Genomic DNA, 106,311 nt, shown 5'->3' on the forward strand with positions numbered 1-106,311 from the left:
ATTAACTAGCTTACCTAACTTTTTTTTAATTTAGTCAAACTAGTTAAATAGGTTTTATATTAAGAATTAGATGAATACTAAATTAATTTAAATTGATTATATTTATCATCTTTCTTTACCCAATTTGTTTCACTAATAAATTGATATATATGTAATGATACATATAATTTTTGGAGAGATCATGCAATGCATGCTATAATTAAATAATTTAGTAACTTCTTTAATTTTTTTTAAAACTAATTAACTAAATTTTATATTAAAGAATCGGAGGTAGAGGCACTAGTTTAAAATCAACATTCATTTCACAAATGTTTCATGATTATATCCTCTAGCAGAAGAATGAAAAGGGATAATGATTTATATCCATTATCCGCAAAACGTGTTCACTTGTGGTGTATGTGTGAATCAAGTATTGCGTGATTCCTTCCTGCAGCTAACTTGTTTCTCATCAATTCTAACCAAGTCAACCCATCCACTATTAATTTAATAGTAATATCATGCATTAATGCTCCATTGTGGCAAGTTAATTGCTTGCTAATTTGGGTCACCAAAGTGGGCTCCCACCAACAAACAAAGAAAAGAAGTAAAGCGGTCCAGCTATTTTCACACACTAATGCATGGTGGGTCCCACTATTCTTCTGGTCTTTCTTTCTTATGAATTGGATTACGTGTAAGCTTTCTATTGGTTCATATGACCCCCATCGAAAGCCGCTCATAATCATTGAGCTGATGTCACACCTACGTGTCTCTACTCTCTAGATAGTGATCGTAGAATTGGGCGTATCTTTGTATTGTATGATTAAGATCATTGACCTTCTGTTTTTCGATAATTGTAAGCATTTTAGGAATTGATAAATCTATTTAACTAACTACAAAATATTTACTAAAACAAACTACAATTAAACCATATGATAAGTTCTATACTCCTAAAATATCCATAACATTAATACCCATTTTTTTGTTGGCCCAAAAAATACCCATTTTTATAATTACAAGTATTCAAGATTATGTGCATATAATTTTTTTATTAAGAAAAATTATGGGACATTAAGAATTATGTAATTATAAAATTATTTACATATAATTTAAAAGTTTAAAAATATCTATATGTACTATCTCTGATCCTAATTATAAAATCTTATTTGTAGATTAGGATTAGGACCGGAGGTAGTATTTTAATATCATTTTGATTATTTTTATCAAAAAATGTATTTCGAATTTTTAAAAAATATGTATATTTTAAGAAATAAAAATTTAAAAAAAAAAAAAAAAGTAAATTGAAAGAGAAATACTTGCCTGTGCCTTTTTCTATCCAAGGTGAGATTGCGATGGTAGGAACTCTAACCCCCAGCCGGTCAAACTTAAAATAAAAGGGTTCGGGCCCCACAATCCCATCGGGACTGGGGACCCCACGTACTGGGGTTGGGACGTGATCAAAGAACCCTCCATGCTCTCGTACGTGATCACGAAGAGGGTTTCGTTCCACTGCGGGCTCGCCCTCAGCGTCTCGTACACCTCCTTCACGAACATCTGCCCTTGGTACACGTCATGCGATGGATGGTCGTCATTCGCTGGCAACAACTTAGTGTCCATGTACCGCTGCTCCACAACAACATAGCCCGGCAACTTCCCTTCCCTCGCGTGCTGCTTAAACGACAAGTCGTACGGGTGGAATTTCACTATGTGCTTAAGTTTCCTCAGGCTCCGATAGAACAATGTCGCCGGAATGTTCTGGTAGTATATTCCGAACGATATTCCGCGGCGTCGTCGAGGCTGTCGAAGATGGTTCTCTGTGGATATCCCCGTGCAGCACGTCGAGTTGTTGCTCGTCGCTCCGCCCGGCCGACGTCGCGAGTGAACGTAAAGGCGATTAGGCTGTGTGGAAGCCGGCACTGAGGCAAACCACCTAGCAAGTTAAGAGGTTAATTAACATCAATGATTAGCACATGATTTATCCTAAAATTACTTATTTTTCAATTAATGATTTTAATTTGTATTTCATAAAGTTTAGCATAAATAAAGTACCTGATATGCCTATCACACCAAGGAAGAAAATTCTTAGCCTTATAAAAGTAATTAAATTGAATTATTATAACTCCTTGCGGATATCAAAAACAATTTGGATTTAAAAAAATTAGTTAAATACCACAATTTACAATTTTTAATAAAAAATATCTTGTGTAACCAAACTTTTGTCATTGAATATAGGAGAGTATTTTGTGTATAATAAATTATTATTTAGAGCCAAAATTAACCAAATTATACTTGAAGAATTGGTTTCTTGAGAAACTAGGTCTAAACAATTTGATGTTAAACAGTTAAAGATTTATTGAATTTAACCAAACAAAAAAACCCCTACTATTTTCCTATTTATTACTCCTCTGGTCTTTAATATATGATCTAATTATGAGATAATTTTGGTTCTAAATATAAGACCTATTTATCATATTTATCATTTTTTCTAAATTATCCTTTGGATACTCCCTCAACTATAATCAAGTAGAAAAAGGATAGGAGATATCAAAGAAGATGATTATGGTATTTTAAGAAAAACATGTCATATTTCTTATAATTAACTAACTTACTTAACTTCATTAATCTAATTAAATTAGTTAAACAGGCCTTATATTAAATATCGGATGAGTATATATTTAGGGTTAATAATTTAGACTAGATATAACATGCATGACGAAAAATGAGATGAGAATTTTTTTTTTTTTTTTGACCAGAGATATGAGAATATTTATCAAGAAGAAAGGCCCCCAAGCACATAGAGAGTTGCCCAGCATATGTGATCAGTAGAAAATACGTAATGAAAATATAAAAATTAAACCAAAGAATTAATACACTAAGATTTATTAATTACCAGAAAAATGGATGCAGTAAATGATTTCATATCGTTTCTCGAGTTTGGATCGTGAGAAATTAATAATAAGATCGAGGAAAAAAAGGAAGAAGTAAAAGAAATAAAGTGAAGATTTTTCTCCAAAAAGAAATACAGACAAAATGAACAAACTATTAATGGAGAGAAACCGGGGAACGGAACGGTGAACATCAAATTCGGCGAAGAAGACGAAGCAAAGCAAACCTGTCGAACAGAGCAAACTCAGAAACAAGAGTTTTGTAAACGGGGACCATCTCAGGGACGAAGCCGTTCATCACATTGCGAGACATGGCGGTGGTGTTATCCATGGAGTAAGCTTGCTGCGCGAATCCGTTCATCGGAGCCGGGTCCGCCGACGTATCCTCCGACCCGAATATCTGCTCTCTAATCGCCTGGAACGAGTGTCCCGGGTCCGGGTCCACGAACTGCGACTGGTTGCCGAAGAAGATCCGCTCCGACTTCGGATCCTTCACCGACAGCGGGTTCGATTGAGACCCATCGACGCCGTCGATTTCTGGATTAAGCTTCTTCATCCACCCCAGCATGTGATCGAAGGACCGGTTCTCATCACCAGAACAACGACGGTTTTGATAGGATTCGCAATGGCATGGGCGGTGGGAGAAGTGAGGAGCAAGAGGTTGAAGACGAGGATGAATGTGGAGGAGAGAGTGTCGGGTCGGTCTCGGGTACCCATATCTCTTTGTGGTTCCCCGGCCACGGAGAAAAGAAACAAGAGACGAAGGAGACTGAAATGAAGAACAGAACGTATAGAAGGATAAATAAAGGTAGGTGGAGTCCGTGAGGGGGTTTTGTTTTGGATTTTCTTCGGGTGTTATATTTTGATTTAATTTTTTCTGTAAATAGAAAAGGAGATATTTTAACTTTATCCCATTTCAACTTTGCAGCTCGATACAATTGCCATATTCTATCCATAATATAAAATTTGTCGAGTATATTAAGAAAAATAATTAAATTGATTATTTATTAAAAATATCTTATTAAATCATTTGGATTAAAATTATTTTTTAATGCAAACTCTCTTAACATATACAATTACCAGTAATATGGTTAGTTTGAATAAATAAAAAGGATAAAATAAATTGAGATATTATATTAAAGACTACATTTAACCTCTTACTAGTTTTTATATTAAGAACCGGAAATATTATCTTTTTTGAATTTTTTTAAAAGTAATTTTATGATATGTAAGATATAATTCATAATTTTTATTAAATTAAATATTACTAGATAATGTAGCATAACCTATACTAGTACTACTTGAATTATACTCTTCTAGTTTTAATTGAGGCGCTGAGAGAGTTTTTTTTCTTTAATATAAATTATTTTATTAAATGTATTATATAAGCATATAATTCTGTCCTTGCTTTATTGGTATGTAAACTATTATATTATATATATATTTTTGGCAATATATATTATAAATAAGAGTAAAATTAAAAAATTATCAAGTTAAAAGTCAAATTAATAAGATTTAGAGTTTTTTTTATTTCAATAAAACATGTTAGGAGTATTTCCTCTCATTCTTATTATAAGAATTCACTAATTAATTCACATGTACTAATAAAGCTAGTTAAAATTATTAAATTTGTTATAAAATTCAAGTGATTTCTAATATTACTGTCGTTAAATTATACTAAAATTTAACATCCTATTAATTTTTTAGAGAAAACTATTTTAGAGGCATCTATACTTTTTTTTTCAATTTTTAATTTGGTACCTATGTATTTTTTCTTAATTAAATCTTTAATTTTGCTCTATTAACATCATTAACCCTTGTATAGAAACTAAAAATATCAATAGAACAAAGTTATAAGAACTAATATTAATAAAAAAAATGGGAAAATGATAGATAAAGAAGCTCCAAAATGTGAAATGCCAATTTGGGAAGCTAAGGAAATGTAATTACCTATAGGGAAGTCCTTCCCAAATTGGAATTTTAAAATTCAGTGAAATGACAAAAATGCCCTTTGTTTTTTTTTTTTTAAAAAAAACCAGCCCCTCATTGGTGGCCGGCGACTGGCCTCCGGCGGCCGCTGGCCACCGGCGTGGTGGCCACCAGTGAAGGATTTTTGTGACAAGATTTTTGTTTTTTAAATAGGATAATATTGGTTCAAAGTGGCAGGGGTGGGATTTGATCCCACAACCCCTTGGCCACTTGGACTAACAAAAAGATGGCCATTGGGCCATCAAAGATTTCTTAACCTTATAATGCAAACAAAAATATAATTTAACTCTTTTACTGTGACTCCAGTTCATGACAACAATTTATCTGAAGATGACAAGTCTTAATTGAGAAATAACAAGTCTAAATTTGATATTAACAAAGTAACTTTTCCTTATACATAACAAATAGCAACATGTGCATTAATTAAAAATGATCATAATTTATTTAAAAATGACACGTCTTTACTATAAAATGACAAGTCTAAAATTGATATTAATAAGGCAACTTTTCCTTAAAAAAATAAAATTAAATAATTTAATTAAGAGAAAAAAAACATAAATACCAAATAAAACTTGAAAGAAAGTATAGGCACCTCTAATATGGTTTTCTCTAATTTTTATTTTCTCCCTAGTCACTATTCTTATCAAATATAGACATATATGGGAAAAAAAAAAGTATATTGAATACTCATTGAAATTATTAAAGAAAAGGATTAAGAATTCCCCCCCCCCACAATAGCTCCTATAATAAGAAGCAGAAAAGTAATTGGATTTAAAAAAAAAAAAAAAACTGAAAATAAAGATCAATTAAATATCAGGGATGTTTGTAAGCATGATATGAAACTTACTGAAAATATAACAGACTTCATAGGTTTTCCATTTGATGAAATTTGAGAAGTAATATATGCTTAAGGGATGATGGATTTGGATAGTAACATTCACCACATGATATGATATTAAAATATATTGATGATGTGAAGTTATTGAGAAAAAGAAAACATTACATCAAAAAAAAAAAAAAGAAAAAGAAAACGACAAGGCATGTTGTTGAATGTTAAAATGAAAGGAGATATTTCATATATGTGGTGGATCCCAGACATTAATGGATCCAACTTCCTGTTTTGGAAAAAAGATTAAAAAATGACTTTATTATTCATGCAACAAAACAATATCAGAAAACTACGTTGAGTAATTAGTTATTTTCACATATTTGTTTGGAAAAAATAATTAGTTTTAGGAAAAATTTATTTCCTAGGAAAAATGAAATTTTATAATAATTCATATTTAAATTTTTTAATAGGACATCTTACGAATTCCATAAAGAAGTTAAGATCTTGAACCAGGGAAAAAAAAAAAAAAACTTGGCCACGCATTAGGCTAAAATGAGTTGGCACCAAATTAGGTTAAAATTTTAATTGGTTTGCGTTGCTGGTTTTCATCATCTCAAAACATAAAACATAATACTACCTCCTGTTATTAATATAAGACCCAATTAATTAATTTGAAAAGAATAAAAAAAATTACTAAATTATTTAAAGTATTTATAGCCAACATATTTTGTGTTTATTTTACCCTGAATTGACAATATCAATTTTAAAGAGAAAATAAGATGATATACTATGGCTAAAATGGGAACTACCGCGACTTCTTTTGATTATATTGTACAATTAATGTTTTTTTCATTTAGAATCAAAATAAATTTTAATGGTTATATATTTTTTTTTCTATGGCTTGCATACTTAAGGTTAATACTCCCCCGGTCCTAATTATAAGAGTTAGTTAACTAATTTGAGGAAATTAAGAAAATAAGTTAAATTAGTTATTTGTAATAAATAAGTGTTGTCTTTCTTAAAATATCCTTGTTAATCAAGTGTATTGGCTAGAATTACCATTGTTAGAAGGATTATCTTGAGAAAAAAATTATATAAATATGAGAGATAAAGTGGATTATCTTATATTTATGATCAAAATAAAAATCAAACAATATCTTATATTAAAGATTGGAGGTATAATCATTGAAAATTCTTATAATTTGATCGAATTTTAATTTTAATCATGGTAATATAAATGATTGGTTTTGATCCCTATGATTTTTGTGAAAATTTGATCTGAATTTGACGAATAGTTCCTATAAAAACTTGTTTGTTTGGATCACATGCTTCAATTTGCTAAGAGAAATAATTACAAGTGTTGTGTAGTTGTTGCCATTGGACTTGCTTGCTTGTGAAGTTATTAAAGTTTTTACTTTTTAGACAAATACCGAATAGTTGGGTGCTGCCGTATGCGTCCCGTGATGCGCTATGCAACAGTTGACCGTTGGATTTGGTATAAATGTCGTGCCGTCACTGTTCATCTATTCTCTTTCTATTTTTTTTTTACCATTTAGGTAAATTACACGTGGCGTCCTTGCACGGTTTTTTTTTTTTTTTAACCAACTTAGATTACTCATGAACGCTGAGCATTAAAAAATATTTTTTATGCAAATTTGTTTTAAAAATTTAAAATCATGACAATGTTGTTTCTTACCGCTGAAAACATTAATATCGCTATTTTAATAGTTAATGGGATAAAATTTATATTATTTTAAAATTTCAAAATAAATTTGCATTCAAGAATACTTTTAGGATTAAGGTACACCTAATATCCTGAACTATTTTTTCAGGTATGTCTAGTGTCCTAAATTAATTTTCAGTACATCTAGTATTCCAAACTGATTAAAACAGAGCGTTCATATCCCAAGCTAATAGAAATGTTATCTTTGACTGTTAGCTTGTCAAGTCAGTTTAAAGTTGATCTAAAAATCTTACATGAAACATCACATAAGTAGACACTACACTTACTGACAACAATCCCGACGGGCTCCCCATGAAGCTATTTACCGACCAAAACAGACTCAAATCATGCAAAAGCGGCTGCGTTTCAGCGGCTGGTGGGAAATAATCCGGCCGTATGTCCTAAATTTCCCGTCATTGGTGACAAAATTCCCGAGAACTTTAAGCTGAGTCATGGTTTATTCATGAATTAGGATTAGGAAAATAGCCAAACATCACTCTGCGCAGTATCCATTATCGGTTTTTGCTGTAATTTCTTCTGTTATATAAGCACACTGGTTCTTCTGTTCTTCAAATATAAACATATATTTGGGAATGCGTGTCTCTACTCTGTTCAGATGTGGGACCTCACCTACCATCGCAGTGGCCATCGCTCACCGCCATGGTAGCCACTGCTCTGGTGGTAGCTGCTCTGTCACTAAGTTGCCTCATGATGGACTCCTCATCGTCGACGATTTCAATCTTCTCCTCCCTTTTGGCCTTTTTCGTTCGAATCGGAGAGAGATGAGGGTCATCTATACTCAGTTCTTCTTTACAATCACGACCCCTTCTTCAGTTCTCCTTCTTCTTCCTCCTCCTCTTTTTTTTCCTCGTTTGGTGATATCCTTCTTCCTCCTTTTGATTGCCGTAATGGGTGCCACTGGTGTTAGAAAATCCACAATCTCGATTGACCTTGCACGTCAGCTCTGTCATCCCTGGCATTTCTTCCCGGAGGAGGCTTTCCATCGTCGTTGTGGGGTCTAACTCGTTCGTTCGCCATCGGTTCATTTGGGTGGTGACCGATGAAATTCAGACACCTCAGGTATTGCATGTGGCATCTCAAAGAAAGAAAGATGGAACATTTTCACCGGAGACTCCATACCCAATGGCCAGTGCTCTAGTGCATAAAGAGGAAACCATATTCAAACACCTAAAAATCTAACACTCTAGTTCCCGTGTTGTTTATCACACAGCTATGGTAGAGTCCAAATCATTGATTTACACATCACAAAGCTCTCTGTTCGTGCAAAAGCTCAAAGCAATCGTCGACCGGCGTTGCTTCCCCTGTAGGTAAACTCAAATATGATCTCTGCATCGTGTCGTTTTGTGCTATGATTTCTTCTTTTACGTAAAAAAAAAAATCTCATTCTTCCATCCACTGTGTCTTGGCCGCTCCATAGCCATGGCTTTAGTTGCTGCTCTGTCACTTACTTCCCTTGTTCTCTGTTAATTAGAGAGATGAAACTTCGGCGTTAGTTGATCAGATGCTCATGTGTTTGCCATGTAGGATTTTTCCGTCAACTTTAAGCTGAGTTAGCAAGCTAACTGTCAGAGATAACATTTCTGTTAGCCTGGGATATGAATGCACCGTTTTAATTAGTTTAGGACGCTGGATGCACCAAAAATTACTTTAAGACATTGGGAACACCCGGAAAAATAATTCAGGGTTATATAGAAAAAATTTTAAAATTTTTTTGTCAAATCTTAAAAATTTTCATCGGTTTTCACTTTTCACAGCTTGCATATATAGAAAAAAACACATAATAATTTTAAGGGTTATGATACATCTAGCATCTTGAAATATTTTTTTAGGTACATCTAGCACTCTGAAATATTTTGTGATGTATTCAATACTCCAAAGTATTTTTAGGTACATCCAACACCTTGAAATATTTTTTTTTTGTCTTGGTGTGCACCAAAAAAATATTTTGGATGCTCGACGCATCTAAAATTTTTTTGAAGTACTAGATACAGCAAAAAAATACTTTACAGTACTGAACGCATCTAAAAAAATACTCTAGAGTGTTGCATGCACCACAAAATATTTTGGAGTGTTAGATGTATCTGAGAAAATATTTTATGGTGTTGGATTCATTTTAACCCTAGTTTTAACAAAGTAGAGAGCATGACACTAGAAATTCATCAATTAACTTGAAAATGTTAAGAAAATTAGTCAATTTGGTTATTTGTAACAAATATATGGTGATTTCTCCAAACTATTATATCTAATTTTGTGTATTGGGACCACTCATTGATGAAAACCTTTTAATATATACTTTGAGGAAAGAATTATAAATTTAAAGTAGATTGTGATATTATATTTAAAAAAATATTTAACTCCAAACTAATTCTTATATTAAGAATTAAAATTCCATGCGGAGGGAGGGATTCATGAATTATGATGAGTATATACCTTTGACTCCCTTGCAGAGTGGGATAAGAGTAGACAATCATAATATGAGCTTTGTTATTCCCTCTTTATCACAGGCTAACGATTAATCTTTTATGGAATTGGAGAATAATATAAAAAACTGCATAAAAGATGTGAATTTTTTTAAAAATTATTATTCAATTTAAAAAATACTTATTATTAGCTTTTATTTCCTTGAAAAAATATCTATACACGTTAAAAATTGCAATGTTGAATTTTGATGATATATTTTAAATTTTAATAATATTGATTCAAAATATAGATGTTGATCATAGAAATTAGTAGCTGAAAATAACCTAAACTTAAATTTTATATACTATTTTCCGTCCTAATTATAAAATCTAATTAAGAAAAAGTAGTTCGGTTTTAAATGTGTTTAAAAGAAAGAAAAGGACAGCGAGTCCACGGACCCACATCATTTTCAAATCAGCTGGCAAAAAACGCTAAAATTCAAAAAGATGGGAAGGAAAGAAATCAATATCGCATCAAGTGGAGGACACTGCCACACTGGTACTGGCGACTGTGGCTCCCGTAAGTTACTAAAGTTTTTTTTTAACAAAAAATGAGAGTTTAGTCCCTAAATTTATTTTAAATAATGATTTTTATTTTATTTTTTAGAAAATGATAAAATTGTCTCTAATATTACATTTTTATTATCTCTCATCTCTCTCCTTTTTCTCCTACATTTAATAGGAACGAAAATGAAAAAAATGACATTAATTATTTTGACATCTTGTATTTTAGATGATAATTTTTTTCTAACCAATATCTTATATTATGCTAATCAGCTGGCTATGCCATACTTTTCAAAGGCATCTCCTGCCGGTTGGACGTGCCCTTTAGTTGTTAGTCTTAGCCGCGGAGAGCCCTCGTCACTAATTTCTGGTGATTATGGATTAGCTTAGCCACACCCGTCAAGGGCCATTTTTATCGTGTTTGGGAGACTACTTTTTCAGCATGAGAACCAGCCATTGTTATGACAAGTTCACGTAAGGAAGAGATCCTTACCAATACATTTTAAAAGACAAAGCAAAAAAACAACTCTTGTATTAAATTTATACAAGTACAGATATCGATTCAGCATCCAGTTTGCCAGCCCGCTGCAGATGATTGCAGTACTTTTGTCATGGAACAGGGCGAGTACTAAATATACAGCTTGAATATTCTAAGGCATCTTTTGCCTGTTTATTGGGTAGTTTGAAAAACCTATGAAAGTGGTTAAAAAAAAAAATCTTTACGGTCTTGTATACTTAGCGGGTGCTTGGCACGATAGAAAATTGAAAAACACTTCCTGCAAAACGAGAGATTCCTCTACATATTTACTTCGTCTACCGTAAAAATACTTTCAAAACTTCCATTCAAATACCCTCTTAGTTCGTATATTATAAAATCTTTATTGAAAAGCTACTCTAAACATCTTTTTACTGTGAAAGCAACGCTCATAACTCCACTACCATCACGATTTGAAGGCGGAAAAAAAAAAACACACAACCATCACGATCTCGTTCAACTTCAAAATGGAAAATGAAAGATGTGGCACAATAAAATGATTTGAAACGAAGCACGTAATTTTCACATTACAGTCTATGCATATTATAACCATCACTTAAAAGTAATCCTTTTAATTATGATCCACATACTAAAATTAAAATTTTAAAATTAATGGTAAGTGGAACGGATGTAAAATAGCAAACACAACTATATGACCTTTCATTCCAATCAAGATTCTTCTTTTTTTTAAAAAAAAAAAATGCCGGGATTTCAATTTGAAATTTCTCTAAAGAAAGAACATGAGCACCAAGCTGCCAAAACCGAGATCGTAGATCAACCCAGAAAAAAGTAGATAAATTCCGTATTCAAGAATCAGGTTAAAACTTAAAACCAGGTATCAAACATATAATAGACTAGAGGCAAATTGCAACCAAGTGCTACATATAAATCCCTTTAAACGCCAGAAAGTGAATACTAAAGTCATACCCCTCCAGATCCTGTACATAGAACACTGCACAAAATAAAGGGAGATACCTTAATACATTCTTCCTTTCTTACCACGACGGAGATAAACATATATATAAAATATCCATCACGCAACAGAATTCTTTATTCACATCTCAACTTTGAGAAGAAAAACGATAAAATGAGCCATATAACACTCATCATACCCTAAACGCCACCAGCAAACACGTGTGTGCTCGATCACTTGAGCCCCAGGTTCATTAATATACCAACATCCAACTCTGACTCCCACGACACCCAGTTTATTCCTCCTACCGGCCTTTATTATATAGTCTGAAGCTTTGTGGCCGGATAAAGGGTTAGCACTACATATCATGGGCAGCCAGATGAAGGTAACAACAATTCTGATAGGTGAATCATGGCCATTTCCACCAGAGAAGTGAACAAACCATTGCCATACCAGTAATCCCTGGAGATACAGGCCCCAAAATGACTGGGATAATCCTTTATTTAACACCTATTCATTCAACCAGACAAGGCATTTACTCTTATGAATATTGAACTGTAAAGATGCTTGCATATCATCCTTCCTTCGGGCAGGAGAGCTCAGCCAAATCTACATAATTTTAAGAGCACAATTGAATAAGCAGAGGTAGATTCACCACTAAACCCTAAATAAGCATGCATTCAGGTATTCAGATTTAGAAGCAACAATGAGTGCTATCACATTCCGTTCTTTGGGATGCTGGCAGCAGCTGCCAGGCTCGAACAGCATAAACATCAACACACAATTGGACAATAGAAGAGTGTAAATGTAACTCTCAGCAATTTTCAAGCTGTATAGTTCGTGTTAAAAAACTCAGTTCAAGTAGGAATCAGTACTCACCTTTCTTTGTACCAAGCGCCCGCAACAAGTCAAGGCCAAATAAACTCCAACAATATTCAATGACATAGCAGCAGAGGAGTCCTAACGATGGATAAGCAATGAGTAGAACATTGACAATACCTACAAGGAAGTCAAACATGTTTGTGTTTAGATACCACAAAACAGGATTTAAGCCATGTCTTAAGCAAGCAGCAATTAATTTATAGTTGATGCATACCATTCATACTCTCATACTGACATCACACAAAGTAACGACCTGTCCAGGTCGACTGTCCTTGAAATTGCTCAGGGAGTGGAGTGAATTGTTGATTTCCAGCAATGAACTGTTGCGGCGGCTGCGGATGCTGCTGCTGCTGGCTATAAATTTTTGAGAGTTCAGGAGTGTGATAATCTTGCCAACCATTTTGTTTCTCCCCCTGAGGCAGCACAGGTGGAACTTGTTTTCCAGGGAAGGGAAAGCTGACTGTCCCACCCAAGCCGTTATTGTTAATGACCTGCTGGGGATTTGAATGGGAGAAAGTAAGGGGACCATTAGAGCCCAATCCTTTGGTTGATGAATGCAATTGATATCCATCCAACCAACTGTAATTATCCAGCATCGGATTCCCGCCAACTGAATCTGAAATATTAGTTTTATTTGCTTGGTTAGAAGGAAAGGCACTAAAACCAGGGGGCGGTCCAAGGTGCCTAGCAGGCCGACTAACTGCTTTACTTAAACCAGCTTGCACAGTTGATGCATTCGCAGCCACATTATCAATTGAAATTCCAGAAGTTGCAACAGCATCAACTTTGGATGGTATTACAGATTCTGGAGCTTTTGAGAGACCATGAAAAAAAGCAGCAGTGCCAGCACTAAAAGAATGTTGTTGGGTGGGAACAAGAAGTGCTCCATGATTGGGGATGCGTGCAGCTTCCTGAAGATCAGGCTTCATCACATGACCATTCTCCAAGAAGGTGAGATCTTTTAAACTGTTAGCAAGAGAAATTTCCTCTAAGCACCTTGAGGAATGTGGCTGAACCGTTTGAAGGTATTGAGGCAACATACCACCAGCAGAAACAGGCATGCTCAAATTTGCATCAAAAACATTTTGACAGTTTGGATTACTTAACGGATTTGCAATAATGTTTGCATGAAATTTTTGATCCCCACCAGCAGCCTTCTGAACAGGTTCCAAGCCTTCAGGAGCTGTCCATGTTGAAATGACCACTTCAGCTGGCTTCTCAGACACTATAGGCTTAAAAACTATAACTTCATCATCTTCATCTCCGTCCAAATAGTAATGTTGATTTGGCAGTACAGTTCCTGCCTTTGTTTTGTCTGCTGGATTTTCTTGCACCAGCTCTTCCACATTAGGCATGCCTGAATAGGTGGGGGTAACAATATCATCAACTGTTTGAGGCTCCCCACCAATTACGAATTTCTTCCCCTTCAAGTCAAAATGAATCACATTCTGATTAACCCTGACAACATTTGCTAAAGCCTTTCCAGCAGATACAATCCTTTTGACCCGAGCTTTTCTTTCCTTGTCACTCTCACTTCCAAGGGAATGCTTCCTTGAGAAATCCAGGATGGTTTGTGCAGGAAGAATAGGAAGGAATCCCCTCAACTCAAAATCCTCCCACAAAGCAAGTCGGTTTTCAGTTTCTCCTTCTTCATACCTGCTCATGTTATTAAAGCAAGTATTTTCTTCCTCATCCTCAACAGCTATTGGCCCAACTGAAAGTAGCTTGTTCAAGAAGGATATACAATGATGCCAAAATTTTGATCTGACCATTGTTTGGTTCTCATCTGCATCACTGCCAGCAGCAAAATCTGGATAACTGGCCAACCATTCCACAAAAACCAAGATGCCTGGTAGAAGATAACTTGAGGAAGGTTCACACAGCTGTACACATCTTTCTACAATGTATCCCATCAGCTCAAAAGCTGCGGTGAATGCATTCTGAAGTAGAACAGCACGCTGCACTATTTCAGCATAACTTTGACCTTCAGATTCTCTATTCACATTATGAACTGTAAAAATAAGAATAGATACAATTCTGACAATTGCAAGTCCATTTTCAAGGGTGTCTGTGCCAAAATTCAGTTCATCATTTTGTCCTCCAGACAGAAGCTCCCGCAGGCCAGCACTAACCAGAGACAGAACTTCAGTGAAGGTCTCAAGGCTACCAACAAGGGAAAAGAGACAAATAAGTGAAAAAAAAAAAAGTGCACGCATTGATACTATTTAGTATAATGCAAACAGAGATGTGCAAAGAAGCGGGAAAAAAAAAATCAGGGAATAATTACCTTGTACGTGTGAACAAGATTCCATTTAGACGAACAAATCTAGTGCAGAAGTTTTTGCATCTCTCCGGCATATTAGATGCTCCATCTTTTCCAGGACTAGCTTCTACACCACTACTCCTTACAGCCACTTTCGTTTCCACTTTTCCTCTTCCTTTCCCAGTTAACCTCCCAGAAGATTCCTTCACTCCAAGAGCTTTGACATCACCAGGGAGCTGAGAGTAGCTTTGACGATTCTATTAAAAGAATATCCAGTTAAAATAACACAAGACAATTACTTAAAGGATCCCCAGAATAAAGATAAAGGAAATCAAGGACGGCTCATTATGCCTTCCCCTAGATCACCAGATATTTACAACTTGCCATTTCGTAGTGCTGTTAGGTTTCAGTATCAAACAGTAAGAGAGGTTCGAATAGCTGAATTTGAATATCACAAAAATACTTCAGCATTCAAACCATCAATATACAAGGAATGTCAGAGTTAAATAATACAACAGAAAATAGGAATGGAAGAAAATTCTCAAGATATTAGATATTTTCATGATAAAAGGATATGTCACAATCAACATCACATTTGAAATACCTTCTCAAATGCAACAATCAAATTCTCTCTGGCAGTTGTAAACGGACTCTCCACAGCCAAACTCCGGAAATACCGATAGATAGTCACTAGCTCATCCCCAGAATATGAAGCCAACAGAGCAAGCTGAAAAGAACAAATTTATTAAACTGGAGTATAATTACCACGATCATCAATTCAGAAAAAGTGAGATATAAACAGAAAAATAAATAAGAACAAATGATGAAACGGCAAAAACCTGATGGTGGGGATTCCCACTTGATGGACAAAGAGATGCAGCTTGTAAGTAGTAACTAGAAGCTGCTCCAAACTCGCGATTTACAGAGTCACCTTCACCATACAGTCCTTTGTACCGAGCAAGGTCACCCAAATATATCAGACACCTGTGACAAGATACTAAACCTTTCTTCATTTCTGCAGATTTCTTCTCATCCTTTTCCATGGCAATTCGGTTTTCTGAATCCTCAAAGTGACCCAGTGGAAGACCATACTTTGCTCTTACTTTCATAATAAGATCATGGTAAAATCCAGTTGCTTCTGAAAGGAAGGTCTTAAACTGCAGCCTTATTTTAGTTATCCTATCAGGTCGTGCAGGGGCTTTGATCCCCTGTGTGGAATTTGAGCTTGTGGAAGAAAGAGCAGCACTGAAGTATGCCCTCAACTCCTCAATCCGCTTGTAATGCAACTGCCATAAGGCATACTCAATATTGTGCTGCTCGGCAAAGGTATGGTCCTCAAGAATTATAGCTTCATAGTTCTCACGCATTTGTTGCCAGGCATTTGGATCTGATGGGACCCGTGCCTGAGCTGACCTCCGGCGCTTGTTCTCCAATTCAACATTCTGAGTTATTGACAAATCAATATATTAAGATGACAATCTCTTCTGTTAGTTGTAACATTTGTTGTGAGGCTTATTAACATAAGTTACGTATTTCATAAATAATGTGAATTTTGAAACAAAGAAACTCATACTTTTAAGCAGGTTTTTATAATCATTAGTTTGGTTAATTAATCAATCCCAAAGAGAGTGAAGCCTCTACAACGGTACAATAATATGTTTTCAAATGATTTTTGTTAAGAATCCATCATATTCAACAAAGATACAAGAACAATAGAGCACCACGATTAGGAATCCAAAATATTCAGGGCACCTAAATGAGCAACATACAAAAATTGGGGGGAGGGGGTCTTGTCAACATGACCCACTATGGCAATGGCCAATGAAGGCTGGGTAATGGTAAAGGCCACAAAGCACTAAATTATCCAAAAGTCCTAATGGCAAATAGTGTTCACAGGAGTTTACTAATAACAAGATTAGTCTTAGTTTTGATGAATAAGTTTTTTAATGCAAATATGTACAGATTTTTCAATTGAGACAAAAATTCTTTAAAATCATAATTGCAAGAAACCATGTAAGTAACAGTCAAATTTCCTAATACGTTTTGCTAGGCAAAAAATGTGAGCTCTAGACAGATAATTCTCTGCTTGGTTATCTTGTAAGTATACCAGTCAATAATGACCAAGAAGAAATACAAAATACCTTCTCATAAAGGCGTTGTGCGCGCTCCCGTGATGAAGGAGCAGACATTTTATCCATCTGTACAATCATCATCCATTATATTTTGTTGACCGAACTCAAGCTACAGTAAATATAAAAAAAAACACTTAGATAAAATCTCAGCTATAATATATGAGTTACAGTCTAATTAAATGGAAAAAAAAGGCATCTTTGTCATAAACAAAGGAATAGTTTTCATGCTGTGTCGCAGATCCTGAATCCATACAGCCTATTTCCACATTATGAATCATATTATAAGATAGGCCAGTAAATTGATAAATAAAGTAACAAGAATCAAATGATTATGTACCTACAGTATGATTGAAATACACAAGACAGTAAATTTAAACCAAGGTAAAAAGACTAATGTCACATATTGTTCCAGGCCAGAGATTTTGAAACCATAATAGAAGTTACAAAAATATTATTACAATAATGCCTATTGAACAAATTCCTGTACATTATCATAGTCTTCAAATAATGAACTTTTATTTCAAGAAAGTCACTCAGAAGGCATCAATGTATCATTGGGTTTGAAATTGCTTTCACAAACCATCCATCTTATTCCAGAATCACTCTGAGATATGATTTTGCCTATCTCTCTGCTAGCTATACTTAAATAAATAGCAACTGAATATATCAATGGTTCCGATGTTTTAGCAGATTAGCAGACGATGATAGATGCACACACTCTAGAGTCTAGACCAACACCAAAGCTGTAAAAAAAGGAATGGGATTGACTTTTAAAAAATAATATACTATATCGGGCCTTAATACAAAAGCTAGTTGACTAATTTGAGTAGATTAAGGAAATAAGTTAAGTTAGTTATTTGTTATAAATAAGTGTTGTATGTCCTAAAATATCCTTGCTAATGAAGTATTGGCTAAAACTACTGTTATTAGAAGGACTATCTTTGAAAAAAAAAAAAAGAATAAATATGAGAGATAAAATGGATTGGGGTCTTATATTTACGACTAAAATAAAAGTCAAATGAGATCTTGTATTAAGGACCGGAGCTAATATTATTTTTAATTTGAAATGAATATAGACACCAAAATTTCCCCTCCATGCTGCAAATAATATAGCCTTTCGTATCCATGTCACTACTATAAATGCGTATTGTGACTAACCACAAATTAGGTAACCCTAATCGATACCCTATGATAGTAAAAATCAAGATTTGCTTTTAGATTGATGTCATGCTTATAGATCGATGTGCTTCTTGCGACAATTGTTAGTCCAAACCGCCAACAGAGCGGGGGGAAGACAAATAAGCATGACCTTCAACCCTCAGTTCTTCATCTTGATGTAAACAAACCAGGCTCAATGTCACATAAAGCTCTTCTACCAACATGGCTGTAACTAGACTGTCAACAGACGTCCAGAGTGAGAAATTACATGGCACATACGATAAGAAGATCTAAATTAGATCAATGACAAGTAGTTATCTGATCAAGTCAGTGGTGGGACCCAATAAAAGTCAGCTGACCAGTCCACATGACTACTCATTCTCAACGGTTTAGTCAACCACAATGGGTAGACTAAGAACACAAAATTTTACCAACCAATGCACCAAAATTTCAGAACGGACCTTAATACTTAGGCAAAACAACATTCCGTCCATCACATACAGATTCAGCCATCATCTGCTCAAATCTGTACAACCAAGATCAGGTTAATGAAAAATAGGAAAAAAGGAGAAGAAAAGGACAATTTTAATGATTATCGGGAACTCCAGAAATATTATGGTACCCTGCATATATAACTAAATTTCCAATTAAGGTTGGACACAAATCGTTGTGCGGAAATAAAAAACATGATAATTTCCTAGAAAAACCCTCCATCCAGTCCTCAGTCGCAGAAAATTTGGATAATTATACAATTTGAAGGGATAAATATTAAATTCTACCGTTCGGGTGGGACCGTATTAACACCAGATCCGCGAAATCCATCAATCTATCATAAACCTAAACCATTCAACTCCAAAATTTCCCCGAAGAAGACATATGCACACAAAAACAAGAACTGAAGTATTCCAGAAGAAAAGTGCTCCCGAAAACTCACCTCTTGAATCGAATCCTCGAAGACGCCAGGATCAAAGCATACAATTGATTTCAGAGAAGAGATAAATAAGAGGGAACGCCCTCGCTAGGGTTTCGCAGTGCGAGAGACAAGAGGAGAGGGAGGGGGAAAGGGAAGTGGAAGGGAGAAGAGAGAGAGAGAGAGGGCGTGGTATCCTGGGTTCGGGTCCAAACTAGATGAGGTACGAAATTCAATGTTTTTCCGTCTCGCTTACCGGGTTTCTTGGGGGCGGCGTAGCCGAACACCAAAACGACCCCGTTTAGTCACGACCTCTGCTCATTTTTGAATGGAAAAACCCTTGACCGTACCTCCTTCGTCTGCCAAGGGGCCAAATTATCGGTGACTCCCCCCCCCCCAAATCTAAAATAAAAGGGAAAAAAAAATTTGCTGAAAAATCTCATAAAATTTATTATCTTTAGTTTATTCGCTAAAAAAGTATAACATATTAATATATTTTCAGTTATGTGAAAATATTTTTTTTACATATAATTAAAAATGAGTTGTGAAAAATAAGTTGCGCCTGCTGAAAATAGATTGCTTTTAAATTGTTAAATAAATTTTAGATTTTAAATGTAGAGATCCTTAAGCAATAAATTTTTATTAGTGTTTTAAAACAGTCTTCCCAAAAAAGTATTTTTGACCAAAAACGAAAAGGAAACAAAGGAATTAACTTGAGCTGGAGTTGAAATTTTATTAGGCATGCTCACAATTAAAAAAAAAAAAAAAAGATACTACAAAATTATAAGTTAAAGGCTTAATACAAAAAAAAAAGAGTTGAAAATTATAAAATATCCATGAATTATCTGTTAATAAGACTATTATATTTTATTATAATTTAAACTCACATATACTCTTGTAAAATAAAATGAGCGATACCATTATCCAATGATTATCTTGTTTTGTGTTGATAGATTGAGAAGATCTTTATTTGCCTTATCTTCACAATCACAATTTTTTTTTACCAAGATATCAATCATGTTGATGAGTCACATCTATGATAATAAATTTCTAGATAAAATCACCCTTGTTCATGTATATAATAATATGAATAAATTAAAGTATAACGAAACTTTTGGGAATCACTCCATTCGCCATTGCAAGCTTGAGGAAGCTCAGCCTGGTTGCCGTGATACCCTTTCTTCCTTCTGTTAGCATGCCAGGTTCTTCATTTCCTTCAACAGTCGGTGTCGGTCAATGATGACCTCCAATCCTTCAGAGGTAAGGCCTCAACATGTATGGCAGCTTCAACTACGTATAGGAAGAGAAGGCCATCAATCTTTGCTCACCAAAGCATTATATTCTTTATATTCTTAATATAAGACCTAATTAATTAACTAATTTAAATAGATTAAAAATATTAGTTAAATTAGTTAATGTAATATGTGTTTTTCTAAAACATCTTATACATCTTCTTTACTTTCATTCCTTTATCTTTTACTTGATTATTGTTGGGAAAATATCAATAGAATAAATTTATAGAGAAAAAAAATGATAAACATATGAAACGGGTCTTATATATAGAACTAGCATTAACTTTCCAATTAGATACTCCTCCGATTCTAAATATAAGATCTCTTTTGTGGTGTAAATTATACCACAAAAAAGGTTTTATATTTAGGACGGGAGGAATACTATATTAAAGATTGGAAGAGTATCTCGGATTCAAATTTAATTAGAGCTATGATGCATTAGAGATCTGACTGCCTCATGTTGCTTTTGGTGTGTTTCTTGCTCGCACAGCATGGGGAGATGTTTAGGTTAATGGAAGCATTAGTTGCAGACGAACTCACACTTAGTTTGATGCTATTGGGATCTCACTTTAACTAATTCATCAGAACTAAGAAATAGTAGTTAACTTGTTAAATGTATCTCAAATAAGTTTTTTTTCACTTTACCCATATTAAAAGAGGGTGTGAAGAAGAGAGAAAAATACACGAAGTTACATTTACACATTAATTATAGGGAAAAAAATTAACAAATAAGCATTACTTATTCTTCAAGTGATTTATATTTTGGACTAATTTATTCTTCTAGGAGTACTTTATATAGGGGATCGAGGGGAGTAATTCTCACATCACGGTTCTACAAGCTGCCTGTTGCAAAAAAGGCTTGCGTTGATGGTGAGGAATGATGCACCAGTATAATGATTACTACAGAATGAGTAGCGATGTTGCAATTAGAGATCTATTTACTAATTGTTAAATCTAGTTTCTCTGTCGTTAGTTTACTACTGTTTTGTTTTTGTTCTACTAGTAGTTGGTTTATAGTACTCCTCCGGTCCTTAATATAGGACCCAATTCTTGAGTTGGTTTTGATTCTAAATATAAGACCCATTTCTTATATTTATCAATTTTCTCTAAATTACCCCTATGGATATCCCCTCAACCATAGTCAAGTAGAAGAGGAAGATGAGGTATTAAGAAAGATGATTATTGTGTTTTAGGAAAAATGTGTCACTTTTCTTATAATTAACTAACTTACCTAACTTCCTTAATCTAATCAAATTAGTTAAATGGGTCTTATATTAAGGATCGGAAGAGTATCTTTTTTTCAGGTGACAAGTAGTTGGTTTATATTTTGTAGCAGTTGTTATGGTTCTAGTGTGCAAATCTCATCAACTGTGTTTTGGCTTCATGCTCTACTTATAAGCGGCTTTATTTTTCAATCCCCCGCATATGATTCCCGAGGCCTACTTCAACATCTCCATGAGTGCAATCGTGATGAAACAAATGTGGACCATGAAGTCACAAGACATTGGGTTTCCTTGATACCTTGTACTAACATTATCTTTTGGAAATATGCCAGCAAATACTACCTCCGGTGTTTATTATAAGAGTTGGCTGGCTAATTTGCTTCAACATCTCCATACATGCAAACATGATGAAACAAATGTGGACCCATTAGCCATGGGTGCATCAAGAAGTCACAAGACATTGGGTTCCCTCAACACCTCATACTGACATTATCTTTTGAAAACATACCAGCAAATACTACCTCCAGTGTTTATTATAAGAGTTGATTGACTAATTTGCTTCAACATCTCCATGCGTGCAAACATGATGAAACAAATGTAGACCCATTAGCCATGGGTCCATCAAGAAGTCACATGACATTGGGTTCCCTCAACACCTCGTGTTGACATTATCTTTTGGAAACACACTAACAAATACTACCTTCATTGTTTACTATAAAAATTGGTTGACTAATTTGCTTCAACATCTCCATGAGTACAAGCATGATGAAACAAATATGGATCCATTAGCCATGGGTCCATCAAGAAGTCACAAGACATTGGGTTCCCTCGATACCTTGTACTAATATTATCTTTTGAAAACATGTGAGCAAATACTATTTTTGGTTCTAAATATAAGAGTTAATTGACTAATTTGAATAGATTAAGGAAATAAGTTAAGTTAGTTATTTGCGATAAATAGTTATGGTCTTTCCTAAAATATCATTGCTAATGAAGTGTATTTGTTAGAACTATCATTATTAGAAGGACTATCTTGGAAAAAACTATATAAATATGAGAGACAAAGTGGATTGGATTCTTATATTTATGACCAAAATAAAAGTCAAGCGAACCTTATATTAAGGACCGGAGGTAATATAAGAGTTGGTTGACTAATTTGAATAGATTAAAAAAACTAGTTAAGTTAGTTATTTGTAATAAACATGTGTTATTTTTTCTAAATTATCTTTGCTAATCAAATTTATTAGCTAGAACTACACTACCTCAAAAAAATAGATAAATATGAGAAACAAAGTGGATTAGGGTTTTATATTTAGAATCAAAATAAAAATCAAATAAACTCTTATATTAAAAACCAAAGGTAGTATATTTGTGGGATGATTTCTTTGCCCAATGTGTTGGAGCTTGCAGAGAAGTCATCCATGGAGGTGGGATGGCTGGTGTAGTGAGGGATGAATGCTTTGGGTTGTCTTGTAACAGGTTGCTAGAGTTTGGGCCTATTATCAGATTCATGCATTGGTTGCTTCCGTCCATATAATATATTTATATTTTTTTTATTTCTAAATTATGTTATTACTCTAACATTATCTTGTTCTTTTTAATATTATTTTTTATTCTTCCTCATGTATGTTATATTTATATTATTATGTACATAATATTAATTTTATTTGATTATTACATCACCTGTTCGACTGAACAACCCAACAGTTCTAATCGTTTCAATTATAATATATACTAAACTTTTTAGCTTGACGCCTGGCCCAGTTTTCAAACATTAGAAAAAAGGAAAGTTTAGGTGAGTTAAGTTATATGGGTTTATACCAACTAGACTAAATCTTATTGACAACTCATGATCATATATATATTTTTTTGCTCAAGTATAAGTATTTTCTTATTAGAGACAATCTTATTCGAGGCACTGTTGGGTACTATATGTGGGCACCTCTCCTTACGAGGATTCAAATTTTGGTTCACCACATTGTGAGGAACTAGTTCTTTCTGTTAGACCCAACCACTGTTGGTACCCATAATCATATTAAGAGACTATTTTGCTATCTAAACTCTTAACTTTGGGCTTATCCAAGCCCGTTTGCCCACGCTATCGTCCTTAGAGCCGGGAAAACGGGCCGAGCCCGTCGGGCTAGCCCGTTTAAGCCCGATTAAATCAAGGGCCGGGCTTGTAATTTGAAGCTTCCAAAAGTAAATTGGGCTTAAAAGGGCCAGCCCTGTAGGGCCTATAATTAAACGGGCTGGCCCTGCAGGGCCACGGGCCGGCCCGTTTAAGCCCGCTAATTTTTTTTTTTTTTAGAAAACCCTAACTCCCTAACTCCCTAAGTCCCTAACCGGCTAACTCCCTTTCTAACCGGCTTACCCTTCCCTTCTCTTGACCTCACCGAACAGAGTCTTCCTTCCTTCCCGAGTTCCAGATCCAGTTTAGCACTTTCGTCTTTCGGCCACCCACATCTCACTCTCAACCGTCACGACTCACGCAGACCGCAGACGCAGACTCTGGCACTCACGAGTCACCGTCGCTCAGCAGATACAGTAGCACTCACTCTTCGAGTTCGAATCGTCCGTCTTCGTCTCTCTCGGTCTCCTACTCTTCGTCTCCCAGAGTCCCAGTTCCAAACTTCCAATCTGTCTCGACTCCGACTCCTAGTCCCAGATCCCCACAGAGACAGATTTACAGACCACCGTCGGCGTCGGCAGTCACCCTCACTCCCGTCGCCTAGTCATCATCTCTCTCGGCCTCACCTCTTAGTCACGCAGATTGTTGGCAGACGGCAGTCACCCACTCACCGTCGTCGTCGCCGTGTTCCCCCTCTGCTTCCCGTGTGGCCGTGTTCCCCGTCTGCTTCCCCTGTTCCCCCATCGACCAACGAGTTTGCAATACCACCTCAATCAGCTCAAGGCGTGCATCCCCGGTCAATCAGCTCCCTTGCTGAGTTGCTGTTGCCTGTTCGTGAGTCCGTCGCGTGCAGTAACACCTCTCCACCGACCAGTGACCAGCGTGGCAGCGTCAGCATCTCTAGACAGTGAGTCTTTACTTCATTCCTGATTTTATAGCTTAGACCACCTAATTTTAGACTCTCTAAATCGTGTCTGATTTCTGATATTGATTACTGTTTAATGTTTATTTATTAATTGCCTGCTAGTATACATTAGGACGATCTTAAATTTAAGTTTTTGCTGATTGTTGGCAAGCTGGCAGCATCATGTCTAAGGCTCAAGGGACTGATGATGCGTCATTAGCTACGGATGGCAAAGGTAAATCATCTTCTCTTCAAGTGACCGAAGAATCAAAGCCAAAGAAGCCTAGGATTTTGACCTCTGATGTTTGGAAGTATTTTACTAGAGTTGAGATTGATGGGATAAATAAGGCAAAGTGTAATGGTTGTCAAAGTTTATATGCATCGGGTGGGGATAAAGGCACTTCACATTTAAGTCGTCATGTTAAGACTTGTAAAAGTCTAGATAAATTTCATGATATTGGATTGATGATGATGGACAGTGAAGGCAACATAAGGTCTAGAAAAATTGATCATAATCGTATTAGGGAGGTTATGACTATGGCCATAATTGAACATGGTCTTCCTTATTCATTTGTTGAATATAGATGGATTAGAGAACTACTTAGAATGTTAAATCCTGATGTGAGGCTCATGACTAGAAAAACGATTGTGGCTGATGTTATGAAGTTCTTCCACCAACAAAAAAATAATTTGAAACAGAAATTGCAGAAAAGTATAGGTAGAATATGTTTGACTTCTGATTGTTGGACTGCTGTGACTTCTGAAGGATATATATGTTTGACGGCTCATTTTGTGGATGAAAAGTGGACACAAAATAGTAAGATACTTTCATTTTGTAGAATGGAGCCTCCACATTCTGGGGTGCAATTGTCTAAAAAAGTGTATGATTGTTTGAAAGAATGGGGGATTGAGAATAAAATATTCTCAATTACTCTAGATAATGCATCTGCAAATGATAACATGCAAGACTTACTAAAAGAGAAGCTGCTTTTGCAAGAAAACTTTGATTTGATTTGTGGTGGTGAATTTTTTCATATAAGATGTTGTGCCCACATCCTTAACTTAATAGTTCAAGAAGGTTTGAAAGTAGCAAGTAGTGCTTTATGGAAGATTAGAGAGAGTATTAAATGGCTGAAGGCATCTGATGCAAGAATGATTCAGTTCAAGCAATGTGTTGAGCAAGTAGGTGGCATTGACACTGCAATGAGCCTACGATTAGATGTGCCCACCAGATGGAACTCTACTTATGCAATGCTTGAGAGTGCACTTAAATATCGCCGTGCTTTTGCAAACTTTGCTTTGTGTGATTCAAACTACCCAAGATGTTTTAATCTGATAAATGACGAGTGGAATAGAGCAGAGGCAATGTGCAATTTCTTGAGGCCATTTGAAAAGATAACAAGATTGATTTCTGGGTCATCATATCCTACTGCCAACTCTTATTTTATGCAAATATCAAAAATTGAGATGTTGCTTGATGCAAACATGAAAAGCATTGATGATGTGATTAGAGAGATGTCCAGAAGAATGAAAGAAAAGTTTGACAAGTATTGGCAAAATTACAATATTCTTCTTGCACTTGCTGTGATTTTTGATCCAAGATGGAAGTTTAATATCATCAAATATTGTTATGCAAAGATTGACCCTATCACTTCTTCTGAGAAGATTGCCAATGTCAAGAGCAAGTTAGATGTCATTTTCAATGAATATTCAAATATGGGGACATCAATCATATCATCTTCTAGACAAGGGTATGAAAGTGCATCAACTTGTAGATCTTCAACCCTTACAACTCATCATGTTTCTCACACTTCAAGTGCTTCAACAACAACAACCACCTCTTTTGATGATGCATTTGATGTAAGTTTTAAATTTGTCAATTAAATTTGTTTTTTATTTAGCTTGTATTTGATTCAATTTTGATAATGCAGGATTATCAAGATATCTATGCAATCATGGATCATTCTTCTATGGACAAGTCTGAATTGGAAACTTATTTAGAAGAACCAATTTTGAAGCCTGATAATTGGAAAGATTTGGATGTCTTGAATTGGTGGAAGAACAATCAAACTCGGTTCCCAAATCTTTCAAGGATGGCGGCTGATATTTTGAGCATTCCAATCACAACTGTAGCTAGTGAATCGGCTTTTAGTATTGGTTCACGTGTTCTTACGAAGTATAGAAGTTCCATTCTTCCAACAAACCTTCAGGCTCTCATTTGTGCTCGTAACTGGTTGCATGGATTTGCATATAAAGTTAATTCACTAATTTATAAGTATTCTATTACAATTATTTATGCTTTTAATTGCTTAATTGTCTATGATTGTGGTTTATTATTTGTTGCAGAGAATGCATGTGATATTGATGATGGAGAAGAAATCATTGATATTTTTAGAAGTCAAGAAGAGCCGATTAATAGTGAAGCACAATCAAATATCCTTGCAATTGATGATAGTGATGATGAAGTTTCGAAAAAATGAAGTTGCCACTGTCACTTGAAGCCTGATGTTGCTTGACATGAACTCTATGTTTTAGTTGTTTATTGTGAACTTAATGTTTATTTGGTTGTTTATCTTTGTCTTCACTCTTCTATTTAGTTTGTCTATTTAACGGATTTTACTGCGATGTGATGGATATTTTGAATGTTTATATATGATGGTGTTTCTATTTGTGACATAATTTTATTGATATTTATATATTTTATTAGTAATTTTATTATTTTGATTAAATATGCAAGAAACATGAAATTAAATATGCAAGAAACATGAAAAAATTAAATTTGTAGTTAAAAGGGCTAAAAGCCCGCGGGCCAGCCCGAGCCCGTTATCCCACGGGCCGGGCTTGAAAAATCAGCATGTTTCTAAGAATCGGGCTTAAACGGGCCGGCCCGTTTAGGCCCGAGCCCGTGACGGGCCGGCCCTGCAGGGCCGGGCCGGCCCGTTTTCCCAGTGCTAATCGTCCTTAATTTGAGTTGGATAATGCTTGCCTTGAGTTCTGGCCCAAAAAAAAGTTTTACTTGAATTAATAATATTTTGTCCAAAAAGAATAATAAAGGGCTAATATTATTTTTCATTTTGGTTTTGATTCCTAAAATTTAAAATCAATAATTTTACCCTCTGAAACAAGGTTTTTAGACAAAAATCAAGCAGACCAAAATAAATTTAAAATTTGAAAATTAAAATCACTAATTTTAAATTTTAAGAAATCATAATTAAAATGAAATTAAATTTTAAGAAACAAAAATAAAAATGATGATGGTGAAAAAAAAAAAAAAAAGCTCTCCTTGAGCATGGTATGTATGATTTGTGCGAGATTCGTTTCTTTTACTTCTAACGCAAGTAAGAAGGATTATAAAGGCTCTCGTTCTTCTATTGGCCGAACAACATCATAACGGCATTTTTATTTGTTATTAAAATTAAAAATCATTTGAATAAAAAGGAAAAATCCGCATAAATAACCAACGAACCGCGAACAAACTAGCAAACCACAAGCACGTCGTCGCCACGCGCCCCACTTCTTCTCTCTCTCGTATAGCTGTTATCGTTTGCGAATCCGAACCCCAGCGTTCTCGTCTTGACTAGGACCACCTTCCGGTGACGATCCGTACTGTAGTTCGGTGACTCTACGGCCACAGGTGAGCTCTCGCTCTATTGCTTTATTAGTCTCTTTCTCTATGTGAATCTTGATTATGTGCTCCCCCCCCCCCCCCGGCGTATGGATCGTATTCCTTTTGGGGCAGAAACTAAGATTTAAGATCCAAACGGCTTAGTTACCTTCACTTTGGCTTAACTCTTCAATACTGGTTTCAGTTGTTGGTAATTGTGATCGGGCACTTTCTCCCATGGGATATATTGTTCAACTGGTTTTTGGACATTTCATTTTATAAGATTTGTTTATTTCTGTTTATTCTATTTATAAAGTAGCTTATAGAACTCTTTGAGAACATTATATGTGAGCACAGTAGTTTGATCAACTCTGGTAGATCTATTGTTTTGTACTGTATTAATTTACAAGAATTAATTCGTAATTTCTAGGATTGCGTATGTTCTTGAGGAATGAGGGAGGGAAGTAAAGGGAAATAGCTATCAACCTTTGAACCCTGGATTGGTTTCCTAAGGTTGCAAGCTTGAATCGTAGGATTACCATTTTTAAATTTGCATATGAATATTTGCTTTCCATATGGGGCATTATCAGACTTTACATGTTTATGTTCATTCTAGGTTCATAATTATGGGGTTTAAATCCTGTAAAATTGTAGATATTCTAATTACGATTTTTTTTTTTTGGTTGGAACAATTACGAGTTTTTAATGCCATTCCAAAGTGTTGAAAAACCTGATACGTACAGAATGCACTAACTCTAGAGAATGATCCATATCTGATTTGTTTGTCATGTTCAATGTGGGCGTGTGTGCAGAATGCACTCACTGTAGAGAATAGTCCTTATATGATTTGTTTTTCATGTTCAATGTCTCTCTCTGTGTGTGAATGACAGGATTGCATCATTTTTCCGTTTGTGAATATTGAGTTAAAAGATTGACTTTGTTCAGTCAGAATATTTACATTTTCTTTTTTATAACTGTATGGCTGGTTTTTCCGTGGGTGATTCTGGATCGAGATTCTCTCTTGTGGTTATATGCTCAATGATATTTGATTAACTTCCCGAGCTGAATATTTACTCATATTCATGTTTTAGCTGATTTTTATTCCATTGTTGTGTTTCAGCGAAGGAGAAGCATTTTTACACCTGAATCATCAGCAAAATGGTTACCTTTGAAATGAATGATCGAAAGAGTAAGTGGAATCTGATCTTTCTTTTTCCCCAATGTTAGGGGATATGATGTGTTGAGTTCTTTTAGGACTCATGGCCATAGAGTTTGGAACAGTTTATCATTTACATATTACTTTGGGGGAGTATAATTGGATTTTGATTTATGTGGGCAAAGTTATAAAGATGCTGACCTGAATCTTCTGATCTTATGTGTGGGTGGGTTGGAAATAACTACGCATGAGTCCTAATGATAAAGATACTTTTTTCATTGATGCTTTAGTTTCAAAAATGCTTTTACCTAATCTTGTCACCTATTTTTGACATGATCATAGTTACTAGACTTGGTTATGCCGTGTGCATTGCGAAAGAGTACGGTTTACTGCCTCTTGGGCCTCAGCTTAAAGAAGAATCTCTGGAAAATAAAAGAAAAAGAAGAGGAGATAGTTTCTGAGCTGACTCTTGTATGAATAAATTGACTACAGTGACATCCCAGTTCTTTTAACAACTTGATGATATTTGTTCACGTCAGTAGCCAATAATAACAAATGTGAAGGGTTTCAGGCCAGCAATTTCAGAAACAGATTCAGAGATGGTATTCCAATATAGACAACTTCTAATTAGCCTCAGCCCATTAAGTCTAGCTCATCATAGTGCAGCTATGCAATAATGGATTTAGGGTGCATTTGGTTTAGCTTTTCAGAAGTAATTTTATAGTGTTTGAGGCAAGTATGTGAGAGGAGTTTTGTCTTGACTTCCGTGAAATCACCCTTAGTATATGTTCATGTAATATGATTGACCTTCATTATTTAGAAGTTACTGCAATATCTAAGGCATCTAACTGCTAATTTGCCCATGAAGTAGATGTTCACAGCGCATGTATGGGTATTTCAGGGCTTCATATTGATTTTCTACAAGTTCTTGGAGGCAGAAAACTTTTTAGATTTAGTTACCTTAGAATCATTGAAGCATAAATTTGAATTAATTTTGCAACATACAGTAGTGTCCATGTTTTGTTTCTTCTTTGCTGGTGGAAGAATATATTATCTGTACATAAGTTACTTTTCTATCTGTGTGTTGGAATTTAGCTACATCAGTTTCACATGTAAAATTTCTATGGTCCTAACATTTCATTTGATGTATTAAATTGGCACATGAACAGAGATTGGATTAGGATTAACTGGCTTTGGTGTATTCTTTTCATTCCTTGGGATTGTCTTCTTCTTTGACAAGGGACTACTAGCCATGGGAAATGTAAGTTTCCTGATATTACAGGTTTCTTGTTTATGTTGATCTTTTGTTTTATTTCGTTTAATGACACTTTTTCTAATGCTTTCTTATTTTTTGTGTCACTCAAATCAGATCCTCTTTGTTTCTGGTGTGTCCTTGACCATTGGACTAAAATCAACTTTACAATTCTTCATGAAACGGAGTAACTTCAAGGTACCTTTCTGTTGTATTTGCTTTTTCTTTCACTTGATGTTTCTTGCCCTCTTCATGGAAATTATTTTACACTATCCTATGATTTTTCTTTTGCTGGTTTTGTAGGGAACAATTTCATTTGGCACTGGATTCCTTATTCTCATATTAGGATGGCCTATTCTGGGCATGATTCTGGAGGCTTATGGGTTCATAGTACTCTTCAGGTTTTGCTGGAATTTGAAAGAAACTTTATGCTGTAATGAGTTTATTACTTTATTTAAATGTTGAAACTAATGATTGATTATGTTCTGCAGTGGTTTCTGGCCTACATTAGCTGTCTTCGTGCAAAAGATTCCCATTCTCGGCTGGTTGTTTCAACAACCATTTGTTAGATCGGTATGTTAATGTGATGAATTGTATTTACATATCATTTTTTGGCCTTCATATAAGTATTTTGTTATCGCACTGTATTCATCCCTGTTAATTTAAGGGTGTTCATGGGACGGGACGCGACAGCTTTTCCTTCGTGTGTCCCGTCCCGTCCTAATAGCATCATGTCCTGACGTCCCGTCTTTTTTTTTTTGGATTTTTTTTTAACTTTTCTAATTTGAAAACTAATTATACATGAAGTATAAAAACTTATGATAAAAACTATATGAAGAAAGTAGATTAAAAATAAGGAAACAATGGCCAAAAAAATATTTTTTGTAATCTTGAGAAACAAAAAATAAACAAACCTAAAATGTTCACCACAATGAATATCATGCAACTCATACAAAACAACTTATAAACAAATGAAAAAAAAAAAACATTTGATAAATATCATTACCAAAATACTATTGTAATGATAAATAAAATAAATTTATAGCAATTAAAAATAAAGATAATATAGGACGAGATACTCCTGTCCCACGTCCCATCTCATCCCACGTCCCTTACTGTTCTGAAACCGTTTTGTCCCGTCTCGCTTTTGTCTTTTGGGATGGGACTATGCTGTCCCAAAATGACTGGGACAGGAATGGGATGTTGAGACGGAACACAGTTGAACACCTCTACCTATTTTGCTGCTAACCTAGTATGGGCATTATGCTTTGACAATCATGACTTATTATGGAAGTCATATGGAACGATATAGTTGCTATTGATCAGGTACAATGACCTTCACAAATGTGAAGAACAAGCTGACCTTAAATGACAAGCTATAGTCTCACAATATTGGAGTTGTAGAGTCTCAAGTTTGCCGTTACTTCAGTGATGTGAATTCAGTTAAGAGAAAACTGTGTTTGGTCTTCTGTCATCACTGACGTGAATTAGTTTGGCCAGCTTAGTTGGGTGTTGTCCAGTGCGCTCACTCTTTATTGTGTAAGCTACCAAAAATGCAGTGTTCTTCTCCTGCAACTTCAGCGCACTAATTGTTAACAAACATTTGTTTGTTGTCCCCGTTGTCAAAACAATGGGTATTACAGTGCTTATGAGTCAGCAAATGATATTGAGAGATAATATGGATGCAGGATTTACCTCAGGAATTCCCTCTATTGCTAAGCTGGAGTTCCCCACGACACAGGAAGCTAAACGTGTTTTTTTTATTTTTCTAATACAAATTTGCTTTGGTTGCCACTATGGGCTGAATTAAGGCGGCGTTGGTCCCCTGATATTTGGGGGAAGAACTCCTATCTTTGCTAGTGTTATACGAATTTTTGTCTTGACGGTGGAAGCAAGAAGAAAACCATGATGTTAATTATTGTCTTAACTGTTTAATGATATGGGAATGTGCAAGTTTTTCCACAATATGGTATCAAGCTGAAACCTTTGGATTTGCGTACATAATTTTTGGATTGTTCTAACTGAGGTTGCTTATTTTCTGTCAACTTTCCAGCTGTTTGATCGCTACAGAGGTAGACGAGTGCCAGTGTAAGGAAAGATTCTCTTAATCACAATGTAGCCGTAAGTGCACTTGTAACTGAATGTAAAGAAAACATACAGATGGAGACCTGACTCTCTAAGTTCGCATCGCGATGGAAGAAAATCATTGTCACTTTTCTATGATACTGCAAAGGAAAATGGAAAGGGAGAAGTTTTGGTTTGGTTTTGCTATTTTCCTTGTTTTGTCTCTCTCTTCCTCCCCCCCTTCCTTTTGGTATTTCATGCCTAGTGGAAGATTCACTGATCAGTTGTCAGTTGTCAGTTGTGTAACTCCGATTACCTTACCATCCCAACTAGACAACTTTGGAGAAGCATCTATCTGCACGCAGTATTCTATTGATATTTGTAGTGCATTCATTATAGGAATATAACGACGAATTGTTTTCAGGCATACTAAACTTTGTCCTGGCTGGTTTGCCCATCAAATGATAAGATGTTACCTTCATATTTCACTTCCATCTATGAGGAGCCCCGTTAGTAACAGCAAATAATAGTTCTTATATTACCCCCTTTTTTTGGGCTTAAATCATAACTTGTGCAACCATCATGTCTTTTACCGAACTCACACCTCATGGTTAGGAAAACTTTGAGAGGACCTACTTAGTATTAGTTGAGTTGCAAAGGCCCCCAGTGTTCTTGTATTACCTGCCTTACAACTTGTCTTCATGGTTCTAAATAATAGCTATGATTGGACAACTCTAGAATAATAACTAGTGAATTTTTTTGGCAATAGAACCGATTGAAATATATAACAGAAAACTGGAAAAGTGACTCATACGAGTCGACCCACTGCTGATGTAATATGGCCTTCCATACAATTGTTTTGTTTAAAGATAAACGTTTAATTTGATTGCTTGATTAAAACCCTGTTTCTTAGCATATCATTGGTCTTGTCGGCTTGTTGGAGAATGGGAACAATCAACTTATAATCGCAATAACTGATAGTGCCACCCTATAATAGAATGTAACACTTGTTCATTTTTCTTGTCGGAACACCCACTTTATAGGGCATGCGTTTTTCGTCAAAGATGGAGGACGATATTTAACTCAGTTTGTTCCTCTCAACTATGTTATATACGTGGGTGAACGGCTTAAAAATCCATCTAAAGAAAATTTCTAAAATATAGTTAAATTGACGTTCGAGCTTACCCTATTAAATGGAAATTGATCTTGAAACAGTTCTAGAATATCAACGCTTAAAGTGATTTAAAGGTCACAATTTTCATTGAGCCAATCCTCACTGACAGCATCATGGTTTAACAAACAGATTCAGGCAAATACATACCACTATGCATAAAGAAACTTGCTGAAAGTTGGTAAAAATTTCCTCACAATAGATGTTTCAGTCAACAGGATGCCTCCCAGCTATTGACCCAACAAATAATTACACCAACCTCCAACCCCTTCCCTAAAGATACAAGGAATTAATAATAAGAAAAGAAATAAACTAGCAATGAAGAGTAAAGTAGCCTGATGGCCAAGAGAAAAGATTTCCTCATCCAAACACCAATGAACTTTTCACTACTGAAAGAGAAAGGAAAACAGAACAAGAAACATGACACAGGGCTACAGACAATAAACATACATGTGTCTGTGCAAAGAGTCGAAGAATATACAAGACGGTCGGCACAATTCTTCCCAGATGACTTGATGAAGCATCAATTTGGCTCGTCAACTTCAACAATTAAGTTGTCTAACCATAGTTCAAGTCAAGGTTATGGAGCTGTTCCATCAACTGGGAACGCCTTTCCTTGAAGAAATCAAAACGAGTAGTTAATTCTACAAGGGTTGAGGATGCAACAGATGGATGTCTGCCGTATTCTGTAACCTGGAATCATTGATGTCATATAAGCGCCTAACCATTTGTAAGCAGAAAAAGATTTAGCAGAGGTTGTAATATTGGTGATAGCTTCCGTGACCAGAACACTCGAGTATTAGAGATTCATTATAGTTGCAACTAACAAATTCCATTCAATGAAAGAGGTTAAGTCAATAAAATTTGCAATGCCATATTTGCCTAATCTTAATTCTTACCTCAGCTGCTCTTGAGGCGGAGGGCAATGAGGTAGAATCAACAGCACAGAGCTCATCAACAGACATGCTTGTTGATGCCTCGGTACTTTTAGAATCACATGGACTATTGGAGTCTACAGGTCTCCTCCAAGAAGGCTGCCTACTGCCATTATCAGAGGTCAATGCTTGTCCTTTTACACCTCTCCATTCCGCACCCAACGAATTCTCCTGTTGAAATGAAATGTATCAACGTGGCCACTCAAAACTGTAAAAACAGTTTATAAGCAAAGAGCAATGGAACATTGAAAGGCATAAATCCCCGTCTTTAAGTGATTGAAGAAAAACATTGATGTCTCACCAGATATATAGCACAAGGATGTGCGCCATATTGAGTTTTCGACGTCAAAGAAATAATTCCTTATGCTTTTGAGTGGATTGGAAAGAGGAAGAACTATTTACTATTACCAATCTCATATCAGTTGAAGGTATGGATATTTAGCTTTACATGTAGTTACCAACTTGTTAGCCTCAACGAGATTGTCCATTAAGGTATGGATATTTAACTTTATATCCAGTTACCAACTTGTTAACAACTAATTTCATAAAATAGTCAAAGAATAGTTGATGAAGTAAATAACATGCTTTACAATTTGAGTGGATTGAACTTGCTATCTCTGTAGCTAGAACAGAAGCAGACATTCTTATTTTGCATTGTCATAATTTGACAATTTTTCCAATAAAAATCAGAGGGTGGTGGTGAAAAACAAAAACTGTTATTTTCCATAATTAATACAACTTATGGACCTATTCTAATTGTATGGTTAATCACAGATGTGACAAATAAGTTCCTCCCTCCGGTCTTTTTTACAAGAGCCTGAAATTTGAATTGCCTTGGTCTTTTGTATAAGAGCCTAATTGGAGTTGTCTGAACATTTAATGTGTTTTTGCCATTTTTGCCCCTAATTAATTTTATATATTGCATTGATTAAAAGGTTGACAACTTGACATACTACACATCCTTTCATACTTTCTCTCATTATTACTCTATATCTCTCTCTTACTTACCCCCTTATAGATAAGGGCATACTTGGAAGAAAAGTTCATTGTTTTACATATTTATTACTTTTAGCTGATGTTAACTGTTTTCTTAAACCGCATAAATTAGTTATCAGGCCCTTATAGAAAGGAGCGGAGGAAATACTCTGCAATAAGAATAGGTTGCTCATTAGAACAACAGTATTATTTGCATTAACAAAACTACAAAAGCAGGAGTTGACTAGAGAAAGATAGATCAGAAGATGTTTACGCAAGAAGATGTGGAGTGATAGAATGGACGAATAGAAATTAGGAGAAAAAGTAATTGATCAGGTATGCAAGCTCCCGCTCCTTTGCTTCCCCAAAATCATATTTTGAGTAACAGTTTTAAAACATACCTCAGTCCTTTGTTTCCTTTCATGATTACAATAGGCAAGGGTTGTATCAAAATCTTGCTGAAGAAATCTCCTGCATAAGTCAGACATACGTAAATACAGAAGGATGTAGTTGTTGATAGGTTTATAGAGTTTTCATTTACATAGAACCTAGAGAAAATGGAGCATAGATTTCAGGTTCAGAAATGACAGATCAATTAGAAGAAAAGCGTGATGGAATTTAATCCATGCTGGCAAGTGATGCATGAAAAGATGCGCTTTAATAAGAAACCAAGAAAGCTGAAATATTACAACAAAACAAGGAGAATAGTCAGTGTGTTATTCCTCTTTCCTTCCCCCCCCCCCCCAAAAGCAATTTTTTTTCTGACACCACGTGCAACATTTCCAGCATCAATACCATGAGTTAACAATGGCTATTGTCAAGTTCATGTGCAACTAAAATGAATTTAAAGTTCCTCAGCAATTACCACAAGGAAAAAAAAACTCTTATGGCATAGAATCCTGACTTTTAATTTTTTGTCTACATGGAGATGGAAAAATATGGGTTCAGATATTGTTCAACACCGTTAACTTCTCAACATAACCAGCAATGCCAAACAAACTTAAAAGTTAGCGCAACTCTAGATACTTACTGCTGCGGAGGATTTTGGATCTGTTGGTACCGTTCAGATGCATCAAGAAGTGAACCATAGTGGTGCTGTCTTTGCTGATTGAGCTGATGGTGGAGTTCTGCGACTTTCTGCTTCAACCTGGCCACATCAGCTTCAGCAAGTGCAATCTCCTCAAGTTCAGCTCTCGTCTTTACATGAATAAATTTGATAAGATTATGTGTACTGAAAAAGCCATTAAACAACAAAAAATAGCAAACTCTGCATAAATTTCTGGGGGGGAAAAAAAAAACCTTGGAATCCATTCCACGTGAGTCTGAAAACTGTCCTGAAGACATGCTCAAACCAACTTCTAATGCAGCTCTAAGATCCCTCTCAGCTTGCAATTGCTCTTGCAACCTTGAAACCTTTATTGTTACAAATCAATCAGATCTTGCGTGGATTAAAAAAAGAGAGACACGTAGCAGCATGCATCCACAGAAAACTAGAAAGAATGGAAGGCTAGAAACGACAGCAAGGTGGTGCGAGAGCATAGGAAATAGAAATAGGGAGAAATCAAAACAAGGATATGGGAAAAAATAAGCAGTCGCAAATGACTCTTTTTTGAGGACTGAAATCGCAAATGACTCTAACAGGGACAAGGTAGTATGGGATCCCTGTTCAGGGGCAAGAACCACTTTCTTTAAGAGCCACAAAAACATTTCATAGACTAGTCACACAATGAACAATTCACAAGACATCATTTGCAACAGTCACTTTCCAGTTCCTAGGACTGGAATTCTATAAGCAGCACAATAGGAAAATGATAAAATTGATTAGGAAAAGAAAATACAAAGACTAGACTCCGAAGGTAAGTATAGCAATTTCCATCTATCCTGCACTCCTGGCAAACATAATTTTTTGTTTTTTTGCCGGACTGCCAAACATAATTTCTGAAGGGGGAATGATAACTAAAACAAATTTGGACAAATTAGTATATAGGAACTTTGAATAAACAAAAAACAAAAACGCTGATAAACTTTTGTCAAGAATAGTTAAGGGTATCAAACATATGCCAGGAAAGCGCAGAAAAGCCAGCAAATCATATTCAAGCATTCAAAATTCACCAGACAGGCATGGATATATCAGAGAAGAGTACATCTTGTTCAAGTGCCAAACGCCGCTCATGCAAAGCTTGCTTCCTTCTCTCTAAGCTTGCTTGTAAAATTGCATTTCCTCTAGCCTGAAATGAAAACATGACCAGGCCTTGAATAATAATGTACACATATTCTACATTTTTGGTATGAATAACTTGAATCATAGTAATATACCTCCTTTGCAATTCTATGTTGCAGATCACTTTTTGCAATCTCTAGTCTTTGAATAGCAAGTCTAGAAACAAACAGAAAAGAAACCAAGTATTTATATGTTTATTTCTTTCTAGGAGAAAAAAGAGAGCATGCATGAAGCAAATCACATGATAGAAAGAGCATAGATTCTATAGCTTCAGAAAGGGAGGAAGACATAATGCCATGGTACAGGGAGAGGGAATAACCATTAGAAAGAAACAGTAACAATAACTATATCAATGAAAAAAAAAGAGGCCCTTAAAGCCAGGGATTTGTTGGCATTAAATCTGGAAAATGGCATGCATTATAAGCTTCCCTCTGTGTAGTAAAAAAGAACACATAAATCTTGCTAGACAGCATTCTCTATACGAAAAGTTGTAAGATAATAATAAGCATCTCACTCTTCTTCTCCAGAAGAATCCACAGATTCCACCGAGGGTGTCCTTTTCGCCTGCATAAATCAGATTGCATTAGCAGATGTATAAAAGACTAAAGACACAACTACACAAGACAGATAGGAAATTGTACACTGGTTTTGTTCTCATGAAATTAAGTCATACCATCTGTTACCGTAGTAACTGGACATGATTAAATTGACAACTCATTTAAATGCAGTATGACATGATTATATGTGAAGTTGCGTTCCATTAACTATATAACACAATCTCATCATCCCATAATTTAGCCCCTAAAAATTGTGAACATTTTGCAGTACAGTTTAGATTGGCAGTTCAGAGATATACACTTCTCTTGCGTATTGTGGATAAAATGTTCAAACTAGACAGATCTTCAGATAAAGCACAATAAACAAGATAATGTGATAAAGAATAGAAAGATGATATTGACAACATAACCAAGCAAAGAAGTTTCTTTCTTCTCCTTTTTAATTAGTAAATCTGTCCTCTTGGCTTCCGAACAGTCTGAAACTCAACCTTTTTAAGGGGTTCTCCTTATCAGGAATGCAGCAGCAATAAGGGGCTTTGTTGCATTAATGTTCTTATCATGTTCCCGTAGTGTTTTGTTTAAGGATGTCATTTCTATATCACTCCATGTTATTTGAACTCTTTTGTAACAATTTCCCATTTTGTTGGGGACAAATGGGGTTATATGAACAGGGAATTACATTTAATTTGTAACGAGTTTAGGGAATATAATTTACAGATTTGGTTTACTAAAGTTTCCCAGTGAAGATTAGGAACAGTTGAGAATCATGTTAACATTTATTATCCTGGTAGAATTTTAAGAGTGGGTACACAGACTATTACGCATCTTATTTATAGGTATGAATGGTGATTGGCCATTTTGAAATATTTTGAGCTATACCCTATCTACCTTCACTCTCCCGCACCCCTCCTTCAACAATATTTACCTTCTGAAATATGAAAAAGGATAGAAATTAAAGAACAGTGCAATATGGTGAACACGGCATATATGGGGAAATTGTTGAAGGCAGTGAAGGTAAGATAAAAACGACTCACATTGCTCCTTCCCCAGAATGTTGATCGCTTAGAACTGACATTAGTGTTGCTAGATCTACCAGTTTGCTTCCCAGAACTTGATTCATTTCCAGGCGCAGAAAAATGGTTGCCAGAATCCATTGAAGATAATATCTCACCCATGGAACGGTAAGACTCAGGGCCAGGCAACATATTTGGAGCAACCTTCTCGTCAGCTGAATTTTCATTGACCTTCTGCTTGTTCGGGTCTGCAGAATGCTTGGCATCAGCATCAACATTGAGATTTGCACTTTCAGCCTTAGCATGGTAACCATTATAGGATCCAGCATCAGAATCATCACCCCCAAATGCCTGCTGAAAAATAGAGAAGACAAATGATGACTACAGCACAAATAAAAGGCTCAGGAGGAACAAGTAAATATGCAGCTAAATGAGATAGAACCTTGTAATCATAAAGATCACTGCCAGCATAACCACTACTTTCACTCATTTTTCCACTGTGCACACGATCAGCATCATCATCTGTTTCTTGATCAACTTCATTCTCTGCATCATGGTAGCCATTTTCTTTCACATCTATATTATTATCATCAGTGGAATCCTCAGTCTCACTATTCTCAACCCGAGAGTCTGCTGAAATGGAGCATCTCTGTATATTATCATCCTGAAACAACAGCTAGAAGCTAAGCTCCTGATTTGAATCAAACAATGAATATATATATATATATATATTAATCACCATTTTTCAGACAACAAACAAAAGGTTGGCTGAGAGTATCTTACATAAAAAATACTATCATACTCTTCCAACAAAGTGGTAATAATTGCTTGAGCATTATTAGCAGCATTAGCAGCTGCGAGAAGCTGAGCTGAACTATCACCATTAGGATCAAATTCATCATCCAGTTCACATTCTCCTGCTAGTATAGGTCGTAAGAGCAATGGTGCCATGCAAGCAGCAACAGCAGATTGAGTCATCCGATTCTCAAGAGAATGAGAAGCAATTTTATGCATCATCTTCAAAATTCTGCATAGGTAGAGATATCAACATTTGTTATATTTCCAAAATATTTAAATATTTTATTAAACACCACATTTTTTTATAACTCTAAAGACATCATAACAAATAACAAACAAGTTACTATTTCTAGTTTATTTCTTATGAATGGCACATGTTACGTAAAGATCAGTGATTTGTTAGGAATGGGCTAAGATGGTCAGTTAGGACTTAGGAGGCTCCAATTAGTATAAATGGAAGATGTTGATGTAATGAATGGATAATACTCTTTTCCACACTAACTATATAACAATGATTGACGTCCGGAGAAAAACCAAGAATCTTTCCTCAAGTCCAATTCTTTTAACAGTCCCACCATTCTCTTAAACCAATATAAAGCTTATAAACCCAAGACTTTTCCCCCGGAAATTTCTAAATCCTAAAACAACAGTCACTCAAACAGTACTACGAATTTGGCAAATAATAGAATGGCATCATGCAAATGAATGTTTGTCGAACACATCATCTACCAGAGTCCACAGGGAAGCCTTGGGGGGGGGGGGATTACCTTTGTAATAAACGTCGATTTGGCTCTGGAAAGGTTTCCAGTATAGCAGAGCGCATTGCACTGATCCTAGCCTCCCTCTTGTCAATTTCTTGCCAAATAAAAGAGTACAGAACATCATCAATGTCACAAGTAAACTATAAAGGTACTATTATTTGACCAATAGACACATTTTACATCCCCATAAATCCTACTCATACTAATAGGAGAGTCCCCTAATTAACTCCTTAACTATTTCACAATATTAATTACCACAAAAAAATCAATCTCTACCACCATTCATATCTATAAACAAAACTCAAGCAACAGGACCTGCAACATGTTAGGGAAAGGAAAATAACAACATCAGACACATCAAATCCCCAACGCGTGAACTTTGCATGCTATTTTTAAGTGGTTCATGAATATGCTTTTTAAAATATGAGCTGCAGCAAATCATTATACAAAAAGAAAATTGCATCTGCCTAAATGTTCAACCAAGCATATACTGCAATTGCAACAGCATTGAGGAATAAGATAATTTCACACTGTTCAAGATAAAGAGATAAGAGAGCTGTTTGTCTTGTCATTATCCATTAAATAATCTACAGTGTGGTTCTTGAGACTCCATGCAATGTAACTCATACTGGTTATTTAAATAATAATAATCTAAACCTAATTTAATCCTAAAACATAAGCTAAAAGATAAATTCTATCCTTTGAAATTCAAAATAAATAAAATCCTATTTTAAAACAAAGAAAATTCTAATTAGGTCTCACATCAAATGTTAGCATCAGATTTTTTAATGTATAAAGAAATCTCTCTGAATTCAAGTTTCTTTGTACCTGCCACAGCAGGATTATTGTACAAACATACAAAGCACTGAGGATTTTAGTAGAACACATGGCATCTATCATTAAAACATGGCAAGAAAAGAAATGAAACACAGAAACAAACTTACTATAAGCCTCCAACAAAGAAGTGCAGCATGATGCTGGAACTGGAGATGAAGGTAGCTCCCTTAATACATGCTGTAAACAAAGCAAGCATGTTAGAATACAAAATGCTTAAAAAATAGGCTCGTCATAATCCAGGATTCATATTTTATTAGTTGAATTAAAAAAAAATGCTAGCTGCTTCCTGATTAAACTCATCAACCCTCAAGGCTGATCAAATGATGCCTGGTTGCTCTACGGACTCCAGTTTTTAACCGAAAGGACTGGAAACTAATAGAGAAGCAAGAAGTCAAATATCTGAATAGATCTCAAGGTAAATGAACCTATTAATTAATTGGACGGGAAGAAAATGGTAAGGAAACAACTGCTGAAGAAAATTGTGCATCCAGCAATAATGACTAAATCGATTCCAGTTGTTTAGCGGTTCTTTTTGGTCTACAATATGCTGCTTCAAGGAGTTTTCAGAAGCTAAGGGTACACAATTGACAACGCTAAGTTTTATATTGATGTCATTGCTCTTCCCTTACAGTTTCTGTCACATGCCCTTCTGGAGTACTTGAGATATATATCTTATCTTACGCTTTCTAAAAAAGGAAAGAAAAAGAAGTCCTAGAAAACTTAGAATCTCCTATATAAAAAATCGATCACACTAAATTCAATTTTTGTGCTTGAAAGATTTGTAGCTTAGATATCATGAACAAGCAATCCTAGTGCACATGGAGAATATTACACGGAGATTTTTCTCCTTAATATTATAGTATGTTCAACACATTATTAGGTTCAGATTTCATTGATTTAAGCTGAATAAATACTCAATAAACAAAATATAAGTACCTTGACACAGTCACCAACAACATGAGCATCCTCGTCAGGGGAAAATTCATTCTTGCCTGAAAATATCAGTAAAAATAAGGAGGTTCAAATTGATGCTTGAAAAGAAAAGTAAAAACACATAAAAATGACTAACAATCTAAGGACTAAGGTTATAGAGCATCTTTGTCATTCTTTAATCTGCAAGAAAGTTGAACTATGGCAAAAACCTCCTATGGAGGCTCTAATTTGGCTATAGATATGCAAACAGGATTGACAAGGAGTAAACCATTATTAGTACCTTGCTCATATTCTTGAACTCTCCGATCTACTTCCTCAACATCTGCAGATTGCCGCAGAATTCCTTCAACTTTAGTTCCTGCAGAAGGACGCGGTAAAATGAACAGAACTCCTTAACAAAAGAAGATGTTTAACATGTTTCATGCATTATAATTCTTTTGTCCTCCATTGTACAATTGGATGTATTTCCAATATGCTTAAGCAACACAAAGTGAAAGGCATTCAAAACTTAAGCAAATGAAATGATAAATAATTTATGGCTATAAGCTGATCCAAAAAACCAGGGCATAGATGTAGACCAACAAAATAATTCAAAACTGCCTTTTACAATCCCATTCAAGAAAAGTCCAACCCAAAACTGGCAATTGAGCACAAATTTGGACAACTTGAATTGAAAAACAATATGGTTTCTAGCCAACAAACCTCATTGTGCATAATTTAATGGTTGAAAGACTCAAATTTTTCAATAATCAGGCTATTACTTCTCTTTTTCTTTATCCGGAGACCTGAAATAGTGACTAAATTGGAACTTATTGATAATTTTTTCCCTTGAATTACGTATTGCAAACTGTTACTATGTTGTTGACATGTAAACAGCCTCAACTTGTGTCTCAACTATTGATGCAATCCGTGATTAAATTATTTTAAACTTAAATTCACGTCTCACTCAACTATTCATGATGATCTCTACCACTGTTCAGCACATGATTTGTTTCATGGAATCTCCTACTTAGACATGCATGGGAACTTGAGTGCTCCATTATTTTGACATCTTTTTTTTTTTTTTTTTTGTGCATTAAGGATGTATAGTTTCACAGCTTTCCTGGGGATAACACCTTGTTCTCTCTGATTTAATTCTCACCTCCTAATAGAATTCCCATTAATATCAAAAGAATGTTTTAAAATGTCAAACTCATCCCACAATGCACAGAAAGTTATTTAGTTTGTTATTTTTCTATTTATCAAGCATAACATTAGTGTAAAATTAATTGAAAATGAGAAGAATGGTGATTGGTACATGACTCCAAATGATTACACATGGACCATTAGCTGAAAAGAAGTGCATTTTGCACCACAAGGATATGGCAACCAAACCATATTTTAAAATCATAACTTACCATACTTCTCTAAAAACTGAAGAGCCTTTTCAAGGAAGGATGGACCACCATCAATATCTTCAAGTGCAAGCAGAATTGGTCTTCCAACAACTAAGGACTTAACAGGACGCTTGTCTCTCCCTAAATGCCCAATATAAAATCAAGTGACAATAAGAATGACAACGACCTTGACAAAATGACAAATAAAATGGTATTAAAAATTAAAAAGAAAAAGAAAGAAACTCGAAACCAATAAAGAAACCCAGTGAATAACAACCAACATAATTATTGAAATAAGTTCTTACTGAACTTAAAACAAAAGCATAAAATATATTGAAGAATAAGAACAAACATTGATGGAAAGACCCTTCAATAGAATCACTTGCATCGCTACGAAAGATCCCATTTTGTCCCATGACAAGGGCAGCACTTGGTGCTTGTGCAAGGGCTTGTTCAAGAGCTGTCTTCCATTCATACAAGTCTTCTGATGTCTCAGCCTGGTGTATGATAAGAAAATGGAGAAACAGGCCATTTTAAAATGGTTATCACCAATTACAAATAATTATAATTGATGTCCATTTTATCCCTTAAGGATTTAATTGTAAATAAAGCACCTTAAGCGTGAATGCTCGACCATCACGTCCATCTGGAAACAGTACTGTAAGAAGCTTTTTGTCTTCTCTAACAACAACACTGGGAGATATATAACTCACAGGTTATGATTACAACATAGATAACCAAAATATAAAACAAAAAATATTTTAATCATCATATTTACCTCCCTGAATTGTTTAAGTCAATACCACCCAGTGTAAGATTAACTTCACCACCTCTCTGAGGAAGGGCACTCTACATAATCAATCAACATAAAAACAATTACTAATTCTAATATCAAAAGTTGTAACTGCCATATATTTCAGTTGTAGTATTTACATAAATGAAGACTGAAGACTGTCACAAGGCAATCCAATCACTTCAGACCTACAACAATAACTAGTAACTAAATGAAATGTCATTTATTAAGAAGAAATTGCACAAAGCGCATCCATATTCTGATGTTGATAGGTGGGTATGGTTTAAGGAATCACACAATACCATTTTGTTTTTTAAGATCATCGAATATAACTGAATATCTGCTTAGTCCAGAGTGGAATCATAAAGAAAGAACACATAATTTGACACGGGAAAAACAAAATACATATTGAGATGATCAAATGACTTGAAAAGATTTAGCCATTTATGTGGTACTAACAGGGTCATTTTTGAAGAAAACTAATGATGTCCGAGTCAGTATAAACCAACGCCTCTTCCAAGACTTCCAGCCTATTCCTACAAAAATTCAGAACAGGACAACAAAAGTAAATATTTGCATCATTCAATATATTTGGGTCTGTAGGCTAACTTAAAACACTGAGAACAAAAGAGCCACCTCAGAAAATAACATCTTTGTCCCTATAAGAGAATAAAGAAAGTAAATAAGGAAAAAGGTACAGTAACCAACCTTTAGAAGATATGAAAAGTGGGCCACTTTTAAAAGCCTGTCACAAATTGCGAAAATGTCAGAAACCCCAACAAACAACCACTTTCTCGCCTCTACTTAAAACTCTTCAAAAATCAGACAGTTGGTACTTGTGATGGAAATAAACTAAATATTTCCACCGGCTTTATTATTTTTTTAAAAAAAAGCACCATATTTGGGGAATGGAAATGTTATTATCCAACAGAAGATAAACAATAAAAAAAGTGAGGCCAAAAAACACTTATTGACTTGGAGATAATATGAAATATGTTTCTTGTATTATTCACATTGAGAATGAGAAAATATATACACAAGGGAGGAGCCTAGGTATTAATGGCTCATTATTAGGAGATAATATCGTATTATATCTAATCTGATCCTATGCTATCATATCTGATTTCCTATACTAATTACAATGATATTTCATATCTTTACACTCCCCCTCAAGTTGGAGCATAGATGTCAATCATACCCAACTTGTTACAAAGATAGTTAACCCGAACCCCATTTAAAGCTTTAGTGAGGAGGTCACCCAGCTGATCACTGGATCTCACATGTCCTGTTGAAATGAAGTTTTCCTTGAGCTTATCCCGAACAAAATGACAGTCAATCTCGATGTGTTTTGTGCGTTCATGGAACACCGAATTAGATGCTATGTGTAAAGCTGCTTTATTGTCACATCATAGTTTTGCTGGTAATGAGGTTTTAAGACCGACCTCCTTCAATAATTGATATATCCAGACTATCTCACACACAGATTGTGCCATAGCTCTATATTCTGCCTCTGCACTTGACCGTGACACCACATTTTGCTTCTTGCTCCTCCAAGATACCAAGTTTCCTCCCACAAAGACGCAATATCCTGTAGTGGATCTTCTAGTGGCTTTTGAACCACCATGATCAGCATCACAAAAACACTCAATATCTGTGTGACCATGATTTCTGTATAATATCCCGCGGCCTGGGGACCCTTTCAAGTAATGAAGTACATGTTCTAAGGCTTCCCATTGTCTGATAGTAGGTGAGACCATAAACTGGCTAAGTACACTGACTGGATAGGTGATATCAGGACGGGTCACAGTCAGATAATTCAATTTTCCAATCAATCTGCGATACCTTTCCGGATTCTCAAACGGTTTGCTCTTAGCAGCATCAATGGGATCCTCAACTGGTATGCTCCCATCAGCATCAAGCAATGAGGACCCCGCCTGAGTATGAGGCCGTTCGCTCTCAAATTCTGTCTGGATCTGAGATTCCTACCCTTCAGGAGGTGTTCTCCCGTCTAATGAGGACCGAGAATCTTTCATCACTGCCTACCACTGCTCCTGTTAGTGCACTAATCGGTCGAGGCCCAAATGATAGTCGTGGGACGACTAACCGTGGCAATTCAAGGCAAGGGGGAGCGACTCCAGAGTCGAGTGGAGTGATATGCTACTACTGCAAAGAACCGGGCCATACGAAGCGTACGTGTCGTAAGCTGCAAAATAAGCAGCAACGTAATAATTCTGCACATGTGGCAACGCTAGCTAAGGACACGGTCACGATCTCTGCTGATGAATATGCCCAATTAAAATCCTCCACATCAGGTAATGAGGCTACTGCTCTTGTCTCTTCTTCCTCCAAATGGATCATAGATTCTGGTGCTACTGACCACATGACAGGTAACCGCCATCTCTTCTCCACTTATAATTCTTACGCCAATCCTTCAACTATCACTATTGCTAATGGCTCCCATTCCCGAGTAGTTGGATCTGGCACTATTAAACCTACCCCTTCCATTCCCTTGTCATCTGTGCTAGATGTCCCTGACCTTGCATTTAACCTGCTTTCCCCTAGTAAACTTACTCGCCAATTAAATTGTTGGGTCTCACTCTTTCCTGATCATTGCTTGATACAGGATCTTTTGACGAAGAAGATTATTGGTAGGGGCTATGAATCTGGTGGACACTATTTCCTTGACGAGCAGGGTTCGCATGCAGTAGCTTGTACCGGTGGTGTCACTCCCTTTGAAGCACATTGTCGTTTGGGTCACTTGTCTTTGTCTTCTTTAAAAAGGATTTATCCTCATTTTCAATATTTGTCATCTTTAGATTGTGAGTCGTGTCAGTTTGCTAAACATCATCGTCTTCCATTAGTCTCTCGAGTCAATAAACGGGTTTCATCCCCTTTTGAGTTAGTTCATTCTGATGTTTGGGGTCCGTGTCCTACTGTGTCAACTGCTGGTTTCAAATACTTTGCTACGTTTGTTGATGATTACTCCCGAACAACTTGGTTATATTTAATGAAAAATCATTCCGAATTATTTTCTCATTTTTGTGCCTTCTCTGCTGAGATTAAGAATCAATTTAATTCTTCCATTGGTACCCTACGAAGTGATAACGCCAAAGAATACTTCTCTGCTTCATTCCAGTCCTACATGCTTCAAAATGGCATCCTCCATCAATCCTCTTGTGTTGATACACCAGCTCAAAATGGTGTTGCCGAACGTAAAAATCGTCACCTCCTCGAGGTGGCACGAGCACTTTTGTTTCACATGAAGGTTCCAAAACCTTTCTGGGCTGATGCTGTCTCCACCGCTTGCTTCCTCATTAATCGCATGCCTTCTTCCGTTCTTGATGGTGCCATTCCCTACACTACTCTTTTTCCTTCCAAACCTTTGTTTCCCATTGATCCTAGGATTTTCGGGTGCGTTTGCTTTGTCCGAGATGTGCGACCCTCTGTCTCTAAATTAGATCCAAAGTCTCTTAAGTGTGTCTTCCTTGGTTACTCTCGGGTTCAAAAGGGCTACCGATGTTTCTCTCCTCCTCTTAATCGTTATCTTGTTTCTGCAGATGTCACCTTTCAGGAATCCGTTCCATATTTTTCTCCTTCCACTTCTCCTGTACCTCCTCCCTCTGCGGAAGAGGATGACCTTCTAGTATATCCTGTTGTCCCACTATCAACTCCACCACCTCCGGTTCCGGCTCCTGCTCAGCCTCCTGCACAACCACCTGTGTCTCATGTTTACACAAGACGTTCCAAGGAAACCCTTGTTACTGCACCAGGTTCTGCTCCTCCATTATCTGCTTCGTCATCAGATCCTGAGTTGAGTATCTTGCATCCTGAGCCGACACCTGAGACACCTCCGGTTCCTGAACCAGACCCTTCCCTTGACTTGCCCATTGCTCTTCGCAAAGGTACACGTACTTGCACCCATCCTATTTCTTCATTTGTTTCATATAGCCACCTCTCCCCTGTTTCTCGTGCCTTTGTTTCTTCCTTAGATTCTGTCTCCGTGCCTAAGACCCTTCATGAAGCCTTGGCCCACCCGGGTTGGCGTGCAGCTATGGAGGAGGAGATGGCGGCCCTTGACCAGGCTAGCACTTGGGCTTTAGTTGATTTACCAGCTGGGAAGAAGGCTATTGGGTGTAAATGGGTCTTCACCCCTAAAACCCGTGCTGATGGTTCTCTTGATCGCCTTAAAGCTCGCTTGGTTGCTAAAGGCTATGCTCAGACCTATGGTGTAGATTATTCAGAGACTTTCTCCCCTGTCGCAAAACTTTCCTCTGTTCGTCTCTTCATTTCTATGGCAGCCACTTATGGCTGGGATCTCCATCAGTTGGATATCAAAAATGCCTTCTTGCATGGTGACCTTCTTGAGGAAGTTTACATGGAGCAACCGCCAGGCTTTGTTGCTCAGGGGGAGCGTGGGAAAGTATGTCATCTCAAGAGATCCTTATATGGCCTGAAACAGAGTCCCCGAGCATGGTTCGACAGGTTTAGTACTGTTGTGCAGAAATTTGGCATGTGTCAAAGCAAGTGTGATCACTCTGTGTTCTATCAGAGAACAGACATCGGCATAATTCTATTAGTTGTGTATGTAGACGATATTGTGATTACAGGGAGCAATTCCTCAGGAATCTCATCACTCAAATCCTTTCTTAATTCTCACTTTCAGACAAAAGATCTGGGTCCATTGAAGTACTTCCTCGGAATTGAGGTCTTGAGAAGTAAGAAAGGCATACTATTGACACAGAGGAAGTATGTCCTCGACCTATTAAAGGAAACGGGGAAGCTGGGGGCTGCACCAAACAGTTTTCCTATACTAATTACAATGATATTTCATATCTTTACAACACTCAACATGATCAATATTCGAAAACATAATAGCTTATTTGCTTCATTATAGATAAATAAAAAGTTTCACGATAGGAAGGCAAATTTTACAATAAAAAACATTAGGGAAGAAGCTGTATGAGCCTAGTGAGCTGCAAAAAAAGTCAATAGTATTAATCTACCAGCATACATATAAACAACCTGTCCATTGAAGGAGCTTTTTCCAAAATGAAATTGCTTCTCAAATAAAACTTTCCCCAACATAAGAGTGCATACAGCAAAGAATGTACGGTTTACATGACTGCACACTGCAAGGATCAATATTCCAAACCCTCTTACCCAAAGTCCAAGAAGAAAAGATGGGCTCTAGTGAGGAGGCAAAAGGATTGTCATTCTCGACTCAACCTAATGAATCCCTATTAAAATATAAGTTCCAAGAAAAAACAATAATCCTGAAAAGACCAAAGTTTTTGTGCAAAAGAGTTATGAAAAGATGAAATTCAATAGACTCAAAAAGGCCTCAAGAGAAAGAACATTTTTCCCACCCAAATCATCTCCCAGAATCTAAAAGGCAGGCTACCGCCCACCCTAAAAGATATCATAGATCTGAAAGAGACAAACCCTTGAGAGAGAAATTTCCACAGAAACAACATAAGATCAGGCTCACATCTTGCCCATTCTAATTTAAACCACACTCACTCTAAACATGTACATCATAACATATTTAATCATGCATAAATAGAAGATCGCTATAAAAATCATCTACCAAGACATATCGTGTAACTAAACATCATTGCAGGACATCAACGCAGTCCAACTGACTAGAATAGGTCCCTTCTTAATGAACTGTGGCAGAAATGGAAGTAGAATAGATACGCTTTACCCTCTATATTGTTCTATTTAGCAATCCACGTTCACAGTAAGGTCAGGCAGCACCTTTTGCTTCCTTTCACAAACACTGTTCATGGAATTCTTCTAAATTATACTGCTTCAGCCATGAATTTCCTTTCTACGCCAATGTACTTACTTGCAACCATTATCTATTGCTAGTCAATGGTGCCAGTCAATGTCGATTATCCATATGAATCCCTTTCATTGTCACTACATTATAAATGTAGGCAAATGGTCCAAAGTTTTGGAAACAAATATTCATCGCATATTTAAAAAGTGCCCTGGTGGGAAAATTCTTCGCTACCTCTTGGAAGCCTATGTTTTTACTAATTTGAAATTTCAGAGATCGCTGAAAGGTTAAACGGGTATCTCGCACAGAATTCCCCGTCAGATTCAACACTTAAACACAGCGAAAAATGAAGGCCTTACTCAACTGCCTTGAATATTCTCTTCTATGACTACATTCTCAAAGCGCAAAAACGCTTACATAATTAAAAGCGTCCGAGTTCAAGTTATAAATCTGCTCATTTGCAAATCGTAACCGTTCCCGCATTTGATTCAACACTAATTAGAATTCATAAACAAAACTCTTTCCCAGCTGGTATATCTCCTTTATAGCAAGAAGAAAACATACCGCGTTGGAAGTGGCAGGCCGAGGGCGCTCAAGAGACGCCAAAGAAGCCGACATTTCCACAAAGTGTCAAAGAAGAATCAACTTCATTGCGTCTGAGTCTGAATCCTACCATAACCATCACCCCAAAAAAATCAACATTTCAAATCCGCAAGGGAGCTCCGACTTCAAAAGCATCAAAGACAAATCAGAGAGATCTGACTTAAAATTCCCAAACTTTCAAACCTCCAACTTAGATGCGTACATGGGATTCCATCCGTCACTTTAACCTCCCAACCACTTCCCCAGATGTCATTTACTCCAAAGACAAAAATTTTAACGAATGAACTAATCACAGAAACCCCCACGAGACAAAGTTCTTTTCCACCGGGTAACTCTACTTTCTCTTGTCTCACTTTTTCCGGTGAATTCCTCGCACTTTTGTATTAGATTAGGTAAAGGGAGCTATAGTGGTTGTCACGGAAATGCGAAAACATGAAATTGTGCTTTGCTTTTCACCTACTTCTCCTGGTCTCTTTGCGCCAAGGAAGAGAGAGAGGGAAACAGAAGAAGAAGAAGAAGAAGAAGAGTGAGAGAACGGGTTGGGTTGGGTCCTCTGTAGTCAAGGTTGAATCGGTTGAAGCAAGAATCCAATAAGAACAGGACAAGTCAGCAACAAAAATTAGTATGAGCCTCCAGATTTAGTTTCTGAATGAATATTACTACCTTAAGAAGTGAGATTTTGAGATAATATATGAACCTCATGGTGAGAGAGAGAGAGAGAGAGAGAGAGAGTATAGGAACATGGGAACAAGGTGGCTAGCATCCCTATCATTCCGTGAATGAATCTTTCCTGTTCTGCGCATGACTGCCAACTTTAATTACTATGATTGACCTCACTTATATGAATACCACACACCCTTTATCCTCCTTTAATTTTTGTCCGTTTTGAAAAGAAGAAAAAGATTGTAATGTATGATTCTTGCCAATAACGTGTATTATTGATTTGTGATGTTAATTAATATGTTTTATTTATTATGTAAAGTTGATTAATAAAAGTTGTGGTGTCGGCAATAAAGACTAATTTTTCCCCTGCTAAAAGTAGCCACTTAACTTCTAAATAAATTGGTGCACATACAGAAGGTTATAAATTTTTAAAGGTAAACATACATCCAACACTATGATTTTATTTTCTAAATATATTCAAATCTTTTTTATGATGCATCCAGTACTTTTACCTTATATTTTTTTTAGTACACACAGCACCTTAATATTATTTTAGGTGCATTTAACACCTTTAAGATTAGGGTACTAAATATAACTAAAAACTAATATCGAGATCTTGAATATACCAGAAAAATAAGATTAGAGTATTGGATATACCATAAGAAAATAGAGTACACGAAGCACCTGAAACCTAACAAATAAGATTAGGTTATTGGCTGTGCATTTACTCAATTTTAAATGACAAAAATTTCTGTTACTTGGGAAAAAATTACATTTTTTTACATACCTATTATTTTTAATTAATTTTAACTAATTTTTTTATTTATGTAATTTGATTATTTGTACTTTATAGAGCAAAGGGAGTATTTTCAAAATCAATGTTATTACTTATTAGTAGTATATATTTTCATGTTATAATGTCTTGCCAACACATTTTCATGTTATATTAATTGATATAATATTGATTTTTTTCATGTATACATTGAGATTTATTGAATGGGGGAAAAGGGGGAAACTAGAATGCTGGTAGTTAGAATTTAAATGATGGCAAAAAAATTATTTTTTTAAAAAAATATTTTTCCAGGAAAAAACATCGCTGCATGAAACAAGTTTAACAACGATATTTATGATCAATTAATGAAGATAACAAAGATCCGACAATGTAGGGAATAATAAGTACTAAATTTATTGTAACGTTTAATGAGTTAGATATTCTGACCAAACAAGGAAAACGGTTTTATGTATTTGACCAACAAAAAGTAAATAATTTTGCATGTTGCCAATAAATAAAATACTATTATATATGTATTAATTATAAAAGCTTTCAATAAAATAGTACTAGTAATGCAGTTAGAATTATTGTAATGTTTAATGTGTTAGATATTCCGACCAAACTATATTTTATTGATCCACACAAAGTAAATGATTTTGCGCATTGATGATCAAATATGTTATGACTTATGGTATGGAAACTTGTAATATTTTCCAAGAAAATTCAATAAATTAATTAGAATTTTCAAATAGAAAAAACTTTATTATCTTGTTGAGGCACTACGGGGAAAAAACTTAAAGAGACTGTAATTTATGGGGAAAAAAAAAGTCATTGATATTGAATACTAAAAGCTAATTTGCGTTCATGGAATCCCAGATGGAAATAAAGCTAGTAATTTTTCCCATTAAAAATGCTTTGAATATGATAAGTTACTTAAAAAGCTAGTAATTTTTATAATTGAATAATTTATTTAACTTTTTTAATCTACCTAAATTGGTTAAGTAACCTTTATACTAAGAATAAAAAAATTATAAAACACTTTTTAAATTATTGTAAATGATTTCTTTTGGCCGATAACAAGCTTTATTTTTCCTTATATGTGGTAAATTATCTCTTTTTTATGTTATACCTCAATATTTAATTGAACATTAACCTTTACTCATATCAAAAGGGTCATAAGATACCAACCTCAATGAATCATTTTAAAATTCCAACTTCCAAGTTACGCGTGCTTCTCAGGATTCAGTGATTCTGTGTTTGGTAGTTTAACTAACCTCTTGGACTTACATGCAGCAATATTAGGTTAGGTGAGGTATTATTAAAAGTATCGTACTTAGAACCATAAATTCTATTAAAAAAATAAGAAGAATAATAAATATAGCATTTTCAAGCTAAATTTAAGAATAAAAAAATAATTAGCAACTTTCTGACAAAAAAGGAAAGGAAGACAGTGCAACAATTTGCCAGTTTGTGTCTGAATAAGTTGCAATTATTTGATAATTTCGTGCCTATAGATTAATTAAATTAAGTTATACAATTGCAAAAACATAAACGTCGTAAAAACAAAACAAAATCAACCTTGAATTTTGTATTTAAACAAAAATATTCACCATTTCACTTAATTTTTTTAAAGTAAAAAAAAAAAAAAACAACCCTTTTGCCGTCGAACATGCAGTCCAAATGGATCACATTATGGTAAACAAAAAAATCAACCACATAAATTGACCAAAATCTAGTTATTTAAAAGAAAACACTGAGGTAAACTTTTTCACACATATTATATTGAGTTCTCAATCACACACGGACATGTCAATTTCTCAATCACGGACATGTAAAAAATCTAGGTTAGAAGTTTGATATATTCTGCTTTCTATCCTGCAAATTTAGTATAAAATATATTATTAAGCCTTAATTATCATTATTAATTATTGAGGCGTTAAAAGGGTATTACTATTAACTTGCGAGCCTACTTTTCTCCGATTTGAATTACTCCCTCCGTTCCTTATTATAAGATACAAATAACCAAATTACGTTGATAAAAAAAACAGTTAAAATTAGTTAAGAACAATTAATATATAAAAAGTATAATGTTTTTTCCAATAATGCCCTCATTAATAAGGAGAGAGAGTATGAGAGAGAATAATTAAATTATTAAAAGAAAGAGAAGTGGGGGGAGAGAGAGTATGAGTTGGAGACAAAATAAATAGGGGTAAAATAGGAAATTAATACAAAAGAATAGAGAAAATTTTAAGTGTCTCTTATATATAGGAACATGTCATAAGCATCAAATGTCTCTTATAATAAGGAACGGAGGGAGTATTATTTTTGGTTCTTAATATAAGAGTCAGTTAGAGATTATATTCAATCTTAATTATAAGACTCCAATTTACTTTATCTCTAAATTTATTATGTTTTCTTTATAATATCCCCATTCTTTGTAAGGAATTCTTACCGAAGAATAATTCCAATACATATAATTAAATAGAATAACTTATAAAAATCAACACACATTTGTTATAGTTAATCAATTTAATTAATTTTCTTAATATGTTCAAATTAGTTATCTAACTCTTATATTAAGAACCAAAAGCAGTATTTCATACATATATAAAAAGTCTTAATTTCAACACAGGCATATGACTGCTAGCTATTTTGAAGTGCCTTTTTAATTTCTTCCAAAAGACTAATAAATGAGATAGATAATTATCTGCACTAACCTTAGTAACATTAATATTTATCAATAGTGATTGATGAGTTAAATGAAAGAATCTTTGTTGGCAAAAGAAAAAAAAGAAATTTAACTCCTTTTAGAAAAGACTCATAATTCAAATTATGTTAAAAGAGTTATCATTTCTAATTAAATCGAGCAATAATTTGAATATGATTCAATGATAATGAATCTCATATAATTATGTGTTTTTATATATGTAGTATCAATAATTAGTTATTTGTATTGGAAAAATGTAGACAACACCCTAAAATAGCCCAGCTCTAATTTTAATATTAAGAATTGTACATGAAAAACTGGATTTCTTTGCACCACACATTATTGTGAGAAAGTTTGTTATGGTTTTCATAGAAAAGTTGCATTTATTTTCCTTTCCCTTTCACACGAATTCAAATCCACTTTTCATTATTGCTCATCACTTTGTTCCAAAAAGAACCATCACCATCACCTCAATACCAAACTAAACTTGGCAAAATATTATATATATATATATATATATATATAAAACCGTAGTTATTCATATGCACACAAAAAAAATGTGGTCTATAAAATTTAATTAGGCTCTCATGCATGGCAAGGGAATAATCAAGGATTCTTTTATTGTTTGGAATATATATTAAATAGGAATAAAATTAAAATAATTTTATGGATAGAAAATAACCTTTATTCATTTTTATATAAAATTAAAATAATTAAAAATTTTAATTTTTAAATTTTAAATAATTACTATAGGCACAATGAATAATTTCTGTAGGATCCGAATTAGGGGTAGGTAAATATCTTTTAAAAATATCTTTATTTATATTTTACTACTATTTCTATACATAAGTCACTTGTACTCCATTCTTGCATACCAATAAATATATTAAATTAATAAAAAAAATTTTACCCTTGCCCTCCCATGCTGGAAAACAATTAATTTGCTGGACTAGATTTGGTTTATATATAAACATGTTACATATCTCATCCATTGTACAAATTAGATATCTACTACCTCCGATACTTAATATAAGAGTTTGTTTGACTTTCAATTTGATGTTAAATATAAGACCCAAATCCATTTTATCTTTTATATTTATCTATTTTTTTGCAAAATAGTCATTATAGTAGTTGCACATGTTAAATGTTCTATCAAATAATAGTTCTAACTAATAGACATAATTAGTAAGGGTATTCTAGAGAAGACAACACCTATTTATTACAAATATCTAACTTAAAAAATTTTCTTAATCTACTCAAATTAATCAACTAGCTCTTATATTAAGAATTAGAGATACTATATTGCAATGTTACACACACACACACAAATTGTCAAATTTCTTGTTTAAAATAGTTATATATGAAACATTACTTGGAAGCAAGTGTAATCAAAGACGACGCAAAGTAGAAGAGCCAGTTGAGCACCCATATTGATATCTTTTTTCCTGCACAATATTATAATTATTTTCTTTTTAATCAATATGAATGTCAATATTACTTGATATCATCATCCAAATATATAATATAAAAAATCTGTAGAATTCACAATGAACTCAAACTTCTTGAACTATATGAAATCCACCTAATTTTGGAGTGAAATTTTTCCATTACATAGTGAAATAGAAAACAGCACATCTGTCGTTCGGTGTTAATTAATTAGCTTAGCTTAGTGGTAAAATGAACTAAGATATTGATAGAGGCATAAGGTTCATACCGTAAAGTTTGTTATACGATGATAGTTTTATATTTTATTTAATTCATGAGTAGATGAACTCATTGAATTCTTTAAAACATCATTTTAAAGAAAATTTGAAGTAGTATTTCTATTTATCTGTCATTATCATTTGTCATTTTGAAAGTATATCAGACAATTCTAATAATTATTTTAGGATTTATCTTTGTTTTCACTCACTTCAATCCAGTAAGAGAGATGACAAACTCAATTATTTTTATATATTTTGATATCTTTTATATGGGTTTTGTCAACTTAATTAGTTCTTTTGGCCTTAATTGATTATTAATTGATTTAATATATTTTATTTTGAATTATTATTTTATAGGGGCAAAATTGTCATATTTTGGTTTAATTGTGACTAATTGATTTTTTAGGACAATTAATGCTATCTTATTTTTGAATTTTGTTTGCAGGTTTTTAGAAGATTTAAAAATAAAAAAGAAAAAAAATAAATTAAAAAGAAAAAAATATAATTAAAAATAAATATATAATATAATAAAAAGAGGGAGCAAAACGTTGCGTTTTGCTCCCCCAACCTAATACCCCATAATTCTATTCATCATCAGGAGAAGACCCGGTAGCACACACGAAGAAGACGGAAGCGCAGGAGGGAACTGACGGCAAAACCAGCTTGACGGCGCTAAAACACGAGACGGAGAGAGAGCTGGACAGGAGCAGAAGGGCGAACTAGGCGTCGAGACCGTTGACGGCAATCTCTCCATTCATCTTCTCTGTGTCTTCTCACTGGTGGCAGAGAGAAGATGGCGAGAGTGATAGAGCCAGAGGAGACGGAAGCGAGAACACGCCGAGGAGCTTGGGGGGCGGCAGAGAAAATAAAATGAAAACAGGGGACCGGAGCTGATACGCACAAAAACAGAGCAGCTGGACACGCGAACGAGCTGAGGCGCGGCTGGAGAAAAACAGGGGAGACACGAGCACGCCGAGCGAGCTTGGAGGTGGAAGACACGAGCTGAGAACGAAACACACACACACGCTAGCTGGAGGCGGCGGAAAAGCAGAACGAAGGGCCAGAAGTGTGGCCGACGGACCAGGGGAGAGGGCGGCACCATCCATCATCTTCTTCTCCTTCTCGACAGCACTAGAGGAGAGGTGCCAGAGAGTTCGCCGCTGCCGAGGGAACCAGAAGGAGTGAGACAGCGAAATCAGTTCCCTCACCGTCGAGCTTCCATGGCAAACCGTAACACAGCTCTGATTATGGCATTTTTTATGGCAAATCGTGTCTAGTTTCACAATTCTCTAATTCAACAATAATGGCAGGAGCTTGGATCATCAAAGGAGAGTTTTAGTTGCTTTAATTTTCTGTCTAATAATTGTTTAACAATTTCTAAATCTTAAGATAGTTATTCTGATTATTAGAAAATTTCGTATTGTTAAATCTGATTATCTGTGGAGATTTTTGTAGCCGGATTATTGTTTAGCATTTGACATTGGGTTGTTTATAGCTTTGATTTCAATTATGATGTTGTGGTTATGACATTTGTATTGATTTTGGAGTTAATATATTGTGATTTTCTAAGGTGGCTTGGAATTTTGGATCATATTGTCTCTTGCTAGCTTTAATTCTGTTATTTTAGATTTAAGAGTTCTAATTAAGTATTGGTTTTTAGCATCTTTAATCCTATTTTATTATTCTGGTTGCAGTTAGTAAGTTGGGATTTTAGAAAAATATTTTGTGGCAATTCGAGGTGGCTCGGTTGTTGGATTAAAAGCTTAATTATAATTCTTAATTCATTGTTTTTAACTCCCACACCTTTTAGAGTGATGATTGCCTGCGTTGTTGAATTGGAGGATTGATTATCATCAGTATTATTTGTGTGTCTCATTTTCATTTCTTTAATCTTCATTCATTTTAATCATTTTTTTACATAAAAACAAAAAAAAAGAGTATTTTAATTTCAATTTAATTCATGGTGTTTAATTAGAAATTCTCAAATCAAAAATCCTTTTTATAATTTAGGTTACTGCATTTATTTACTAGGGTTTAATTTCATTTTCGGCTCCTCAAAGTGAATACGACTCGGATTGTGCACTATATTGTATTAATTCGGTTAATTTTTAGAGTAACCCCAAAGCGACAAATTAAGGGCAAGTTAACTTCAAGAGATAATTATATAGAAAGATGATAAATAAAAAGTTGATGGCATATTAAAAAAATTTAAAAAAATGTATAGCATTTTGCTAACTTGCATTATGTAATAAAACCCTATAAACATAAAACAAGTTGAAAAAAAGAGGTGGAGTACATACAAATTGCATAGAGGCAAGTGAGATATATTACAATAGGGGCATATTAGTAGTAATTAGGTAATAACTACCATTGACAACTTTCTAACTGGCTCTCGTACGGAATTTTATAAAAATCACCGGCATTTAATTCATCCACTAAGGAATCCTTTATCCTTTAATTTACCTCAGCGATTGGTAGGATGTTACTCCTCCGGTCCCTATTATAAGACCCCATTTGACTTTTTATTTGGTCCTAATTATAAGACCCTAATCCATTTTGTCTCTTATATTTATGCATTTTTTTTCAAGATAATCCTTATAATAATGATAGTTTTAGTCAATATACTTAATTAGCAAGGATATTTTAGGAATGACAACACTTATTTATTATAAATAACCAACTTAACTTACTTCCTTAATCTCCTCAAATAAGTCAATTGGGTCTTATAATTAGGACCGGAGGAGTATTTGGTAGTGATTCCTACGTGGCTACAAGCTACAAGTTCATTGGGGGAGTGTACGTTTTTTTTTGGAAGATCTGTTAGCGAGTTTGTATATATACTCTTCTAATTGTACTTGTGAATAATTTCTAACATCTTTTATATAAATAAATAAAATTTAAAATTTACTAACTCTCATTTAAAATTCAACAACATTTTAATTTTATTCTTATTTAATATACATTATATCTCTTGTAAACAAAGTCTACACAATAATAAATGAAAGATAAAATTATATATTTATATACAATGTTTCTCTCACTGCCCTATATAAATAGGACAAAAAAATATCTTCTTTTCCTATCCTATAAATTAGAAGAGAGGAGCACTTGCCAAAGTTTTATAATATAAGAGTTAGTTGAAGAATCGAATTTGATCCTAAATATAATATCTCAATTTATTCTGTTTCCTTTATTTACCATTTTTTAAATTAAGTTACCTACCCTATAAAAGGATATATAATCTATTATTGCACATTGGATTATTCAAGAAAAATCACGTCACATTTGTTATAATTAACTTACTCATCTTGTTTTTTAATCTACAAAAATTAATCAAATAACCCTTATATTAAAGTATGGTGGGTTTACTCCCAAAAAAAAAAAAAGTATGGCGGGGTAGTATAATTAGTATTAGGATTAGAATATTTTATAAAAATAAATACTCCTTTTGATCTGTAATATATGAACTAGTTGAAGAATGAAATTTAATATTAGATATACAAAATCTCATTTCATTTTGTTTTTCATATACATTTATCGTACTTCCCCAAATAATATAATATAATGTTATGCAAGATATTTTAGAGAGACCATATCATATTTATTATAGTTAATCTATTTGATTTTCTTAACCAATTCAAATTAGTTAAATATCTCATATATTAATAACTAGAGGAAATATTAATCAACATTTTTTGGCCAAGGAAAAATTAATCAACATTGATTGAGTCAAGTGGAAAATTACTCAATTCCCCTTATACATATACAAGTAAAGCTAACTATTTCCTTTTAAAAAAAAAAAGTGTCAAAAGAACTGCAATCAATTGGATTTTTTTCCCGGCCAATTGGATTAAACAATACTTGAAAAATTTGGTAAATAACTAACTAGTTTTTATATTAATAAGTGAAATACTAAATTATATACATGTGTGAGTTTTGCTTGAGAAGGGGCAAGCTTCAAGAGTGAAGGGGATGCATGTATGTTTCGGGACAACATTTGACTTGGGGTGAGTTACAAGTTGCAGTTGTGAGAAAGCAAAGGTTTTGACATAAAACAGACCAAAATCTATGTCTTTCCGAAGGATTCTCTTCTCCTTTTAGCCACCACACACGCACACACACTTCCTAAATTTGCCGTCTTTCAAATCTTGATCCTTACCCACTAGCTCTTCCTACAATCTCTCACCATCTCCAACATTATCTCGTAACAAAACAAATACTCCTCCGGTCCTAAATGTAAGACCCTTATACTCTCTAGTATAAGGGTCTTACATTTAGGACCGGAGGAGTAATTAATAATAAACAAACAAAACAATATCCCTTGCTTTCCATTTATGTTTGCTTTTTTATTTCCTATTTCCTATTTTCTAATTTTTATTTTTATCTTTATCCCCCAAATTATTCTCTCTCTCTCTCTCCAGAATCCAGCCTCACAAGTTTTGCCTTCAAACCCCCAAAGCCCCCAACTCTCTCAAAACTTGACCTTTCCTTATCTTATATCTGTCTCAATCTCTTTCAACATCTATTTCTTTTCCCCCGCCATGGGCAACTGTTGCTCCGGCAAGGGCAGCGATGCCCCGGTCACCGACAACAACAAGGGAGGAGAAGCAAACGCCGACAACCAACAGAACAATGCATCAACAGGAGGAGGTGGAAACAACCCCGGGACATCCACCCCTACCAAACCTCCGTCCTCCAAGCCTTCTCCGACACCGTCCCCTCCTCGGGCGAAAAAGGCCACCCCGATCGGCACCGTCCTTGGCCGGCCCATGGAGGACGTGAAGGCCACGTATAGCATTGGAAAGGAGCTAGGACGAGGACAATTCGGAGTCACACATTTATGTACAAATAAAGCAACGGGCCAGCAATTTGCATGCAAAACCATAGCCAAAAGGAAGCTTGCGAGCAAAGATGACATAGAAGATGTACGTAGGGAGGTTCAAATCATGCACCATTTGGCTGGTCAGCCTAATATTGTGGAACTCAAAGGTGCGTACGAAGATAAACAATCGGTTCATCTCGTCATGGAGCTCTGCGCCGGGGGCGAGCTCTTCGACCGGATCATCGCCAGAGGTCATTACACCGAGCGAGCCGCCGCGTCCTTGTTGAGAACCATAGTGCAGATCGTCCATACTTGCCATTCCATGGGCGTCATACATAGAGATCTTAAGCCTGAGAATTTCCTCTTGCTTAATAAGGACGAGAATTCTCCCCTCAAAGCCACCGATTTCGGTTTATCCGTTTTTTACAAGCAAGGTTCATTAAGTTTCATCTCCTTCATTCGCAATAATTTTCTCCATTGTTACCGAGCTCAAGCTTTGTGTGTGTGTGTGTGTGTGTGTGTGTGTGTGTGTGTGGTCATTGGCATAATACCAGAAACCCTTGTAACGTCCCTATTAATCGAGCAAACAGTTTAAACCAGAGATGAATATTATAAAGGGTAAAACTTATTATCAAGGATGATAATTTTTTGTTCATTTGAATGGGTTCTGATGATAGAATAATTTGAATGGTTTGAATTTGTCAGGAGAGGTATTTAAAGACGTTGTTGGGAGTGCATATTATATAGCACCAGAAGTATTGAGGAGGAAATACGGGCCAGAAGCTGATATCTGGAGTGTTGGTGTTATGCTTTACATTCTTCTTTGTGGTATTCCTCCATTTTGGGCAGGTTCGTATATTTATATATCTTTCTTCAGTTTTGGCCAAAAAAAAAATATATGTTTCTTTCAATAGAGTCACCTCATTTTAAAACTCTACATACTCAGAAATAAATAACTCGGTAGAAAGTTACGCAAACTTAATCACTGATCTTGATTTTAAACCTGGGTTCGATTGGTTAGATGTCCCTCTTCTCAAAACTGACATTAAAAGTCCTCCATGATCGACGTTACAAACTTGTTTCCTTGTAAAAGTTAACAAAAGAAAAATCTACATGAAATAGAGTCTTAAGCTGAACCTTGTTACGAGAATGCCTTGCCAGTCAATGGGACTAATTAAAAGCAACAAATTTGTGTGTTATTTGAAGAGGTTAAAAAGAAATTAAGTCCCAAAAGAGAAAACAAAAATGCATATATAGTGGAAATTAAATTGAAAGTTGGATTATAATAAATGGTGGGATTTTGCAGAATCTGAAAATGGAATATTCAATGCAATATTACGAGGGCATGTTGATTTTACAACCGATCCATGGCCAAGCATATCTGCTTCAGCAAAAGATCTCATCAGAAAAATGTTGAATTCAGATCCCAGGCAGAGGCTCACAGCCTATCAAGTCTTGAGTATGTTATATCCATTCTTTTTTCTTTCTTTCTTTCTTCAATCTCCTTCAATTTATCTTTTGCATTGATTATTAATATTATATTAAAACCAGATCATCCATGGATAAAGGAGGATGGAGAAGCACCAGATACGCCTCTTGATAATGCTGTGCTCAACAGACTCAAGCAATTCAGAGCGATGAATCAATTCAAGAAAGTTGCTCTAAAGGTATAATAATTAATTACCCATACGCCTTTGAATAAACCTGATACTTTTTTCTTTTTTTTTGATGAAGTGAATAAACAAGATACTACTCCTGTTTCTTAATTAAGAAAGTATGATAAATCACTTAATTATAATAAATGTGACCTGATCTCCCTAAAATATCCTTGTGTAACATAAGATTATACACTACTACCTCTATATAAATTTACGAATATTAAAGAAATAAGTTAAGTTAGGATTTTTGTAATAAATAAATATTATCTTTCGTAAAATATTCTTATTAACCATATGCATTTGAATCACCTTTGATAGTAACTCCTTAATATATGCAATTATCATAGGGATTACTTAAGGGCAAAATGGATAAATATTGTAGATAAAGTAAATTGGGATCTTATACCTAGGACTAAATTGAATCTCCAACTAGCTCCTATATTAAATACTGGAGGTAGTAATTTATAAATTAGGTAAGTTGGTTTGAGAAAAAAGAATATAAATATGAAAGAAAAAGTAGATTCAAATCTTATATTTAAGACCAAATCTAAATCCCAACTAGCTCCTATATTAAGGATAGGAGGTAGTATTATTTGCTCTGAAAATATTTTATAAAGCAGCAAGAAATGGACTCAGCTTGATATATACACACACACATATATGTATGTGCAGGTAATTGCTGGGTGCTTATCAGAGGAAGAAATCATGGGGTTAAAGAAAATGTTCAAAGGAATGGACACTGACAATAGTGGAACCATAACCATTGAAGAGCTCAAGCAAGGGCTTGCAAAGCAGGGCACAAAACTAAGTGAACAAGAAGTCAAGCAATTATTAGAAGCTGTAAGTCCCCTTTAATTATTAATTACGAAAAAAATCTTCCTTCTGTGATATTTCATTACAAATAATACATGATTTTTTTGTGTGAATTAATAATGTTTCTTTGTGTATAAATGAATTATTATATATTACAGGCTGATGCTGATGGCAATGGAACCATAGATTATGACGAGTTCATTACAGCAACATTGCATTTGAACCGAATCAACAAAGAAGAACATCTTTATACTGCTTTCCAATACTTTGATAAAGACAATAGCGGGTAATTATTATATAAATTGATCATTATCTGAATATATTAATATTAATAATTAATTAGACTATTTAGTACAATTTGATTCTAATTAACTAAGGTTTCACATATAACTGTCGTTTCAGGTTCATTACGGTTGAAGAACTAGAGCAGGCACTCCGAGAATATAACATGCATGATGGTAGGGACATCAACGAAATATTATCAGAAGTCGATTCCGATAATGTAAGTCCTCAAAGTGAAATTAAAAGTTTTATAATTTCTTCTATAACAATAAGGGGATTTCTTGTTTTCTTGGTTAGTAATATTGATTGATAGTGGGAAAGATTAAACAACCAAGTTCTTAATTAATTAAGAAGTTGACAAAAAGATCAAAATGGCATCTTTTCTTGCATTATATATAAAACCAATCTCTGAAATTATACATGGGTTACATATTATATAGCGAAATAGTAGTGATAAAGAGAAAAGGATCAAAGTAAAGACAAATAATAACTAACTCCTCTCCCATTCTCTAGATCAAGTGAAGTCAACGGACTAAAATTTTAAATATAAGGCTTGGATTGGGATAAGCTTTTAGGTCATTAATCAAAACTCACTTAAACCCTAAAAAGCCAATTGATACCCAAAATGATACTATCTCCTGTCCTAATTATAAGACCTTATTTGTATACTACAAATGAGATTTTATAATTAGAATATGAGGTAATAGTTTGATTTTGGAGATAAATAGCAGATTTTGGCCAAAAGCCAAAGCTAGTTTTGGAGCTTCTGACTTCTGATTATTCTCTATATATATGTATATTTATATTATCCAAACAATTTACTGTCAAATTGATGTTTTCTTAATAAAAGTATATTTAAATATAAATCACATTACAACTTTTACCCCAACCTTAATTTTCAAAATATAATGGAGATAAAAAATTTTGCCAGCATTAATCCAAACAAGCATTAAGAAGGCATCATAGTAGATATTTTTTAACCTAGTCCCTCTCATCAGGCTAATGACCGATCCGATTTGGTTTGGTTCATGTGCAAAGACTCTGACATATCATTAGTTGTATCGTTTTCTAGAATTTGTGTGCATACTATAAATATATAAATGTATATATATATGTATATGATTGAATATTGTTCAATCTTGTGGGGACAGGATGGTCGGATCAACTATGAGGAGTTCTCGGCAATGATGAGGAAAGGAGCTCCGGAAGCCCAAACCAGGAAGAGACGTACGGAGTCATTTGTTTAATTTCATGAGATCTTCAAAATGATCGAAAGGACTCGATCGGAGGAGGAGGAAGTGTAACATGATTTTTAAAAGGGATCCATCCATCATTATTCAGCTTCAGGCCCTTTAATTTTCATCGGAGGATAAACTCGTTCGTACGTACGTGCATGGGACGTGAAAGAAAGAAACATTGTGAATATATTCATTGTCTGTTGGTTGCGAGGGGATATAAGTTAAGGATTTGGTCATCATCATTCATCAGGGATGAACACAGGAGAAAAAGACAGACCCATTCAAAACACACACACAGAGGATAAGTTAATTTGATCATCATGAATAATGTAAAAAAATTTTCTGGGTTTTGATTCGCTTATTCTTTTCTTTCTCTCCATTTTTTGCTGCAATCATTAATGGAGGAATCAAAGGGTGTATTCTTATGTATTCATTCTTTAATTGATTAATAGGTTTAAATTTTCTTCTCCAATGGCGTCATAATTATATATATTCGCATGGTTGTATAAATGTTCTCTATCACACATTCACACGCACAAAATTCTAATATATACATATATATATATATGAAAAAATAACAAGAAAAGACCATAAAAATTGAAAATTGTAAATAAGGTATTTTGTCAAAATTTGTCGTCATTTGCCACTCATTTGTTGTCAAAACCTATAGAAGTCTTATAACGGTTTTTGATATGTGATTTGCAATATATATATATATATGTGTGTGTGTGTGTGATTTTCCCTACATATATCTGCATAATTAATCTAAAAAATATTTCTTATTTAGGGGATCAACACTGATAATTAGAAATTATAAGTAAAATTGAGCATGTGATCTCCTACTTATAGGAAGATAGCTTTGGTTTACTAACCTATAGCTAGCTGCACCATATAGTTTTGATTAAAGCACTTCTGTTAAGTCTCTTCACCTAACCTTAAAAAAAAAAAGAAAATAAAATAAAAATACATCAAACGCCCTAATCTTTTATATGCTGCATCCAGCATGTTGATCTTATTTTTCTGATGCATATAGCTAGTACCCTAATAACATCCTAAAAACGGTGCAAATAAAAAAAATAATATCAGAGTGCTGAATGTACAAAAAAATAAGATCGAAGTACTAGATGCACTATAAAAAATTAGAATGCTGAATGCATTTGAAAAATAAGATCAGGTACTGGATCGAGCTTTATCTAAAAATATCTAATGATATCATATGATGTCTACTTTTTAATTTTAACCTAAAATAGAGTTAGATGCGTGTGTTTCCTCAGGATTCTGCTCAACCTGTTCCTTAACAACCAGACAAATATCCCTAATTCTCGCTCAAATTTTCCTTCTTCTATCACCACCTTTAATTTAATTTCTCCATTTCATTCCACAAATCAAAAATAAACAAAGAAACTATGTATCCCTTTTTTCCCTCATAACCCTCCAATTTATAGACATGCCCAATACGTTCTCCTTTGGTAATTTTTTCCCCCCATCTTATACCTCTCCTAACCTCTGTCTTCCTCGTTTCACATAAAAAATACCCCACCACCATGTTGATGAACATCGACAGCCACACCCAAGCTGGCCCCGGTGGCGAGATCTTCACCGAGCCCATGGAAGTTCTGAAGGCCACTTATAGCATTGGAAATGAGATAGGGCGAGGCCAAACTGGGCCTACGTATATATGTACACACAAGTTAACAGGCGAACCATTTGCATGCAAAACCATAGCCAAGACGAAGCTCAAGAACAAAGATGATATAGAGGATGAAGTTACTAACGTCCAAATCATGCAACATTTGGCTGGCCAGCCTAATATTGTGGAGCTCAAAGGCTTGTATGAGGACTCACAATCGATTCGTGTCGTCAAGGAGCTCTGCGCCGGCGGTGAGATCCTCGATCGGATCATTGCCAACGGCTACCACAGTGAGCGAGCTGCGGCGGCGCTGTTACGGGACATAGTTCAAGCCATCCATACTTGCCACTCCATGGGTGTCATCCATAGAGATATATGCCTTGAGCATTTTCTCTTTCTTAATGACGAGGCCAGTTCTCCCCTCAAACTCGTTGATTTCACTCTTTCTTCTTTTTACCAACAAGGTTAATAAGTTCATCTCCTTCCATCACACACACATATATCGATCATATATGTACATCTAATTTTCTTGACTTAGTTATAATTCATTTTTTGAAAAACATGGGGACCAATTGATTAAATGATTGAAAGTTATGAGATTGATGATGAGCTTAATGAGTTAAAGGATTGAATTATAATTGAGTTAAATTATGGAGACAAAATAATTAAATTATAACTAAGTAGCAAAATAGTTTTTTTTTTTTTTAAATTTGTTGTGATTTTGTTAGGAGAGGTGTTTGACTTGGTCGCTGGGAGTGCGTGTTACGTGGCACCTGAGGTGTTGAAGAGGGAATATGGGCCAGAAATTGACATTTGGAGTGCTGGGGTCATCCTTTACACTCTTCTTTGTGGTGTTCATCCATTTTGGCCAGGTTCTCACACACGCATACCCCTTTGATTTCTCTCCAATAATCGTCACAATTCAAATACATTTTGTTTCTTCGTTCAAAAAATATAATTTGTTTTATATTTATATAGATAATATTTGGGTCAAGTTTTACCATATAGCAAGGCCGAAAGTTTCAAAATTTGTAAATACTTTAAAAAAGGGGTGGGGGTGGGAATTATTTTAAGGTCCTAAAGAAGTATCCAGAGGATAATTACTAAAAAGTTCGAATGATAAATGAGTAGTTAAACTTGAAATATGCTATCATTTCCTATACTAGAATTTGTCATTATAAGCTATTCATTTGTTAAGGGACCTTTTAGTAATTTTCTTTTGTCAGGATCTTATACTATCCCCAAAAAAATCATGTTAAATGAGTTACGTTCAGTTAAATACAACAATTTTAGAATCTAATCCAAGAATATCATATAATATAAAAATTAGGGTAAAATAGTATCCAATACTCTAATGTTATTTTTCAATAGTATCCAACATTTATTTATAGCGTATATAGTACCTTGATATTATTTTTCCAGCATATCCAAGACTCTGGATGTTATTTTTCAGTTGCATCCAACGTCATCGTCTTATTTATAATTTAAAGTACTATGAATGAATTACCAGAAAAATAATGTGCGTGTATATCAAATGAATATTTTGTTATAAATGTGAATGGTGGGATTAAAATTTGTGGGCTAAAATAGATTTGAATTACGACAGCACATGCAAATGGGATATTCGATGATATCGAAAGAGGCGAATATGACTTGTCAAGGGATCCATGGCCAACCATATCTCCTTCAGCAAAAGACCTTCTCACTAAAATGTTGAATTCAGATCCCAACCACAGGCTCACAGCCGATCAAGTCTTGAGTATGTTGTATTCTTAATATAAGAGCTACTTATTAATTTAAATAGATTAATTAAAAATGCTAAACAAATTAGTTAGTTATAATAAATAGGGTTAAGGTGTGCCCAGCACCCCGAACTATTTACCCAGGTGCGTCCAGTGGCCTAAAGTAATTTTGGGTGCATCCAGTGTCCTAAACTAATTAAAATGGTGCGTCCATATCCCAAGCTAACAGAAATGTTATGTTTAACTGTTACTTTCCTGACTCAGCTTAAAGTTGACCTCAGATATTCTACATGGTAGACACATGGGCACCCGATATGTATTATTCTTACTCAAAAGTCAATTTATTTAGAAGAAGAGGAAGGAAATAAATTCAATTTTGAGTAAGAATAATACATATCAAATGTCCATATGTCTACCATTTAGAATATCTGGGGTCAACTTTAAGCTGAGTCAGGAAAGTAACAGTTAAACATAACATTTCTGTTAGCTTGGGATATAGACGCACCATTTTAATTAGTTTATGACACTGGATACACCCAAAATTACTTTAGGTCACTGGACGCACCTGGGTAAATAATTCAGGGTGCTGGGCGCACCTTAGCCCTAATAAATACTATTTAATTCTAACTATATTTAATGAGGTTCACTAATCTTCACAATTTATTCCAGAAATCTCTTATAGATTGAAATGGACATGTAAGAATATTTTAATAACTTGCACTGTATTAATTGGGATAAAGTTAGTGGATAGAAGGATGTTATCGGAATAAAAAAATTTCTTTAAAAAAAACACATTAAAAAACAGAGCGTAAATCCATATATATATATATCCTCTCCAGTGTTGCACTTTTTACAATTTAACAGATATAAATAGAGGCAGTCATTTAACACTATATCTAATTCTCATTTATGATTTAAAAGAATTTCAATATATGTACGGCAATGCTTCTAACCCAAATGTGAAATGACACTAAATATTTTTTAAAATTTTTTTCTTAAATGTAAAGTTACTAGTTTAACCCTTTATGGGTATGATGGGTATGTGAGTTTTCTTCTATTGGGTGAAGGATGATAAGAGAAAAAGAATTTCAATATATATTACATATCTGGCATTATATATAATATATCACCATCTTGAGATGTAGGCTCATGCATGTTCTAATAACAGATTAATTAAGCACTGATATTTATAATTCTGAAACTAATTTGAAACAGATCATCCATGGATCAAGGAAGATGGAGAAGCACCGGATCAACCTCTTGACGATATTGTGATGAATAGGTTTAAGCTCTTGAAAGCATTTAGGTTCTTCCATTGGAGTAGTCTGTAATATTATTGGTGAGATATTAACTAGATTCATACTTAAATAATTTTGTCCATCAGAATTATTTAAACCGGCAGGTTGATCGATTTGTTAATTTCAAGCAAACAAGCATGACTGTTGATAAATATGTTTATTGAAATATATAGATATGGCTGATAACATATTAATATACATTAAAAAAGAATGCTCACCCTTACACTTGCCTGGATTGGCCCGTCCCATACTAGCTAGTTTTTTAGGGACGGGATGGACCCATCCGATCGAGCTTGTTTAGGAATCGCCCAATAAGTGAGATTGGTCCCTATTTGTGCATCTAGCTGTTTGTGTTGTACAAAATCCTTGTTACTTTCTTTTGTTATATTTATAAACTTTAAGTTTAAAGAACTGTGTGGTCCATTTTATAAATTTAAATTTCGGTTTGTCTCAACATCTAATATTTTTTTTTAATTATTTATTTTCTCTCTTTTGTCATTATATTTTCACATGCATTCTGTTTTATTTTTTCTCATTTATTATAAGAGCGTATTTGAAGATAAAATTATATTTCTTATTCATTTATTGCTTTTAATTAATTTTAAAATTTTTTTATGGAAATTAATTATTTTAAGTTTATAATAAGTACAGGAGGAAGCACCATCACTCTATTCCTACATACAAGTTATTTGTACCTCATTCTTACATACCAATAAATAATGCATTAAATTGATAAAGTTTTTCACACTCACCCCTGTTACATACATGGCGTCGAGAAAAAATATATGTTACCTTTTTTTTATTGTAATAAATAGGGGTAAAAAAATTTTAAAAAGTTATTAATTATTCTATAAATTACTTATATTTAGAAATAAACTTTTCTCCTATAAGTGACTTACATATAGGAATAAGTGGTACTATACATATAATTATTTGCTTCTGTTTATAAATTATCTTCAACATGTTTTTCACAAACAAAGAAAAATTGTGATTACTATTTGCTTTGTCTTCAAATTTAATACACCTCTTATCCTTTTTATAAAATCATTTTTATTAAATTACGTAGTTTAAAAAACAGGTAGAATTAGTTAAAAGCTATAAATACATAAAAATTGAATCTTTTTTTTTAAGTTTGTCCTTATTTAATAAGAGAGTGAATAAGATAAATAAATACTAGTAATAAGACAAAAGATAATAAAAAAAAGTAAAGTATGAGAAAAATATTATGAAGGAGAATAGAAAATTAAACGGATGAGAATGAATTTAATATTTATACTTCCTAAGTAGGATTTCATGAAAAGGACAGAACAAATTTAAATTTTGGGATCTTATAAAAAGGATTTGGGTGAGTAACTTTGTAACTTTTCAACTTTACTCCTATTTAATATAAAATTTTTCCAAAAAAATATCATTCTACACAATAATAAATGTGTGGTAATTAAAAATATATAGTCATATAAAAAAATTTAATGATGTAGCTGGTAAATAAGAAAAGAAAAAACAACTTTTCTTTCTTGTTTATAAATAAGATTAGTGGAGTAATATTTCTTGAATTAATCTCATCAATCTGTTAGGAAAAAATATCCACATTTAGTATCCAACAATGTTTTGAATAAAATTATTTCTAATAAGAAAATATATTTGAGTATTGAAGAAAATTAGTGGCATCAATAAAAATAAAATTCAAATTCTATACGAGGATAACAGTTCCATTCCATATTTTATGTGGGATAACTGAAATAACCCACCATTTATATTAATTTTGTGAAGGTAAAAAATCAAGAATAAATCCAGACAGCCACCCACACACGTGGCACCATTTCTGGAAACTTGATGCATGGAGACGCCAAACAGTAAAATTTTGGATGAATTGTATCAATCATTGGTCCCATCTGTGGAAATTAAATGGCAGAGACGTTAACCTAATTTTTCTCATCTCCTTAACTTTATTAACCAATCATGAAAATAACAGCCTCGAGGCTCCGTCACCTGATTAATAATAATTCGGTCTCATACGCTAAGATATAGAGTGTCATAAAAGTTGGGCGCCCTGTTTCTGTATCTTATCCCTTAAGTTTTTTTTTTTTCACCGGAAATCTTATTCCTTAAGTTCAGTTTAATAATGTGCACATTTAATATATCGACGATGTTTTACAGAATTTTTACATGTTCAATTATATATTGCTTCTGATTCTTAATATAAAAACTACTTAACTAATTAAATTAAATTAAAAAATTAGTTAAATCAATTATTCGTAAAAGTATGAATTGATTTTTTTAAAGTATCTTTTTTTAATCATTCTTGGACAAAAATCTCTTGACATGTGTAATTAATAGAGATAATTTAAAGTAGTAAATTACAGATTTAAAGAACAAAATTGATTAAGGTTTTATATTTTGAACCAAATCAAATTTCCATCTTATACAATATGACTTCCTTGCAACTAAGGGTGTGCGATTTTCCGTTTGCTTCTAAATTATAATGTTTGCGACTCTATCTGTTTGGTTGCGACTTGGGATTTTAAACGGGCCGACTTCCTTGTAATTTGAGGTATTTTATTAATTCTTATTATAAAATACCTCTAATCATCTCATCAAAATCAAAATCAATGAAAAGTAATTAAATCATTAAATTTATCTAAAAGATTTAAAAAAATCAAATTTTATGCATTCTTAATTTCATGAGTTATAGCAAATAAATCATAGAAACAACAATTAAGGAGATTTTAAATATAAATAAATTTTTTAAAAAAATTAATAAAGAGATTTGAGGCTAAAGTATACATTTAGTCCTTTAATTTTATACAAGATATCAATTTGGTTCCTTAACTTTAAAAAAGTACACTTTTAATTCTTTAATCTTAAAATTGTTAACCAAATAATATGACATTGAAATTTTATATGTTAATAAAACATTCTCAAATACTAACATATTAAATTTAATTTTTAAAATAATTATGATTGTAATTAAAAAAATATCATTTAAGCCTCATATTTTTAAGATTAAACGATAAAAAATATACTTTAAAATAGTGAATGAGTCAAATTAAAACATTACATAAAATTAAAAAGATGCAGTCTGCATTGTTGAAAGGACAATTTGAAAATATACACCCCCCCTTTTTTTTCCTTTTTCTTCTCTCCCTCTCTCATTGACATCGGCACAGGGCCTCTCCATTTCTTTTTTCCTCCATTTCCCTCCATTTCCCTAATCCTCACCTTTCATTTAATCTACGCCTAAAAAAACGCAAAGGCACATGGCATTTCATATCTTGACATCACACCCTATAAAACTCTCTCTTTTCCATTTCTTTTTTTTTTTTGTGCACTCACTCTACTCTCTCCTCCCTTTTAATCTTCTTCTCTTGTTCTCTCTCTACATTCTCACTCCATATTATTAATTATAGGTAAAAATTAGAATAATAAAAATTTTACACAAAAAACGATAAAACTATTAAAAAGTTGCACGACATTCAATTAAGATAGTAGAAAAAATCAGTTAAAAGAAGGCGGTATAAAGTTGTTATTTTCTTGTTTTGTTTCTTAAGTTTAGAATAATGACAATTTTTTGCTAGCAAATCCAAAAAGAATAATGACAATTTTTTTAAGATAACAATTTTTATTGTTTTTATGGTATTGGCGTGTTGCTCAAAAAAAACAAAGTGGACTAATGCAATATTTTCAGAAAGTGATAAATAAATTAATATGTTGTCCTGCACTTTAAAAAATTATACCATTTTATCTCTATTTATAAATCACTTGTATCCCAAACTTGTAAATCAAGAAATGCATTAAATTTATAATTTTTTTTCACATTTGCCTTATTAAAAAAAGTATTAAAAATATGTTTATCACCTATTCACTTTATTACTCTTTGTATTTATTAAGTCAATAGGACAAAATTAAAAAAATTTATTAATTACTTAATAAGTGACTTATATTTAGGAACAATCTTTTTCTCTACAATTGATTTATAAATAAAAATAGAGTAATAGTGTTTTAAAACCCAGGTTTAAAACCTTTTTATAAATAATAAGCTAAAAACCCGGCCAAGAGAGAGTAAGAGAAAGAGAAAAAAAAAAAGAATTGAGAGAGAAAGCGTGGGGGAAGGGAGGGAGTTTTATAGGGTGTGATACAAAGGTATTAAATGTCATGTGTTTTTGTATTTTTTTAGCCACAGATTATATAAAGGGTCAAGATTAGAGAAGTGGAGGGAAATGGATGTAAAAGAAATGGAGAGACCCCGCGCCCCATTGACATGGGGGAGGAGAGCCACGGTAGGCGTCAGGCAGCGTAGTTAGCGGGGTTTGTAGAAGGCTATCAGGCTATGCATGCGGAAATGAGGAGAAGAAATAGAGGAGATAATTAATTGGCATGTAAAATAATTATTAGTTGATTAATCAAACAAGTTATGTATGATAAAGATTAAATTATTAAATGTCCATTGATTAAAAGCTGAGTTTTAAATGAATCAAAAGTTATAATGAAAGATTATTTACCTTTTTTCCCTTAAGACTTGTAATAAAAAGAAATTTTTGTCCATTACTATTTTGAAATACTCCCTTATATCCTATTTATAAATTTTAAATTTAGAGAGAAGTATGCCTCATTTTAGAAGTTTTAATATGAGTTTATCTTAATATTTAATTTTTTTTTAATTTTACCTTAGTTATTTATTCTCTCTCATATACCATATTCTTTTTTATCACATTTTTCTATATATTTTCTTTTATCATTTTTTCTCATTTATTATAAAAGCATATTTAAAAACAAAAGTATAATTCTATCATTTTTTTTTTGGGAATAGTTATTAGTATTCCGTGAATTACTTATTCAAAGTTTATAATAAGAATAGAAGAGAGTATTGTTTAAAACCAATCACAATTAAGGAAATCAAACGTCGATTTGTCTGTCCAATTTCTTTCATTTTTTTAACCTTTTTTTTGTTAAAAAGTATGAAGTCCTTCTTCATAAGGAAAGCCAGAAATTATGAACGTCTATTTTAAGAAGTGTTTGAATGGAAATCAAATAATAAATTTAAAAGTAATTTTATAATATACGAAATAAATATATAAAAAAAAATTTGATTTTAAAAAAAAAATGTTTTCCAAAAACACTCTTGTTTATAGTACCAAACACATCCACGCTCAAGCGTGGTGATGGACAACGCTGCTAGCCCACTAATGGCCAGTCAAAAGTCTCATCTCCCAGTCGAATCAAATAAAAATATCTTTTGCCTTCTTCGGCCGGCTTACTTTATTTTACCAATGCCTTCTCTAATTGCTATTTAATTATTACCACTCCGGCTCTTTTTTCACTGCCCCTTATTCACAATATAACTCGTATTTTACAAGAATGATTTGGTTTGAAATCTAAGTTCGTTAGAAAGTGATTCATACTTATTTTCAATTTTATCCTTGTAAATAATGCTTAAATGTAATTCTTTGTATTGTTTTCCTTCCAAATCTTATTTAATACGGATAAAGTTAGAAAATTTTTTAATTTGAATCAGATTTAAGTGACCTATCATTTTTTTATTCTAAGAAATTAGTTAAAATGATTTATATCGAAGGCTATGGAGTAACTAGTTTTTTATCCTACGTATAAGTCATTTACAGTGTACTACTCTGTTTCTATGTGTAAGTCACTTATAGGATAAAAGTTTATATCTAAATGTAAGTTGCTTGTAAGGTAATTATTAATCTTTTTTCAATTTTACCCTTATTGAATATCTCTCTGGTTCTATTTATAATGTAAAGAGAAAGTTTTTTTATTCTATTTATAAGTCACTTTATTAAATTTTTAGTATAAATAGACTATTTTGTTATTCATTTATTATAATGTAGACAGTTATTTTTTAAAGGTATATATATTAAATAAAGATAAAGTTGAAAAATTGTTATATTTTAATAGAGAGCTAATGTCTTGGTTTGTATAAAACATGCTAGAAATACTTTATAGAGTAAAATAAAGAAAATATGTGAGAGAAAGTGTATACCATATTTTTTTCAGCACCCTTTCTTTACTAGAGGCAAGTGTGAAAAATTTTATCAATTTAATGTATTTTTTATGTGTAAAAATATGGTACAGGTGACTCACATATAAAAACAAGTGGTACTTAATAATCGATTTTTAATTTTATCCTTATTTAATTTTTATTAAAGATAGAAAAAGAGGAGAGGGAGACATAAATGATTTGTCATTTAATTTATAAATGTAGAGAAATAAATTTTTTTAATAAAAGTAAATCTGTATTAAAATTTTTTATCTATTTATGTTAATGCACTTGACAATAAGTTAGAGGAGACTTGTAATAAGGACCGAAGTAGTATATGGGATGCTCAATTCAAGATGTATCATCATCATCATTATTAACCTTTGATTCTGGGTATTCATCAGGAAAAAGTATAATGAGGTCCTAAGAAAAAAAATAATTATTAAAAAGTCTCAATAACAATCTAAACAGCCTCTAATAACAAGTTTTAGAGTATAAAATTACAACTTCTGAAACTTATTTTGTAATTATTTTAAACCTTATTAGTTATTATAATTCTCCTTATTTACTATTGAGTATATCCTCTCAACGCAACAAAGCAATTATCTACATACGATAGCTGGTTTCTCATTGAGTATTCAATTTTCTCATTTATGATCTTTGAATATGACCATGACTTAAAGAGAGAATGAGTCGAATGTGGAACTTACGATAATTAAGCCACAAAAAAAATGATAATCAAGCCATCAAAGTTTTATTGAAAAATAAATTATAAATATAATTTTGAGATAAATTATGAATATTAATTTCAGGTTATTCTAATTATAAATTCTCAACTAAAAATAATAAGCAGTGATTTATAAAACTTAAATTTCTCATTTGTAAATGAAACTTTTTTTTTTTGGGAAAAAAATAGACAACATGGCGTGGCCTCATATATTCGAACTCGCGAGAGGAAAAGCACTTAGATTTAATATTTGTCAAATATTTTATGGAGAAATGATATTATATATGATGCTTGCAAAAAAAAAAAAGTATCTGTCAAATTTTTGCATACTACAAAAAAACAGAAAATTAATGATGAAATTTAGCAATAAAATTTTTTTTTGTCGCTGATTTAGTGACAGAAAATTTTCATTTGCTAAATTAATTTTATTTTTCAACATACCTAGCATCTTAACCTTATTTTTTTAATACATCTATCACTCTAATGTTATTTTTAGTTACATTCAACATACATTATAAATAAAATCAAAATGTTAGATGTACTGAAAAATTTAGATTAGAGTGTTACAAATAAAAAATAATTCTGGCATCTTTAGTTCTTTACCTTTTTTCTTTAACATAATTATTTTTTTAGGGAAAACTAATTTGTGAGTCCTTCTAGTTACACCTAATTTTTAATCAGATCCTTGGAGTTTTTTTCCTTTTAATCAACTCCTTCAAATTATCTCCGTTATACGCATTACTCCTTTTGTTTTAGAAACATTAACTGGGACAAACAGATTCATGATTGCCATTAAAAAGAAGTGAGGTGGCTGACAGTTGGATGAATTTTGACAAGTTGGACTTCAGTTTTCAAAACATTAGAGAAATATAACATTAATGACATCGAAGAATGAAAGAACTTTTAGGTTTCTCTTGTGATTAGGAGAAGGGAGAAGATCGTTGTGCAAAATCTCATCCCTTACTCACCATGTCTGTCTTCGTATGTCCCAATTAACGCTATCATGAGCTCAAACTCGAAATGGAATCGCGAAGGGCTCAAAGTCAGAGATGTTAGCCATGAAGGGGAAAAGTGGACCCTTTACTATCCATGAACCAGTAAAGAGCAACGCGTGGAGGAACCTTGTCAAAATTGATCCAGCTGTCAGCTACCTCAATTCTTCTTAACGGCAATCCAGAATCTGTTTGTCCCTGGTTAACGTTTCTGAAGCCAAAGGAGTAACGTGTATGACGGAGATAATTTGAAGGAGTTGATTGAAAAGTAAAAAACTCCAAGGACTTGATTAAAAATTAGGTTAAACTATGAGGACTCATAGATTAGTTTTCCCTATTTTTTAAATGTAAATGCTTAGTGATCGTGAATTTTGGAGGAGGGCGATCACATGTGCCCCTCAACTAGCTAGCTGGGAAGTCAATTTTTAGGCCAAACGACAAAATACGTTATTATTACATTCATTTATGGTCACAAAACTATTTTGTTTCTATGTATTAAAATAACTCAAGTTATGATTCTGAATGTAACAAAATAATATATGTGACCAAAAATTCATGTGCAGAGCCTAACTTTACTGTGCTGCAACTTGCAACCCATTCATCTCAAATCTGGTTTGTTGTCCGCACAGAAAATAAATATTCACTACCAAGAGAATCATATCTCTGAAAGGTTGTCGTTATTATAAAATTATAAAATTTAAAACCTAGTCATATTTTTAGTATCCGATAAAAATCCATTTTATTCTTTAACTTTACATAAAATATCATTTTATCTCTTTAATTTTATAGGTTAGTATCTTTTCATACTCGCGACCTCTCACAGAGTGTCTCTTTGGCATCTTTTTTTTTCAAGTGTTAATACAAAAAGTTCAATTTTTTGAAATAGTAATAATTAGCTAAAAAATTATTTGAAATTAAAAAGTACTTCATAAAATTAAGATATCTCAGAGAGCTTGTGTTAATGCCGCTTAATGATGAAATATGTTGCAACATGCAACTAAAAGAAAATTTCTAAAAATTGTTATTAGATTTCAAAAGCCTCTCTTCACAGAGGTAGGCCTTCATGCATCATGATTAAACAGAAAGCAAAGATTTTTTTTTGGGGGGGGTGGAAAGCTTAATTGTACTAATCCCAAAATCTTATTTTTCTGCTGTAATTTTGCCCCTCATTTTTTAGTAGTGCAATTTTGTCCATAATCTTATTTCTCAAGTGCAATTTTACCCCTATTTTTTTTTCTCGGGCGTGATTTTATCTCTAATCTTTGGGTGCAATTTTGACCCTAAGAGGCAAAATTACATCAAAAGAAAACGATCAACGTCAAAATTGCACTACTAAAAAGATAAGGGCAGAATTGCACCTGAAAAATAAGATGGGGATTAAAATTGCAGCTTAACCCAATATTTTTTTTAAAAAAGCATCGAGTTAAAAGATTATATTTATTTTGAATTATATACTTATTAAATTTGAATGATTGAGATATAACGAGCATCACTACGGTGAATATCAAAATTAGTTCCAAAAAAGATTTAAATATGCTACTAAATTAATGGTAATCAAATCTGTTTGGTTGCGACTTGCGATTTTAATAGTCATTAAAAACTCTAAATAAAAGTTTTTAACACAATAAAAACTTGCTAAAAATTCTAATCATCAATAATCTCAAATCATCAACAAATATAAAAGCTCTATATAAATATATCTATAGTTCCATATAATAGTCTCAAATTTTTAAAAAATATAAAAAAAATATTATATAAATAGAATAAAAAATTAAAAAAAAAAAAGAGAACCGGGATGAGACCGGAACGGGATGATCCCGTCCCGTCCCAATTTGTCCCATCCCGAAAAAATTTCTGAACGGGTCCGTCCCGTACCAATAAGGCCAGTACTGGAATGGACCGATTGACCGATTGGACCAGCCTTAAACACCTGTACTCTTCGGTCAAAGCATGCTCAAGGCTAAAGAAGCATCATTTTCTGGTTCTATACTTTGTTTCAGTCCGAGGATCACTTTAAAGTAATTATAGGCTTTGTTGAACTCAGATCATCTAGGCCGTGTTTGGAAAACTATAAAAAGTACTTTTTCATAATTGAAAAAAACTCTTTCATATATTTATATCATATACCGTAAAATTATTTTTACAATCATGATTTTAGTTCTACTCAAACACCTCCTAAGACCCAAGCATGATTAGGACCACGATCACTGTTAAGTAATAGGTTTGGAAGTGAAAAACGAGTTGGAACTAGTTCAGTAGCACCATGATAATTTTAATTGCAGTGAAATCAAACTATTCACATACAGTCTTATTGGTCTAGATTTACAATTTTCAACTAGTGATTTTTGAATGAAATATTTTTTTCAAAAAAAGCATAGAGTTAAAAGATTATATTTATTTTGAATTATATACTTATTAAATTCGAATGATTGAGGTATAACGAGCATCATTACGGTGAATATCAAAATTAGTTCCAAAAAAGATTTAAATATGCTACTAAATTAACGGTAATCAAATCTGTTTGGTTGCGACTTGCGATTTTAAATGGGTCAACTTCTTTTGTATTTTATTAGTTCTTGCTATAAGCTAATTCCAAGCAATACCCTCTCCTTTCAGTCGAGGATGAAAAAGCTTATCTTTAACTTTCAAAAGAGGGTCTATCTTCTTCTTCATTCTCAACGGGAATGCATCAACAAAACTGCCCTTCCATATAGATCGTCGTACTCTAATTACCTCATCAAAATCAATCAAAAGTAATTAAATCATTAGCTTTGTCTAAAAGATTTTAAAAAAAAAATCAAATTCTATGCATTCTGAGTTTCATGAATTATATTAATAAATCATAGAAACGACAATTAAGGAGATTTTAAATATAAATAAGTTTTAAAAAAAGAAAAATTAATAAAGAGATTTGATGCTAAAATATACATTTATTCTTTTAATTTTATACAAGATGTCAATTTGATTTTTTAACTTTAAAAAATATTTTTAAATTTTTAACCTTAAAATTTTCAACCAAGAAAATGTGACATTAAAATTTTAAATGTTGATAAGACATTCTCAAATATTAACATTTTAAGTTTAATTTTCGATACAAGCATGATTGTTATGAAAAAAAAAATTTAGGCCTCGTATTTTTAAGATTGAAAAACAAAAAATATATATTTTTAAAGTGAATGGATTAGATTAAAACATATATAAAATTAAAGAAACAAATATATATTTTAACCGAGATTTAATTAAAAGATATGGTTTGCATGGTTGAAAGGACAATTTGACAATATATGCGCAAGAAAACGGCCAATTAAAGGGCATCGCTAGTGGCCTGGAAAGTCAGGCGGCGTTCGTAGAATACTGTGCATGCGGAAATGGGGAGAAGAAATAGGGGAGATAATTAATTGGCATGTACAATAATTAGTTGATTAATCAAACAAGTAAGGTATGATGAAAGATTAAATTAAATGTCCACTCATTAAAGACTGAGTTTTAAATGATTGAAGAGTTCGGTGGCTAAGTTATAATAAAAGATGATTTAATTACCTTATTTTTCTTGAGACTTGTAGTAAAAGGCATTTTTGCCCATTACTATTTTGAAATACTCCCTTAGATGCTATTTATAAATTTAAATTTAGAGGGGTAAAGTTGATTTTAGAAGCTTTAATTTGAGTTTATCTTAATATTTAATATATTTTTTTAATTTTACACTTAATTATTTATTCTCTCTCATTACTATACTCTTTTTCATTATATTTTGACGATACATTTTCTTTAGTTTATTTTCTCATTTATCATAAGGGCATCTTTGAAAACTAAAATACTCCTCTGGTCCTATTTATAGAACAGAGAGAGAAAACATTTTTTTAGTTTTATTTATAGGGCACTGAGAAAATTTTTTTGTACGAATGTACAATTTTACCCTTCATTTATTATTGTATTGACTTTATTCGCATGAGGTATAATGCATATTAAATAGGAATAGAATTGAAAAGTTATTAAATTTTAAATGAGAGTTAATGAAGTTTAAAATTTTTCTTAGTCTGTGTGAAATATGTTAGAAGTGTCTTATAAATAGGACCAGAAGAGTATAATTTAAACCTATTTATTTCTTTTAACTGGTTGTTTGTATTTCGCGAATTACCTATTTGAAACTTATAATAAGGGCAGGAGGGAGTAGTGTTTAAAACGATCAAAATTAAGCAAATCAGATATCTATTCGTCCCTATTCATAAGGAAAGACAGGAATTATCAACGTTAATCTTATCCCGCGTGCTGATGAACAACGCTACCAACGGCCAGTCAAAAGTCTAATCTTCCATTCCAAGCATATAAAAGTATCTTTTGCCTTCAATCGGCTTCCTTTATCATACTAATCCGTTCTCTAATTATTACCACTCCGTCCAGTTCTTTTTCAACTCCCACTTATTCGCAAAAACTCAGATTTTAGGAGAATGATTTGGTTTGAAATATATGTGTTATTACTTACAAATAATTAATACTTAAGTTAAATGCAACTCTTAGTATTTTTCTCTTTCCTTCCGAATCTCATTTAATACGGGGTAAAGTTGGAAAATATTTTAATGTGAATCAGATTTAACTGAACTACCCTTTTTTATTCTAATAAATTGGTTAAGGTGACTCATATTAAGTACTATAGAGAGTAAATAATTTTTTATTCTAAATGTAAGTCATTTGTAGCGTACTATTCTGTTCTTATTTGTAAGTCACTTGTAGGATAAAAGTTTCATACCTAAATGTAAGTCACTTTTAGGATCTTTTCTAATTTTACCCTTATTAAATACTTCTCAGTTCCATTTATAAGGTAGAGAGAATTTTTTTATCTTATTTATAAACCACTTCATTAAATTTTTAGTACTAATAAATTATTGTTTTGGTACAATATGAATGAATTATTTTGGCTTTTATTTATAATAATGTACATATTTTTTTTATATGCGTATATAAAATTCTCAACTACAAATAATGAGCAGTGATTTATAAAACTTAAATTTCTCATTTGTGATCGAGACTTTTTTAATTAAAAAAATATTAGCCAACATGGTGTGGCCTATATATTCGAACTTCCGATAGGAAAAGCACTTAGATTTAATATTTGTTAAATATTTTATGAAGAAATCATGTTATATATGATGCTTGCCAAAATTTTTTTTTAAAAAAAAAGAATGCGTTCAATTTTTGTAGGGTAAAGGTATACGCGACTTGATTTTATTTTTCAATGTACTCAGTAGGTTAGCCTTATTTTTTCTTCTGCATCTATCACTCCAATGTTATTTTTAACAACATTTAGGACCCTGATTTTTATGCTACTAAATACATTATAAATTATAAATAAGATCAAAATGATGAACATACTGAAAAAATTAGATTAGAATGTTGAATACTAAATGTAAAATAATTAAGAGCATATTTATCTTTTTTTAATATACTTATTTTTTAAAGAGAAAATCTCAAAAAATAGCTGTTGAATTTTAAAATTTTAAATCAAGAATTGCTAGAGAAATGTATTATTGTTTGCTTTTCGAGTGTAGTTATTTTTTCTACGAGTATAATAATTAATACTAATTTAAAATTTTAAAATTCAACGACTATATTTCTTAAGATTTTTTTTAAACGCAAATGCTGAGTGAGCGAGAATTTCGGGGGCAAGGTGGACTGTGGATCACATGTGCCCCTTAGATAGGACAAAATACGTTATTATTCATTTGCTGTCACAAAACTATTTTGTTTCCATGTATTAATATATGTGACCAAAAATTCATGTGCGGGGCCCAACTTTACTGTGCTAGACCCATTCATCTCAAATCTGGTTTGTTGTCCGTACATAAAATAAATAAGAAAACTAATTACTAAAAAATTTCAATAACAACTTGAGCAGCATGTAATGATAAGTTTCAGAATAAAAAATAATAATTTTTATAATTTATTTCTTAATTATTTTTTTAAGATCTCATTATAATTCTCCTTTATATTATCTGATAAAAATACGTTTTTATTCTTTAACTTTACATAAAATCTTATTTTATTCCTTTAATTTTATAGGCTGGTGTCTTTTGAAACCCACAACCTCTTACTCATGGGAGACTGTCTCTTGGCATATTTTCCATCTTCTAATCTTACTACTTTCACCTAGTTTCGCTAAAAAAAAAAATCCGATATTAAAATTTTCAGTTTTGACAAAAAAATTTCAAATATTAATATATTAAATTTAATTTTTGAAATAGTAATAATTAGCAAAAAATTATTTGAGATTAAAAAGTACTTTATAAAATTAATTAAGATATCTCAGAGAGCTTGTATAAATGCGGCTTAATAATGATGAAACATGTTGCAGCATGCCACCAAAAGAGATCTTCTAAATATTGTTATTAGATTTCAAAAGCCTCTCTTCACAGAGATAGACAGACCTCCATGCATCATGATTAAACAGAAAACGAAGATTAAAGGGAAAAAAAAGATGGAAATTAAAGCTTAATTGTGTAACGATCCCATAATGTTTCAGACAACAAACATATCCCTAACTCGGTTTCTATGGAATGTAAGCATTAGGAGACAACCTAGGAGAAACCAAAGCAGCGAGAGGCACTTTCTTCTGCAAGGCAAGCCCAAAACTTTCCTCCATGTTCAACTCAGAAATCCCATGCGGGAGCTTCCAGTCAAAGGAATGAATCAAAGTTCCCAGAATGTAGTGGACAAGGACGATGCCCATCCTGGTTCCGGCACAGATCCTCCGCCCGGCTCCGAACGGGATCAGCTCGAAGTCGTTGCCACGTGGATCGATCTTGGCGTTCCGACCACTCATGAACCTGTCTGGGTTGAACTCCAATGGCTTCTCCCACACATCAGGGTCCCTCCCGATCCCCCAGATGTTCACACTCAGTCTTGTCCCCTTGGGTATGTAGTAACCGTTCACCTCGCAGGCTTCGCTCGAAACTCGCGGCAGATTCAGCGGCGTCGATGGATGTTTCCGGTACGTCTCCTTGCAGATCGCCTGTGCATCAGGAATCACAGTTCATCATCTAATGTCGCAGTATTTAACAAAACCCTGGCTAGATAATGATCAGATATGTACCTGGAAGTAAGGGAGGTTGGCTATGTCGGATTCTTGGAGACGTCGTTGACGGCCGATGGCTCGGTCCATCTCTTCGTGAGCTCGCTTCATGATTGAGGGGTTCTGCAACATTTCTGCTAGGGCCCACTCTATGATACTTGATGACGTGTCAGTTCCGGCTGTGAAGAGGTTCTAGAGGGGGGAACCGTACAGTGAGAAAACGCACGTGAATAAATTATATACGGAAAAGCCTTTAAATGCATTTATTTAGACTCATCATGATATATAGCCCCCACTTCAAAACAACATATATGGCCGCCGGTGCCGTGATTTACTATTCGCGTGCATATTCCAAAATTTAAGCAATGTCCCCTCTTCAGTCCGAGGATGCTCGGGCTAAAGTAATTATAGGCTTTGTCGAACTTTGGATCCTCTAGGCCAGTCTCTAGCATTAAGACCCAAGCCATGATGAGGACCACAGATCACCATTAAGTAATAGGTTTTGAAGTGAAAAACGAGTTGGAACCAGTTTCAGCAGCACCATGATTACTTCTTATTGCAGTGAAACCAAAACTACTCACATGTACTCTTAATGATCTAGATTTACAATTTTTAACTAGTGATTTTAAATAAAAAATTATTTTTTTAAAAAAATGAAGTTAAATATATTTTTTTGAATTATATACTTATTAAAGGAAAAATATTTTTAAAAAATAAAAATATTAAATATTAAATTTCGGTGGTCCAGATTAAATTTGAATGAGCATCGAAATTGGTTCCAAAAAAGATTTAAATATGCTACTAAATTAACGGTAATCAAATCATAGTTGACCGTATTAAAGAGAGAAATCATCAAGTGGGAAATACACATACACACACGTACCAGAAGAAGTGCCTTGATGTTGGTCAAGGTAAGTGTCTCTCCCTCAGGGTTGTCCTTGCTGTGTTTGGTAACAATGTCCAGGAAATCAGGCTTGCCCTTTCGTTTATGAGCAGTAGCCTCGTGTTCTTGGATCATCTTCGTCAACAAAACATCGAACTTGTGATGCAGATTCTTCATCCCGCTTTCTATTCCCTGCAAATCCAGCCGCCTCAAGAACGGAATGAAATCGCCGATGTTGAATAATCCGGCGCTCGTCATCAGCTCCACCACCATGTCCTTGAACTCATTACTCTCCGATCCCTTCGTCTCGAACACCCTCTTCCCCAAAATCACTTGCCCTACCATGTTGGCCATGGCGTAGGTCAGCATCTCCGGCACCACCACGGCTTGCCCTTGCTTGCTCGCGTCGTACATGGCTGCCAGCATGTGGCCGAGCTCCACCGTTCGGAAATAAGCCCAGTCGTCGAGGGCTTTCCCTCCGAGCATGTGCAGGTTGCTTATTTTCCTCTCAAGTTTCCACCTTGAGCCGTAGTCGGCGAACACCATGTCGGCGTTGTAACCTAGGATGATGGAGCCGGCGTTCGGCGGCCGGTTAGAGAAGTTAACGTCGAGGGTTTTGAGGAACGCCCGAGCGGCGTCCGGCGTGGAGGCGACGACCATGCCGGTGGTGCCCATTTTGAGGTACATAACGGGACCGTATTTCCTGGCTAGCTTGAAGAGGGTGACGTGAGGCATGGAGCCTAGAATAGGGAGGGCTCCGACGAGAGGCCATCCGGTGGGGCCGGGAGGGAGCTTCCGGTGAGGGGTTTTGAAGATGGAGCGGAAGAAGAAACGAGTGGTGAAGAAGATGATGGTGGCGACTGCGAGGTCTTGAAGGAGAATGAGGCTTGGGGAAGCCATTTTAATGAGATCCTTCAATTGAGTGTGATGTAATAACGAAGGTGGAAGCGTGTATTTATATAGACAGAACCACAGAGCAAGGGATCTTAATGGTTTGGTGAAGAAGCGGTCGGAGAAAGAAGCAGATAGCCAGTGAACGACGGCAACAAACGACTCTTGATTTTTTATTTTAAAAAATTTGGATATATTTTCTTTCACATTTCCCATTTTGAGTTTAAAACATAAATCAAAATTTAGGCGAATTGGATTTTTAATTTTGTTCGGAAATATCTTTAGATTCATAGAGTGTTTATAGAGATAAATATATCCCATATTGGCAACTAGATTTAAAACCCACAACTAGATTATGAGGTTTATTAAATTTTTACCAGCTGAACTAATATTTGTTGATGGCAGCTGCACTACATAATCATCTTATAGAGATCATAAAAAATTAAATTAATAGAGTAAGGTATTTGTAAAAACAAATGTGTTGATTTTTCTCAGATACCCTTTTCATTATTTTCAATAATAGAGATATATATTAATATTTGTAATTAATAGAGATAATGTAAGGAAAAATTACAAATTTAGAAGTCAAATTTGATAGGAATCTTACATTCTTACATGAATAAAACAACCCTCTCAATAAACTCTCATATTTAGTAACTGTCAAAAATATATTATATATATTATACATACAATACAATAAATAATAAAAATTCAATACCAAGTTATACTTGAAAATGAATTAATAACCAAACATATAAGCAAAATACATTATTAACAAGAATGTTAATTTTGTAGACAAAAATCGTACTTTAATGGTTGATGGCACGTGGCAAGCTAACATTACAAAATTAAATGAATGAAACGTGCAGAGAGCTAAAGTTGGAAATAAATTTAAGAGCTAAAGTTCTTAAATTTGCTCAGAGCCTTAGAAACGGAACAGGGGGGGACGAAGTCACGTTTTCGTTTGGTGCAACAAAGGCAAAAGGAAGACCGTTGTTTGACTTGCGGTTGCCAGGTGTGGTTCTCAACTAACATGTCCACGCATGCACCAACCTGCGAATGACCGCTCACACGTTATTATAGGTATATACACACATACCTACTTTACTTTTATGATATTATTTATAAGTCATTTTTAGCATGTTTCATACAGATCAAGAAAAATCTTAAATTTTATTAAATCTCATTAAAAGCTTCAGATTCATTCAAAGGTCGTGTTCTTTGGGGGTGTTTATTCAGGTTAGTTCTCAACTCATATGTTTTTTTAACAGATCACTTTATCTATAAACTCATATGCTTTTTAACAGACATCTTCTGCCTGGCTCTGCAACATTAATCACACAACTTTGAAAGGAGTATATTTTTTCATATTCGATCATGGTTTGCTTGTGTAAATTTCATTGTGGCTACTTGAAGGCAAATCTTTCTTGATTGGTTTATATTGCCGTCTACAAAATATTGATATTAGTATCCTACATAATTTATGAGCATACTGATCAATTTTTCACCTTCAAGACTAGACTTGCATATCATTTTTTTTTGGTAAAAACATTTTTAGATGGATTCAGCACCGGTCATCCCACCAAGGCTAAGGCACGGCCCCAGGACTCAGAGAGCACTTACAAGAGACTTACGAGATCGCCTACCAACAGAACCCTCACGACAGCATAGGGAGTCGAACTTGCGTCCTTGTGGAATACAAGTCCGCTCCACTGACCATCTGTGCCAACGTCTGTTGCTCAAACTTATATCAGTGGGTCATAAATATAGCTATGGAGCCCATTAAGAATTCAAATGCTGCACATGACTATTACCTCCCTCTAATTCTCTAATCGTGATTCTCTCCTCCTCTTCTTATTCTATTAGATGCTCCCCACCCGTACATAAAACAGATTATTCCATTTAATATTAATTTGAATAAAGTGCAAAAGAGAAAATGCTTCCCTGCTATTAACTTGCAAGTCTGGTGAGATTTTACTAAATATAGTTCATTAGTTTACCATCTAAAAATTTTAATGTATATTACTTATGAAGTAGCTTAAAAATTGCCCACGCTAAGATTTCTCCATAAGTATAAATGCAAACATCTTCATATAAATATTACTACCTCTTGTCCTAATTATAAAAGTTAATTGACTGATTTGAGAAGATTAAAGAAATAAGTTAAATTAGTTATTTGTAATAAATAGGAGTTGTCCTTCTTAAAATATCCTTGCTAATCAAGTGTATTGGTTAGAACTACTATTATTAGAAGGATTATTTTTTTAAAAAAATATATAAATATACAAGACAAAGTGGATTGAGGTCTTATATTTAAAACCAAAATAAAGGTCAAACAAGATCTTATATTAAATACCAGAAGTAGTACTTATTAGCTACAAGTACCCCAAGTATAAGATAAATAAGAATCTAAAATGACAAAACATAATAGTACACATTTACAAAAGACTTGGAATACATCGATTTTCATAATACTACGTACAATAAGCTTTTTTCCAGTGGCGACACCTGCTAGCTTTATATAATGCCATTAATGACAAAATAAGACACACTAAAGAGTCACACCAACGCACAAGACTTAAATACTACAATATTGCCACAGTGGCTTCACTAGTTGGAACTTAAGCATCACATACGGATATCATACTAAAGGAAACATGCATTGGACATCCTTGAAGGGAGCTCAAATCAGAGGAATAGAGCTGTCTTATCGGATATCTTCCTGCTTCACAACCTTGGCTGGCTGCACAACCCCTTTCACAGGGGATTCATTCACTAAAAAGCAAAAAGCTGGCTCTCTCCAGTCCCTTGTGTCAGTGATGGAGACTGACTTGTTTTATCAGAAGAAGCTAATGATAGGGTAGAGGTTGAGACATGTATGAACTTCTTTACTGTATGTAGTTGACCTTCTGAAAATTGAAAGAAAGAACAAAATAATCCATTAACTGAAATACGCATCGATTCTCATGAGAGTACAATCTATAGTGTAAATTTCCATTCCGCTACAATCCTAACAACTCTGATTTCAATAACCTTGTGGGCTTATTGCAGACTGTTTTCCACACCAACACACGCAAAGTGTTACTTAGAATCAGTATTTCAATGAAATCAAGTAAAGAGCTTCAGATACACTTCGAATCACTGACAAAATATTGCCAATCTAACAAAAGACAAATCATCGTATTAAAATTTACTCATACTTATTGTCAACTGTTATATTTATTTATTTAAAAAATAGATATAACAAAGTGAACTTTCAATCTGAATCTTACCCTGCAACTCAAACAAACATGTTCAGTGATATAGTTTATCTTTCAAAACTTGAACACATGTAATTGAAATGCTTTTGGTCATGTAGCCAAAATAATGTTTCATAATTACTTTAACATGTTTTTATGCAAGGAAGCTAAGCATAAATCTAACCATCTCTTTACCAACTCACATTTCATTAATAAGCGTCCAGTTCATTGTATCAAATTTATGAGAGTTTTTTCAACCTACCCAAACACCTACTAGATCATGTGAATATGTTATTGTATATCAACAAATTTTCCCATGCCATCTAAACACCCACACACAAAAGATTAACAAAGGAATAAAATAAAAACTGTCATATTAAGATTTACTAGCAGCTTACCGTCACATATATCACCAGCTTTGCAACAGAAAAAACTGACCCCTCAACAACTTTACATACACACGTGTTTTTGTTAACAATAGGATAACCTGCGACAACAAACATGCACTGTGAGATTTTTCCTCCACCTAAAAGATCACAATCAATACTAAAATCCACCAAGTCCAAAAGTCCGTCAACTCTCTTTAATTTATGTAAACTTCCAGCATGACTATTTTGCTTAAATTTTATAAAAACACGTCACTTATATATCCCAATAAAGCTAAAAATTCTGTAATATCAAATAATTCAAATGAAAATTATGTAACATTTGAACACCAGGCCATGACAATGTACAATTTCATTGTCTTAAACAAATAGATGTAATAAACCCATTAGAAAAAACCCACGCCTCAAAGTCCACGACATATATGATAAAGCTGCTTCAAATCATAGTATTTTAGTTGATTTTAAATGACTATAAATAATTTAAAGTACTAATATATTGTAAAATTTAAAAAAGAAAACATTACTGCGGAAAAATCAACCCACGGTCTCCCTCTTATGCTAAAGCTTCACATATCTTAATACAATGATTTTCGGTCTAATCAACTCATGATTTCCTATCAACACAAGTAAAGCCACCTTCAGACAAAAAAGCTGCTTTACAGCCAACCTCAGTTGAACATAAGTATCAGATCACACAAAGTTGCTACTGCATAAAATAAAATCAACCTTGAACCTTACCCTGCAACTCAGACAAACAGACACAAGTTTCAGGACCACAGCATGGAAAAATTCAAACACCACACCTTCAGCACTCACGCTTAACAATGATGAGAAAAGACAACATGTGAACCAAACATACTCTTCCGATCCTTATATACCTATTTAACTACTTTGATTAAATTAAAGAAGTCAGATAAGTTAGTTAATTATAAGAAATATGATATACTTTTATTAAAACACTATAATCATCTTCTTTAATATCCTCTCTCTCTTTTTCTCTTTTTTACTTGATTATGGTTGATAGAGTAACCATAAGGGTAATTTAGAAAAAAATTGATAAATATGAGAAATAAGTCTTATATTTAAGATCAAAATCAACTCAATAATTAGGTCCTAATTAAGAACCAGAGGAGTATATAATAATACAAGTAAATGTGTTGGTAACAAAGTGAAAAGTGTATCCTGGGAAACTAACTGATAAAAAAAATCTAGTTCAATGATATGGTTTATCTTACAAAAAGTTGAGTACATTTACTTTGAATGCTTTTATTCATGTAACCAAAATAATGTTTTATAATTACCTTAACATCACTACAAAAAAACAGACTTTAGGCGACGACTTTCGGTGGCGACAAAAAAAGTCGCCGCTGAAAGTCCACTTTCGACGGCGACACCAAAAAGTCGCCGCTAAAACTAAGACTTTCAGCAGCGACGAAAATGTCGCCGTTGAAAGTGGACCTTCAACGGCGACTTTTTTTTGTCGCCGCCGAAAGTGGACTTTCAGCGGCGACTTTTTTTGTCGCCGCTGAAAGTTCGCCATTAAAACCAAGACTTTCAGCGGCGACAAAAGTGTCGCCGCTGAAAGTGGACTTTTAGCGGCGACAAAAGTGTTGCCGCTGAAAGTGGACTTTTAGCGGCGACTTTTTATGTCGCCGCCGAAAGTGGCCGCTGAAAGTTCGCTATTGAAACCAAGACTTTCAGCGGCGACCTTTTTTGTCGCCGCCGAAAGTGGACTTTCAGCGGCGACTTTTTTTGTCGCCGCTGAAAGTATAATATAATAATATATATTTTATTTTACAATATTAATAAACAAATTCAATCTGGCTCAACGACAAGAAGGTTGGACACGAAAGGAGGCGGTCACGAGTTCGAACCTGGAAGAAGACACATTTAAGGTGAAAATATTTAGACGATGACGTGGCGAGGAGGAGTGATGTGGCAATGATGTGGAGGTGGCTAGTGATGATGTGGCGGTCGGCGGTGATGACGTGGAGGTCGACGGTGCTGACGTGGCGGCCGGAGACGATGACGTGGCACCGGCGGTGATGACGTGGCATTGGTAAAGGCAATTCTTCTTAGGCATTACTTTCAGCGGCGACAAAAAAGTCGCCGCAGAAAACACTTTCAGCGGCGACAAGAGTGTCGCCGCCGAAAGTGTTTTCTGCGGCGACTTTTTTGTCGCTGCTGAAAGTGTTTTCGGCGGTGACATTTGTCGCCGCTGAAAGTATCTTTGAGCGGCGACCTTTTTAGTCGCCACTAAAAGTTTTCAGCCACGGCTGCTACGGCAACGACTTTTCAAGTCGCCGCAAAAAACTTTCGGCGGCGACTTTTGTACTTTCAGCGGCGACTTTTGTCGCCGCTGAAAGTCAATTTTTTTGTAGTGCATGTACTGGACTGAGTATATGCAAGCAAGCTAAGCACCACATACGGAAATCATGCTGAGCATCCCAAATTTGAGTGCTGTAATCTGAATGCTTTTGCTTAGGTAACCAACATAATGCTAAATGGAAAGCTAATATACTTTGACTTCAAATATTGTATGTACATCCACTGAAAACTTATTGATGATGCCTCTGTCGTTAAAGCACTCAATTAAACTAGGTTCCAATTAATTTGTAGTTTAGGGTCAACCTAGGTCATTACTTCCAAGGAGCAAGTTATGGGTTTCTTTAGGTAAAAATTCAGGTGATTAAAAAAATGCAATAAATTGGACCTAAACTAAAATGCAAAATTCTAATCCTAGATGCAAGATGCAAATGTCCTAAAATCTATATGAAAATTAAATTAAACTTAAATGAATGCAATGCAATTTTTGGGGGGTTTTTTGAAGGAAAATAAAAATAATGAATAAAGAGAATTAATCAGAAAGCAAAGAGAATTAGCAAGTAAAAATTCAGAGATTTCTCTTCAGGTACGGTAAAGGGGACAACTTAGAATTTGCATGGATTTAACCTTCATAACCTTAATCAGTTAATTAGACCAAAGGGAAGTGATAAGAGAGTGGAATTAATAAACTTAATTACCTACTTGAAACAAAGGGAACCCTCAATTTCAAAAACCCTTAAACTATTAGAGAACTCATAACAGTATAAGGTTGGTTAATTAAGCTTATTAAAACCAATGAAAATAATTCAAATTAATTTTGGAAATTATGTTTGAAATTATCCAATTAAACAATCAGATAACCAACCAACTTAATTAAACAATTAAGAGGTGAAAGAACCCAAATTTTGCAATTAAAACCACATTGATAATTAAACTCATAATAAAAACTCAATTATAAATTCAATTAACAATGCAAAGGTTCTAAACATAAATTCCAACAAGTATCTCGGCACAAATAAAATCCAAATATCAATTTAATCCAAGAATAAAATTGACAATCTAGAACTAAATTGTCTCAACAAAAATACAACTTAAAATCATTTAAAACTAAATAATCTCAAGTCCTTGAATTAAAAAGATAAATGGAGTATCACTCCCTTGTGGTCTTCAAGTGCTAGCCCAAGGCTCAAATCTCCTCCATGCTCCTCCCAAATTGCCTCCCTATAAGCTTAAGCTTCCATCAAATTGCCTTCTCCTCCAAAATTGTTTGATGCTACGGCCATAATTTGATGAAAGTTGATGATGATGTGGAGATGGGAATTGGATCAAGGAAGAGACGTGAGTGATGATGATGAAAGTTGGGTGAGTCACAGAACGTGATGCCCTCCTCTTTTGATGACTATGGAATGAATGTAATATATGGTATATGGCATGTCAAAGTTCACGTTGAATCGTGTCCCGTTTCGCTGAATGGAGAAGGATAGAAAAATATATATTCGGCGTGAATCCTTGCTCTCCAAATAAGGAAAATAGCTTAATGAGAAAAAGGAAATTTTTGTGGATCTAAAGTTCAAGCCCATTAGTAATTAATTGATCCACTTGATATTAGCCATTGGATTGTGCTTAAATCCCAAGAAACAATCTTGCACCATTGGATTTTCTATATGCTCTTTCTTGACCTACAAGAATTTAAGTGCATCCATTAATGTAGATTATGTCCAAGTATAATCAAAAATAAAATATTAAATCTGCACAAAAATTAGGCAAGAAATTGCAAAACTTTCTAAAAATAACCTTTCTAAAAATATGAGACTTGTTTTCAAAGAAATAGGAAAAGTTAATTCCAAGTCAAAAATAGGAAAGCACAAAATATTCATATTTTCAATCCAAAATCTCAATTTTAATGCAAAATCCAAAAATCAACTAATTTATCCAATAATGCATAAAAATCCAATTATGCTCAAAATTATCATTTAAATCCTGAATTAATGTGGGATAAAATATATAAAAATTGGGCTTTATCACTTATCGACCCCAATACATTATAATCTCATAACATAATACGACTCAAATGACTAAAACCTCAACAAAGCATGCCATGCACAAATCCCTCTTGTCTTAACACTGCATAATTATTATCCACTACGTCAAAGATCTAATACATTTCTTAATTCATATGAATACTTATTACTTAACATAAGATGGATCAGTGATGGATTTATATTTGGCTGGATTTTCTACCATGTTATTAACATATTCAGGTTTTCCTGCTACCGATGCCACAAATCAGACAAAATCCATAAGAAGAGTAATATATACTTATTAGATTAGTCTGCACCATCTTCATAGATATAACAGTACACAAACCTGCCAAACCTAACCAAACCTAACTTAATACATAACTTTATATTTGGTACTTCATCATTCCACAAAAAATGATCCAGTCAGACAAGCTATCCTAATAAGACTAATAAGCATCTTCAACTCGTCCCACTAAAGCTTCACCGGCTCCCTCCTCAAGTAATGGACTTCCTATAATGTTGGGTTCCAAAACACCCTTTTGGCATCCATGTAGTTTGACAAATTAAATACCACCTTCCTGCAAAGAGCAGAACACAACATAATAAACACATGTTTGCGAACTGTAAAAAATAATGCAATAATTACTCATTAATCAGCAATATATGATTTGACCGTTACCTTGCACCCTTTTTACAAGAACTCACCGAACAAAACATACCAGCTTAGTCATCCCCCTCACAGGCTCAAACTCTTTCCAGGCCTCTTTAGTAGAATTACCATAGATCTCACAAGAAATCCTTCTCTTGCTACAAAAACAGCCATACGAACTTCTTTGCAACCTCAAATAACATGAACTTTATATATCCACAGAGCAAAAAAAAAAAAAAAAAAGCAGAGCGGGAATATGGTACCAAAGTAACCAGGTAGCAGTATGATTAAAATGTAAAACACGCTAGACATTACTTACCTCCTCATAAAAAACCACCACGTCCAGAGAGAGTAGTTTCTTTGGTTAGCCACGGTCCCTGTCATAAACATCAAAATCAATTCGCATAAATACCCTGTCCAACCTAACGATGACTCTCCAAACCTCAACCGGAGGATAGACAGAGTCGAGCCTCTCATATTCTTCAACCATCATGCAGCACCGATCGTTGAATGCAGAAATCTTACCGAAAAAGAAAGCAACTTCCTGACACAACTCAGATAATGTGAAACACTCGAAACAGAGGACGCATGGAAGACAATAACTGCAACGATATAAATACACAATACACCATTCAATTCCTTCTACCTACTACAGAGAAAAAAACCACCAAACTGCGTCAAAGTTCAATCTACCGACAATGAATGTAACAAAAGGACGGACATGCACACAAAGGATGAATAGTATAGACTATAGAGGAACCAAAAAAAAAAAAAAAAGTACCTCAAGTGAAACTTTCGCCTTTTGCAAATTTTAATGATCCATGTAACCAAACCAAAACATTATATAGCACCCTTACAAATAAACTGGCTCATATAATGACCAATAATTACCATGCACACGTGTGATTTTTTAAAACTTTTTGGGAACAATGAATTGCACGCCGTCATAGACAATTAGCCGGTACTGTTCAATTAGCCATCACTGATCATAGCACAGTGATTTGAGAGAGAAGCCGTGGATTGATAGTGATAATATGGCTCGGCTCTTAGATGATTTTGATTTATAATTTAGGTAGATTATAATATAAGAAAATTAGTTTATGTTCTTATGTTTAATATGCTCTTTTAATTTGTTTTTTATGTATAGTTAATGGGTCTTTGGATTTTGAAATTTAGTTGGCAGGTGAATACACGGGCATGATTTAAAAATAGCAATCAATAAATAATGTTGTCTTGAAATTTTAAAAATAGAGATAAAATAGCAAGAATTTTTTTTAAAAATTCTAGAAGGATGGTTCAAAAGAAAGGGAAGAAACGTGCTAAATTAATTAATACTACTACTGTTTTTGGATCGGAAGGAGAAGCAATAATGCGGTCCCAAAAAAATTTTATTCTAGAAGGATAGATCAATGATCAAAATACAAGCTGGTTGACGAAAATGTAATTTAAATTTTTTAAAAATATCTTTATTTACGGAAAAGGAGGGTGAGAGAAAAAATGAACAGAAAAAGAGACGAAAGAGATCGAGTGAAAAAAGAAAAAAAGAAAGACATGTAATTAATTTACGATAAAGATTAAAAAAAAAATACATCAACCCTTTGTTTGGATAAGAAAAAATTAGAGATGAAAGAATATTAAGAGGAAAACTCTCCAAAATGGTAAAATGTTTTACTTTTTTTTGGAAGTATTCTCTCCTCGCATAGCATAACCTAAATATTTAGATATTTTTAAAGTGCAGCTTATAAAAATACATACCCATTTAAAAAAGTATAATCTTATACACAGGAATGGGTGGAGTAATTAATTATTTTTAAGCATCATCACCCACATAAACATGAACAGCTGAGATAATGAAGTTGCAACGGGATAAATTATGAAGAGTGCTGTTAAAAGGGGAACAATAGAGAAAATTACTTTATAACAGTCTACAATTATAAACTCTTTATGTCAAATTTTAGTAATTTAAATTTATTTATTTTTATATATTGTATGGAGTAACAGTTTTGTAAATTATTCTTCTGATATTGTTTATAATCGCTCCCAATATATTATTTTCAACTCTCTCTTATTTGATATATATACTTTCTAAAAAATAGCAATATACAGAATAAAAAATTAAGATTAAAATTGTTATTCATATAATAAATTCAATGACATGACTTATATTAATGACAAAAAAAATTTTCTTTATGTTAATGACAAAAAACATACTTTCTTTATGGTAGGAGTATTAAATATGGGAGGTTTATTTTGGTGATCTCAATTTACTCTATCTTTCCTCTCAAATTTTATATATTACCTCTTGTTATTAATATAAGAGCTAGTTTGATATATAATTTGATCCTAAATATACGAACTCAATCCATTTTTTCTCTCATTTATTTATTTTTTTTAAAAATAGTTCTTGTAATAGTTGTAAATGTTAAATTTCTAATCAAATGGTAGTTCTAGTAAATACAAGTAATAAATAAAGATATTTTAGAAAAATAATACTTATTTATTATAAATAACCAATTTAACAAGCTTTTTTAATCTACTCAAATTAATTAGCTAACTCTTATATCATAGACAGAAGGTTGTACTAATAAAAAAAGGGGTTTCGTCAACAAAGGTGGGTAATTTCAACAACAACAACAACAAGAAGTTTTATCCCACTAGGTGGGGTCGGCTACGTGAATCGCACAATGCCAATGTGTTCTATCAACAACTAAATTCTTAGATATGGTGTTGACCAGGAGGTCCTATTTAATGACCTCGTTGAGCATTCTAATTCTCGGCCTTCCTCTGCTCCTTTTTACAGGACTTCAAATAGTCTAATCTATCCTTCTCACTGGTGCCTCTAATGGCCTTCTCTACACACGTTAGAACCACCTCAAGCGATGTTCAACTGTTTTTTCTTCGATCAAGGCCACACATACTCTTACTCTGATAATTTCATTTCGAACCTTATCTTTTCTTGTATGAATACATATTCATCTCAACATCCTCATTTCTGCTACCCTCACTTTATGCTCTTGTTTTTCCTTTATCGCCCAACATTCACTACCATACAACATAACTAGTCTCATAGCAGTCTGATAAAATTTTTTCTTAAACTTGTCAGGTATCTTCTTATAGCAAATAACTCCCGTAGCCTTCTTCCACTTCAACCAACCAACTTGTATTCTATGCGAAACATCACTATCAATTTCACCATCCTTATGTATAATGGATCCTAGATATTTGAACTTTGACACTTGAGGAATGATTTGATCTCCTATCTTCACCTTCAAATCACTATTGCCTTGTCTCCCCACAAAATTGCAATGCATATATTCTGCCTTGCTCCTACTTAAGCGAAAACATTTTGACTACAAGGTCGTTCTCTATAACTCCAAAGTAGAGTTAATCTTTTTTTTTGATATAGCAATGAGGACTATGTCATTCGCAAAAAGCATGCACTTAAGGATTTTTTCTTGAACAAGCTCAGTTAGAATGTCTAGCACAATATTAAACAAGTAAAGACTCAAAGAAGATCCCTGATTTAGGCTAATCTTAATATATAGAAAAGTTCTTTGTCTTACCTTTAGGTATTCTTACACTAGTAGTTACCCCCTTATACATATCTTGTATGGTTTTGATATAAGCAACCCGTATATATTTTTTTCCAAAGCCTTCCAAAGTACTTCTCTTAGCATACGATCATAAGCTTTTTTCAAGTCAATAAAAACCATATATAAATCCATTTATTTACTCCTATATCTTTCCATTAACCCCCCTTAATAAGTAAATTTCTTTTATTATGGATCTCCCCAGCATAAATCCAAATTGGTTCTCTGAAATGGAAGTCTCCAACTTCAACTTATGTTTAATCACTTTTTTCCACAACTTCATCATATGACTCATAAGTTTTATCTCCTGTAGCTAGCACAATTTTAAATATCTCCTTTATTTTTGTAAATAGGAACTAAAGTGTTTTTTCTCCATTTATCCAGCATATTCTTAAAGTTAAAATTTCATTAAAAATTTTGGTTAACCACCTTTCACCCTCCTCGCCTAAATATTTCAAAACTTCAATAGGAATACGATCAGGTACAACGGCTTTACTATTATTTATTTTCTTAAGAGCTGTCTTAACCTCTCCAATGTAGATCTTGCGGTAAAAGCCAAATTCCAATCATCTTTGCTAATTATCAAGTCATCTAAGTTCTGAGTGGCATATTCACTTCCCTTATTGAACAACTTATAAAAAGAAGCCTCACATCTATCCAAAATATCTCTATCAGTAACTAAAACTTTACTTTTTTCATCCTTTATATACCTTACTTGGTCCGAAATTTTTTTTTCCTCTCCTTTTGCTTCACAATCTTGTAAATATTTCTTTCCCCCGTCTTTATTCCTAACTCCTTATAAAACTCCTCATATGCTTTAGCACATGCCTTGTTCACTGCTCTCTTCATCTTTTTTTTAGCTAAATAATACTTTTTCCTAGTTTTCTTCACTATTACACAAATGTATAGCCTTAAAACAATCTATTTTCTGTCTAACTTTCTCTTGTAGGCTTTTATCCCACCACCAAGTCTCCTTATCTCTCTGACCATGACCTTTGGATTCTCCCAAAATTGCTTTAGCAACCATACAAACTCTCTCAGCCATCTCCTCCCACATAATGTTAGTGTTTCCCCATAACTCCCAAATACCTCCTCCAAAAAGGTCCTTTTGAAAAACTCCCGCTTCTCACCCTCTAACTGCTACCACCTGATCCAAGGGTTTACCAATTGATGATACTTTTGTCTGATACTCTTAAAAAGCACATCAAAGATAAGTACCCTACGTTGGGCAGTCAATCCCTCCACAGGGATCACTTTGCAATTAGTACAAAGCCTTCTGTCTGGATTCTTAGCCAAAAAGAAATCAATCTGTGATTTAGAGGCTCCACTCTTGTATGTGATCAAATGTTCCTCTCGCTTCTTAAAACAAGCTAAGTATTGACAATATTGAGATTGTATATAAGAGCAAAGTCAAGAATAGTTTATCCTCTATTGTTAAGCTCCCCAAAACCAAGACCATTATAAGCTCCAGCAAATTGTCCTACTTTCTTGCCCACATGTCCATTAAGATCCCCACCAATAAAAATATTTCCTGCAAGTGGTATGCTTTGAACCAATCCCTTCAAATCTTTCCAAAACTTACCTTTAAGATGTACTTCTACTCTAACCTGAGGTGCATAGACGCTAATGATATTGATATTGTCCTTTCCAACAATTAAGCTTAAAGATATAATTCTGTCCTCAAACCTTTTAATCTCTACCACATGCTTCTTCCATGTTCTATCAATGATGATACCCACATCATTCCTTGCATAGAAATTCCGTGGAAACTTCTCCATCCCATTTAGTTTCTTGGAGGCACAAGATGTTAATCCTTTTATCCCTTATAACTCCTACTACCTCCATAAATTTTGCATTCAAAGTTTCAAGATTCCAAGTGCCAAATCTGATTTGGTTCTCATGAACTAACTTCTTTAGCTGCCTACATTCAATAGAGTGCGGCAGCACTTGCTCATTTAACACTACATCTGGACGACGACGCAGCAGCTCTAGTTCACTTCTCACTGTAGTTGAGCCATTCAGCACATTACTTCCTAGCAACGACCTAGCAGTTGCACAATTACTTCATTGATCAGGTAGGTAATTTCAATGCAAATATTTTTTTAGCAGAATTTCAATGCAAATAGTGTTTGGGTGTTTCGAGGAAATTGATATGCATTATTTATAAATGATTGAATTAATTAATTTTTTTATTAATTATCTAACTTTTACATGCTTTTACATTAGAGTTAAGAGGGAATAAGTAATGTTTGTGTATGGTTTTACTTGGTTTTTAATAAATTGTCTTCTTACAAAAAAATGAAAAAGAGGGAGCATGACTTTCTTATAAATTTCACGTGATAATATTAAACTAGCAACGAGTAAATTTAATCCTCATTAAATATTAGTTATATTATAATTATAATTCCCCAGGCACTAATTTTAATTGATAACATTACTTAGGACTGACTTCTTTTATTAATCGCACTTGATGAGAAGACAAAAAATAGTTCCTTTGCACAGTGGTCTAATGTTTACTAGTATTCTACAATATTTATCTCTTTTTTTATATTTGATTAAAAATAAAGTTGTCTATTCGTAAAATTATATTTATTTGATTTGTAATTTTATTCTTTTTAACCAAATGGTTCTGATATTGGTTGCCGTAATATGATTAAGGAATCAAACCATTGGTCGAGTTTCATGGTACCATTGTCTTGCTACTAAACCCCAGTAAGTCTATAATATGTAGATTGCAAATTACAATTGGACCATATCATAAAAACTGCGCCAGAAGCTATATGTTCTATATTTTTTCAAAAAAAAAATTGAGAATAGATATACTCATATTTGAGGCATGTCCGAAATAGTCAGGTTAAAGTACATCTTCCAGCGACAATTCAAATGTTTGATTAGTCATATTGTGGGGAACTATCACCTTCTGGCAGACTCAACCTGCTGGTGTTAGTAGCTATATATTTTGTTTGTGCTGTATATATGCATAATTTTTTTCATGCACGGCATAGATTATGAGACGTATATTATACTAACTCATAAAAAAGTAGAGTTCTGAAAGATTTTATTGTATAACAACAACCCAAGGTTTTTGACATACTTCTTATAATGAACCCATATGCACAAATAGTGATAACTGATGATATCTAGTGTAGTACACGGACCTAGACATATCCTTTATTTGAAGTTTTGAACTGATATATACAATAGGATACCTCAGTTTTCCCCAGCTCACGTTGAAATTTCAGAATGCCAAGGGACTTTATGAAGCAGATTTAGCTCGATTCACCGGGGCTTGAAGTGAAGAGAGATATCTAGCATCGAGCTTGTCAGTTCCGTCATACAGGTAACTAAAAGGTGGCATTTTGATGTATCTACCAGTACCAGGAGCAACCTTCAGTTCATTATTTTGCCAAACAATTCTTCCTCCAGCTATGGTCACTTCAACTTTACCCTGAGGAAAAAGAAACCAAACTTTGAACCTCCACAATGCATAACACAGGTTCAATGATAATCAATCCAAACATGAGCAATGGCTTGGAGCCTAAGGACACCAACAATTACTAAACTAGCTTGTTAATCTCTGACCCGTTCAAATCCTTTTTTTTTAATGTTTCTTGTTTTGAACCAAGCATGACAAAGAATGAAAATGGCCAACTGAAAAAATGATCATTGGAATACCTATGAATAATGACAAGATAAATACCAGCATTGTAAGACTACAATTCTGGGGTTGATAACTTGGGCTCGGTGTTGCCCTGGGCTTTTACTCTAACTATCTTCATGCCATGGCAAAACTCTAAAGAACTTATGTATGGCCAACAATATAAATCATATAATCCATATTATCACCATAAATAGTAAATTACTTTAAAATGCATGGATGGAGTATACTAAAACCAAGTACCTTTCCTCTCTTTCCCTCAAAGACATTCGCGTCTAATCTGGAGTGGTGGGATTTTGCAGTAATCTCAAAGCTTGCATTTGGATTGAGTATGATAATATCTGCATCAGATCCTGCAAGGATGGCCCCTTTCCTCGGGTACACATTGAAGATTCTAGCACTAAAACCATTGTACAAGTAATAAAAAATGCAATTTAGGAGCTTCATCAAATTAAAATATGGAAGTAAGATATGAGTGTTTTGAGTTCCCTATCTTACTGGATGCCAAGCTTTAAGCTGAAGCGTAAAATGGAAAGAAAATGAAGGACTTAAAAAGAATACCATTCAGTGCTTGTCAACCGAACATAGTCAGTAACAGATATTTTGCCAGATTCCTGTAAGATATATATAAAACAAAAATTCTGGTCAAAAGGTTTTTGTTCCTCCTTAACTGAATTAGCCGTGCAACGGAGCAGTCAAGCTGGAAATAATTATGCTTAGGGCTTACCACCATTGTATCCCATACCAAATGCATCCTTTCTTCAATACCTACAGTTTTTCATTTGCAGTAAATATTGGGTAAAAACATTTCACATCAACCAGGAGATATACTCAGAACGATGAAACAATTTAAAAAGTTTCCAGGATCATCATGCGATTACCATTGACACCATTAGGAATTTTACGGAAATCATCAATTCCAAATGCCTTTTGGGTAGAATTAAAGGCACAATGATCAGTTCCTACAAGCTGCGAATTGTAAGAGGCATCCAACGGTCAAATAAGGACACATGGAAGGAGAAAATAATTCTGACAAGGCATAGCTAATTAAAAAAATGTAATTAGAATTGTAACGGTGTAACTGATGAATGAGGTTACCATCTAATAAGAACTTCACGGAACCCTTACTTTTAAATGATCAGTGTAACTCAATATATATGAAGCTACAAGTATTATTGTTGAAAAGAGAGGGAGAAGAAAATATGGGATGAATAAATGCAAGGTGATATCTTGTGCAGGAAAATATGCAAATGCAAGGCGGAAAGATAATTATAGAAAAGTGAGCTTCAACAGTGACAAACAACCATTTGCCAAAGAAGATGAAGTGATCCGGGACCTATGAGGAATCTTTATATGCGAATAAGATGAAGTGATTGCAATATGTAAATTATTTCCGACAGACGTTTCCTGTTGAGCTATACTTTCAAATGTCACGTCACGTCAATTTTCTTTGCCCAACACCTCTATAGGGACAAACATGGATGAACTGCATTTCGGTGGCAGATAGCATTACATTGTTCATACTAATTCCTGTTAAATTTTTCAACAATTGATTGCCTAGGAAGAAACTGAATATATAATTCTTCATTTTGAAGATTAACTTCTTATACTTACAATCAGAAAACACAAGCATGCATATAATGAACATATTTTATCCAATTTCAAACTTGATCGTAAAATTTGTTAGGTAATCTTCAACTGATGCATATTTTAATTCAGATAAAGCCCATCTGTCCAAGGACTCTGACAGGAAACAGCCAGTTAATTTTCTTCAATGTGCTTGGAAAGCAAACGGCAATAAACTAAGAGGGTACAGCACATTTCCTTTTTCCTTTTGCAGCAGGACACAGAGAATGAATGGGGAATTACCCCTTTGACTGCCGCCAAAGATAAATTTTTCAAAATTAAACGAGTTTGCTTCTCTTAAGTTCGTAATGTTTCACCTGAAGAATGCCTGTGAAAGGGCACCTTGAAGAGCCTTTTCATGTCCTCGTTTCCTGATAGGGGGACTCATGACATACCTGAAACATGAGCAAGAGTAATCCTCATGCTTTTTAAACTGGAGGAAACAACAGAATGACAGCTAGAAACAAGAAGAAAAGGAAATAAGGTACTTGCCTTGCTGCAGTCTGAAGTCAGGATGCCAAAGCCAAGATTCATCAAGGACTAGCCCAGAGACAGGCTCTCCAATAACCCTTTGTCCTGCAATTTCAAAACAAGGGGTCAACCTTCCTGCAACTATTTTATCAAGAAGAAACTGATGAAACAAATTCAAATAAGGGGGGTATTCAAAGTCAATTAATTTAGCTGTCAAATCTAATTCTAAGCATAAGCAATTACAGAGCTAAAAAGGTATTCCCAGAAAGTAACTTTCCACTAATAAGAAGCTTTAATTCAGCTGTAATTAGTGAATTAGGCAAACAAAACTCCCCAAAAAGCGTTGACCAAGGTATCATAATAAGCATGATCATCATAAATGGTGGTCAAATACTTCAGTAGAGTGACACAGTTGAACTTTTGTTAAGAAAACTCCTTAGCTGACAGTTTCAAGACTATTGTTTCGTTCTATACATTTTTTTTTTTTGGCCAGACATTTTATACATATGAAAATCAAGTCATCGAACAACCTGTCACAACTTTCAAGTTCATAGTTACATGGTAGATGTATTTGAGGAGAAGATGATTATGACTATTAAATCAATTTATGGTGTTAAAATTTGAGTGAATGGCCACATGTAACTGAAGAATTTACTGGTGATTAGAATTCTAGAGTTTAGCTATTATAGGCACACAGCATCTTATCCTTATTAGGATCAGTATTTTATTTCCTATCAAATCACTGAATTGGAGAGATTTGAACTGCCTATACAAGGCACACTGTCCCCCCCCCCCGGGGTGAAAATACAAGACACACTCTTTATCTCAAGGAACTGAACTTACCATCGAAGTTAACAAAATAGAATTGATTGTTCTCTTTAACATGACAGGATTATTGCTGTAAGGT

General features: G+C 33.9%; 9 protein-coding genes and 1 pseudogene across 11 annotated transcripts; 4 read left to right on the forward strand and 6 right to left on the reverse strand.

The window, feature by feature from the left end:
- Window positions 1-1,296: 1,296 nt before the first annotated feature.
- LOC114753114 (non-specific phospholipase C2-like) lies at window positions 1,297-3,641 on the reverse strand (annotated as a pseudogene).
- An 8,070-nt stretch (window positions 3,642-11,711) lies between these two features.
- On the reverse strand, window positions 11,712-19,380 carry LOC114753120 (protein SMG7). Of its 2 annotated transcripts, XM_028941784.1 has the most exons (9): window positions 19,204-19,380; window positions 18,731-18,795; window positions 17,121-17,220; window positions 15,819-16,421; window positions 15,584-15,706; window positions 15,004-15,236; window positions 12,931-14,879; window positions 12,714-12,833; window positions 11,712-12,443 (listed from the first exon to the last, which is right to left on the reverse strand). In XM_028941784.1, the coding sequence occupies exons 3-7, from the start codon at window positions 17,190-17,192 to the stop codon at window positions 12,953-12,955; spliced, it is 2,958 nt and encodes a 985-aa protein (XP_028797617.1). In that variant the 5' UTR covers window positions 17,193-17,220; window positions 18,731-18,795; window positions 19,204-19,380; the 3' UTR covers window positions 11,712-12,443; window positions 12,714-12,833; window positions 12,931-12,952. The 2 variants fall into 2 exon arrangements, with proteins under 2 accessions (XP_028797617.1, XP_028797618.1); XM_028941785.1 differs by lacking the exon at window positions 18,731-18,795.
- A 5,559-nt stretch (window positions 19,381-24,939) lies between these two features.
- Window positions 24,940-27,247, forward strand: LOC114753122 (zinc finger BED domain-containing protein DAYSLEEPER-like). The gene is made up of 3 exons (XM_028941788.1): window positions 24,940-24,961; window positions 26,658-26,982; window positions 27,073-27,247. The coding sequence occupies exons 1-3, from the start codon at window positions 24,953-24,955 to the stop codon at window positions 27,204-27,206; spliced, it is 468 nt and encodes a 155-aa protein (XP_028797621.1). The 5' UTR covers window positions 24,940-24,952; the 3' UTR covers window positions 27,207-27,247.
- Window positions 27,248-28,232: 985 nt separating this feature from the next.
- LOC114753123 (vesicle transport protein GOT1-like) lies at window positions 28,233-33,296 on the forward strand. The gene is made up of 7 exons (XM_028941789.1): window positions 28,233-28,360; window positions 29,451-29,519; window positions 30,656-30,747; window positions 30,856-30,936; window positions 31,042-31,139; window positions 31,230-31,311; window positions 32,792-33,296. Exons 2-7 carry the CDS (start codon window positions 29,489-29,491, stop codon window positions 32,828-32,830), a joined length of 423 nt encoding a protein of 140 aa, XP_028797622.1. The 5' UTR covers window positions 28,233-28,360; window positions 29,451-29,488; the 3' UTR covers window positions 32,831-33,296.
- An 830-nt stretch (window positions 33,297-34,126) lies between these two features.
- On the reverse strand, window positions 34,127-52,200 carry LOC114753121 (rho GTPase-activating protein 7). Of its 2 annotated transcripts, none has more exons than XM_028941787.1 (22): window positions 51,519-52,200; window positions 45,881-45,917; window positions 45,632-45,708; window positions 45,158-45,228; window positions 44,994-45,072; window positions 44,732-44,876; window positions 44,401-44,520; window positions 43,284-43,361; window positions 43,007-43,062; window positions 42,178-42,247; window positions 41,240-41,327; window positions 40,458-40,701; window positions 40,117-40,338; window positions 39,696-40,025; window positions 38,619-38,668; window positions 38,200-38,260; window positions 38,028-38,111; window positions 37,183-37,296; window positions 36,914-37,080; window positions 36,285-36,354; window positions 34,873-35,079; window positions 34,127-34,666 (listed from the first exon to the last, which is right to left on the reverse strand). In XM_028941787.1, the coding sequence occupies exons 1-22, from the start codon at window positions 51,570-51,572 to the stop codon at window positions 34,532-34,534; spliced, it is 2,559 nt and encodes an 852-aa protein (XP_028797620.1). In that variant the 5' UTR covers window positions 51,573-52,200; the 3' UTR covers window positions 34,127-34,531. The 2 variants fall into 2 exon arrangements, with proteins under 2 accessions (XP_028797620.1, XP_028797619.1); XM_028941786.1 differs by having other exon boundaries at window positions 39,696-40,028.
- Window positions 52,201-61,943: 9,743 nt separating this feature from the next.
- Window positions 61,944-66,224, forward strand: LOC114753116 (calcium-dependent protein kinase 17-like). The gene is made up of 8 exons (XM_028941779.1): window positions 61,944-62,658; window positions 62,930-63,073; window positions 63,531-63,683; window positions 63,776-63,891; window positions 64,555-64,722; window positions 64,854-64,981; window positions 65,098-65,197; window positions 66,129-66,224. Exons 1-8 carry the CDS (start codon window positions 61,944-61,946, stop codon window positions 66,222-66,224), a joined length of 1,620 nt encoding a protein of 539 aa, XP_028797612.1.
- Window positions 66,225-67,759: 1,535 nt separating this feature from the next.
- LOC114753117 (calcium-dependent protein kinase 17-like) lies at window positions 67,760-70,918 on the forward strand. The gene is made up of 4 exons (XM_028941780.1): window positions 67,760-68,309; window positions 68,574-68,717; window positions 69,452-69,604; window positions 70,803-70,918. Exons 1-4 carry the CDS (start codon window positions 67,760-67,762, stop codon window positions 70,916-70,918), a joined length of 963 nt encoding a protein of 320 aa, XP_028797613.1.
- A 14,032-nt stretch (window positions 70,919-84,950) lies between these two features.
- On the reverse strand, window positions 84,951-87,448 carry LOC114753113 (flavonoid 3',5'-hydroxylase 2-like). The gene is made up of 3 exons (XM_028941778.1): window positions 86,549-87,448; window positions 85,687-85,857; window positions 84,951-85,605 (listed from the first exon to the last, which is right to left on the reverse strand). The coding sequence occupies exons 1-3, from the start codon at window positions 87,446-87,448 to the stop codon at window positions 85,144-85,146; spliced, it is 1,533 nt and encodes a 510-aa protein (XP_028797611.1). The 3' UTR covers window positions 84,951-85,143.
- Window positions 87,449-101,070: 13,622 nt separating this feature from the next.
- Window positions 101,071-101,427, reverse strand: LOC114753118 (craniofacial development protein 2-like). Its single transcript, XM_028941781.1, has one exon. The coding sequence runs from the start codon at window positions 101,425-101,427 to the stop codon at window positions 101,071-101,073; it is 357 nt and encodes a 118-aa protein (XP_028797614.1).
- Window positions 101,428-102,651: 1,224 nt separating this feature from the next.
- On the reverse strand, window positions 102,652-105,509 carry LOC114753119 (dihydropyrimidinase; the record flags this gene model as incomplete). Its single annotated transcript, XM_028941783.1, has 7 exons — window positions 102,652-103,097; window positions 103,551-103,707; window positions 103,869-103,921; window positions 104,035-104,075; window positions 104,189-104,276; window positions 105,251-105,285; window positions 105,426-105,509. Coding segments are annotated over 7 exons (650 nt in total), but the record flags the coding sequence as incomplete, so codon positions are not given.
- Window positions 105,510-106,311: the final 802 nt, after the last annotated feature.

This window comes from Neltuma alba, unplaced genomic scaffold (genome assembly GCF_004799145.2).
Source record: "Neltuma alba isolate B1F8T4 unplaced genomic scaffold, ASM479914v2 tig00007707_pilon, whole genome shotgun sequence".
Lineage (NCBI taxonomy): Eukaryota > Viridiplantae > Streptophyta > Magnoliopsida > Fabales > Fabaceae > Neltuma > Neltuma alba.

Bases quoted from the DNA above. Each gene is read 5' to 3' on its own strand.
- LOC114753120 (XM_028941785.1), bottom strand. From the start codon at position 17,192: ATGATGATTGTACAGATGGATAAAATGTCTGCTCCTTCATCACGGGAG. The intron at 16,422-17,120 runs GTATTTTGTATT...TCAATAACTCAG, and splicing joins CACAACGCCTTTATGAGAAG to AATGTTGAATTGGAGAACAA. The intron at 14,880-15,003 runs GTAATTATTCCC...CCTTGTTGGTAG, and splicing joins ATCTTGTTCACACGTACAAG to CCTTGAGACCTTCACTGAAG.
- LOC114753122 (XM_028941788.1), top strand. The intron at 26,983-27,072 runs TTAATTCACTAA...TATTTGTTGCAG, and splicing joins GCATGGATTTGCATATAAAG to AGAATGCATGTGATATTGAT.
- LOC114753123 (XM_028941789.1), top strand. From the start codon at position 29,489: ATGGTTACCTTTGAAATGAATGATCGAAAGA. The intron at 30,937-31,041 runs GTACCTTTCTGT...CTGGTTTTGTAG, and splicing joins TGAAACGGAGTAACTTCAAG to GGAACAATTTCATTTGGCAC. The intron at 31,140-31,229 runs GTTTTGCTGGAA...TATGTTCTGCAG, and splicing joins GGGTTCATAGTACTCTTCAG to TGGTTTCTGGCCTACATTAG.
- LOC114753121 (XM_028941786.1), bottom strand. From the start codon at position 51,572: ATGTCGGCTTCTTTGGCGTCTCTTGAGCGCCCTCGGCCTGCCACTTCC. The intron at 43,362-44,400 runs GTAAGTTATGAT...GTCCTTCTGCAG, and splicing joins TCAGTTTTTAGAGAAGTATG to GAACTAAAGTTGAAGGAATT. The intron at 38,261-38,618 runs GTGAGATGCTTA...GTTTGTTTCTAG, and splicing joins GATTCTTCTGGAGAAGAAGA to ACTTGCTATTCAAAGACTAG.
- LOC114753116 (XM_028941779.1), top strand. From the start codon at position 61,944: ATGGGCAACTGTTGCTCCGGCAAGGGCAGCGATGCCCCGGTCACCGAC. The intron at 63,684-63,775 runs GTATGTTATATC...TATTAAAACCAG, and splicing joins CACAGCCTATCAAGTCTTGA to ATCATCCATGGATAAAGGAG. The intron at 64,723-64,853 runs GTAAGTCCCCTT...TATATATTACAG, and splicing joins TCAAGCAATTATTAGAAGCT to GCTGATGCTGATGGCAATGG.
- LOC114753117 (XM_028941780.1), top strand. From the start codon at position 67,760: ATGTTGATGAACATCGACAGCCACACCCAAGCTGGCCCCGGTGGCGAG. The intron at 68,718-69,451 runs GTTCTCACACAC...GAATTACGACAG, and splicing joins TGTTCATCCATTTTGGCCAG to CACATGCAAATGGGATATTC. The intron at 69,605-70,802 runs GTATGTTGTATT...AATTTGAAACAG, and splicing joins CACAGCCGATCAAGTCTTGA to ATCATCCATGGATCAAGGAA.
- LOC114753113 (XM_028941778.1), bottom strand. From the start codon at position 87,448: ATGGCTTCCCCAAGCCTCATTCTCCTTCAAGACCTCGCAGTCGCCACC. The intron at 85,858-86,548 runs GTACGTGTGTGT...TCCCCCCTCTAG, and splicing joins ACATCAAGGCACTTCTTCTG to AACCTCTTCACAGCCGGAAC. The intron at 85,606-85,686 runs GTACATATCTGA...CCTGATGCACAG, and splicing joins CCAACCTCCCTTACTTCCAG to GCGATCTGCAAGGAGACGTA.
- LOC114753118 (XM_028941781.1), bottom strand. From the start codon at position 101,427: ATGGAGAAGTTTCCACGGAATTTCTATGCAAGGAATGATGTGGGTATC.